The 144,179-nt window shown below is 39.4% G+C and overlaps 2 protein-coding genes across 6 annotated transcripts; one reads left to right on the forward strand and one right to left on the reverse strand.

The window, feature by feature from the left end:
* Positions 1-23,929: 23,929 nt before the first annotated feature.
* Positions 23,930-37,385, forward strand: ZNF518B (zinc finger protein 518B). Of its 5 annotated transcripts, XM_072862476.1 has the most exons (4): positions 23,930-24,075; positions 24,161-24,862; positions 26,511-26,606; positions 31,035-37,385. In XM_072862476.1, exon 4 carries the CDS (start codon positions 31,243-31,245, stop codon positions 34,483-34,485), a length of 3,243 nt encoding a protein of 1,080 aa, XP_072718577.1. In that variant the 5' UTR covers positions 23,930-24,075; positions 24,161-24,862; positions 26,511-26,606; positions 31,035-31,242; the 3' UTR covers positions 34,486-37,385. The 5 variants fall into 5 exon arrangements, 4 of the variants coding, with proteins under 4 accessions (XP_072718577.1, XP_072718578.1, XP_072718575.1 ...); XR_012042664.1 differs by lacking the exons at positions 24,161-24,862; positions 26,511-26,606 and having other exon boundaries at positions 31,035-34,643; positions 35,878-37,385; XM_072862477.1 differs by lacking the exon at positions 26,511-26,606 and having other exon boundaries at positions 24,155-24,862.
* Positions 37,386-38,252: 867 nt separating this feature from the next.
* CLNK (cytokine dependent hematopoietic cell linker) lies at positions 38,253-73,196 on the reverse strand. Its single transcript, XM_072862479.1, has 16 exons — positions 73,157-73,196; positions 69,334-69,371; positions 66,739-66,901; positions 63,763-63,842; positions 63,421-63,457; positions 60,499-60,527; positions 60,134-60,153; positions 58,527-58,655; positions 55,551-55,578; positions 51,960-51,978; positions 50,754-50,829; positions 49,549-49,589; positions 46,501-46,634; positions 46,046-46,123; positions 45,760-45,915; positions 38,253-38,399 (listed from the first exon to the last, which is right to left on the reverse strand). Exons 1-16 carry the CDS (start codon positions 73,179-73,181, stop codon positions 38,253-38,255), a joined length of 1,200 nt encoding a protein of 399 aa, XP_072718580.1. The 5' UTR covers positions 73,182-73,196.
* Between the last annotated feature and the right edge of the window lie 70,983 nt (positions 73,197-144,179).

Raw genomic sequence — 144,179 nt, forward strand, 5'->3', positions numbered from 1 at the left:
TATCTCATATTCTTAGTTTTGTACCAGAGTTTTCAAAGAACACTGATTTCTTTATAATTTTGTGTATTTTAAACAGTGACCAATTTGGCATGGTGGCTTATTTAAATACATGTATATGCATACATACATATATCTCTCCATATATTAATATATCTGCGTATCTATATCTATATATCTCTCTATATAATATCCATTGAAGGCTTTGATCTCTTTATGCAATTGATTCAGTGTTGTCCCCCATTTACTTCTTTATTTATGTTTCTTAGACTATAGAGAGTGTTTAAGTAAGTTTGTCTAAAATTTTACTCTTGCCTGTTTGAATAGGAACAGTAGGTGATTGCAAGACTGGTTTCATTGCCAGTCAAAACAACAAGTAGCTATAATTAGTTTCTAAGCATATATTTACTGTTTCTTTCCATGATTCACATCCTTGATCATGTAAAAATTGGTTCTTGAATTTCATGGGTAGCTTGGGAAGATCTTAATTCATGTCTGTACTTCCCTATGTATTGGGGTGTGATCAGAAATTACAACACTCCATGCATGTTTAATTTTTGAAAGATAGATACCCTAAAGAAATTTGGAAGAGTTCAGTCTTTTTATCCCCATTTGACATTTGGTGGTACCATATGTTTCTGTCATACAGAGAATAGAAATAGTACAAGAGAAGTTTTTCTACAGAGCATTTTCTTTGTTTTAATGGATTCTGTCCACTGTATTGTTTTTGTTTGTCAGATCTCCACCATATGCAGAATAATTATTACCTGTGCTTGTTATTTTTGAAACTTTCAACCTGAGATTCAGGGATATGTATCGATGCACAGGATTAGCTGGCTCTTTGAGGAGCTGAGGAACTCTAACCAGCTACATTTGTAATTTCTAGAAGGATACATGGTTTCTCCTTGAAGTGTCTTCTGCATTAAGATACCTGTAACCTTCTTACACACTGCTCCTTTTTCTGACAGTATCTGACTTAATATTTCAGGCATTCTTGGGGGTGACGTAGGACCAGCAATGAGGTGATTTGCTCAAGTTAACCAACAAGCCCATAAGACAGAGGAAAACAGTCCCCAGGATTCCTGTGCATAGAGTCCCAATGACAAGACTGCATAGCCTACATTAAATTTCTACACATTACTATCAGACAGTCTTTTAAATGCTGAATCAAACCAAATTCTTTTTTCAATAATAATTGGCACTGATTTTAGCATAGATTTTGAGGTAGCTTCTGTAGATCCAGTATCATGTGTTTATACTTGAGTTCCTGCGAGTTAAGAGATTGTTCTGTAAAATTAACAACTCAAACACTCAAGATGCCAAGGTAGTTTTCCCTGTGTAACTGAAGTGGTTGCCAGTGTAATGGTAAAGAACGACTCCTGAATGCTATAATTTTCAAAAACATGCTAAAATGCAGGGCTATAGCTGTCTACATTAAATGTTGCCTTATTTATTCTCTTGTCTTAGCCCTAAGTTTCCTAGCAGAGAAAGTGAATAATAACCCCATACATGAGCCCTATTTCAGGGCTTGTTACTACTGTACCAAGCAGCAGCAGCCACTGTGCCCAAACCCTCTTGGACTAGGCTGAATTAGAAGGGTTGTACTGTGGAGGGGGGAGCTCAGACCATTTTTCAGACACTGCTTGCAGAGCATTGCCACTGATGTGTGTGACATACCTGCACTGCTCTGAGCTGCTTATTGCCAGTGTTGCAGTATATCTGGGGGAAACAGTCCTCTCTGTTCTCCAGGCACATAATCAGAAGGGGAATTTTCCCAGCAGTGCTTCTTAAATGGTGAGTCCTGATGCTCTGAGGCTGACAGAGGGACTGACAGAGACTTGTGAAGTTTCAAAAGGCTGTAAAAAGACAGACACATAATTTTAAGAAATTGCAGTCAGTGTTCAGGGGTCTCACAAGGACAGAGGATCAACAAAAATTTTAATTATTCTCTCAAAAAGCTTGAGTAACTTGACAGTGCATTGTTCCTTCTTGTGCTTTTTCACTGCACGTTTTTGGGAAGCTTTGAATTCTGCTCTGAACCACATCCTTCATGCAGTGCTGACACTAATACAATTGCCATTTTGAACATAGGCACAAGATGCAGTGAGATGCCTTTTCAGCAGTCACTAAATGCCCTCAGAAGACAGCAACATCCCTTGATCAGTTTACCATCCAAGCCACAGCTATAAGTGATAAAGCCATGGGACGTGTATTGCAGCTCAGTCTTGATACAGAGGCAGTTGTAGCCAAGGAGTGTGAATGCCGAACGGGAGGGCAGGATTGCAGGCCTCGGAGGAGCAGCATTGCACCTGCATGTAATTGGTTTCATCTCAGGAGATGAGATGAGGAGATGAGACCAGGGTGGTCTGCACTCAAGTAGTCAAGTATTTCAGATGTTCTTGCAGTTTACCGCATCATCTGCATAGTCAAGGTCTGTGAAAGTCATCTTGCCAACTACTCTTCCTGAGCTTGGGTCACCTACCCAACGTGGGTCAGCTACCGGCCTCTGGCATGGCAAAATAATGAAGAAGGACGTAGGAGAAGGCTTCAGCTGCTCACGGTTCTCTTCCCTCCTCCTGCCTCTCTATTTTTGCCCTGTGGGACAAGATAATGGCATTTAGAGAGAAACCAGCTTTCTGTGCCTTGTAGCAGCATGTGTGAGTTCTCCACAAACATTATGCATGTGGTTTTTGAAACATGCTCTGCCTGTGTCATATTGAACCACAGTATAGGCTCATTCCCTTTCTGCTAAAGGGAACACAAATACGAGAACTGTGATGCTGAGAAATCAACCTGTGGCACACAAAGATAATTTAAGCAGACATATTGTCCCAAGACTGATTATTATTCAGGCCATTTACAAGAAACCTGCTACAAGTGCAGTGTGTCAGTTATTTTTATTTATAGGAATGGCAGGCTGAGCTTTTAGAAAATAGCTCTGAACTAGACTGCTTTGTCATTCTGTGGAAAAAGCAGCTGGTGGATCTCAAATTTGGTATTTTAGTTTCCCAAAACTTCAGCATTTATGATTCTTCCTGGTACTAGTACATGCAATTCTGTGTTTCGTTGCTGTGCTGGAGATAGAGAGAGAAGTGACATCCAGGAGACATTGGTTCATTGCCTTGAGACTTGCAAGGAAATTATTTTAAAAGGAGTCTAACAAGGGATCAAGCTTTCACGTTGCTCACATTATCTGAATGAAATTCCCTTTCACTGATGAAATATTTGAATAAAACATATTGTTGGCAAGGCTAATAGTAGTTTGAAAATCCTGGCTGTCAAACAAGGATCCACAAGAGGAGGAATACTAGGCTGAAAATTTTGGTGTGTTTTCAGAATAAAATTACACTATGACAATATCTATCATCGAGGTGTTTTCTAGCCAAATCCACCCACAATCCTATGACAGGAAAGGGACTAGATTTCAAACACTATGGAGAAACTCTGCCTAGTCTGGGCTTGAAAACAGGTTATAAGTCATGTAAAAGGAAAGACTCAAATCATAGTAATAACTTCTACTATTCTGAAATGATTTAGGGACTGACAGAGATTATCTTTCCCTATTAAGAAGCAAGTAAATCTCACCATTTGATGTATTGCTAATGTCAGATTCAAAGATATAATTGTGAACTAAAATACTGTCCTTGAATAAATTGAAATCCTAGACAGTTTTACAGCATTTCAACTCAGTGTTGCAGTGTAACAAACCCTCTAAGTGTTGTTGATTCCAGAAGAAGAATTAGGGCATTATAGAAAAAAAATTAAGCTAACAACCAAACCCAAGAAAATAATAAGGACAAATCCATCCTGCATCACTCTGAAAAATCAGTTCATGCAAATATCTAACCTTATGTGAAAGCGACACTTATTACTGTCTTGTAAATGGTGCTGTTTTAAGAAATGGCTAATCAATAGCTGTATTATACATTCCAGAACACGGAGCCAGAATGGGTTCCAGATGGGCTGGGGGTAGGAGGTCTGGGAAAATAAAAGGCATCTTGAATTCCAGTTTGGAGGAACTAGCCTTGTTTGTTAACTGCATTAAATGCTGCAAATGTTTATTTATTGGTAAAGAATGATGTAGAAAGATTTGTTCTGATGGCACTTCTCCAAACAAGCTTTTAAAGAAAGGAAAACCACATATTTTAACTCTCTTGTCAAAGCTCAGAAAAAAATGGCCCCTTTTAACTTTCTGTTTTCCACTAAGGTTAAAACGGTACCTCTGCTCAGTTATCTACTTCTTTCTATACAAAATCTCCATTTCACCAAAGTTCAAACCTGCCAACAATAGAAGGATTTCAGCATTTATCAAATTAAAAAATAAACTATAACGCAGACACATTCATGGGGGACTTCAACTGTAAAATGTGAAGGCCATGTTAGTCTAACTTCTACCTTGACTTTGACCTCTTCTGGTAGCAGAAATTTGTATTTGGGTATACACATGAGCCAAAAATGCCCATTCAAGTTTTTTTTCTTGCTGTGTTACTTGAAGCTGGTAAGGATTTGGCAATAGAGGAGATAGATGATGTTTCCAGCTGGCATTTTAATAGAGCATTACAAGAGTAACTGAAGGTCACCTATTCCATCTGAAAATCTTTGCTGTTATTTTAGCATGCTCCGGTACAGCTGGTAACACATTGCATCCTGCTACTGCTAGGGCAAGCCCATTTCCTGCCAGGAGTCCTGGAGTTTCACAATTAGCTCAGGCATGTGATAAATCATCTGACATCTAGTAGAATAATCTAACATCAGGCTCTATAATTTACATTTTCTAATTACTATAAATATAATTTGGTGTCTCTTAAAAGTTGTCTTGCTTTGTCAGGAACTCTATCAATAAGAAGCCTGTACCTGCAACTCTCTGGGTAAAGGAACAATCTCCCTTCAGTATTACATCCCTGGCCCCTGCAGATCAACTGACTGCTGCTACAGCTCCCATTTGAGTTAGTCATTGTGATGCTAATCTGTATCTTCTTGACCATCTTCCCCAAATAGTGCATTCTATGTTTCTGCTTCATTTTGCATTAGTTTTAGATTTGTTTTTCAGTTTTTCAGTCGTCGGTCATTAACTGCAAATTTTGCCTCATGCTTGAGCCATGACTGGTTGTTTGGGGTTATTGGGGAGTAGAAAAAAAACTTCTGATATACTGACTTCTCATTTCAGTCTCCTCTTTGGTGAAGTAACTGAATTCTCTGTTTTACTTCCCACACCTCAATCAGTGACTGAAATTGTGGCAATTTTCCATAGCTATGTCCTGGTTGCAAATGTATTTCGATCTTTATTTAATAGCAATCCTAATTTCTTTTTCAAATGCACTGCAGCTTCAGTTTAGTCATTTGGACAGAATAACGGTTAAGGTTTGGTTCTATTCCAAACAAAAATAGATTCCTCTAGCTTTATTCTTGCACTGGTCTGAGTCATTGAACGCAACTGGCTGTTATTTACAGCTGGCTGACAGTTGTAATACATTTGAAGCCTTCACTATTGCAGTCTGTCACCGGCGGGAAGCTTTTAGCAAATATCCTAGTTGGAGCCATAACAAAATAGTTTAGTGATTCTGTTAATAGCACACTGCATCTCACATCACAGGTCTGCTAGGTCCTGCACTGCTGAGGTAGCAGGGCTGAGCAGCATCTGTCAGAGCAGCAGCACAACAATAAAGCCAGAAAAAAGATGTGAAGACAGGGAACAAAAAGGATGGGTTCAGACTCCCACTGTCCTCCAAACAGCCGGCAGTGGAAGTAGGATACAGCAGCGCAGTGGCAGAGGTGCAGGCACGAAGCATCCTCATGGCCCACTACCACTCTGCACTATTTCTCCTGCCATTTTTCAACAGTGTGTGAGATGGGACACATTTGTAAAACTGTATTTACTTTATTCAAAATATATAGTGAAACCCAGAAGGATTTGGCTGTATATTGACTAGATATGACCTTTATCCTTTCAAATATTTTTTTCCTATTGATTAGCACACAGTTTATAATGTATTACTGTATTCTTCTTATGAACTACTGGAACTTCAGTTCTTTTTTTCTTCAATATGAAGCATATGAAAGGATTTTGTTCTATTTAACTGCCTCTTTTCCAAGAAGTCTTTTCTTTCACCTGAAGAAAACTGGTTAAACATGGTGAAAGTGATAAGCTGGTGAAGCTGAATAGTGATGTTTCTTAGACCCTATTTCTGTTCTGAATTAGTTTGTTCACCATTAGAATTATGAGGCAACTGTCATTTGAATTTAACACACTGGCTCTTTTCTTTTCTTTTGTCCACTCTCTTTCTTTTATATACCCCTGTTTGAGGCACATGCTCTATTCTTTTGTTTATATGCTAAATTCAGGTTGTAGTTCCACCTAAAATAAGAAGCAATGGGAAGTTTTAATTTGGTTTCATATTTTTGTATGGTTTTAGTCTAACTGGAGCTACAAGAACTATCTCTTAATTTAAATATAACAAGTTTTTTTCCTACATTCCCATTATCTATTCTGCTTTTTGTTGCATTTTAACATTGTGAGCTTAGAGAGTAGTATAATTTCATTAGATATCTGAATTCCATTTCCAATGTGGTTACTAAGTAGCTATATTATTTAATGCTTATATGTATTTCTTTTAAAGAGGTGACGTGATAAGTATTAAAATCATGACTGCTTACTGCAATTAACTCAGTAATGAGTATAATAATGATTACTACATAGAAGGCAGGAGAAGAATTCTTAATGCTTTCTCACAATTAACGAATAAAGTGTGCTAAGCTGTATGAAGAACCGACAATTGCTAAATATACCCTATGGACTGCTGGGTGTCAGGCACAGTCCTCAGTGTATTACACTAGCCCAGAGAGCTTCACCTAATCATCAGAAGAAATGTCTTTCTTGACCCATGTGATCCTAGATCTCAAACTGGCCCGAGCAGCTTTTGTGAAAAAACATCCTATTACCATTTGAATATCCCGAAACAGTCTGTTGGGACATAATGTCCATTGAAAATTCCAGTTTCCTACTTCTAAGGAATATAACCACTGCAGGGCTAAAGTTGTGTAATATTATCCAAAGGCTGACATCCCATTTCACTTGATTTAGGTTAAGATAAGTGGAGTGGAAAATATTTATTTACAACATCTCAAACAGCCGGGACAGCTACACAGTTACAAGTGTTTGTAAAAGGCATCAGTGAAAAAATGAAAGAAAACTGCACTTTAATCTTTTTATACAAAAAATTAAATCTAAAGTCTGCCTGCAATCAGCCAACCTGTTGTAGGCTCTTTGCTGGTCCACACAGTCAGGAACTTCTCTCTTCATCCAGGATTTATGTCAAGGGTTACATTTATCAGAACAAATATTCTTTATCAGTCCCTTTCTTGAAGTTCTCCTTATTCATTTTTAACATACTTGGAGATCGCTCTGGCACTCTTCCTCTAAACTAAGGATAGACATCTCTTTCAACAAACGAGGTCATTTTGGCAGATATATCCTGCACTTGATTGACCTATTCTGTTGGTTCTTAACAAATAAGTAAACATTCCCCATCTGGTACTCCAGTGAAAAGTGTGTGTACCTGATGAGCTATAAAGTTTGAGTGTTTGACAAGCATCCTTAATACAAACATGCAAATGAGATTCATCTATGCAGTTTATCAGTGGCTCTTAGCTGAGAACAGACAGTATGGGAGTCACCTACTTTAGGGTGATACCAGCATTGTGATGACTGAACTCCAGAAAGGTTTGAAAGGTGCTGTAATAATAGTATAACTTCAAATGAAGCAAGCTTCTAGGTGTACATCAGACACAGAGTCAGAAACAGCCTTAAGAAAATAACAAGGGAAATAATGATGGGTGCTGCAGAGGCAGGTGTGCAGGAAATTTCTAGGAGCTTAGCTACGAAAGCTCTTGAAGAGAGTCATGGTTCAAGGAAGTGTCTGATTATTTTGCTTTACTGTCAGAATAGTCATACAGGTGGAAATAAGGTTCACTTTACTTCATCAGGAAGGCTTTTCCATTATACATATGAAGCCTTTCAGGCAGGCAAGAAAACCCACTTCACTCAGCAATAGGGTATCTATCATGGCATATGATAGATGGCACATGATAAATGGCACACTATCTATGGCATATTCCATCTATGAAGGAATACAGCGACAGTTTCATAGCTCAGCACAGTCATTCACTGGTGACTATTGTACATTAGATTGGTAGAATCCAGTTACCTACTCTCAAAATGATTTTTTTTTGTCCAAGTGTCAATTTTTTAAACACTATGAAAAAACTAGTGAGATGTATTAAGTCATTGGTTCACCTTTGTCTCTCTCCTCTAATAAGTATTTTCACAGATAATTTTGCCATCTCATCATTTTAATTTCACTTTTTAGAGAAGTGCCTTGTTCATGGGATATTTTCTATAGAACTATTAAACATTTCCAATGCACGCACATCATTGTGACTGTTGCACCCTATTTTACACTGTTTCGGTAATAAATCACTGCAGTAATAAATCACACTGTCCTGTGGGAAAGTTGGAGCAGAAAACAGAGAGACACAAACTGCTTTTCAAAATACTTATTTACTTAACCTGATTATTTGATAAAAGAAAACTCTTTACATACAGCTGCTGGATCACAGGAGCAAAATGTGGGGGTGGCAAATCAGAAAGTGCTCCTTCTCTACTAAAGGTGAGGGAGGTGGCAGCTGTGGCAGAGCACTGACATTACTCAGACATTACTCCTCTGTAACTGGAAGAGAGGATGCTGGAGCAATTCCTTTATTTCTGCTCTTCCTTTGTTCCCTAGTAGGGACTGTGACTGTTATTTACACTTCCCTGTTATCTTCTTTGTGTTTTCAGTATATATGGGATGTTTTACATACATACATGTTCTCTTTGTGATGCCCTAAAACCAGCTCTGCCCGGCTCCCAAGGCTGCATTCCTGCGCTGATGACTCAGTGACCTTCTGTGGTTTGTGTTTACACCCCAGCATGGAGCCAGGCCTCTGCTGTTAGCCTCCGCCTGCACTCTCAGGGGCCTTTGCTACTGTGAAATCCAGCAGGCTATGGCACATAGTGCCAGATCTTCAAAGGGGAGTAGCATCCCAAAGCTCAATGTGGGACTCGGGGTCATGACGCGTCATCAGCCCCGCCTAAAGATGCTAATCACTGGCCTTTATCCAGGTGGACGGGCCACCTTTACTTAACCGGAAAAGAAACATATATATACTATATATGTTTGTTAAAGAGCATAATAAGCCCCATTACCCAAGCTCCCTGCACAGTCAGTGTAAAGAAAGAAGCTCTCCAGAGAGAAATTCAAAGTGGTGAAATTGGAGTTTCACTCCCTTCTGAAGCTCTTTCTGAAGGACCCCAGCTCTGACTGTCGATGCTAGAAGGAGCCCAAGATGCTCAGTCTCAGTAGGTTATATCAGCCTTTGAATATACTGCCCACCATCCACCATCCCCCACCTATTGCTTCCACAGCCTTGCTAAGGAAGCATAATTGTCCTGAGGAGCAATCAGTGTGGGATTGCTGTGTAGCACTAACAGGCGATACTAACAATAAATCCTCCCATAAACTAGCTCAGCCAAGGAACTGAGTTCAGTTATTGAAAATACAGAGAGGAACAATAACATTTGAAGGATACACTTTAATCCCAGTAAAATAAAAAAAGTGAGTTTTTCCATCTCGTATGTTATAGTATCACTACAGTATAAGTCTTCTTGGAGAACCTTTAAAGGACCAAGAGGTTTGTCTTAATTGGTCTCACTCATCAGTCATTCTACTGCTACATCTGAAAAGATTTTTTGGACACACCTTCTCACTAACCTCTTCTCCCTTCATACTTATCTGACTTTCCTAAAGAGTACTTACACCACTAGTGTTCATTCGTATGCCTAATTAATGAACTTCTTGTCTCTGACTCTAAGCTTCCAATTTTTTTAATATCCAAAGTCCACAATCAAAGTGTGGATCAGTTCTTGTGGATTACAAAATTATTTCATGGAGGAATAATATAAAAAAGATATGTCAGGTATTTGTATTATATAAAATTTATAAAGTAATGATGCTATTTGGTGAATATCTGAGCCAAATATCAATGGGTAAATTAAATTCCCACATGCTAAAGAACTCCAAATACCTTTGGACTTTTAAGTTACAACCTTGTTATATCACTTTTTAACTTATTCCTTCTGCTCATGTCGTTATAAACCTGTTCTTATGTAAGAAATGCTTATTGCTGATTTTGATGGTAAAATCACCCTCAATAGCTTATTATTTAATTATAGTTTATACTGATCCCTAGCAACAGCTCTCTGTTGCTCCTGTCCTTTCTTTTTGACATGGTGGAAGATCATTTGTGTTATGCATCAGCCTGATGCACAATACAAATTAAATGTGTTTAAGATACAAATACATAACTGCAGCAGCCCAAGAGTATAAAAATGGCACATTAGGCCAAAGGTCCTTCTAACCCAGCAACCTGTAGCAACCAACAGCAAATGCCTAGTGCAGAGTACAAAAACCAGTAATCATGTAGTGATATTTTCTGAGAGTGATATCCCTCTACTTAGCCCCCCATGGATATTTCTTCTTGCATCTGCCCAATCACTTACTGAATCCATATACACTTTTACAACGAATAACACTATCACTAGAATTGTTTCAGTTTATTTACTCATGTGGAAGATCACCTCCTGTTGTTTGTTCTGCGTCTGCTGCCTGCTTGTTTTATTTGAGAATAACACCCCTGTCTCTTGGATTGTAAAAAACAATTGTCCTCTATTTATTCTCTGTGTTGCTAATGGCTGCAGAAGCCTCTATTGTATTCCCTACTCAGCGGTTTCTTTCTCATGCTAGCACTTGTTCCTCACAGAGCTGGTCCAGAGCCTGATCTTGCCCTTCTCTGAACCCATTCTAGTCCCTGGGATGGGAGAATCATAACATCCCATAATACCCAAGATGCAGGCACACGGGTTTCATATAGAGAAAAAAATAATGTTCCCTGTTCTGTTCTCTATTCCTGTCTTTGTAATTTCTAGCATTTGATTTGTCTGACCCAAGCACTTGAGCACTTAGTTGACATTTTCATAAAATTCTCAATGCTAGTGAAAGATCTTTTCCCTCAATGGTAGTAGCAGTCAGAGAGGCCATTATTTTCTATATCAAGTTTTCCTGTGGGATTCATGTGATCTTTAATACTTTTCTCACTCCTGGTTTTGTTCCCAATACTCCTGGCCTTTGTTACCAATAATTCAGTGATGGTTTTGAAAATCTTGTTTTGCTTCAGATCATTTTCAGCTGCTGCCTGCTTTGCATATCGGAAGTACATATCCAATTATTTGATGTAAATCAAAGCTTCCAGGCTACTACTCAGTTTAAATTCTGCTTCAAAACCATGCCTAATTTGAATAGAAAAGGTTAATATCCCCCTTTTTATTCAGAGACATATTTTAATTCAACAAAGTTTTCATCACACAAGACAGTCCTAAGATCACCTTAGACCATATGCAGTTATTTTTAAAAAATAAAATGTCCTTATGCTTTTTCTCACAAAGAAATTTTCATCAGAATTTTTTTTTGCCATTAACTTAGTCCTGATCAGATCCATCATCCTTTATTCTGATCCCACTTTGCTTTTCTTATTCCTTGGAATTCCTTTGTAACTACCCACTTTTCCTTCAGTAGCATGTATATTCCATGTGGAATGTACTAGGTATGACAATTCTTGAATTTCTGGATTCTTGGTTTTTACCAAACTTATGTTGTCATCTGACAAACTGCACACGGTCATGCTGCATTATTTGTTGAGATTCAGGCAACTCAGAGTTCACAACATTCTATGCTGTCACTAATTCTCCTGCCATTACCTATCTTGTGCATTTCAATCCCTTAAGGATAGAGATGCTCTTCTGTTGTGTAATAGACTCTATTTTGTGAGTGCCACAGAGCTGGAAACTGCAGTAAACGTGTTTTCCCTGTTTGCCCTGTCTTCTTGCACCACAAACACATTGTGTTTGGATCAAAATTCATCATTAACTGCTTGCTGATCATACTAAACATTCATTAAAGAAACCTCTTTGGGAAAAAGGCTATCAGCAATTTTGAAGGCAAAACACATGATGTTAGGATAGGGAGAAGAGAGGAAAAAAAAGGAAATATTTCTTGTCCTGCTGGCAGTGGATAAATCAGTGCACTGAAACAACATTATACCTGATTCAGATTGTATGGGCAATTATATGCTAAAGAAAAAGAGGGAGCAAGAAGGTTTTTTAATTGATGTAAATTTATGAATGTATATAATTTCTCCACTTGCAGAAACATATTTAGTAATCGATACTGAAATAATTAGTATCTCCTTTTGTGCTGACAGATGTGACATTTGCAGCAGAAGATTTTTTCTGCATGTGCGCTGCGAGGAGGGACTGGAGTCCTTAATAATTTTTGTTTTTTCTCATGACAGATAGTGTAAATTGAAGATCATGGTGGGATTATGAATAGACCACCAAACATACTTACTAGTTGCAAATGTTGACAATAACTTTCCTAGAGCTGAACATCAGCCAGAACCACATGAGGCTTCTGTATTGACTCTCAGATTAATTTACCATCTTGAGTTTTTGGTTACCTTTCTGGACTAAGAGCTGATGTAAATGGCCACTGCTCTGGAGACAACAAAGCTGTGATGGTTTATCATAGGGGGGCTCTCATCTGAAGTCTCGTCTACGTTTATGAATGCAAGAGAATTACCGTTGCTTTTAGAAATGGTGTACAAATGTAATAATTTGACTTTTCATCCTTTGTTATTTTGTGTTTCAGAACTGGTGTGCACACCATGCAATGCCTACTTCATATTCAGCTTTGTTTCGCTCACACACTGGCTGTTCGCTGTGCTTATCCTGCAGTTTTATGTTTCCTCCTCTGCCTAGGGAGGCTTAGACTCACCCTGTGAACAGATTAATTAAAACTGATGTGGCCGCTGGCATAGCGAACATTGGTGATGTCTTTTAAAAGCCACTTCGTTTTACATAACCTATGTAATAATTCAACTGGCTATCCACTTTTAAGAAAGACGTGTGTATGTTGAGGTAGTAAGAAAAAACCCGAGACAGTTCAATTCCTGCTGACTTCAGACCCTGAGGCACGTGTGTGGGAGGAAAACGCAACACAAAGACATTGGAGGCAAGGATTTCCCTAGGCAGTCTGAGAGGACCACATAGTCTTACCAATGGGGTAAAACTCCCTTCAAGCTTACAGGTTTTTGCACTGCACTCTACAGCATTGTGCGCATGCATCCATTTTGCCAACGCCAAAAATAATTGAAAACAAAGACAGGGAACAGAATAGCGTTCTTAAGTTAATTCAGAAATGTTCAGTTTGTAGCAGGTTGTATCAAGAGAAATTAAGATCAGAGAACTAAGGCAATTAAATGACACTTGTACAGCAGGTTGTTTCAGGTCTGTCTCTTTAAAATCTGCCTTTACTAGTGTGCTGTTTCATCAGTGGTCTATCCAGCATAGTGAGATTAAATGAGAATTTTGACCTGCTTCATCATTTCTGTAAACAAGCAGATTCAATGAGTTTCAGCTTGGTCATTGACATAATTATCTAGGTCATCTGGCGTTTGACCAAAGCCCAGTGAAAATCAATGGAAAGACTTCTATCAGCTTTAGTGGATTTTGAATCCTGCCTTTGGAGCTTGGAATAAAGACGACAGATAGGAAGAAATCCACTTCTGAGCATAAAAAGAACAGCTCATACTTCATATTTTGTTTTATCAGTTAATGACTGACTTTTAAATACAGAATTGAATACAGACATCATGATGTTTCTAATTGTGTTATCAAGTGTGTTGATAGACATTTGTTATAAAGAAAATAAGAATATAAATGAAATTAATATTGGTAAAACTGAGTGACACAGAATGTAAAAGGGGGAGCCATTTGCACTTCTTAATTTTAGTTCTGAAGAAATATAGTTAAAGGTACTAGCAAACAATATAGCATTTTGTGTTATTAAATAAGTCAGTGATGTGTGCTGCATAAAGGCTTTAAAGTTCTGTTGATAATTAAAGAGGTAGATGGGGTCTTGGGGCCATTCAGATATGTAAGCACTGAAAGACCTTAAATAAACCATTTTTGGAGGTCTTAATAGCCAAAATTAGTAATAATTTAAGTAAGTCAGTCCATGGTTGTTGAATATTGCTCTACAGTTTTAGGGTTTTTTTAGGCAGAACTCCCAGAAACCCTCAGTAATAACATGAAACCAGACTAGTGCTTTGCTTCTAGAGTAAAACCGCTGTTTAAAGTTACGTGTCTAAAGTCAAGATCTTATGCAGAAGAACAGTTCACTTTAAGGACTTAATTAAATTAATCAATTTAAACTCAGAGCCATGTTTTAGCAATATCAGTGCAGAATAAAATGCACTATGATAAAGTAACAGCATAAAGAGTGTTTCAGTTGGAATCTTATTGTTGTTGGTTCCCTTTATGTTGAACCATTTCCAGGAATGGAGATGGAAGATTGTATTTTTCTTGAAAAAAATACCAATTTGCAGCTGCTAGGAAATGTATTCTAGTTTTGGAATTCTAATTTGACTAAAGATTTCCCTGTTGCAAACCTCATTATTTTATGAAATTATTTACTGCAACTAAAAATATCACTAAGGATGCCTGTTGAGACATCAAATTGACTTCAAAAAGCCAAATAAGCTCATTAGGTGTATTCAAAAGATTAGTTGCATCCATTATCTGTTCAAAGTCAATTAACTGACTTTTATTTAAAACCAGAAATCCTTTCTACAATTGTCCACATTTTTTTGAGTGATGATTACAAGACTAAACATATGTAAGAAAGTAATCATACTTTAGAATACATTTATACCTAGGTCTCTCCCCATCAAAAGCAGCTCAAATATATTTCCTTCTCATGTAGCTTGTAAAAGCTGCAAAAGAAATGAGGTATATCAGTCCTCAAACAGGAGTCTCCAGGTATCTAATATTCTGCCAGCATGGTTCTCTCCCAATTTGAGTTGCTCTCTGAACTGTCCAAACTGATGCCATCAAACTAGACTCAGGCAGCTAAATGTTGAAGCCTAAGAGACTCCCTCAATCACTCATCCAAGCTCTTGCACGGCACGAATTATGTTTTGCCTTTTGAGCTTGTCTATAGAAATAAAGAGGTTTAAAGCTCCAAAGGGGAGGAGAGAGTAAATTTAAGTATGTGGGGCTGAAAGTGGTTATACCAAAAAAGATTTTTTTTTTTATCCTTATCTAAAGTAATTTACTGTTTACCACCTTTCTCTTCTGGGCACATTTCAAATAAAAATATCTATAGTTGTAGTGTATAGGGAACAAGTGTGATAGTATTTATCAGATCTAATTTATGATAAAAAGTAGAAATGATAACCCAGAATTTAGAGTATTCAGTATGTTGTATTTGATGCTTAACAAATTGTTTTTCAGATTTGTGAATATACAAGATTTTTGAGGCTCTGTTTTGGAGCTGTTTGGTAATGTGATGCAATGTTCCCTCTCGCTACACTTGGGACTATGTCTGAAGATCAAGGAATTTGCTAAGATTATTTTGTGACTGTACAAATCTGAAACATTTTTTTTTTGTTCCTTAATATTAGATTGGAGGGAGTGAATGATTACTATAAAAGAGCAATGAGACTCTTGGAATGGAAATGGTAGGTCACCACAAAGAGAGTTTAATAGACACTTGTGACTCATCAAAGGGGTATTTAAAATGCATTTATTGCTAAAGTTGCCATAGCAGCAGGAAACTTTAAAACCCCATGGATCTCAAGTATGGAAAATCCGTGATTCTGCAGCATCTTCTAAAATTCAGGCTCTTTTGCATCAAATGATAAATGGGGAATAAGTTCTACAGTAGCAGGCTTGCTGGAAGAGTGTCCTAAAACCTAAACTCTTCTTCTCTCTTAAATTGTATGGGTGCAGCATTGGCACCCTTAACTATCAGGTGTCTGAGATACTTTCCAGCAATCTACAGGTTCAAGAAAAATTTAAGCCAGAAACTGTATAAACTTTTAATCCCTTTCGAAGATAAGAAATTAAAAGATGCCCCTTAAATGTGATTTTGAGAGGATATCAGGAATGAGGCAGTATGCAGTTCTCAAGCTTGACTGAAACAAGTATTTATTAACTCTAGAAGCTTGAGAATGACTAAAAATATTCCCTTCTATTAATTCATCACCTTTACCTTTTCAGGAATTAAAACTCATAGATACAAAAGGGAAACACAAACAATAACGATGATCTGAATTTCTGAGCTATGGGGAAAAACCAAAACCAAAACCAACCCCAAACTCTTCTTCTGTCTTTCTTCGTTTATTCTAAAGAAAAAGGCACACACTGAGCAGTTTTCTTCTGGATTTACATGTACTCTTGAATATCTTCTTTAATATGAAACTAGGATCCTTTTATAAAAAGTCATAAGGAAGAATTATTTTAAATAAAGGAATGTCATTTAAGGCCTCTATAGCTTCAACAGGTTTGAATATGTATAGATTTAACAGGTGTGATCTTCCACCTGTCTTTAATTTCCTCATAGGTGACATGACAATAATGAGAAAACAGAAGCTTCACAGAATGGCTAATTATCTGAAAAAAACTCTTGTAATAGTTACAATACTTAAAAGAGAGGTCTAAGGCACCTTTGAAATTTTGGTAAGTTGGGGGAATGAGGCCCCTACTGCAGTGGCGCAAAGCTGCTTTCACAAAAGTATGAAAACAGCTAATTTCTAAAGAAAAATATATGCAGTTTTGTTATCACACAGCAGCTAGCACTAATACAGGTAAGAAAACAGCTACACTAATTTTACCACCTTTTTTTTTTTTTTTACCTAATTTTACCACAGTGTGGTAAGCCTCTGCTGTTTCTCCCAGACAAGTATATTTTTCCTTGTATGAATACTCTCCTAGAGAATCTGAAACAGATAAATTAAGCCTGAGGAGCCAGTGTTGATGGCAGTGGTTCCTAGGAAAGCACTGGGTGTTCATGAGATATTGGAACAGGATTACTGCGAGGTTTGTTTTTAACAGATTATACCACCATACACTAGTAACGGATTGTGTTACTGCATGTGTATATATTTGGAAATGAAACAAATATCTAGCAGATTATTTATCCCACTTAAAATATACTGTAGTGTTGGTGCTTTACTGAACCTGCGGATGTATGTGAAAAGCCTGAAAAGAGTATTAAGACATGTTGTCGTGGTTTAAACCCAGTTGGCAACTAAGCACCACCCAGCTACTCGCTCACCCTCCCCCCTGGTGGGATGGGGGAGAGAATCTGAAGAGCAAAAGCAAGAAAACTCTTGGGTTGAGATAAGAACAGTTTAATAATTGGGGAAAAAAAAAAATTAATGAAAAGGAAAAGAACGAGAGAGGGAGAGAGAGGAACAAAACTCAGGAAAAACAAGTGATGCAACCGCTCGCTGACCGACACCCAGCCCATCCCTGAGCAGCAATTGCTGCCTGCCGGCCAACTCCCCCAGTTTCTATACTGAGCATGATGCCATATGGTATGGAATAGCCCTTTGGGCAGTTGGGGTCGGCTGTCCTGGCTGTGCCCCCTCCCAGCTTCTTGTGTGCCTGGCAGAGCATGGGAAGCTGAAAAGTCCTTGACCAGTGTAAGCACTGCTTAGCAAGAACTAAAACATCCCTGTGTTATCAACATTATTCTCATACTAAAATCCAAAACACAGCACTATACCAGCTACTAGGAAGAAAATTAACTCTATCCCAGCCAAAACCAGGTCATATGTTAATGATATCTGGCTAAGCACTATTTTTCTAATTTCTGTGTAAAATGTAAGACTCTATTTCAGATTTCCCTTACTGTATCAGTTTACAGGATACATCTTTACCATGAACACCTTTTGTTGCTTGACTAAGACTGTTGCAAGGAAGTTAATCTACCCTTAGGTAATTTCAAATGTTTTTAAGGAATAGCTACAAGCCACAAAAATAAGTGGTGAGAGAGAACTAGTCACTTGTAACTAACTGTGTTTTTAATCTAGTTGATCTACTTTTAATTTTTGCTTTCACTCACTTCATATTTCCTCCCCGTTCTCCTTTAGGAAGCTTTGGGGTGCACTAGGATCCCCACCACTGCCTGTTGGTTTCCTTCCTGGGGACTGCCGCTGGAGATGTGCTAGCTGACAGTGACCATCCCTGGGCCCTTACCCCAGGGGCTTTTCTCACTCAGCCACGAACAGGGAACACAGTGCTAGAAGGGGCTCTGGCTCAGCTTACCTGATTACTCTTGCAGGTAATCATTGCATGCTACCCTTCATAAAAGTGCCCAAGTCACCCCCAAATTAATGATTGCTCACAGTCTGTCTGCTGAAAAGCCATTGCAGAAGCTCCCATCTCCAGTAGCTCAGAACCTTGTTCCAGTTTCTGCCCTCACCATACTATCAGCTGGCTTCTCTCTCAATTTCCACCTTAATTTTCTTCTCTCAATTTTCGCCTCTCATTTTCCTGACTCAACTTTCGCCTTCTCTCTCAATTCTCGCCTTAATTTTCATCTATTAACCTGATTTCACAAGGGACCAACGCTTATGTGATCACACAGCCCACAGCCTTCACCCTCATGCTTAAATCTGTTTCCCAAATGAAACAATTTGCTCAATGAGTAGAGGTCTACATGAGAATGAGTTCCCTCTAAGGCTGTAAAACCTGGTAGTTTGCTGGAGGAGGGACAATTAAATTAATCCAACTAGTAGCTTTTCTGCCTTGCTTGCTACTAGCCCATCAAAACGTTTTGCTTGGTGAGAGGCGGAATGAGGCACTGCCACATAGCTCAGGAACAGAGGGGAGCGGGGCTTTGTCTGTGTACATTTTGGGGTGGAGAAAAGAGATACTATCTGTCAGTTGGTGAGGTCACTGACAAATAGGGATACGGGTGGAAATATTAGAAATGTTGGGGCAAGAGAAGATAGAAAAATGCAAGAGACTTGTATTTTCTTCCCCCCCCACCCCCAAGGCTCGACGTGTAAATTTCCTTAAAGTGGAGGTGAATGTCCGCAGACGAGTTTATAATGTTACAGTAAAACACTCTGATAACAAAACATGAAGGCAATCTTTATAGAGTACAGCAGCAGGGTTACACGTTGGCCACTAGAGAGCAATAGATAACCAGTAGTGGTATGCTTGGTACAGCAAAATCTGAGCACCCTATAGCCATGTAATGGTTTTAAAAATACAGATGCAGAAATTAACACTATAATGTAAAATAACCCTCTTGACACTTCTTAATAGTCCTAATGACCCCCAATCAAACAAAATAGCAGGAGGGAGCACTCTGGTAATTAGCAGCAACCTGTATCTAAAGAAACCTCTAGAATGCATCATATAATGTATGCACTTTGCTTAGCCACTTGAAGTGGGAATGTATTGTACAGCATTAAGATCAGCTGCAGAAATGCAAAGCAACAACTAAGCTGGCTCCTTCAGTCTCGAAGTCCAAGCCTGCATTATGAGGGGCTGGGAAACTTGCAGGATCGAAACTTCTTTTGCTGCTATTTTAAATCCTGAGTATTGTCAGTTTGTGCTTGCACATTTCAGAAAACAAAGATTGCATTTTTCTTCTCTAAGTGCTCTCAATGCTTACAAAATAGTATATTTTCACACTGGAAGTAAAAAAATTCCACTCAACATAATACAGATCTACAAAGTACATTTACAGAATACATACCCAAAAGAAGCTCTTTCCTCTCCATTCCCAGAGTTCAATAGACTGTGCTATTGCATTATTGCAGCCTGTAGAGTGAAAAACATATCCACCTGACTATAGTTATGATGGTGTCCTGAAGGGGGATAGGAGAAGCTGCTATGTGAGGGTACTGCAATTGCTCAGAGAGAAATTCTGTATGTCTCCAAAAAGTGCCCTTTTTAATTTTCAACTTGGATTATCACTGTTAGCTTCCAAAACATCACTTTCTTACCTTTTTGGGGAGGCTTGTAAATTTAGTAACAGGCAAAGCAAAACTGTTCCAAGAAAAGCTCCTAGAGCACCTGATTAATCTGGTAGCCCATTTATTCACCCTCTTTATTCTCTTTCCTCCCGAGCCTTCTCCACAGCTGTTTCACAGTTTTGCAGTCGAGCTGCAAAGCTGAACTCTACAGCAGCAACTGTCTACCTGTGGCTCTCATGGCTTTACCAGCCAGGATGCATTTCATGTCAGCTAATCTTAGAGGGTGGAAAGAAATGGAGGCTGACAGCAGGACAAGCAGCAGAGGAGTCGTGGTGAATTCCTGGTATGTGAGTGTCCCACAGTGCATGACAGGACCAGTCTCACAGGGGATAGCAATGGTGCAAGGATGCAGGAAGGGCATCGTCTCTTTGCTATAGAAACTAGGACCCACTACGAAATAAAATAGGCTACTTGCTTGCGTGCTGCTCCTATTTGCCAATTAGTGGCGTTACCACCAGCATCTCCTACCTAGGTTAACAACCCTTACCATTACTAAGTGATGACCCTCCCTTTAGAGTCCTCAGCACGGATGCTCACAAATGCCTAACACTGCGGGGTCGGCGAGTCACAGGACAAATTGAGAAGGAACAAAAGACCTCGCAAGAGCTGGGAATTCAGAGTTCACCAAAGAAGACTGCAAATGGCAAACAAACGGGGAGTGATAAGGTGGTAATTGCAGCAGAATTACTCCCTCTCTGGTAGTCTAAATAGGTTCAGGGCTGGAGACTAAGCGAGAAAGAGGAGCTATGACCTAATCTGATCTGATCGGGTCTGACTCATCTCTGCGAAGACAGCATTCACATGACAGGGAAAGGAAATGGAGTAACTTTGAACGCAAGGTTAGAAAATGCAAGGAACGGACTGAATTTATGTAGCTGGAAAACACTGAGGAAGATGCAAATTGACTCCCAAACTTTCCATAACAAAGGCTCTTCTGGGTGACATTGTTTAGTCTGGCTTTATTTAAATTCTGAATAATTTATTTGCATTTGTTACAGGCAATTGCCTTTCTAACGTCAGAGCAAGGTAGCTACACATACTTAAGGAAGAGTGCTAAAAGTGCTTAATCAGTATTGTGTATCAGATAAGTGACTCGATTTTACTGATATGAAGTATTATTTACTGCACTCTGGACTGTTTCAGATACAGATAGATGAGCTGAAAAAACCCATTTTCACTAGCAAACTAGTTCTTGAATTATTACTTGTGTAATAGAATATAATCTTTTATTTTAGGAATGTTTCTAATTCTTCTGGTTTTGAAGAAAATGATCTGCTAAGTGTAGCTCACTGTTAGGAAAATTTGCAACTGGCCCATGCTGACCAAGGAGAGAGGCGAGGACACAAAGTATAGAATTACAAGGGTAAATATTTATTCATGTGCATGAGGTGTGCCAGCCAAACTAGGTCACCCTGAGTGCGGTTTTACACAGGGTTCTTACACCCTTCAACTATTCAGGTGCAACATGATTTGACTAATTACTAAGACCCACACAACCAATTACTAATCATAGTAAAACTTTGTGAAGCAACTGTATTTCTGCAGCATTTCTGCTGCTTGTCTATTGATCCAGATGTCCCTGGAGTCAGTCTTGCTACAGTTACTTATCTATGATGCCAGATAACACTGGGAGGGTTTCAAAGACGTGTTAGATGGGCTGGGATGCTAGCTTTATCTTGGTTGTCCATGGGTATCCTTTATCCTTCGTGGACAGTTCTAAGCTTCCAAGAAGCAAAGTCCTTATTTCCAGGGCCGGGCTGTTTAGTTTGTTTTACTTGAGCATGAATAATACCAAAGTCTCCAGTAAAATTCCACTACCTCATTACATTGCAGTGTATACTGTGAACTAATATATATTAACAAAGTTAATACACTTTCATATTATAAAGACTGATCAGTATAATAGTTAAGGAAGTGAATTTTCATACCACCACATAATCACCTTTGCAGAGTAGCTGACACAAGTCAGTAAGTGCAAATTGTCTCTGGTGGCTTTCATGGGATCCACATACACAATTCCTACCTAACTGTTTACATTACAAAGATGATTTTTAGCCCTTTGTTATATCAATAGTCATCTTTTTTCAGACAGAAGCTTACTTAGTTGTTCCTTACATGAAAGTTGAGAGCAAAGTACCCTTGATCATCCTTTTTACCTTTCACTGAACCTTTTCCACTACTATTCTGTCTTTCTGCAGCTGAGGGAACTTGGAACCACACACAGCTTTCAAGATGTGGTCAAATCATGAATTTACACAGCAGCATAAGGATGCTTTGTTCTCTGTTCCTTTTCAAATTTCAGCATACAGCTTGTTTTTCTGAACTCTATTAAGCACTGAAGTGAGGCTTTCACAGAAACGCATTGTAATTCCAAGATTTTGCTCCTGCACAGTACTAGTCAGCTTGGAGCTCATAATTTTATATTTGAATTTAGGATGTTCTTCCCCATTGTGCATCACTTTTATCTATCCAGAGTGTAATCTGCCATTTTACTGCCTAGTTATGCAGGCTCATAAGGTCCTTCTGCAGATACTCATTTTGTCCTTAAGTCCCTGAATAGTTTGGTATCATCAAAAGACAGTCACTTGAGTGCCCAGCTCCTTTTCCAAGTTGCTTGGGAGTATGTTGAGCAGGTCCAAGCACAGATCGCTACGGCAGTGCACCTGTGACCTCTATAATACAAGTACCGCACACTCACTCCCACCCTCTGTGCTCCATCTTTAACCAGTTATTCATTCCAAGACATTCGGTCTTATGTCATTACTGCTTAGTTTCTTTGACAGCTTTTGTCAAAAGCCTTCTGGAAATCCCAACAGGCCCTATCAGACAGAAGACCTTCACAAGTTTTAAAAATGTTCAATAAACTACAATGTTCCAAACTCCACCATTAACTGTTTTCGTACACTGCTGACCAAAAGATGTAAGGGACTCTGAGGGCAACCTCTCATTTTGGAACTAAAAGATTCATAGTTGAGAGGATTCTTTTCCCCCAAAGCTCCCTGTCTGATAGCTTTAGTTTTCCCTTTCCTTTTTTGTGACCCAAAGAACCTGTCTCAAAATTCAAGATCCCTGAAGATCCATGTTCATGTCTAGACAATGGTAAGGATAGGTCAAGCCCTGTTTCCAGTCATTCCAGTACAGAACTGATCGGAAGATGTAACTTACTTGTGGTTCCTCTTATCACACAGAATCCATGCTAACAGAACAATCAGCAAAACAGAGTATAACTTTGAAGTCATGTGCCAAAAAGCTCAATTTTAAAGACACCATCTGGAAAGACTTTGGGCCCTATCTTAAATAAGGTTTCCTTTTTAAGCAGAGTGGTTAGATACTGCAGTGATGTTAAAGGTACTTTTAGAGGGCAAGATGCTGGTAGTTAAAATCATTTTTTCTCCCTTCAAATTGGACTAAGAACAGTTTATTTAAAGAGAAATTTGGATTTTATAGGAAGCATCCGAAAATATGCAACTATTACGTCATTGTGCTACTTAACTGAACAATCCCCGTGAAATGTATGCCTATGCCATATAATAATAAAACATGGTGGTATCAGCGGAAATGTAGAGAGATTACTGGGAACAACAGCTCTTCCTTTGGCCTGTTGTCCTGTCAGAATCCTTGAGGGACAGCCAGCTGGCAGCTACCCGATGGTGCACCTTCTTATATACCCTCGCCTGCCATCTTGCAGGTGTTTCAACACCAGCCCAGCCTCTTCCACCACGGCTCGTACTGCATTCCCCGCGCGGTACTAGGTCCCACACGGGTGACAGGTCCCCACACGGGTGCGGGCTGCGCTCCCCGGCGCTCCTCGAGGTGTCACCTCACCGCCGCGGCCTTCCCCGCGGGGCCCCACGCCGGGCCGGGGGGCGCAGCGCGCCTGCGCCGCCGCCGCCGCGGCCGGGGCACCTCAGTAGAGCTCTACACGGCGCCGCCGGCGGGAGCGGTGGTGCGGCGCTGGCCAATGGGGCGGCGCGGCGCCTCAGCGGCCGCTGAGGTCAGTTCCGTCGCCGCGGTGGGCCGTGCTGAGGCGGCGGCGGCAGCAGCGGTAGCGGCAGCGGCAGCAGGGGGTTCGCCCTCGCCCTCGCTGGGGTAAGTACCTCAGGGCGGAGCGGGAGGGCGGGAGCTGCGGGTCGGGGAGGATGATGATGATGATGATGATGATGAGGAGGAGGAGGAGGAGGAGGAAGAAGAAGAAGAAGAAGAAGAAGAAGAAGAAGAAGATGATGATGATGATTATTATCGGCGCTGCGTTTCTTGTGCGTCCGGAGACAAGGGGAGCGGTGGTGGCCGGCGGGGTCTGCCCCTGAGGGAGGCAGCCCTTTTTAATCCTCGGCCTCCTCCGAGCTAGGTAAGGGTCCCCCACCCTCGGCCTGTGCCAGCCGGCTCAGCGCTGCGCCTCGCTGCCGCCCTGCCTGCGTGCCTGCCCTGCCTGCGTGCCTGCCCGTGCGGGGGGGCCGGGGGTCCCAGCTGCGAGCGCGGGCTGCAGCCCGTTGGGCCGCGCGGTGCTGCCCCCTGCGGGCCGGCGGCGGCACTGCGCGGCGGCGCGGGCGGAGCCGCCTTCCCGGCGGCGGCGGCGGGTGGAGGTCTGCGCGGCCTGCGGAGGGTCCGCCACCCGCCCGGCCGCTTTCGCCGGGGCAGCGACGGGGCTCGGCCTCCGGAGACGGGCCGTCAGCGAGGGAGCCCTCTCTTCCCCGGGAAGGCGACAACACTTGTGTGTGGGTGAGCTGGATGCCCAGGAAAATGGGATTTTTGGTGTTGGCTGGCGGGTGCTGCTGTCTCGTGGACGCCATCAGGCAGCTTTAGACTCGACTGGACTGGAAAGCTGTTGTCCATGTTTGTCATCTTGGTCTTCTTCCTGAAGAAAAGAAGCTTTCGGGTTAGTAACTGTATTAGCAAAATAGAACATCCTGTATTTTGTATTTAAATTGTGTTCTTTAGAGAACTATTATTTAGAGAGTTCTATTTGGGCATAAGATTCGCTTAATTAAATCCTACATTAAATTTTGTTGCAAGAGAATCTATCATAGAAAAGCATTACCTTGGATATTTAGGATAGTTTGGACATATAAAATGACTTGGATTTCTTCTAAATAAATGAGCCAGTGTTATCATAGTTGTAGCCGAAGTGTCCTGAAATATACGTTTAATAAAAAAAGCCTGTTTTATTATTAAGATTACTGATGGTATTTCACATGATTTTGCTAGCATTCTGTTCTGCATTGTTACTACAGTAAATGGTTATAGTCAAGGCCCTTTTCTTGCACATACAGATAGTATGTGGCTAATTTTAGCAGGATTAAATCTGTAGAAATGAATTTTAGCATCTACATGAGTGTTTTGAGAACTGGGCACAGAGGGATATGTACTTCTAATGGGACTCTTCACCCCCTCCTCTCCCATTTTCTTCAGTGCCATACTTCCTTGCTTTATTGCTTACAGGCCTTAAAGCTTAGAGTATGGTAATGTTAAATACTAGTCAGTATGCTTTGGATATACAGAGAGATTTTGAAAATGGTTGTAAATTGTGTGAAATGATGAAATGTGCAGCATAAATTTAAAAGTTGATCATACATGTAATGATAAACAACTGTATAAACATCGCTGAGCTCTAAAATACTACTTTTGATGCAGTAGTTATTTGAGAATGCCTTGCTTAACTTATTGCAAGAAGACCACCAAGCAATTGAATGATATGTCAGAAATGTGTATCTTTCAGATACAAATAAAGCTAGGCCTCGCTCCTAGAGCCACAGAGAAGCAGACCTCCATTTCAGTAGAATACTGTATAGTACATATATGTACCTGACTTCTTACAGTGCTAATAAATGTCAATAAATTGGAAAATTTTTCACCTATGCATTCTAAAAATAGTGATTTACTTTTAATTGGTATTTTGCATAACTTTATATGATAAGTAGTAAAAATGTTGAATAATTGAATTTTTTCTGTAGAGTGAAATAACTGTATATTTTGTAATAAAAGTAAGCTCTGAAAACCTGGTGCATGGTCTTTGCTTTTCTTAATTCTTTGCATTGACATTCCTTATTCATGTTGATGGAAAAACTTCATGGGAATTTCAGATACAAAAAGCATTATGACTGTGTGATTAGCTGTTATTGTGAAAGAAAATATCTTTTTAAGAAGAAATAATTGTAGATAAAATCTCTTTGGTGTGTTTGAATAGTTTGTTTTTAATACAAAAATCAGTTCTTTTAATTATTACAATACGTTATACTTGAGTGAAGCACTTTGGATCTTTCCCAGTCATTAGGCCTAAAATTAATGACTGATAATTGCAGCTACATAGTTGGATCAGTAGAACAGTTAACTCTGCTTAACAGAGATAGTCAATTGATGTTAAATGGGTAGTATATGGCATATATATAATTGTAAAATACAGACAAGGTAATTTTAAGCTTACATAGATATTTAAGTTTTTCACAGAGACCTAAATTTTACACACTGTATCTTCCTGATACAGTGATGCACAGTGTTTTCCAATTCTGTTTAAACTTTTCTCTTAGGAGACGACTTATGTGGGCTCTTCAATACCAAAGCATGCCTTGATTATTGGATGCAGTCTGTGAACTTAGTGTGTGAGAGGTGTGCGCTTTGCTGAAGTAAGGTCTTATTTATTTGATCACATATGATGAATGCATGCTGCTCGTCACACCCATTTCATTGATAGCAGCATGCTGCTCGTCACACCCATTTCATTGATAGCAGCATGTAATTTGCGATAAAAAAGGGAACTAAAACAGTGGAAAATAAATATTTTTCTTTGAAATGATGAACAAAGTATTAATGTGTTTGAAGTAAATGGAAATTTCAGGAGTATGGAATAATGGGAAGACACTGGCAATTCCTGTCTGACAGTGGCCACATCAGTGGTTTGTGATCTACTGCAGTGCGAAAAACCTTGTACTGGATGAATCTGGCACAGTCAGGCTGCAGAGGATGTTTCTTCCTATTTTTCTTGGTTTTAGTTGGTCTTTGTTTTTTAACCTTTATGTAAATGCGATATCCACTGTTTGGAATGCCTTTTGACTCCTGCAGATCTGTTGATCTCTGTGTCTTGAGCAGCAAGGTTCAAGATACACTAGTGTTTGTGAAAGGTGGGAATATTTCCTTTCATTAAATGCCCCACTTTTTAATGTCACTGAATTGCAGGTGTTCGGTAGAAGGAGTGAATGAGAAAGTCTGGTTTATATTCCTTCTGTCGTCCTTTTTCCATGTCCCTGTAAGTTTTTTGCTTCCAATTTTTTTCAAAAATACTAGGGCCTCTAAATTTTTTGAATTTCTCCTAATTCAGGTACCTTATTGTATTTCAAAGTATTTTCACAAACTTGTTCTGAAAGACAGTGACTGGAATTGATTTTAACACTCCTAGTATCTCTTATTCCATTCTTCATCTGTCCTGTTCTTGTGTTTGCCATTCAGACACTATGTAGACTTTCAGGTCTTCCTTTAATGATATCTTTGGATTGGTCTGTGTGCTCTGCATTTGATTGTAACTTGAAAAATCGAGTATGTGTCTTTCAATTAAGTCTTCTGAAGCATGTCTCTGCTAACCCTTTAAATATGAAAACAAATCTTCAGGGGAATTCCCCCCACCCCAACTCTTATGGAGTGAACGGACCAGTGATTGCACCACTCCTCTGTGTACACTGATGGTCTCATTTTTCTGAAGTAACCAGAAAAAGCAAATCTTTTTTTTTTTTTTTTAATACAAGAATGAAATTACAATGTACTCTTGGGCTTGTTTTATCCAAAAAAATGATAAAGTGGAACTGTTTGCATCAAAAAATTTCTTGTTAACTATTCGGTACTCAGGAAAGATTGGTGAAAAAATAGCTAGGGTGACAACAGTGGTGTCACTTCAGCATCATCTGGTTATTCAGTTCTTTTTCACCTTGTACTGAGTCTGGCTGAAGAAAGTTAAATTTCTTCATAGCAGTCTGTGCAGTGCTGTGTTTTGGATCTGTGGCTAAAACAGTGTTGATAAGACACCAGTGTTTTGCCCATTGCTGAACAGTGTTTGTACAACGGCAAGGTTTTATTTTTCCTCCCTCTCTGCCTCCGCTGCAGTGAGTAGACATGGGCTGGGCAAGAGATTGGGAGGGCACGCTGCTGGGGCAGCTGACCAGAATTGGTCAAGGGGATAGCCCATACCATATAATGTCATGCTCAACAATGAAAACTGGCAGTAGAGGAAGTAGAAGGGGAGAGGGGGTTGGCTTCCAAGGTGGCTGTTGCTCAGAGACTGGCCAGGCATCTGTCTGCTTGTGGAAGGTGGTGAGTGATTTTCTTTGCATCACCTTCCAGTCTTTCCTTCACCTATTAAAGTGCCTTTGTCCTGACCCATAAGCTTTGCTCTTTTTCTCCAGTTCATTCCCCTTCCTACTCAGGGAGGGGTGGGGAGCCATTGAGCAGCTGTGCAGCTGCTTGGCTGCTGGCTAAGATCAACCCACTGCACATCTGAAATGCAGTTGCAGTAACTCCAACAACATTTGAAACCTGGATCTAGCAACATGGTATTTGTCACAGGTCTGAATGAAAGCTTGCTTTTGGGGTTGTATATCTATTTGTTTGCATATATAAAGCTATTTGAGTTAGGAAAGTTTAGAAGGATTACTAGCTTGTTCTTAGAATTACCTCTGTTAAATTTTTCTAGTGTCCTCTTGGACTGTGCAACCCAGATCTCTCTGGTAAATTGAAGCGTTCTTAAAGTGCTTGACAGTGTGTTTTGTATTTTCTTGCTCTTTAAAAGTGGTGGATCCTTTTTCATGTTGTCTCATAAGGTGAATTTTACAGTGTTAAAAAAATATAAGAAAACTCTCCATGTTCTTAATACTGTTTTTTGTGGTCAAGGATGTTGATGGCATAAAGTGTTCTATGCTTATCTTTTGGTCAGTTCATGTGGAGTGCAGTTTCAGTATAAATGGATAGCTGTTAACAGCAAAAAAAGGCAAATATTGATCTAACTTCACCCTTTCCTTTCAAGTACAATTCTAGTTCTAGTTCTTAAAGCTATATAGAAATCTTCAAAGCATCTTTGGTCTGTATCTTGAGCTTATCAAGTTCTCTTATTATCTTTCTCCTGAAATGAAAGAGTAGATCTCCTGAACATAGGCCTACCATCACACTCGTGTGTCAAGAAGATTCACCTTCAGTCCAAGAAGTGATATTAGCAGGGGAAGAATGGTCCATCTGAGACTACCAGAAACATTTGTTTTTCTTTCCTCTTTAGAATCTGGATAATAGAGGGCATAATGTTACCAACATTAGAATTGCTTAAAAAAAAAATCTTAAGATCATGCAACAGTAGTCATGTATCCTTTCCTCCTTCCTGGGAGGCTGCCATTGATGTGTTTTTCACCTCGGGATATAGAGGTTTTTCACATAGGGATGTACAGCTGTCTGCATTGCAATGAGATGAGATTACTACAGTCCTAAGAACTACCTGCTGAGGAGTTTTACAGGTATGCAGCCATCCATCTGCTAAAGAGCGAAAAGCCCGTTATGTTGTCCCTAACCAGTTTTCTAACTTATTTTTACTGTGGTTTGAGGTTATATCGGTACACTTGCTTTTTGCAGAGCCCCATCTTTAGGGCAGCATTCCTATAGCAGTTAGGCATATTGGCAGATGGAGCACAGGGAGATGCAAGAAAAACTTTCTGGATCAGATGCTTACTCCTGTCAAGCCATTGTGGAGATGTACCATAGTGTAAAGTTTTCCTCATTCATGTAGGGCTATTGTAATAGGATTCTACTTAAGTGGTCTCAGCACTGTGCTTTTGGAGCCCAAATCAGGCCCTGCTTTCTGTAGATAGACTTGGAGAGGAACTGGATTTCAGGAGCAGAAGCCTTCTGGAGGATGTACTGAAATCTAAGGGAATCTAGAAATAAGCTCATGAAATAGGGTCTATACGTGAATGCAGGTCTGTGCAACAGTATGTCTGTAAGTAAGAATGTTTGAGTAAGAAAGATGTTGAGTAGATTTTACTTGTTGCTGTTAGCTTTGGACTTTATCTTGTTTTATGTATGTCTCAAAAAGCTAATTTAGTTGTTTCTTTTCTGAATAACAGTGATCTCATAGTCTTGGCAAAAGGTTAAAGGCTGAGATCTTGTTCATATTAGAAAAGAGACAGTGCTGGAACCTGTAGGGCCAAATACGCTGCACAAGTTAATGTGGTGGTTTTACACTGATATTACTGTTCTCCTTCTGCCTTCCGTTGCATTGTTTGTTTCGCTTGATTGACACATTCTGTATTATCAGGATGGAGTGATTTATTTATGTGCTTGTCCACATATATAGAAGTGATTACACTGTGATATTAATAGAAGTGGAAGTAATTAATTTTGCAGCCACAGATTGTTTTGACTTCTTTACTTTGAGAACATGTGAAGTATAAATCACACCTTGTAATGAATTAGTGTTCAAGACTTTTTGGATCTGAAACGTTGGCACTGATTAGAAAAGAACTTCCTTCTGTACTTGAGGAATTTCCATGCTAACTTAAAAATCCTTGTATTTAAAAACAAACTCATAGCTGCATGTTTCTAGTAACCATTGTAGTCACTCTCCTTTTTCCTGCTGGGATTCACAAATGAGTGGCACCTGCAATGTTTCATAATATCTTTTCCCGAGTTAAGGGCTGTATATGAACTGAAATCATATTCTGCTGCTCAGTTCTGTTACCAAGTGTCTTTCTTGTTAGGCTTATAAATAGATTTCTTAAATGTGAAATTTTTAATGACATGGAAGAAATAGCATGAACTCTGTAGGTTTTGATGCATAGCAGATACTTTTATAAATTTATGAACATTTTGAATGAGATCAAATGTTAAAGGATTATTTGATTTGGTATGTTTTGCTTAGAGTTGTATGGTTGTATGTGCAGAATACAGTCAGTGGTATATTAACAATAGACTTGCCCTCTGTAATTCAGCTGTAGTCTACTAATAGTTCCATTATTAGTTCATTGTATTTCAATGATCAGTGAATTGTAACTAACTGACTTAATCTTCTGCTTTTTATTCTTTAGTGCTGCAAGTTGATTGAATAAAATTGAGAACATGGAATATAACATGGATGCAGTTCCTTGAGCGCTGTTTCTTCCAAAGTGTATATTCTGCAGATTGTTAGCCTGAATGATTGATTGATAAGCAGCATACACAAGACTAATATCAAGAAAACATTCTGTCTGTTGCTGCTGTGTTTGACAAAACTGGTGCAGAGTCACATCTTCTGAAATGCAGTTGAAAAAAATGAGGGAAATTTTACCAAGATTGTACCCTGGCCAAGTTAATGATAAAAATAATTCCTTAACTACATCCCCAAAGCAATCTTCTGAGGATAAAACAAATCCGTCAAAAGGGGATGATGACCAAAACTGCTGCTACCAAGGGACTGAGGCTGAGAATAATAAGTTGTCACTGATAAGCTGTATAAAATGCAGAAGTGTTCAGAAAATTTCAATGCAAGATATAGAAAAGCATAAGAAGCTTGGGTGGACTGAAGACAAAAATTTCATCTGCAAGGAGTGCAGTCATATTACACCACCAGCTTTCCATTTTGTTCCTGAGGGTGCCAGTGCTGTAGACTTCGAAAAACGTGAAAAAAAATCCCCAAGTAAAACCCAGAAAACATTTAAAGTTAAAAACTTTCTGCCAGGTAAATACTACTGTGATAAATGTAGATTTTCAACAAAGGATCCTTTGCAGTATAAAAAGCATGTAGGTCAACATGAAGAAATTAAATTTATTTGTTCCCACTGTAGTTATGTATCCTACACCAAAGGAGAATTCCAGAGGCATTTGGTGAAACACACTGGAACTTTTCCGTATCAGTGTGAATACTGTGAATACGGTGCTGTTAGACATGATTATATAGTGAAACATACGAGAAGAGTACATGAAACACCCACAAAACGGCTTTCAAATACTATCATAAACCACAAGCAAAAGAAGCCGAGTCAAAGCACTTTATTTGGAAAGCAGAAATATGGTAAAATTCCTTTTCAGAATGAACTTTCAAATTCGTCTTCAAATATGGTTTGTGAGATTCCAGATAAAGTAACTAAAACAGTCTTTTCGTCTCATGATGTAGAATGTAGCATAAACACAGCATCAGTCCAGGATAAAACAATATTGGAACCATCTGAAATAAGCGTATGTGAGAATCAAAGTGTTGAAGTTGAGGTTTATTCTCCAAAAATGGAGCCTTTACAACCTGGGATGCCTTTAACAGTAATTGCACCGTCTGAACTTGTAGTTCCTTCTAACTGTTTAGCTCAGATAGTAGAGATTAAAATAGTGAATGGAGCACAACAGCTGGTTCTTAAACTAATTCCTATGAAAGAAGCAACTTACAAACCTGTGAACAGTGCTGAAGAGGAACTTGAGAATCAAGGTATAGAAGGATCTGCGGAAGGAAAAAAACCATCTTCTGTATCTCAAAATGAATTACTAACCATGGAAGTGAATGTAGACAAATTATCCAGTGTTAGCAACCAGCTTAATCTGGATAGTCCATATGAGAAGAATTCTGAATGTTTTTCTGATTCTCAACTCTCAGATTGTAACTCTGTATCTATACAGAGGGAGGATGCATCAAAATTACGCTTTCATTTGGTGAAAGGTATTGATGTCCATTCAGGTGTTATAGAACTTTGTTCTCCATCTCTGGTGATGAATAGTACTGAAAAAAAAAGTGATCTTAAATCCTCAAGGTGGGAAGTAGATGGAAAAAATAACTTACATTATGACTTGTATTGTTATGAAGAAGGTATGGATATACCCCCTCCAAAATATGCTGCTATTTCTGAAGAGAAAAGTTCCAAGAACATTTCAGTAGAGGCTGCTCAGGAGGGCAAAAATTCCTCTCCTTCTGCAGTTCTTAAACAAAAGGATACATTGCCTCTAAAGAGGGATGACAAAGAATGTAGGAGTCTGCCAGTCAGCTCTACAGAAATACATTTAGCTGGTAAGGGTTTTGTTAAAAAATCTGTTACATCTTCTGAAGCAGGAAAAAACTTTCACGTCACTAAAACTCCACGTTGCGAGGACATGACTTTTGGCTTTAGCAAAGTAAAGAGAGCTGAAACCATAAGTGAAAAGAACAATCTCCTTCTGGAATCATTAGAACTACAGAAGATGGAAAATAAAGACAACCCTTTTGAGGGACCTGTTATTTCGTCTGTATTTTCTCTTAGCTCTGGGGCTGAAAATGTTCCAGAGGGTGTCAGATGGGATGACACAACATGCAATAAGAAGTCAGCAACACTGCTGTGTAGAAAGATTGCTCAGCTCATGTCTGCTGCTGAATCTAACATGAAATCCATGCCTTTGAGATGTCAAGCTTCTAGTAAAAAGGTGCTTTTCCCTCAAGAAAATTCAGCAAGCTGTGAGAGAGTTGTTCCTGCCACTGAAGTGGAACAGTCTGCATCTTTGCCTCAAGTGCATGGTGGAAGCAGTGTGATTAGTAGCGAAGAACACAGTAAAGATGAGTTGCTTACATTTGCAAGAACATCTAAAAGCAGGGTAACTAAAAATTCCCATGTTGCTACTCCAGTGTTTATCCCCAAAGGGACAATGCTGAGAGTGCTGAACGCTACTAGCAGTCAAAAATCAAATGGAATAGAAAACAGGAGTGAAACATCAGCTCCTTCTGTGTATTGCAATGAAATGTTTCTGCCTCGCCCGGTTCCTGTTAGTGTTTCTGAGACACTTAGTAGTAATTTTCCGTGTTTCCCTAATCAGAGTGAACCGAATGCTCAGTCCCAAAGTATATCACTCAGGCAAAGACCAAAGCGAGAGGCAAGTGTTAAAAATAATAGCAAACAAACTGGTGTACCATTTCAGAAAAGCAGTGATGTGAGTAAGCAAAGCAAACCTTACTCAAAGAGTCAACTACGTCCCAAAAATAAGGTGAAACAAGCAAGCTTCAGGGAACTTCCTAAGAGGAAGACAAGAACTCCGTCGGAAACCAGTTCCAGTTCTGACATGTCGTATCTGTTGACAGCAAGACGTCTTCGGCTTGTCCCTCTGAGAATGAATCAGTTGATAAAATGTCCTCGTCGTAACCAGCCAGTCGTGGTACTAAACCATCCTGATGTTGACTCGCCAGAGATAATGAATGTCATGAAGACTATCAACAAGTACAAAGGTCAAGTCCTGAAAGTAGTTCTATCAGAAAGGACAAGTAGTTGTCTTGGTGTCAAACGTTACCGAAAGCGTCTTACTCTTCAAAATGTTGAGACAGGAAACCAAGCAAAAAAGCAGAGTATGCTAAAAATGAAACTAAAAAAGACCCATAAAAACAACTACCAGGTGGTGGAAACTTCACCAGCTGAAACACTTCAGTGTATGTTTAAGTGTTGGTTTTGTGGAAGAGTATATATGGACCAAGAAGAATGGATAAGTCATGGACAGAGGCACTTGATAGAGGCAACCAAGGGTTGGGATGTTCTTTCTCTTCCAGCAAAAAAGCATTAATTGAGAGACTAGGGGGGTTACCCCTCTTATTTTTAATGAGTGCCACTAACTTGCTTGGAAAGTAAGATTGAAAGAACTGCTTTATTTTGCCAGAAGCTCTCTACTGTTAGCAAAGTGGGAGAGGAGAGCAGAGTTACAGAGATACAGAAAAGCTGATGGTGAGGATTAAGCACTACTTTGCACTCTCATGTTTGAAATTTGTATTGGAGGTCAACTTCATCTGTTCCATAGGAGAAATTTGAAAAAGATTTGCTATGCAAGCATTTTTCTAGTTACCATTCTCTGTGCTAGGATACTGTGCTGTAACTGGTTTGTGCTAGGTCTGTATGGATTAAAATCTTAGATGATGACATCTTTGTAAATTTAACAGGGTTTAGTTTGCTTTATTACAGCGTGGTGTTTCAGAGATCAAGCATATGTATACTGAAAACCACCTTTGATCCTCTGTGGACAGCAAGTGTATATCACAGGTTTTAGTGGCAAGTTAAGCACCATGCATAAAAAGTAAAACTTAAACACAAGTACTCTCTTTCAGTGAAACAAAAACACTTCTGCTGATTTCAGAGGAGATACAAGGGTGTAAATGAAGAATCTGTGGGATCAGAGTTACTCCCACTAGGTCAGGTAGCACTAAAAAGTTAATTTTGTTTAGTACTTAGTCTTTATCTAGCCTGTATTGTGTAGATGTGAGAAAGAGAGCAGAACACTGTCAGCTTTCTGTACCATCTTTGTTCTGAGCAGGCAGAGCTGGAGATACCATCAGGCTTGGACCGATAGGAGAGAGAAGCTTTTCTCTATATGGTCTCAAGGCTGTTCTGAAATCTAAGGAAGTAATAGCCAAACATAAACCCTCTTACCACCATGTGTCCATAGCTTGATAGAAACACATTTTCAGAATTGGGCATTTGGTTAGAACTCTAGTTGGTGTGTTAATGCTTATTAACAGGGGAGACTTGCTGAAGATGAAGACTTTTCAAAATGAAAAAACATGTTGCACAGCTTTTACATTGACAGTGTTGAACCAGATTTTCAGTGCAATCTTTCATCTTTCATCCTTCTTAGTCTTAAGAATTTAGATGTTGTTAGAATATATTTTTTGTAGGTCTCAATTCATACAAGCATGTGCCTAGTTACATATATATGTCTAATGTGTATCTACTGACTTCAGTACAGTGTAAACATTGTTCTGTTGCTTAAACACTTTAAATCAGGGCCAAATTTCAAGTTTTTAGTGAAGAAGAGGGATGGATGATACTGAAGTCTAATGTTTCTGTACGTGAACAATAGATGTTTTTCTTCATCTTGTCAATTTTAAATCATTTTAAAATCATATAGAATGAACTATATTGAAGCACATATTTACAATTAAAATAACTTCTTACATTTTTACAGGTAAGAAAATCAATACTGACTCTAATGCTGGATGTGTGTTCTATGTTTGAACTGGGACTACGCTTGAAAAATTGGTAGTTTCTAACTCTTTTCACTGTTGGTGCATTTTTGTAAACAGTTTAAGCTGGGAATATTTTTTTATATACTCCAGCAGATTAGACATTGTTTTGATAAAGTATGTATCGTATCTGTATTGAAATGTAAATATTTTAAAACTACGTCTGACTGAGGCTTATTTTCAAAACCAGTTAAAACATTGCTTTCCAGTCATTTTGCAATACAGTGTTAAAATCCTTCAGATAGTTGGTGCTTTAAGTCAGATCTTTTTCATTGTGTACACATGGAAAATTTTTGTATCATTTGTATCAGACTAACCTGTTCCACAGAACAAACTTCCTTTTGTCTGTTTTGTCAATAACAATGAAATGACAGTTCTCATTTTGTATTCAAATGGAATTATATTTTTTTAGATGGGTACACTAGAGGGTTTTTTCACTTCATATACTTTGATGCCAAACCTAACAGTACTATTTGCATTTTCGATTGTGAAAACAGCTTCCACTTTAAAATTCCGGCATATCACATATAATAAATATTGAAATTGTTAACTTAAGAAAAAAGATGGTTAAAATTCCTCCTTTGTTTTAACTCCTTCAGTCCAGGTTACTGTTTGAATTAGTTTTGTTTCTGTAGAAGCTGCTAAATAAATAGTTTTGAATTTGCTTCGTAAGAGTTGTCACTGGCAAAATTAGAACATTCCTCATGAAAGCTGTACTGGGCGGGTGGGGAAGTGTTGCTGCTCAGCATCATAAACTCTAGGTGGTTTAAGTATACTACTAATGCTTGTCTTTCGTAAGCAAGTTTACTGTTGTAGTAAACATCTGCAAAGCTTTGTATGTTACTGCCGTAATCTGCCATTTAAATTGTTAAGCTGTGTGTTTTTCATGGGTTTAATTTAGAAAATTTTCTTTTGTTTTAACATGAAAACTTCTTGTATGTTAAATTGTATGGTGGCTATGAAACTCTTAAAGCAGATTACGTCATGCCTCTTTTCCTTTTTATGAGTTCTGCCAAACTCTACTTAGCAGCTTCTGCTTTGTTAATTTTCATTATTATTAGATGATGTCATGTCAGAATAACTTCCTTCAAGTTTAGTAGTCTCAGTGGTTTGAGAGAAATAATTATAATGAATGTTCTCTGGCATTTTGGTGCAGCATTGAGAAATAAAAAGGTTGCAAGGAAATAACAACCAACTGCTAAATTTTTTTAGAGCTAGTTTGTGCCACTACATACTACATCATAAATTGGGTTGGAACGTCATGTTTTGGGCTTGAATGTTGTTATTATTCTTGTTCCTATTCTGTAAGGATAAAGTAACTGAGGTTGCTTTCTTAGTATATTCCAATTACCTAGTCAAACTTCTGAGTGTGCTTAGAAAGGAAGATTATGGATGCTTTGCAGAAAAATACTAAAGTTTGCCTTTCATATTTATAAACAATTGAGTTAAGCCTTCCAAAACTGAAATTATATGAATAAATATTACTGTATTTTTTTGCTGGAAAAATATCACCTTCTTGTCATCTTTGATACACACTGGAACATGTTTTCTTGCTGAGTTTGAAGCACATCTGCTGTTCCTACTGATTATTTTTATATTTGCACATGGTACAAATTCAAAGGGACTGTTTGCATAATGGTCCTACTATGTAAGTGGTTGAAGGCTCAGATATGGAATACAAGTATCTGCTACTTAAGCTAAAAGAATAAGTGTTAGTTAAGTAATAGAATTTACATAATTAAAGCTAGCTTTATAATCTGCTCCAATACCTATGAGCACCAGCTGATGCCCTCTGACTTCAGTGGCTGCTGAGCACAGCTTGTTATTGTGCAAACACATGCAGACCAAATGAAATTGTTACAGTGAATACCCAGATAAATAGCATTTCATGTGTATTTTTAAAAGCAAGATTTTTTTTTATATGACTGTAGTATGCTTTATTAGGTTTTACTACTATGTGAGCTTCAGTGACATTTGGGTAAGCAAGATTGAGTTTGGTTTTCATCTTGTGTTAGAAGATACAGTGCCAGATAAGCAAATTGCTCAGTCATTATCAATATATCAGGAGTCAGTCTCTCTTAACATTTTTCTGTGAATTAATACAATGGCATATACTTCACCTGTATCCTCAAAGTTAAAAACAAATTACAAGAATCAGAAAATGGAGTAGATTTGTATTCTCAGTTGGAGAGAAGTTTTTTAGTGGAGCATTTAGAACGCTTCATAATATGGGGAGCTCCTCACTCAAAGGCTAATCTGATTTTTGAGACATTTAAATTATTGTTCTATTTACATCTATACAAATGAATCGGTGACGTTAAGGCAGAAAACATCTTTTGCGCAACTTGAATGGATATGTAAGGTAGCATTGTTCTCTCTGGGTTCCTGATTTATCCTTTCCGTCAATGAGTGTGATGGGAACATATTTGTAGAAGTCAATGATTTCTTTCACAGAATTAAATTTCTGGGGGGAAAAGGAAAAATTGTAGTCAGTGATTGAAAATGGAATTGACAGATGTTTTTGTCTATAACATTAAAAGACTTGCAAATTACAGCATTAGAAATAGGCCATATTTTGCACAGAATTATGATTAGATTAGATGGAAGCTATCATAAAAGGAAAAGTGCCAGAATTTAATCATCTTAATTCCTTTGTGTCTCTCTGTTTTGTGTAGGAGAAAGCACCTGACTGCTTAGGGCAAAAGGGGAGCATGTCTAAGCCCTGAGAATGCAGTATCACCTGTAAAAGTTTGTGATGGTAGGTGCGATGATAGATTTTGAAAAGGTGAAGCAACTATAAATCATTACTAACTTTCCCATCAAAAGTTACACTTAATTAGTGGTACATGATCATAGAATCATAGAATGCTTTGGATTGGAAGGGACCTTTACAGGTCATCTAGTCCAACCCCCCTGCAAGAGCAGGGACACCTTCAACTAGATCAGGTTGTTCAGAGCCCCATCCAACCTGACCTTGAATGTGTCCAGGGATGGGGCCTCCACTACCTCTCTGGGCAACCTGTTCCAGTGCTTCACCACCATCATTGTAGAAAATGTCTTTCTTAAATCCAGTCTAAATCTGCCCTCCCTTAGTTTAAAACCATTGCTCCTTGTCCTGTCACAACAGGCCTTGCTAAAAAGTTTGTCCCTGTCTTTCCTGTAGGCCCCCTTTAAGTACTGGAAGGCTGCTGTAAGGTCTCCCCATAGCCTTCTCTTCTCCAGGCTGAAGAACCCCAACTCTCTCAGCCTGTCCTCGCAGGAGAGGTGCTCCAGCCCTTGGATCATTTTCGTGGCCCTCCTCTGGACTCGCTCCAACAGCTCCATGTCCTTCTTGTGCTGAGGGCTGCAGAGCTGGATGCAGTACTCCAGGTGAGGTCTCACCAGAGTGGAGTAGAGGGGCAGAATCACCTCCCTCAACCTGCTGGCCATGCTTCTTTTTCTTGCAGCCCAGAATATGGTTGGCCTTCTGGGCTGTGAGCACACATTGTTGGCTCATGTCCAGCTTTTCATCCATCAGTACCCCCAAGTCCTTTTCTGCAGGGCTGCTCTCAATCACATCATCCCCCAGCCTGTATTGAAACCGAGGATTGCCCCGACCCAGGTGCAGGACCCTGCACTTGGCCTTGTTGACCCTTATGAGGTTTACACAGGCCCACTTCTCGAGCTTGTCCAGGTCCCTCTGGATGACATCCCGTCCTTCTGGCATGTCAACTGCACCACTCAGCTTGGTGTCATCTGCAAACTTGCTGAGGGTGCACTTGATCTCGCAGTCAATGTCATTGATGAAAATACTGAACAGCACTGGTCCCAGTACAAACCCCTGAGGGACACCACTTGTCACTGATCTCCATCTGGACATTGAGCCGTTGGCTGCTACCCTCTGGATGTGACCATCCAACCAATTCCTTACCCACTGAGCAGTCCACCCATCAAATCTGTATCTCTCCAATTTAGGGAGAAGGATGTTGTGAGGGACCATGTCAAAGGCTTTACAGAAGTCCAGATGGATGACATCCATTGCTTTTCCCTTGTCCACTGATGTGGTAACTCTATCGTAGAAAGCCACGAGGTTGGTCAGGCAGGACTTGCCCTTGGTGAAGCCATGCTGGCTGTCTCGAATCACCTCCCTGTCCTCCATGTGCTTTAGCATAGCTTCTAGGAGGTTCTGTTCCATGATCTTCCCAGGCACAGAGGTGAGGCTGACAGGTTGGTAGTTCCCAGGGTCCTCCTTTCTACCCTTTTTAAAAATGGCTGCAATGTTTCCTTTTTTCCAGTCACCAGGGACTTCACCTGACTGCCATGACTTTTCAAATACCATGGAGAGTGGCTTGGCAGCTACATTAGCCAATTCCCTCAGGACTCTGGGATGCATCTCATCAGGTTCCCATAGACTTATATATGTTCAGGTTCCTCAGGTGGTCATGAACCTGATCTTCCCTTACAGTGGGAGGGACTTTACCCCCCTGGTCCCCAACATGTTGATACTTTACACTGCAAGTTTCTTTGTGACTTTTTAAATATACCTTTTATTTTCCCATTCAGTTTACTGAGAAAATTGCTATAAATTCCCTTTAAAGTATGGAACAAGAAGGTGCTCAGCAGGCTTTTTTAGTCTTGTTCTCTGGTATTCAAAACAATGACATCCTCCAAGCCCTTTCCTAAAATAATAAAGGTGTGGTTCGAGATTCCTGAACTGATCAAGCAGCAACAGAAAGCTATCCAAGGTATTTATCCTCATCTGTCCTGGTGGGAGTCTTTTAATCCTACCATTCTGATGGTTAGCAGTCCTTCAGTTTAAATAGTTCTCTTCCCTGTATGTAACTTGTAAGCTCTCATCATACCACTAAGCTGTCTTCACACCAGTGTTTCTCCTCTTGAGCTGTTCTTTGGCCTCATTGGTATTAAATCACTAGAACTGTACACAGTAATGCAAGCTTACTGTGACATTAATACTTATCCTGTATTTATATTATATCACATTTACTGTAAGCATGGGCATTCATTGTATATATGATGGTATCTCATGATAGTCCCTGTCATCTCCATCTGATCCACACCTTGTTTATAACAAGAGAATCCAATCTGTGATTTGGTGTAACTGTTCCTGTATTATTTTAAGATGAAAATTATTTGATCTCAAAACCAGTGTGCTATTTTTTTAAAGTTTTGGTTTTATAATTTTTACTTGTATACATTTGTTTCACTTTGCTGTTTTGTCTTGCCTTACGTTCAAGATCACTATTGCTACTAGAAATCTAGGCAAAACTGTGGTTTGTATTTCATGTCATACCAAAGTAATCCTAACTTTTTTTTATTTTTAACTTGCTCTTTATCAGTACCAGTTCTTTTTCTGTTTTCTCATGGGTTTTGTTGGTTGGAAAGTTAAAAAGTCTTACTGTAATTGTTGATCTGCTTTGGAAATTTGACTTGGCTTCACTTGGCTAATGTCACGTTATTCATCACTGTACCTTTAAGCTGTAGTTCTTTGGTAATGTGGGAAAAATGTCTCAGCTGTTACTTAGATCTTTTTTTTCCTATTTTATTTCATCCTGTACTCTTGTTTGAGTTAGTGAGATTTAAAATATTAACCTCTGAATCTCTTCTTGGCTGCTAGAACATGAAATTGACTTAGGCATCATACTAAGTGAGAACTGATGATCCAGAACTTTGTCCTTGGCCCTTTTAATGGAAATGCACACTTTGTTAGGTGTAAAGACACGTAAAGACGTAAAGCTGAAGAAAATTCAGTACTTCAGAATTGTTCATTTCTCTTCACTGTCTGAAGAGACTCAAACAGATCTCTGCTGCCTTAGGAATGTCCTATCTGCTGGTCTCCAGACTATTCTGGGGAGACAGGAATAGGGTCTCACAGATTGCTTGTGAAAGGTGTAATTTTGAATTCCATTGAGGTGGTGGTAGGACTCTGGACTACATGTTGCACATCCTGAATGAGAACAGTTCGTCCTTGAACTGTCATTTAAGCTGTGGACAAGATGTTTACCTTGTAAACATCTTACATCTCTCTCAGTTGAAAGTATTAGCATCCCCTGACAGGTGTTCACTGTGCCCATTTTCCTGGCAGTAACTTTTGACATAACACTGTCAGTGGAATACATTGTGGAAGTGCTCCCTCATCTCCCTCTAAAGAGTCAGGCCAGTTTAATGGCTGATGAAGGTAGTTGGAGCTAATCCATTTGACTCACTTTGAGGTACATTGAGTTGAATTGATGTGACTTGTACGACTAATGGTTTGAAAATGAAAGATAGCTGCAAATAGTGATAGGGAGTGGTGAGGGTGGAGAAAACATCTGTGGCCAGAACAGTGAGATCCAGCGATACACGTTGGGCCTTGCTCTAAGATTCTTTGTAAAACAGGCACTGACTTGAAGAGGAGCCTACTTCTGCCTTTGATATTTAGTTATTGCATTGTGAATTGAGCCTGATGCTGCAGACATGCTAAAAATATGTATTTTGTGTGTGGCAGATGTAGTTTTGCAAAGACGATAAGAAAAATATTTAATTTTTGTGTCATGATCAACTTTAAATGTGACCAAGGTTTTGATTTATTTATCTTCAAAAGAACTGTGTACATGAAAAGAAGCAGGTATCTCTGGATCTTTAATATCGAAAACTGACTGGAGTTGGGGAAGGCAACAGCCAAGTAAAGAGTGCCCAGAGCAGCAGTTTTGAATGTAAATGCCAAAATTCCACATATGTCCCATTTGGGGATCTGTCTTTAAAGGCCAAATCACATAAAGCTATAGTGAGCTCAGTATAATATATGAAATATGTATGTAGATCTGTGGCTACACAGATCTGTGGCAACATCTGTGGCTAAATTGCTAGCAAAAGACACAGCTCTACTAACAGTGTTTGTGCCCTTTTTTTTTTTTTCCTCTGCTCCTATTCATTATGTTCTAGCTTGATACTAATTTAGCTGCATGGGACTTCAGTTACTTGCCATTGATCACCATCACATAGGCATAGAAGTAACAATTTTTAAAAATAAACAGAAATATGATGATCAGTGCTCCCCCCCCCCCAGGCCTTAGAAGGCTATTTGAGAGCTAATGATGCACTCATGAAAGTTGAATTAGATACATTAAAAAAAATTGTTAATCAGAAGTCTTTTTTGATCATACAAAGTGTTAACACCTCATGAACTGTATATGAAAAATCAAGAGTTGCAATCAGATAGGGAAAACTTTGAATAATTAAATGTAAGGAAAAACAAGTTTTTAATGGATGGAAATAGACTAATTCAAAAGTGAAAACATGCTGCAGAAAATCAGTAAGATTGAACCTTTGAATAAAATGAACAACTGGGGAGAAGTGTAATAGGTCTGCACCTGTTTGTTGTTGTTTAGGTTGCTTTCTCTTTAGCAGGTGAAGAAAGAATTTTCAGCTAATCTAGATAAAGCAGCTAGTCTCTCTGCATTGCATACTGCAAAATGTGGTGTAACAAAGGGCTTCCCTGTGGAGGCGCAATGCAGAGCACTCTGGAAAGCATTTTAACAGGCATTGGAAAATTACAGGCAGCAATCTTGCTGTAATTCACAGCCTTACAAATTGTTTTCACCCTCCTGAGATAAGAACCTTAAGCAAGCTGCAGAAGTTGAGATGACAGTTTTCAAGAAAGAGCATTTTTGGGGAATCCTTTCGGACTGCCTGAGGTAGAAGAAGCTCTGCTGAGCAAGGTTGGTGCTGTTGATTGTTCATTATTGCACATGTGCTTCGTGCCCAGTCCAGTGTTAATTTTATTTTCATGTCTGCTGCTGAGAATAATGCATAGAAGTGGGAGGCCGTCATTTCTGTGGCTCCCTGCTACTACACATAGCTGACTAGCAAAACAATTCTGAATTTTTTTCTGTTGTAGTTGATCTATGGGAGGATTTCTGAATTCAAGAGAAACAATAGTCAATATTAAAAAAGAAGGCTTATGGTAACATGTCATGATTACAGATTTGGCCTGATAGACCCAAGTCTTAGATATACTCTTGGTTATTAACTAGATGCTTGAAATCCTTATTCTGGAATTGCAACTTTCCAATTTGACTGTTGTCAGTCCAGACCCACTGTTTAAGAAAAGGTACTTTCTGTGCACAAGTTGGAACATACAACAAAATCATATATTTTGGTATTTCCCGAGATGGGAGGGATTGTGTTCTTCCTTCCTTCTAGTTCAGTAAAAATTGTTCACATATTGTTCAGGTAATTTTCTAGTTGCCTTAATTGCTAAATCTGTTAAAATGATGAAAATTTAGTTTTATGTCTTTATTCTGTAGTGTACTGTACATGTACTACATTATCCTGTAGTGTACCATATTTCAGGTCCATTCAATTTTTTTAGTAAGTCATCGTTTCTAATCTGCGCCTTTTTTTATCAGGGCCATTACAGGAAGACTAAACAATGTAAGAACCATGGAAAACTAAACTTTCTTTCTCCTAAATCACACTAAAACTCCAGGAAGTGATCTGAAGAGGTTCAGTTCAGAAATGCAGACAATGTTTCACGGAAGACTGATGGTTTACTACAGCAATGCCAGGGTGATGGTACCTGCAGTTCAGTTCTCGATTTGTTCTATCCTTCTGCTTCCCAAACTGTTTCAGTGTGCTTGAACAATGAAGGATTTTTTTTCCCCTCATTATTAAACCAGTGATCGTGAAGAACAACTTGCCCATAAACCTTGCCCTTCATCTCTGAAAGCTCATGAATCCTATCCCACATTTTCTATTAAGAATCCAAATGTAAATCTTGGACCTGCCAAATTTATCAAGTTAGCTAGGGTCAGTTTTGATTTCTGTTTTTTTTTTTTAAGTCTATCTATAGAAAAGGTAAGTTTTGAAAGTATTGACATGCGTGAAAAGGACATAATTGATGATTCAGCTACAGAGGCTTTGCTGCTTCACCTTAGTTGGATTTCTGTCTGTCGTTTACATAGCTAATAACCCTTATAGTTTGTTGCTTTGCTTTTTTGCTGTGCAGGCGGTCCTCCCTTATGCTGAATTTCATGCTCAGCTGAGCATTCTTTAAGTTTCTTTTAATTTTTTTTGTGAGTATCACATCTTTGTAGAGATGACTGTTTCAGTTTTTCACACAAGGAAAAAAAAAGGTTAAGACATGCAGATACAGTATTTGTTATTTAGTTGTATAGGTAGAATAAGAATTAGACTCTTATCATGAATATAATTGAATTTAATTATGTAAAAAAACATTGCTAATCTTAAGGGGTTTTCTAATTGAAATTTACCATATCTGGAAGACTGATTGGTGGGAACCCACATGATTTAATTACTTCTAAATATCCATGACAACTTTTATCCTATTTCCTCACTTATTAAAAAAGATACTGATTCCCCTTTTGCCATATGAGACAGATAATAAGAGACATTATGCAGCAGTAACAGCAACAGGCCATGGTGTCACATATGTGGAGTTCTATATATTTTAAAATATCTGCTTATATTGTAACAAGTTAAAAAATATGCTAAAATAATATGTATACCTGGAAAGGGAAGACTTTTCTTTCCCTTTTACTTTGCAGGTGTTACTTAGAGTAGGTAAAAGTATTATAAGTGCTTAGGAAATTTTCACATCGATTTAAATCTGAATTTGAGCATGGCATGTAAAATTCAGTTTTAAATTGTTATCTTGAAGTTGCTTGAAACTTTGAGACATACTTGAAATAAGAGTATTGTAAAAACCTTTAATGAAACAGCAAGCTTGTTATGTGGGAGAGTTTATAACTAATCTTTAGTATTAAGAACTTGTGAAGTACGACATAAAAGCAATAGACTGTAAGATTAGATGGGATTTTACTTACATCATCTCCTCTGAGCCCTGTTCCCAGTGCGTATTGTTGGCTCTCTTCCAGAAAACGTACTTTAATGTTGTATACTCTTCTTCCGTAATAGACAACCAAAACATATGGTTCAGTGTTTGATTTCTTTGAACAATCTCTAACCAAGAATGTCTCATCCTGTATGACACAGATTTAAATTATGGATTGTAGGGTTAGTTCGCAAAAAAACTTGTAAGCCATTGTGGACAGTTTACAGACATTTTCTCCAAGAGTTTACACCCCAGGTTTCAAGGTAAATTGTACTTACAGTGTTTTCCTGTAACAGTGCCTTCTCTGCTTCATGGCGATCATATTCTCCAATGTACCATTCATAGTTGTTTAAATCCTTAATTTTAAGATAGTATAATCAGTGTATAGATATTAACCACAGCTGGCAGAAGCAAAAACCAGTGAATATAGATTATACCTGATCTGCATTTAAAGCAAGTTTAGCACAGTTTATAAAAATAATTGCAATGCATCTATGTTGAGAAGTCCTGTTAGGAAATCTGAATCAAATTAGCCGTGTAAATTCTTATCTGTGGTTTCAAGAGCTCACATTAGACTGTTTTCAGAGGTGCTGAATACCCACAGCTTTCAGACCATTGAACTTCTTGGGGAAATATTTTCAGTAAACAGCAGTTCTTATGGTGTGTGTGTGCCCTATAATGATAATCCTGTTTTCTAAAAACCTGTCTCCTTATGAAGTGAAGCGTTCTTTACCTTTTCAGTGGGTTGGGTAAGAGGTTGCATTTCCCATTTTACAAGTGAATGGTTTGATTTATTTTTGCATGCTGTGTACGGCGTAGGAGATGGTGACCTCTTCACTGACAAATTCTCTACATTTAACATGGACCCTGTAAAAGTAAATTCAGAAGGAAAAAAGTTGTATTTTTTAAACTTAAGTTATAGTTTCATTTTACCCTATTGGTTTTACTTAGTAAGCCTGAGAATAGCATTTACAGTTAGAAATACAGTACTGTGGTACTAACCTTTAAAATTTAGAGCTGTCAGTTATGAGTGGTCTTGTGCTAATGCAGCACCAGTGATTTCAGATTCATGCCCCAAGGGATTTAACATATTAGTTTCCTGATGTTTTTTAATTGACATCACTCTGCCAGGTTCTTGTGCACATAAACATAGCAAAATATTAAAGGTAAACTATTAATAAAATATCAAATGCTAAATAAAATAATACATATGGGACAAGTGTAACAGTTCATTCTGTTCTACTTTTGCCTTTTGAGCCCCTTGTATTTGTGTTGGATCAGAGCTGCTGTTACGTTGGATCATATTAAAGTGCCTTGTTATCCTATTGCCAGCTAGCATTGTTTCCACCAAGCTGTTGAAACCTTGAAGGATTCAGAGGTTCTGCCATGCTGGTGAATTTCAGTCTGCTCTGCGACTTTGAGTCACTGAGGTGAGCAGCTCCAGTGCCGGCAGGATCTGCCGCAGAGCGCTCCAGCGTGGTGCACAGGTGGGTTTCCTGAACTGGGGGAACCTCAGGGGGAGTGAAGAGACTGGCCAGGAGCCCGCAGCTCGTGCAACAGCAGCTGATGAGACCTGGGCAGGGGCCAGGAGCAACGGCGGGAGATTTAAACGCCATGTAACTGAAGCTAGCACTCAGTCACCAAGGTAAGCAGCTCCAGTGCTGATATGATCCAAACATGCACTTGAAAGGAAATTGTAGGATAGTGGGGGGAAAGGCCACTTGTTTGTTCTGTCCCTGTTGTTTCATGAGGGCAAGGAGTTTACAGAGGGAAAAAGAGATTGTGCCATCTCAGAGAGCCTGAATGACCAAGAGCAGTAGTAGGGACGGTAGGAAGTGTCTGAAGTGGAGATGGGTGTGGGGCATCCAGGAAAAAGATGGAGAGATTGCTGAGAACAGCAGGAAACAGACCTAGATGAGCTTTGTGGATTCTATGAAGACAGATTTTTAGTAGGTATCGAGAGGAGAGTATGTGGAATTGCACCCCCAGCACAAGAAGGATGTTAATAACCAGAAGTGGCTCAGTAGAAGGCCACCACCACAGTCAGGGAGCTGGAGCCTGTGAAACAAAGCTAGGGGAGGTGGGCTTGTTTAGCCTGGCAATGACCAAAGTTAAGGTGAATCCTACTTTATCTGAATAAAGAATATAGTCCATATGTTCTTCCTGGTGTTGTTTGCTTTTACCATAAATTCACATTATGCAACTCCTAGGTTGTTGGCACAGCTCAGGGGTTTTGATACAAAAGAGCATTTGCAGAGGCAGTTAAGGGAAAATATAAAAGTATAGTAAATGTAGTCAAGGACAGTAGGAAGTTACCAGCATGGTTGATTCCTATAACTCCTTGGTCCCCAAAGCTCCTGAGTCTCCCAAGCTACGAACTCTCTTTTTAAGGAATGGAGATGCAGTGTGAGCTAACTTGGCTGGTGCGTTTTAATGACATTCAAAAAACCAAAAAGACCAAGGTCATGTTATTTATATGTACTCCATCTAAGGTGTAGATACACCTCTTTATCAGTGAATCTTTTTGAAAGACAAATATATCAGAGAGTTTCCTTTATAGCATCTTTTATCTTTAGTATGCATTTCTGCAAAAAGAAAAACATGTTTACACAACAAAATGATAAGTGTTTTCTTTTGCTTACACAATTCTTATTATGAAGTTTGGCTAATAAAGGGATTTTGCTTTTCAAAAGTCTGTAAGTAGATGCTGGGGTGTTTTTCTGTCTCTTTTGGGTTTATGGAAATACTTTTTAAAGCAGGTGTAACTATAGTGAGAGGTAGGGATGAGCCACATAGAAATTTTGGGTTAAATAATAATGAGGCCGTATTTTTCTGAAAGAAGTTGGTGGACAACAGATACAATATGATATCACAGCAAAAAACTAACACAACTTTTAATGGTGTTTGTATAAGTATTATCTTCAAGTTTAGGGAGACAGAGTGCATATGAATGAAGTGATACTGCTCCTGTGTGTTGCATTCAGTTCTGGGAATCTTAAAGAAATCCAGGGAACATGAGCAGAGGGACATTGCCACGGTTTCCGGGCAAGCCGTACCACAGGCCGTTTCTTGTCAGTGCACCCCACAAATTTTAATGTTGGCTTCCAGTATGTTTCCTTAGGTAAAACCACATAGTCCAGGGGATGTGTGTCCAGGGATTACCAACCGTAATAATTTGACAGACCTGCCTGGTAGTGGCACTTACAAGTCCTTCCCTCTAGGAATCTGGGATAAATGTAAAGCAATTTCTTCAAAGATCAGTGTCTTTGTTTACACAAAGACATTAAACCCCTAGTAGCTGCTCTATAATGTCCTGAACATCTGTAGCTTCCATTTAGCCCAACTGATTGCATCTCTGCCTAGAAAAGCAGAGACTGTTGTGCTCACAGCATGCTCCTTCTCTGTGGGTGTCTCTTTGTATGCCCAATTTGTCTTCTCTTCCTTTCCCCATTGTCCTTCAGTGGCTCATCCAAATCCCCTTCCTTTTCTGGGTGTGGGGGTCTGCAATGGTTTAACACTTGCCTTCTAGGTTGGGCATTTCTTAGCTTGAACCAGGCATGGGGTATAGCCAAGCAAGTAACTCTCCGCTTGTTTATTCACTGCTATTGACTGTGCCATTGTTTTACTTGTTTTCTGCTTGCTTTCTTTAACAATCCCTTTGCGCTAACTCCGTGCATTGAAAATCCCTGGTGCAGACATACCCACCTAGAAACACGAATCTGTTCCTTATTCTTACTTATCCCTGCCAGGTTTAGTTTTCAAAGCAATCTCTGGTTCTTACCTGAGCTGCAAACGCTTTTAGAGCTCCTTGTACATTGAAGGCTAGGAGAAAGCGATGAATGAAAGTAACGTCAGAAAAATATTTCTGTTAGTGGCAAGTATTTAAGTAAGAGTCAAATTAGAGAGCAATGCTTAGCTGTGCTTCCCCAGAATACCCCTTCCTCCCTCTGCAGATTGCAGCTTTGGGCCTTCCTGGGCTTCAGGTGGTAATTTTGTATTTAGCATCTTTTGACAGATTTATCTTCCATTAATTTCACCAGCCACTTTTTGAAGTTACATAAATTTTTACTCTCCACAAGAGTCTTTGGCAAGAGTTTCACATTTTAACTGCATGTGTAGTGAAGCACAATTTGCTTTTGTTCATTTTGAGCCCATTCCCTGCTAATTTCACCTGATGTTCCCAGTCCTTCTGTATGAAGACCCAGGGAGCAGTTGTTCCCTGTCCTTTCTGATTTTCTAGACTGCTGCTGAGTACCCAGCTGGTATTTTGTTGTGCTATTAATTAGAACGGTTACACTGGGAAGAGCACCGACCAAATAACTTCACATAACAGCCACTGGTACCACACAAGAAGAAACAAAATGCTAGGGGTCAAAAATACTGCACATTTACTCCAGGCAATACTTTTATCTTGGGGAAATGCCATCATCGTAAACAAGGCTAGATGAGAGATGCAGTATTTGTCTAGGAAAGATGTGAAATCATTCATATACTTCCTCTACTTTATCCTACACTTTTAGTTTTTGTTGAGTACTTTAGGAGGATATAGATTTTAAAACACATTTAGAAAAGAAAGATAGGAGCAACTGTGGCAGATTTCTATGGAAGAATAATTGGCCTTTGGAAGGCCAAGTATGTATTCTTTGTAAATAAAAACAAAATAAGGGGGAGAGGAAATGCTGAGACTGGAGATGGCAGAGCTTCTTTATACAGTATATTTAACACCCTATCACGGAAAGTGAGGCAACAATGTAATACAGTAGGATGCTATTAAAGATAAAAACTGAATGTGCAATTAGAATAGCTTGAAAGCAATTACCAAAGATGGTTATTGTCATGCGTCACGGCAAAACATAATATATCACTACATGGCATTAGAAAGCGATACCATCTTGCTTTATTGCATAGAGAAGTATAATTTTCTAGGGCAGAATGTTTAGTCCTTGAAGCATCCAGTACAAACTCATGAAATTCTTATATTCCTACCTGGCTTCAGGATGATGCTTTGGTTTATACTGTTGTGCTCGAAAAGATATTTCAGGTTTCTTCCCCAAATCTGTAGCTACTAATAAAAAGAATAGGAAATTATTATTTCCTCTTATGTGTAACTTTGACAGTATCTAGCAACTACCATGAAATAAATTAACTTAATTAAATTCATATATGAGGGGAGGCAGTTCAATAGAAAAAGGTAATAGACTACAACCAGTCTGGCTTAAATGAGTCAGCTAACGATTTCAGTGGGAAACATTTATGCTAGTACTGAATGTTACATGGTGAACGTTACAGGTTTTGCTGATGCCAAATATGGCTTCACATAATGGTAAATAATGCAGAATGCTGTACTAGAAGTATAGAGAGGGTTTATAAATCCTTTTTATAGGACAGGATAGATAGGCATTGAATGTATTAATGCAGTCAATACTGCATTAATACTAGCTGAAAATCAGGAAACTGTGCCTTAATCCGCAAAAGGAACTGCCAGAGGAAATTATGAACTTATTAACACAGAGGTGTAAACAGCATAAAAATCATGCAGCCTTCACAGTATTTCAGAGTAACATTTTTCATGGACCTTCATGCACACATACACAGCGGATGGCTTAAGCTGTTTTTTTCCAAGCTGTATGTACATCTAAAGAATTGACATGTTTTTAAAACATGTTTTTTTTAAAAAAACCCTGCTTTTTGTAGCTCTAAAAACCTAAAGCTCTTAAAAATCTTTCAAAATTCTCACCCTAAATTACAGGAGAGGAGCAAGATGGAGAGAAGGGAGATATTCTCTGTGCAGATCCAGTCTTTTATCTTCAGGATATCCTTCCCTCAGTTTTTTAGGTTCCAATACTCTTATTTTCCCCAAGACCTGAAGACTTTGATTTGCTTAGAACAAATGTGATACCCTGGTTCCACAAATAGCTGTAGTTTATGCTAAGTTAAATTCCTTTTTTTGCGTCATCTTCCACAACTGTTGAGGTCACTCTAAATCTCTCTATTTTTATTCTTAGCAGATGTATACCTGGGGGATGTCTCTTACTCATTTAAATATAGAGCCAGACGGCCTGTTGCTACGTAGCAGGGTAGATGTCAGGTTCCTATACTGATTACTTCAGCTGGAGTTTTAATGATAGAATATTATGTTCTTGGAATATGAAGGAAAGATAACAAGTTAATATCATAATATTAAGTACTAACCTTGTTCTCTTCCAGGTGCCTATATAAAATGATAACATAGACAGTAAATATTTTTCTTTTACCAACTTGAACTTACCCCAACAGACCCAACTATCTTTTAATTTTAAAACAATTTATAGACATTCAATCATTAATACCTGATCACTTTGTCAAAAACTCAGCTGAATGTTGATTGACAGTCCACTGACAACGAGAACCAAATTTTTAGGGGTAGAAGTGAACATACGGTTTGTTGCAATGATCACCATTTCATAATGACTATTGTGCATCAGTTTAACTTACAATATGGTTGTCCATCATTGATCTTGTATTAAATCAAGAGATTGATTTTGATTAACTGGAGATACACTATCCAAAGATTAAAATCAGTCATTTATTTTCAGGCTCCTCCACTGACAGTACAACTATTTTTACTGTCATGGCAGCTACTTCATTCAAAATCACTGTATGGGGAGTCTTAATTCAGCATATTAGGTTACAGAGAAGTGAATGATAGACAGGTGTCTAGAGACCAGATTTTGACTCATAAACTTTCACTGTATTTCTGTATTGTTTGATTCACACAGGAATAGTAATTATTTTGATTAATTTGATACACACAAGACTATAATACATAAATATTAAAGATAAGAATTTTTTACTCTTTTCAGATGTTGCACCTTGAGTCTTCCTTAAAAGTTACTTCCCCAGCAATGTTTTCCTATTACTTAGAAATTCATAGTCTCATTCAGGTTGGAAGGGACCTAGGCAGGTCTCTAGTCCAAGCTCCTGCTTAAAGCATGGTGAACTGCAAGATGAGACTTGGGCTCAGAGCATTGTCCCACTGGGTCTCGTAAATCTCCAGAACCTAGATTTCAGTTTCTCTGGGCAACCGGTTCCAACACCCTCATAATTATTTTTTCTTCCTTATTTCTGGTTGAAAACTCCCTCATTTCAAGATCGTTGCCTCTTGTACTTCCAGTGTGCACTCTGTAAAGTGCCATGCTCTGCCTTCTGGATAATCATCTCTTAGGCACTGGCAGGCTGCTACTAGGTTCCCCCAGAGCTGCCCCCCTCCAGGCTAAGGGATCCCAGCTCCATCAGCCTCATTTCACAGGGCAGGTGTTGCACACCCTGACTGCACTGGTGACCCTCTGCTGACCCACTCCTCTCTGCCAACAGCAGCCTTGCGTGGTACTCCAGGTGTTGTCTAATGAGTGATGAGTAAAAGGGAATAGTCCCTTCCCTTGATCTCTTGGCTGTGCTTCTCTTGATGCAGCTTGATACGCTGTTAGCCTTTACGGCTACCAGTGGCTCGTGTTCAGCCTACAGTCCCCAGGTCCTTTTGAGCAGAGCTGCTGCCAAGGGGGTTAATCCATCCCAGGGCAGGATTTTGCATTTGTCCTTTCCAATTTCAGGAGGCTTCTCTTGACCCTTTCCTACAGCCCATCTGGGTCCCAGGGAAGGGCAGTCCTGCTCTCAAACCTATTGACCTGCCATTTGGGGTCTGAAACCCTGACAAGGGCATGCTCTTGCCTCCTCTTCTGTAGGTCACACTGAAACTAATTATGTCTTCAGAGCTATATGAATGGGAAGTGATCCAAAATAAATTTTATCTTTTCCCTGTTATGAGAGATACAATATTTCTGCTTAAGATGTAGTCAAACTAAGAGCCTGTTAGGAGCTGTGCAGCTGTACAATGCCCAGCCAGAAATATTAATTACAGATGTAAGCTATTTATTGTTCTTGGGGGTGTTTTCATATTTGGTTTGTAATGAGTCAGTATCTAGCATAAGACAAAGCTTTTTGTGTTAAAATACTATCTTTCTTGCCAATATCCCATTTTTTAGCATTAAATGTTGATTATAATATTGCAATCAAACCATGTTTTGTAATGATCTTTCAAACTAAAAGAGTTTCTAACCATGGGAGGACTGGGGTTCTGGGACAGCCTCCCAGTCAGAACTGTGGAGAAGAAAAACTCAAAGGGTTTGAAAGTTAGAGCTAGACCAGTCTACAGATTTGTGCTACAGCCCACTGTGATAGGAAATGGCTGAATTTAACTAGTATAGATATGCCTTTCTTTCCTCTGTTCCCTTACAATGAGAGAAAAAACAATATAACAGAAACATATTAGTGCAGTAAATAGAATATGCAGCGAGAAATACAAAATGCCATAAATTATACCCTATCTCTGAATTTTACAAACGTCCTTTAACACTCTGCAGTATTGTAGGGACTGTATCTCTTAATACATCTTATAGGAAACCACTTGTCATAACTAAACCCCTTTATTGCTAAACCCATTTCCTCTGCTTTACTTAATTGGCCTGAGCAGAAAGTGAAGGAACTTGTTAAAAACTTTTTACAGAAACTGGGATCTGAAAAAAAAACCAAAACCAAACCCAACCACTTTACCAGTCTCTGTGTAAAAGTTACTGCTTTCTGCTTTATATATGCCTATAGGTGAACTCACAGCATTGCCTCTCAGCTTCTGCCTTCTGGCCACAGCCAGCAGGTGCAGGGGTCGTCGGTGGCGGGGCTGCAGGTGGCCGTGCTGGGAGGAGAAGTGGTCAGCTTGGAGGTGCAGGGAGGGAGGGAAGAGCCCTTTTAGCCTCTGTCAGACAGGGGAACTCAGAGCTGCTGCTTCAGCATCGCTGGCGTTGAGAGCACACGCGTCTCAGCAGTGCCTCGAGCCCAGATCTGCCCTTGGTGGAGCTTTGCAGACTGGCTGTGAGGAAGGTGGGTTGTGAGCTGGAGGATGGGGCTAGTGGGAGATGAACTGGGGGATGTACTGGGGCTTACTGGGCTGCCCATGGCTCGGGAGGTTTGAGGACATAGCAGAGTGTGAGCTTTGGCACACTGTGGCTGTGGTCCTCACCTCACTGGGGAGGGCGGCGAGGGGTTCGGCTGGGGGAAGCCGTAGGACCACGCAGGTGCCTGAGCAGCAGCGTGGTGGCCCCCTCGGTTGCCGCCGAGCTGTTTTGCAGGCAAAGCTGCCCTTTGTCTGAGGTGACGGATTTTGCAGGACTTGTGAGAGGCCCTAGGGAAGGAGGGGGCGGGGGAGGAGAGAGAAGGAAGCTGGGGGATAATAGGTGAGGTTCATTCTGGATAGAAAATTTGACAGTGTTTTGTTTCTCTTCTTGAAAAGGGTCACATCATTTTTGAGGTAGCCTTGTGTTTACATCACAGTAATCCTATTACACTACTCTGTTAACCTTTACCATTTCTGTTTTCTGCTTTTAAAAATCTATGTGTAATCTCTGTTTCTCTGAAAGAGAGTGTCTCTCCTGCTGCTTACTGTTCATAGGCATCCGCAGCATCTGGTAGTTATGAGAGATGCTTTTATGTGGTTACTTGGGAAGGTAGCTTTACACTGTATGTATGTTTTCATTTCTGCAGGCAACTTCAGGAACTTACCTTACCATTCATACAGTAGTGGTATTGAAAATGTTACACACATAAAAGACAGATACATTTATGACCCAAAGCTAATATGATTCTTAGAGTATTTTTACCTAATAGGCTACAATACTGTTACAAGGGAGGCTGTGCAGCCATGGAATGTGTATGCTTTTTATCATCATAATATATACAAAGATGATTACTTACTTCATTTAGTTCCTTAACAGATAGATGTCTGGAAAAGAATTATATGCAAAACCTTTTGTTATCATAAAATAAAAATCACTTTGAGTACTTAAATACTTTGATTACATCATCACTGAAAATTAACAGCCCTTGGCAAGGGAAGAATTTTATTAGTGCTATAGAAATTCAGAGGCTGATTTTTTTTTACATAAATTATTTGCAGGAAAAGGTTATGGACTTCCATAAAAAAGAATAGCATCCACTGAATTCATTATGGTAAATGAGAAAAGTCTTTGTTAAGGATTTATTCTGGGAGGAGGGGAGAAGAGATATGAATGATTATCAGCTTTCTTCACTACTTTTCATCTCATGCCAAAATGTCTTATTACTAACTTTAAAGTGAGCTATAAATGGAGGTAAATTCCTTGGAGAGTTTCAAAAATGAAACATTCGCAGAGGCAGAATGGAAAATGTAGAGGAAAGGAGGTGCAAACCAGGAAAAGAGAAATAGAGAATGCTCCTCATGGTCCTGATTCAAGTAGGTGTTTAAGTATTTTTCTGCCTTCTCCTGATATACTTGATCACCAGGCGTATCTTCCTTTCCTGAAAAGGATCATCAGAAAATATTCTCCCCCAAAAGGGACAAGGTATTGAGTCAGACATCTTTTGTTACATGTCCTGGGTTTGATGAACACTCATGCTTTTTAGCAGCTTGTATCTCATAATAAAAGACTTAGAGGACCTGATTTTAGAAGTTATTCAGCAACATAAGGTGTGGATAGGCATCTAATAGTTTTTTGAAGGCTCTAGGATTTAGTCCCTGCTTAGCTTACCTCCTGGACTGAGAAAATACGACGGTGAGTTATTTTGCTAAATCAGTCAGAGAGAATGCAAAAAAACCCCTAGGAGCTACTTTTCAACACTTGTTCAGCAAGAAGGGGTCTCTTCCTTGTGCCTGTGCTGAAAACATCAGCATGGAGAGTTAGAGAGGTAAGAAATTTGGGAATGATCTGTTACAGGAAAGTTTCAGGAAGGCTAAGAGAAAGGAGAGGAACTTTTGGGTTTGGCTAGTTGCTTTTGTGTTAGCTTCTGCAATTTGTTAGCTTGGTCTTCAAGGTCATTATTTGACGTGTGAAAGCCTGTATGCAAGACATCGGGTGCACGGTAAAGTTAAGGAGCACATGCCTATATTTTTTATGATCCTGCACATGCCTATATTTTTTATGAGGCTATTTATAGAGTTTATAAATAATAATGTGTTTAATTTTATAAGTCTTCCAAATCTTGTTGGAAAACAGGACTTGCACTGCTAAATCACATCTGCGGTTTGATAGCTTTGCTTACAGTCTAGCAGATAACGGCTGTACTCCTCCACACTGCAGCTCATACATATGTTTTCTCCTTTCAAAGCTGTGGCTGGACTGAAGATGAATGAGAAATATTTTGAGTGAAGTGTTTGTGTGGGAAATTTGTGAAGTGCGTTCCCCAGATCATGTGTGGTCTTAGTCTCTTACACATGTGATTAAAAAAACCTAGCACAACTTAAAAACCCCAAACCTATTAGAAATATGTTGGTATCTATAACTGCAGTGTGGAGTTTGGTGGTTATGACTTTTGCTACTGCCTTTTAATTCTAGCATAAGAAATGACATGTATTTATATTACAGATTTTGGCTTTATTAATAGGACCTTTCAAATGCAAGTGCTTTGCATACTGATGTCTGCTGGCAAACATGGCTTATAACAGTTCTCACAGAGCTTTCAATGTATGTGCTGCCCTACTGAGGGAGGGGATCAGTCATGGGATTTGGAACTTTGCAGCTATAGGTCAGGTCTCGCATCTGAATATGAAGCTACTTCATATTAATAAAATGTCTTAACAACCAACAGCTTTTGGAACCTAATCCATGAAAGAATTTAAGCACCATTCAGGACCCCCCCCCATCCGTAGGGCTCGGTCCATAAGTATATACTTAACTTTAAGCAGAAGATTACTTCATTGGTTTGTTAGCTTTTTTTTTTCCCCCATGGGATTTGTAGTGATCTTTGTAAAATGAAGCAAAATTCCATCCTGATGAACTGAAATTGAAACTTTATGGAAGGATGGACAGGGTTGACACAGCTCAGTTGTGCCCTAACTTCTGGCTGCAATAGGTTTTTGTTGAGAGGCATTTGAGCATTATACCCTGTGGCCCCTGGCTGTGTGTCATTCCTGTTCCCAGCCTGTGTCCACCACCATCCCCATTTATGAATGTGCATTTTGGTCACACAGCAAGAGCACATACGCATCTGATTACATGGCAGTGAGCAGCATATGTACATGCTCATCTGAGTAGATACGTGTGTTAGGTGAAAAAAGCAACCAGACTCATAACCTGGCATATGCATATGCTTGGTCATACAGCTGGACACAAGCAGTCTGTGCTTCAGGACTCAGTGCTCATCCACACTGCCATGTCGGGATGCTGAATGAACATGGGTGTTGTATGACAGAGGAGGGCAAGACGGAAAGGGCAAGAAGCGACTCATAGTCTGGATTCATTGGCCTCGTGGGCTGGAGCAAGACTTCTGGCTACAGATTAGTCATTTCCTTTGCTGAATGTAATGTCCTTGGGATGTGGAGTGTATTTCTGGTGCGGTCAGTGTGTTTCCCCATCACTTGGGTCACCAACTGTGCTAAGCAAGTGCAATTGTTTCTACTTAGAAGTGGTTGCAAAACCTCTAAATGTTAGCAAGAAAAAGTAGGATAAACCTTAAACTGTTCATGAGAGTTCCACCTACTTTTCCACTCCTTTACCATTATTTTGGCAGTTTTTTCTTTAAAAAAATGCTAGTGTCACATTACGCTAAATACTTCTCTCAATTATTCACAGCTGTCTAAACAATAACTTTTTTTTCTTAAGTAAAAGCAGAGGTGCGATGGAGGTAAAATCTCATGGTTTGACTGGGGAGAGTGTTTTGATTCTCAGGGGATGAGGATAAGGAATGCACCCGTACCTTGTGACTTTTGCTGATATTGGAAAGGTATGAGCTTGGCTGAGCGTTTTCCTCGTATGAAAGAACTGGCTGCTTATCTTCGGCTCTGGAGGAAGTGGCTGATACTGCTTTGGCAGTGTCTTCAGAGGCCTAGAGAAGTCAAAGGAGAATTTGAAGAACTATTAGGGAATAAAGGAGGCGGAGGGACTGTAAGTGCAAGCTCCAGAAGTAAAACACTGGAATTTTCCAAGAGTATTTCAACGTCTGTGCTAAGCTTAGCTCAAGTCGAGGAGCTTCTTGGGGCCCTTCAATAGCAATAGTAATTTTGGATAATACTCTACAATTGCAAGACATTACTGTACTGTGTTATGTGCCACTTAACACCGCTTTCATGCGCTTCACCAGTATGTGCCAAGTACAGCTCTCCAGTGTTGGTATTTCTGGGTGGATATGGCTGTGTATAAGGCCCAGCCAGGGAACACACTGCAGTTCACACACACAGGAAAAAATGCTTTTCATCCCAGAAAACTCACAGCTAACACGGTGCCCAGTGTTTTCCGGCAGATGTGGGCATGCTCTGCCCATGCTCTGAGACCAGCCAGTCACAGCCCAGCTCCAACTGGGAGCTGTAGCGCAGGGAGCTTGGGTGAGTAAAAGTGGAGGTGCATCCATCCTGCACTGCAGACCTGCCCTTCAGTGGTGGGCTCCTGGGGAAGGACCCTTGTGTGTTTGCATGGTACAGACCAAAATTAAGTCAGGTGAGAGAATTAAGAACCATTCTGGTCACCATAATGCAAATAGAAACAAATAGTGAAATATTGTGGAATAATGAAATGAGAATGTTCTTATTTCTGTGCTTTTACAGTTTTGAATTTGTGAAGCTACACTGTCCTTTTATGGTCTTATTTCATATTTTAACTTAAAGAATAATCTGAATATGTCTGTAATGCGAATCATATTTTAAACTTGTTTACAGCTTTTATGGCAGTCAGTACATGCATTGAGGAATAAGCTTGTCAGTCCTGGATGACCTTTTGGAAGGATGTCTTAATGTAGCAGTTAGTTGTTATTGTTTGGGGCTGAAAAGATCAAGAAGTGATTAATTATTTGTTTGTGGGCATATAATAGAAAAATATATTCGTGGAACAGAACTTGGTCCATCTTCTATGGGAGTAAGTGTCAATATTTCTGTTGATTTCTATGGACACGATTTAGACTTGTAGCAAAAAATTGGCAGAAAGATTTAAGAGGCAATGAAGTCAGTATTATCATGGTGAACAGAGCCTAAGGCACCAATACAAATCGACAGAACATTTTTTTCCCCAACAATTTATATCTGGGTTGAACCAGATTCAGGATTTCTAGGCTTTTGACTTGGTTGTAGGCTCAGCCAAGTTGGTTTTAAAGATGCAGGCCTGAGCTCCAGCTATCAACACTTACAGCTTATGTTTTGTTCTCCCTAATTTAATTTCAGAAGCTAAAAAAGTCCAAACAGAGCCAAGTAGTAAAAGGATGCCGGCTCACTTCTACTCATCTCGTTACCATGAGTGGTACAGATGGATGTGAGCGTTCATTAGCACTGAGTTCCCTGAGGAACCACAGGTAAGTGCTCTCTTAAGTGATCTTACCGTGGGGGAGGCACAGGGTTCTGGAAAAGAGAGGAAACAAAAAATCTGTGTAAGTTTTTTTTCCTTGTTTTACTAAGAGAAATGTAAAGAGTTTAGATTAAGCAGACATGCCTGTGTCAACAGCCAAAGGGTTTATGTACTGTACAGCACATAACATCATACTTTAATATGCCATTTTAAAATCACGGAGGGGTAAAAGACATCTACATAAACCACGAATGCAAATAAGTGAGATAATGCAGGACTGCAGATATGAGTTCTCTTATCATTTAGTTAGTGTTAGCAAAATTGCAGCCTGCTTTTCAAAATATAGTCAATGGCAAAATGACCTGTAAAAATTTTAATTAATGAAAGATTGTGCTTACCTGGGGTCCACGTATTTTCACTCTTTCTCCTAAAGAGAATTATTAATAATTGTTAATAGAGTGCTGTCCATATAATTCACAAATAAAGGTATAGCTTTATTCTGGTATTGTTGTTATTATTATTGGCAGTCCAGCCCCATCCTTCCCCCTCCCTGGCTCTACCTCCAGAACTCAGCTCCAAGGTCATGTTGCTGTCCCCACAGCATTCATCCTACCTATCACATCTGTATCTCCATAACTTTTCCTGCTATCAAATGAGAAGCATTAATTTCTGTGAAGCTAGGACTGGAAGCTTCAGAGGTTCAGTAGGAGGTTGTTCTGTGTGGGAATGAAGGCAAGTCACAGCCTAGACCTAAGATGGAGGTCACTGAAGACAGGATTGAGTGTGTGTTTTCTCCGTTAGCTGTTCTGCACATGAGGCCAGTGGGCTCTGAATGAGGCTTATTGCACATGGTGTGGATTTTGTTTGATCTGTACTTTATTTAGCCTTTTTTTAAGGATGGATTCGTGGATGGATTCAGATGCAATTTGTAACTCATTCTCAACTGTTTGTGCTTCTTTCTATAAAACACAAGACAGTATACTTTGGTAATTATGGTGATCATAGAAGGGTGGGAATCTTCTTGCGCTGTAGCCAAGTAAATCTTTTTAATATCACTCACAAACATTTCTTTCATAAGATAAATAACTAGGAATTAGTTAAAGTTAAAGCAGGAAAAAACAAGCATTTTTGGTTTTTTTCAGCTTAAAATATAAAATAAAGGAAATTAAAAAATTGTCATGATACTTGATAAAACAGTGAACTTTGGTTTTACATCTGGCTTTCACAATGAAACATCTGAAGGTGATATTTATTCAGGTGTTGTAAATTTAAATATTGTTTGGGGACTTTATGTATATGCTTATCAAGTTGTTTGGGATGCATTTTTTGTCTGTTTTGATCTTTGTGTAGAAATTTATAAAAAATTTGAAAAGCAATGAAAGTAAATTATTTTTTTTGCTTTCAAATTTACCAAAATATGACTGATTATTTAAATCAACATAGAAGATCTTACTAATAAAAAACCCTATTTTACTCTATTTGCATTAGATTCTGATTTTGAAAATATTTTCATAAGTTCTACATACTGAAATCCTAACTAATGCATAAAGACATGCAATATATCTTAAGTTCTTCTTCAAGTAAACCATAACAAATTGCTCTGTATAAAATAATGGTACCTTAAATATTTAACAATTCTAGAAAACAACTGTTGACAAAAATTCTTCTGTGCTGTTCATGCCATCTTGTGGCAAAGCCACTTAATAGCACTGGGCATGAGAATAAATGTTAAGATACATTTAATAACAGTGTAGTTATTATCTAAAAATAATGGAGTCCTCTATAAGCAGTATTAGCTCAGGATGTAGTAAAAATATGTATAAGTTGCATTCTCAAACTGCAGAGTTTACCTGCATGCACTGTCTTTCGTTCATCTTTCTTAATGTCAGCACACATCTCATGGAGGCAGACAAACATATAAATCCAACCTACTAAATCCTGGTGGAATTTGAAGCTTTATCTAAACTGTCAAACTGTCAGTGGGACCTTTCCTACCGATTTCTGCAGATTTTGAAGCTGGCTTACTGGAATTTCTCTCAATTCAGCTTTTTTACAAGCTACATCAGGATTTGCTCACAAAAGTCAGTCTAACAATTCATTTTGTGAACTTTATAGTCCTTACTTTCTCATAATCTGTAGGAATTATTTGGCTCTATGTTTTGTATTATCGTATGAACTAAAAGGAAAAAAATAAATTGTTTTGCATGGAATTCTTTGCATTATTTTTCTGGTTGATCAAATGTAATACTTACTCTCTGAAAATCAGCTGTTACAGCAAACATAGAAAGGATCATATTTTCCTGGCTTGGCAATTGCATTCTTTTTGACCATATTTAGCATACAGTTCAAAGAGTTGAAAATGGTAAGAGAAAAAATATAATTCCCTTTCAAGGTTAATCAGATATTTAATCCTTCAGTAGTTGACTTAATGAGATATTGCTTCATTTAAAGTATATCAAATATAAAAAAAGTATATAGAAAAGTATACAGAAACCTACTTTTAAAATAATCTTATGATTGAGTAAAACCAATTTTATGATTGAAGGATTTATTAGTGGGACACCTGATTAGGTTCTTGAAGAATAAGATAGCAGTCTGTCTCTGATTTCACCACAAGAAACAAAACAGAACAAACAAAAATTAAAGGTACATTGGTGACTCAAAATTACAGGATTTTGAAGTGAATTTACAGTTAATGGTAAAGCAGTAGAGAAGAAATACATGCTAGGTGATATACCATATAATTAGCATATTCTTAGTAGGAGAACATTGTCAGATAGCTTTTGTAAATAGTTACCCTAGGATGTAAATCCTTAGTAGGAGTTGCTATAGTTGATACTACTATTTAAAAATAGATATTACATTATGCTTTACAAGGTATTCTTACAAAATGCTGAGAAGGATAGGGAGCCAAAAAGCAAGAGAGCATGAGAAGGAGAAGTGAAGCATAGCAGGCTGAATCTTGCAGCCTTTTAGTGGAACAGTTCAGGAGACACAGGCTTCCCCCTGTGCTTATGTCCTTATAATTGTAGGGAAAAGGAAAACCTGATTTTTAAATTGAATGGCCTTTTTTTCCTCACCTTGAGGAACAGAGAACTCATGAGATAAAATGTATCTCCTTTTGCAAAATACTTACTTTGGTGTTAGATAGTTGAAACAGTATTGCAATTTTTGTAGTATTACTTTTTTGGAAAGTGGCTGCTGTTCTGAAAACCATGTCTTTTCTACCATCTGCAGTCTCTACTTACGTACAAAAGCTAAATATAGAAGCAACAATTTCTATTTTTGATTGCAGAAATGGGTAGATTTTTTAATTATACCTCTAACACTCCTCCCCTCCAGAACAGGCGTGTCTTTCTGTCAATAAAACAAAATAAAGATGTGATGTTAGTCATCATCCTTGAAACTATGGCTAGTAGAAACGGCACTGCTCCTGACTGGGATGCCTCTAATGCTTGGTAGATCCCCGGCAGTCAACAAGTAAAAGCAAGTGGCGAGAACATTGGTGCAAAGTGAAACAGGAACAGCTCACAGGAACTTGTGCGACCTTGTACAAGCGAATGTTATGTGGCTAAGACTTTAAATAGACTGCATTTAACTTTAAATGGTATTACAGAAAAGGGGAAATCTGTTTGTGAGTAGGGTTTAAGATCTTTACTTACAGCTGAGTATTGAGGGGGCTGAGATGTGTGCTGGCTGTTCACTGGAGAAGTGGTACCTGAAGGTCTTAAACAACGTTTATCTGTAAAAGAGGAAGAAAAAGCAAGCCTGAGTAATTCAGTAATACTGTGTTTTAAGAAGAAGAGGTTTTAATGTTCAAAATACATTTTTCAGGTCAGATCTTGCCATTTTTATAGCATTTTAATTTTTTCCTTTTCAGAACTTAACCATTATTTTAGTAGCTGTATTGAGGACATAAGCATGACCCTGGTAATAGCTTTATGGTTAACCTCCTCACTGGTTAAAAAAAAAAAAAAGCCTTCACAAGCTGATACACAGTTAAGGCAGACATTTGACTGACTAAACTGTGAATAGATTAGTGAATTTGTTTTTCATTTGAACCTTTGTTCTTGGCAATGCCGTTGTGTTGTTCTGGTTTTGCAAGGGGTGTGTGGGGGTTTACTCTCTAGAGAACTTTTTAATTTTTACTTAGCTTTTAATAAATACTGCACCCATGGCCATCTAAAAGAAACACACAGGTTGTACACTAGCATGTGTTTTCGAGTCATTAATTTTATATCTTGAGGGCATTGTTACCTGTCTAGGAAAGATGGCAAAATGGGATGTATCATCGAGTTTTGCCTTTCTGAAAGACATTTTCAGACCTTTCCACACTCTTGTATCCTGCCACATTATAGTTACTGGGCAGAACATACTGTGGTGGGTTGACCCTGGCTGGACACCAGGTGCCCACCAAAGCCGCTCTGTCACTGCCCTCCTCAGCTGGACAGGGGAGAGAAAATATAACGAAAGGCTCGTGGGTTGAGGTAAGGACAGGGGAGATCACTCACCCATACCGTCATGGGCAAAACAGACTTGACTTGGGGAAATTAATTTAATTTATTACAATCAAATCAGAGTAGGATAATGAGAAATAAAACCAAATCTTAAAAACACCTTCCCCCACCCCTCCCTTCTTCCCAGGCTTAACTTCACTCCTGATTTTCTCTACCTCCTCCCCCTGACCAGCGCAGGAGACGGGGAATGGGGGTTGTGGTCAGCTCATCACACGTTGTCTCTGCTGCTCCTTCCTCCTCAGGGGAGGACTCCTCACACTCTTCCCCTGCTCCAGTGTGGGGTCCCTCCCATAGGAGACAGTCCTCCACGAACTTCTCCAACCCATGAGTAAGTCCTTCCCACGGGCTGCAGTTCTTCATGAGCTGCTCCAGCGTGGGTTCCTTCCACGGGGTGCAGTCCTTCAGGAACAGACTGCTCCAGTGTGGGTCCCCCACGGGGTCACAAGTCCTGCCAGAAAACCTGCTCCAGTGTGGGCTCCTCTCTCCACAGGTCCACAGGTCCTGCCAGGAGCCTGCTCCAGCACAGGCTTCCCATGGGGTCACAGCCTCCTTTGGGCATCCACCTGCTCTGGCGTGGGGTCCTCCATGGGCTGCAGTGGATATCTGCTCCACTGTGGACCTCCATGGGCTGCAGGGGCACAGCCTGCCTCACCATGGTCTTCACCACGGGCTGCAGGGGAATCTCTGCTCTGGCGCCTGGAGCACCTCCTGCCCCTCCTTCTTCACTGCCCTTTGTGTCTGCAGGATTGTTCCTCTCACATATTCTCACTCCTGTCTCTGGCTGCAGTTGCGCAGCAGGGTTTTTTCCCCTTCTTAAGTATGTTATCCCAGAGGTGCTACCACTGTCGCTGATGGGCTCAGCCTTGGCCAGCAGCGGGTCCATCTAGGAGCCGGCTGGCATTGACTCTATCAGACATAGGGGAAGCTTCCAGCAGCTTCTCACAGAAGCCACCCCTGTAGCTCCCCTGCTACCAAAATCTTGTCATGCAAACCCAATACACACAGAGGCAAAAAGCAGATTTTTTAAAATGTGTTTTCTCTGAAATCACAAAACAAAAATGGTGTCTTTTTGGTATTTCAGGACAGTCTTACATAAACAACAGAAGATGCTGACTGCTGACTGAAAGTTTTTACCACTAACCAAGATAAAAACAGTATTTGGAAATTACTTCAGATTTCCAAATAAAAAGCCCAAGTGAGTCGTTGGAACATAATGTAGAATATCTTGATGTTCAGACTGATTGTGATCTGCTCACACACTGATAAATTTACTCACATTGAAAGCCGCCTATTTGTTTAGACATCAAACTAACTTCCACAAAAATCAGTAGAAAAATTTTTGCTGACTTTGATGTGAACTGGAGCAAGCTTTCATACATATATTGATCCTGTATTTTCAGATATTTTTGGTTTCTGGTTTCCATTCTTCCTTGTCTAGGATTTCCCCCCAGTTTTTAATTATTTAAAACCTCCACAGAGTGTTTATAATGGCTTCGAGCAATGGATAGCTAGGATGATATTTCACTTCTGTAAATGGGATATTAATTGGCTATGTATGTTTGGGCGTTAAATGTGACTTAGAATGGCTTTAGTAAACCAAAACTTGATTAATGCAGATATTTTGCAAGGTTAAGAATGCCTGAGAAATACACTCAAAGTAATTGCTTATTACTGCTATTGAAAGCAGCAGAGAATGCCTGTAAAAAGAATACTACATTTCATCATCTGGAGGAAAGTTTCGTACGTTCTTTACTATGTTTTCCATCTTAAAGGTTTTTAGGCTTAAATAGCAGCAGGCTTTTCTGAAACAGTTGTGGGTTTGACCAGCCAGTTTTTTGCACATTCCAGGTGGAATGGGATCATAGAATTTCTCCCATGAAGGTAATATTAAAATTACAAAAGCAGCATGTAATTATTAATGTAACATAATCTAATGGAAATAAGGGTAACTATTGAATATGAAGATGCAGACAAAGCTCCTCTCTTGTTCCTGCCCAGCAGTGTTTTATTTTTCAGTTGAACCATTTCATTTTAAAAAATACCTGCACTGAAAACCCCAAGTCTGTACTGTTCCTATTTACCTCTAGGTTTGGCTCACTTTCCACAGACAGCAAAACTTACCTGCATATTCGGATTCTTGTAGAGGTTTGGCAGGAAGGATTCTCAAAGCATGGATGGCCTCCAGCGTGGAAGAACTTACAGTCTCATAATCACCTTCTTCCTCCTCAGATACTTTGGAGGAAGATTGTAAGTCACTCTTGCCCTTCATTGTCAAATCTTTGTTCTGGATAGAAGAAGAGATACACAGATAATACAAATAAATTTAAGTTCAAGATTAATTTCAGATTTGGAAATATTTGATTACCAGAACCAGATGTTTTGGTGCACAGGAAATTTTCTGATGGAAATTGAAGGGTGGGAAAGTAGTTGAGCAAGGGTTTTGAGGATCTAAATTTTTTATTTAGATTCATAAAATAGCCATTTGGGAGTCAGTGTAGGTCTCTCTCTGAATTTGGCCTGTCACCACTCTTGCAAATATAATGGGAGTGTTTAATTTTATGATAATTGCAGACATTTGAAACTGTGCCTTTCATTATAATATTATCCATGTGGTATTTGTATTGTACTGACTGTTTACATATGTTACTTGCAAGAATATATTAACTAGCTCATCACAAATGTCACACTTTAAAATAAAAACATTCACTGTTTTTGAGAATTTGTGCTAGCAAATGTGCAGTCTAAGTGAATGCGATAGCAAGTATGTATTGAACAGTGGAGTCCACAGAAATGTGGTGCTGAGAGTGACTCAGGATGTCTCTGGATGTGTCTCTACACTTGTACTAGGTTTGTTCAAGACTATGTTCTGGTGTCCTGCTCCACCCTTCATACTCACTGTTTACACGCTGGAACATAACTGCTGGCTTCCTTCAGGAGGAGACATGCACAAACAGCGCAGAGCTGAGACTACTGCTGAGTGAACTCAACTGAGGGCAGCCAGTGTCTTTGTAACTCATGTTTTGCTACCAGAGACAGTATAGGTGCATCCACATACTTGGATCTTCCCTGATGTTTGTTTTAGTCTCTTCTTGAACTCACTAGTAATGGGGAATCAATAGCTTCCTGAGGTCTCTTCTTCCACTAGTTAACTATCCTTTCAGTTCATGCTTTTTCTCGAGGGCTACAAATTAAACCAATTTGTTTTACCTTCCAAGGACACTAAAAAAATTGATTACTATCCACTTTATTTCAACCTTTATTATGCTAAATGCCTATAATTATATTTCTTTTTAGTCTTCTCACTAAGCAAGTACAATTCTTTAAAGCTTTCCTGAGTTGTCAATCAATTTAAAAGATTTTGAACCTCATATCCCCAGTGTTACTTTCCTGTGAACTCTCTCCAGGTTGCACACATCTTTATTATAACATCAAGCAGACCTCCAAGAAGTGTTCTTGACAGTACATTTCAGGGGGAGGTTTGCCTTTTTATAACAGTACATTAAAAAATACCACCACACCCTAGACAGACCCCTGCAGCATACCTGGGTTTGCAGGCTCTTCTGCTGCGTAACTCTTTCCAGTTCAGTAGCAGACTACTGTCAACTAGGCTGAGGGTGGATATTTTTTCAGTCAATTGTGCAAACACTTCACACATTTTCATCTAGACCAGGTCTCCAGGTTTCTACTTGTGAGACTGTCTTCTGGGAAATGTCAAAGACCTAACAAAAATCAAGACATATCACATCTACTGTTTTCTTTCTCCCCATTATGGTCCTATTTCTGCCGAGAAGGAAGTTACTTTGGTTTGAGGAGCTGATGAGATGTTCTTCGTGTTCTCATTTGCAATTTTTTACATAATCAGATGTATTATTTCCAAAAGATGCTTTCAGACTGACTTTGTTTAATAGTGTCTCCAGATATCCAATGAACCCTCAGGATTTGCTTGCTTTCTTGTAAGAAATTGAGGTTACTACTGTTCTTTTCCATTGGAGAGTTCTCAAAGGTAATCAATTAATGTCTCAGAAATTACTTCAAATATTTCCTTAAGTGCTTTAGCATAAGTAAATATTCTCCTGGCTGTTCTGCTCTGTGCTATTACTGTCTTTCTAGTTGGTATTAATCCCATATAGTGTCTGATTGTAATTAACCTTTCTATGAAACCTGAAGCAGCCAAAGTATTGATTGCATGAACCTTTTTTAGTCATCCTTTACTTGTTCAGCTTGCTTATTAAGCAATAGACTTGTGCTTTCTTTTCCTCTTTCTCTGACTTGTAAGGTATTTGCAGTCTTTTCTTATATGCCTGAGCTGAAACTCAAAACCAGCTTTCAGATACAAATGGGAAGACATTGAAATGTGTACTGTTAGCTTTTCAGCTTTCATTTGCATTGGTTACATATTAAACCTTGAGGTTTATGACTTACATACTTGTTCAGCTTGACTCCTGTTATTTTCATATGATCTTATGATAAAGATGTATTTTAGATTCAGACCATAAATGGAGAATTGACTAGTGAGTGAGTCACTTCTCTAATCTAGCTCCCACTAAAACAAAGTAAAAGTTCTCATATATACTTCAAAATTCTCATGCTTTATTTTGCATTAACAAACAGTGAGGATTAAATTTTCTGTTACTAGCGTTATAGCCAAGACGATATTAACATACCTCAGGAAGTGAAAGAAACATAAAATTTTAGGAAGAACAGCGTGATACTTACAAAATAATAGGTATTAGCAGGAACAGTTCTTCTGTTTTCTGTATGAAATGGAGAAAAAATGTCAGCAGGCATCATTCTGTAGAAAATGATACAGTAACTAATAACTTACATAAAGGAATAAAAATCTGCCAACTGCACAGTATTTTACAGATACTAAAACAATGGAGATGAAGCAAATCCACTCATGAGTTGTTGACCTGTGCACTGCATGAGGAAGTAGCTGTGTGGAAATGGGATTCACAACCACCAGCACGTCTAAGCCCACCCACAGAAAATACCCAGAGAAGGATGTGCTTGAACTCCTCTCTCTCTGTCTCTTCTGAGTTTTGCTGCTTGGTGCAGAACTGTAAGGGCTCACCCCGGTGAGCTTGGGGATCCTGGTCTGGAAATCTCTCTTCTGAGTAGAAACATATTTTGTTCCTTTAGTGGCAGAAGAAAATCTGACCTCCTGCTTTCAACACTGAACTGGAAAATGAGTTGTGCCGATATATTTTCTGTAGTAGCACAGCACTTGCCCAGGAAATTGGAGTCCTGGTTTTAGCTTGAGAAGCTCCAAATTCATGTTTCCCAAAACTCCAGCTACCAGGCTGTAAACTATTCTAGGTAGTGGCTGTCTGCCTGTGGAAGTTGTCTCATGGTATAGCCAGGAGAGCATGAGTTACAGAGCCAAAGAGCTGGTGAACAGGAGAGTGAGTTCTGCCTTTAACCTGATTTACACATTTAATCCAGTGACTTTTTAATGCAAAACAGCCATGGTAGGTCCTTGCCCAGTACGTGTTCTTGTTCTGGACTGTTGAAGCAATCCTTGCTTAGGCTGCCTGTAGCCTCACAAATCTTGCATCTGTGGCTACATAATAGCCTGATTTCAAAGGCAGAGCATGAAAGTCCTTCTATTACATATATTACAGCATGCTCTAATGCTTAGGAGGAAGGGAGAATTGTGGACTGAAACCCTTTTATGCCAAGGAGAGAGTTAAAACCAGGACGCCTTCTTGCCCAGGTGTTGTACCCTGTGCAAGTGTGTGAAGGATGGGCAGCATCCCACAACCCTCCCTTCCAGCCGTGTTTTGAAGGAAGCCAGTCTTTACCTAAACAGCCTCTTTACATTTGTCACTATTGTTCTTAAAAGAAGGTCTGAATACTGCATGAGCCTGGTATTGCAGACTTTTGTATACCCCAGCAGATGGCATTGAATCTTCATTTATTCAATATATGTAGTACTTTTATCTCTGCTCAGATGGTCATTCGTGGTTGGGGGGGGGCAGGGAGGGGGATGAGGAGTTATTAATGCAAACTAGTTGTCTGATTTTCTGTTTAGTTACGCTGGTGCAAATCAGGAGTAAGCCCAGTTAAATTAATGACATTGCTGAGGAAAACTGATGCAGACGAGGATAATTAGGTGGTACCAATATAATAATGAAAAAAGGCAGTCAGTGTCTTAAATTGTAGCCTTTTTACTTCTGTTAATAAAAAATGGTTATTCTATCCTCAACAATAAGAAATTAATAACAGTGGTAAATATCAAAGCTATTAGCCATGCATTTCCTGGCTTAATGCTAAAAGGGGACTGTTTGACACAAGCCTTTAGGGTGATTTATTGCTATCCAACATCAGTTTACAATTTGATGTCCAGGTTAGTTTATAATGTATTCTGTTATGCAGGGATCACAAGAGTTTGGAGGAACTCCAGCCCTCCCTCTCCTTTTCTTCTAACCACCACCTCTGCACAGTGTGAGTGAAGGGAGAGGCAGCGTTGCTGCTTTTCTGCTGGCATTTCCTTTACATAAGGTGAATGCCCAAATATTTGCTTTGTGCTAGCTGAGGAGTGCAAACCAGCTAGAAACTGCTTCTCCTGTTATTTAGGGATGACATTTTGGTAGAGAAGCTGAATATTTCATTCTGTCAGCTATACTGAATGTATTGGGCCTTCAGAATGAGAAGTGCTGCATGCCATCTGGGTGGTGGAAGACTGCTGAAGAGGCTCACTGCTTGGGGGGAGACTATTTCTGCTATTTACTATACATATCACCCTGGACCATCCAATTTCCTGGCTTCTGGTGCACTGGCTGTTGTACAGGGATGAAAGAGGACAGAATCTTTGTGCCATGTAGTTGCAATCAGCTGGACATTCTAACATCAATATTTTTTCAGTGCAAGCTAAAGACCTACAGCTGGCAGGAGTCAGAGTCTTCTCAAGCTATAGGGACTGATCATATTTTAGTCAGTCTGAAAAAATTTTGTTGCTTTGCTACATCTTCTGTGAAATTAATAAATGAAGTCTATCAGTTATAACAATAGTAACGTGTTCTATTTCTATGGCATATGCGTGGGTGTGTTTCTGCCAGTTGACAGAGAATGCCTGATGTCAAAGGACAAAAGGGAAGAAATTAATTTCTCTTTAATTTGCAAGGGAATAAAATTGTGTGCATTTTGTGGCAACCTTGCCTGCTTTTCATGGTGACCTAAAAAATTATGTTCAAAAGAGTGACAGGTTAGCAATTTGTACATGAAAACCCAACGTCAGAAACGTAGCCTTTCTTTAAACAAGAAAGCAGAAGGTAAATCTGTTCCCTTTTACTTCCCTGAGTTTATGAATGCACAGTGTTTTTTCAGTCACTGTTTGTGGTGTTTCAGCCAGTGACAAAAAGTGATAAAGTATTGTGGGTTATATTTTAATAAACCTTGTGATCCTGACAGGGTATACCTCCTAACCACTTCAACAGAAAAAAATGAGGCTGGAAATGCTGCAAGGAAGAACCTGCATAGGAGTTTTCAGAATCACTTTTTTTTCTGTCTGGTCCAAAAGTACAGTGTAAAAACTTGTCATGTTAAGTATATTGGCATCTCCCTCTAGCCTCTAGAGGGGTTAGGCAAGACAAGTAGAAGCTTCTTGAATTGGATAGGTTTAATTCCAAGACCAAGCAAAAGCCTAGGCAGGCTTTGCTTCAGAGACTGTGAAAAAGGCATGTGAATAAATGCCACTTATGGTGAGCTTTTGTGATATGGCCAGCTATCCATAAAGAATAAAAGACTTGCAATAAGATGATAGACTGCTGCATTGTATTTCTCCAGAACTGCTTTTTCCAGCCCTAAATCTAAATCTTCTGTATCATACTGATATTGAATGCATTTAAGCAAACTTCACATAACACAATAAACATACAGTATACCAAATAAATTTATCTGGCTAGTTGTGCCCCTATTTAGTTAGATAATTTTATATGCTTTGCATTAAATATCTCTTAGCTCAACTACAGTTGTGAAATATGGTATCATTTTCCACTGACTTAAGTAGGAACAGTGTTTTACTTATGACATCAATGTGATTTAAACACATGCTTACTCTACTGACCATAATCTGTCACGGAATTGGATTTAGAGATCTTGTGTCATTGTCCCGTTGTTTTGGAACAGCAAACAGCAAAAAGAGAGGAATACTTCATGAGTGGCGGCAGAGGAAAAAGGAAAGTTCCCTTAGTTGCTTTCTAGAAGTCATCAGCCCACGTAATGTTTTCAGTCTCCCAACAAGAGGATGATTTATTGATGGCTGTTTGCAGTCTATAACATCACGAAGCCAACTTTTTTTTGGGTCACTCTGGAAGTAAATACCTTTTTGCTTTCTTCGTTAGTGGGTATCCCATTTCCAATTAGTGGTTATCCATTTCTTTTCCTTTTTTCTTACAATTAATTTTAATTTTTATGATCTTACAATGTTCTGATCCTTTACTCCTTGCATGTTACAAACTATCACTGACTCTGAGTAGTAAGTATGGTAAAAAGACAGGCTATAGTACTTCCTTTTTCAGTATTAAAAGAATTTTACCTTTTGGATGTACATCCAGATTCATTGCTGCACATATGTTTGGGCAAGATCTAAAGACATAAAAAAAGAAAAAAACAATCCACTATAATATTAGAAATTGCCTTTGTTCTATGAAACTTCTCAAAGACTCTAGCTTAACAGAATGAGTGAAAGCTACAAGGATAATAATTAAAATTGAAAAATTATTTGGCAGATTTGGAAATTCAACAATCTTGGGTCAAAGCTTACATTTTTGTTCACTTACAGCTCCAAGTTTGGTACAGTTACAGACAGCTCTAGTCATTTTGCAAACATTCGTTTTAGACATAAATATTGTAACAGTCTTATTGGTGCTTTAGCATATTCAGTATATCGTTCGAGGGATGAACTTGCTTAGGGAGCTAGGAGCTAAACCTCTCTTTTAGCATGCAGCTGTGGCACTGCAAATGGCTCCCTTCCCATTCTGCCAGCCAGCAGAATAGGTATAACAGTTTCCCCTAGTCCTGGTGTGGTATTCTTCCATCCTGCTATTACTCTGCCATAGGGAATATATGAGGTATATTGAGCGTGGAAGAACACATAAACAGATCTTGACTTTACGCTAGTGTCCTGGATGATGGTTCTCTCGCCATCACCCTCTTTACCCACTGGACCTTAGCTCTGTCCAGCTACATTTATGGGTCGTTGCAGTAGTAGTACTTAGTATTCAGAAACAACAACAAGAAATATTTTGCAATGAAGATGTGGCCAGGGATGACATTAGGACTGCATTAATGCACACTTATTTCATCTAGTACCTAAGCGTCCACCCTTGGAATTGCCCAAAGTTTGTGAAATACCAACACAAATCTTTGAGTTTCAACTGCCCCACTCTTAAAATTACAAGATAATTGAGCTTAGCAGCAGCTTTTGAACAAAGAGTGAAGCTGAGTGGTTTCCTGTTCAGTGAGTAGGCTGTAAACCACACTAGAGTCATCTGGTCTTTTGCTGTCTGCTGCTTAGAGCATGGACACATCAATAACAAAACTTTTATTGATGTTACTTATCAGTGCTTTAAAAAGTAATTTATTTACTTACTTATTTTTTGGCAAAGTTCTCTTCCTGCTCTTTGAATCTGCTGGGCGATGTACTATCGTTTTCCTGTTGGCTCTGACAGAATTGAACAAAGTTTACTGTTAGCAAGCGGCAGTAAGTGGGGAAGAAATGTGAGTGCGAGCAGAGTTGAAAAACAAATTTTCAAATCTGGGAAGCACATCTCTGTAAATGATTCCCTTCTTCTCTACCTCAAACATTTCAATTCACTGAATATTTTGCTGATTTTCTTGTTGTTTTCAACTATTAGGAAAAAAAGAACAACGATTTCCTGCTGAGAGAATGAAAAGCTGGAAACTGAATTCCGGCATCCAGTGGTTTGGTTTCTTTAGAGTAGGGTACTTATTAAACTCTTGTACAACTGAATAGGAATTAAAACCCAGGGGCACCTATCCAAGATCTCTATTGCTAGTAAAATACTTGCTAAACACCAGCAATGTAGCTATCAAAGCAACAGAGATCAGTTCTCTTGGCCTCTCTACTTCTGGTTGCTCTTGAGCCCCACTTAGAAACAGAGCTCCTTATTTTACTCATGTAAAATAATACTGATATGTAAATCCTTGAAACAAATGCTGAGATGATTTTAACTTCTACTCTTTGACTACCAGAGACTTTAGTGTTTGCAGCAAAAGAGTTAGGATTATCGCACCAAATAATTCCTACAGATTGTAAAGATGGTCATGTTCTCTTGAACTATGTCACTTGGACCTAGTCCTGCCCAAATTCCTTTAAATTCATAGATCCTATAATCAGTGTTGCTAAATCAAGTTTCAACTTTTCTTTAGAAACATGCCCCCAAAACCTATTAAAAAAAAAAAAAGAACCCAAAAAACTCCCTTTAATCAATATTTGAACGTGCACATTGCTAATTAATTTTTCTAACTGTCAGTGTGGAAATACTAAAAGGCACAAATGCAAAGATGCAAATTTCAGAAGAATGAGAAAATATGATTTTATTTTCAGCTGTGGAGTTAGCACGAGAGGTGTGCTTGAACAGTTGCTATAACTATAGAGAATTTTGGTTAAATGGTTAAATCTATACTGCTGAATTATCTCTCTGGAACATCAGGAATACAAACAGGTATTTCTGTTATAACAGATATTTCTGTCATCTCTATGCTCTTTATCATTCATGTATAATTTCTTTGTCCTTTAAAAGAACAATTTCATTCTTCGCAAAACTCTTGCCCCAACTCCCCCTAAGGTAGTGTGTATTACAAACACAAAAGTCTATTGCATATGAATATTATACATATAGTGAACATAATTTTTGAGTGTTTGAATTTACTGCATTCCTTTGTGACCCTTCTGGTGGTGAATTTCCCAACATGCACCTGAAGAGTGACCTTCTGCAAGTTCTCCCTTGCCTACAGCAGGGAACTAGTTCAGTCTGTTTAGTCTGGTTTTTGTCTGCTTGTGAGATGCAGCACTGAGGCTGCATACCTCTTTTGCTGGCTACCTCCATGAGTCCTTCAGAACTACATACATGTTACTGGCAACTAGTAGCATAAATGGCTCAGAAGTACAGGATTTGTCAGAAACTTATCATGTGTTCAGACTGTGAGGACATTTGGCACCTTTTGGGTGATCTATGTTAATAAAATCCTCACCTTGCCTAAAAAGATTACAAAAAGTCTTTTTCACCAGTTTTGCTTTAAAATACAGCTATGCCATTTTTAAAATCCCCATGTCTAATTCTAGGGCCAAAGCATTTTTCCTTCACAAGATTTTCTTCATTCTCTGGTCAACGCTACAGCAACATTGCTCCCTCCTTCTGCAAGAAGGTGGGATTTTATCTATGCAATTTGAGACACTTTCACCTCTTTTAACTTAAGGGGAATGTGGAATTTCATTTAACTGGCTATGTTCTATAACTTTTTCCATTTATGATGCTCATTCCAGACTGACCAGATACAAAACTTTAAATTGTGTGTCTGTGACAGTGCAGTTTAGTGGCACAGACAGAGCAGCAATACCCATTCAGCTCAAGATTCAAGTTACATTACGTATGGCCAGAAGGCATACTGGGGAGAAGACGCGAGGGTAGGCTTCATTTTAAGTGATGATTGACTAATATTTAACTGCAGACAAATTGTAATGGATCACCTACAGAAATACGGATGACATTTACATTAATGTCAAGTGAATTCATCTTGATGGGTTCTGTTGCAATAAATTATGATTAATTTATGATGAATTGGTTGTATAAAAGTTTCTGTTTCAAAAATCTTAAAATTTCCAAGAGTCATGAAATTATTAGGTAAATTGTAAGACACTCCATTTGAAAGTTTATTTACTTCACAGCATTTAAGGGGATTATTACTAGGGCAAATTTTACTTGCCAGGAATAAAAGGTGGCTAAGTCAATACCTGAAGTACAGATGGTTAAAAAAGATAAAAAGTCCATTTCCTCTTGTCTTTATTCTCTCTCTTTTCTTCCATTTCAACAGTGAAACAACAACAACAAAAGTAGCTATCCTATTAAATAGGCCTCCTCTGACTGCAATACTTTACATGAAACAGTTCAATATTGTCTGACGCTTTGTTCAATCAATTACTCCTTTCCAAAGGCCCTGCCATACCCGTGTGTCAAATCCTTCTTCATGAGAGACTGTAAATGGCATAATTTGGCCCAAAATATTCAGAAGCAATTCCCTATTGGTTAAACATTATTGCAGTTATCTGTTTTTGTAGTTACTTATTTTTGCAGTTATTTGCATATTTATTTGGTTTTGCGGAAATGTTTGAGAGCTCCTATCACAGAAGAGATCCTTACTGTGCCAGATGATTTGCAATCATGCAGTCCGTCCCAGTCCAAAGGATGAATAAAACAAGAGAAGACAGGTGGGTGCAACTGACAAATGGGGGTTAAAACAACAAGGTGAAGGTAAAAAAAGTTTTGCTAGAAGGAAAGGAATAAAACGTGGAGCAAGCAACTCTGTGCTGACTGTAGACATCTGAAGGGGGTCAGTCCCTAGTTTGAAAATCCGGGCACCTGTCAGGCCCGTGGAGAGAGCAAACCACCTTTGTATCATTACGACTATTGAAAGAGGTCAGTATTGTATTTTATGGGCTAGTTAATACAACAAAAGGATCCTACTATTTATCACTCTGATTATCCGAATCTATGGCTTAAAGCTATTTTCTGAATAAATGTTTACCAGGTTGATTATTAAGGGATGCTATCGTTCAGAAACCAGCTTGCTTCCTGAAATGGTGGCTGAAGGTGGTATGTGCACTGCACGTGGCAGTGTGATTGGATCTGGGGGGACTTTGCAATTACAAGGTCATTCTGTTACATGGTGGTTTGAAAGTCCATTGCATTGTTCATTTTGTTTTCTGGTAACGTGTCTCTACAGATGCTGTTACTTAATAGGAGGGTTTGGGTTGGGAGGAGGCTTAGCCACCTCTGCTGTCGCCCTGATTAAGCAAAACTGCAGTCAGTAGGGCAGAAGTAATGTTTAAATCTAACAACAGATAACATTGTCAAAAAACCCTAAGGGAGTGCATAGCAGAGAGTTCACTTTTGGAAGTGATATAGGCAAGTAAGAGAGATCACGAACCTGGCTTGATTGGGCTATCTCACTATTGAAGATAAGCTCAGATTTTGAAGTTGCCTGAACACAGATGTGCCTTGCCATTTTGGGTGCCTGGGTGTATCCTGGCCTCCAGATGCTGCTCAGGAGGGAACCAGGTCTTTCGCAGATCTTGGACCGAACTTCTTTGGCTGGTGCCTGTAGAGTTGGGTATATCAAAGCAGGGTCCAAAATCTCAAGCTTGCTGAACAGAGCTGCTGTGAGCTAGTGAAGAGCAGCTGCCTGAAATCACAGCCTCAGTGGTTGCTCAGACTGCAGAGGAGGTGCATCCCTGTACTTGCAGTATACAGCTGGGAGCATAAGGCACTTTCTTCCAAGGGAAAGTGAAGGATAGCTATCCACCATCTTTTGTATTAAATAATCTAGTGATAAGAGGAGGTATGTTGCTTAGTACCTCAATCATTACTGTGTTCTGCTTATATTTGCTCTCCACTGAAAAGAAAACACAGGTACAGAAACCTGGCGTGGGCTCCCGTGCCCCAGCTGACCACAGGAACCGCTTGGCTCTTCACTCGCAGCCTGCTCTGCTGCATATGACGAAGGAGGAGTGGTTTTTCTGCATGGTGGTTGGGCGGGCGATGAGTGCTTCTCACCAAAATACCCTGCAGTCCTTGTTCTGTGCGTACTTTCCAGAAAGGGGGCTTGGGTTCCTCAAGGATGTGAGCCCAAATCTTCCTTTTCCCGAACACTGTAACTGTGTGCAGAAGGGCAGTGGGAGAGTCTCACTACTCCCACCATCCCTCCTATGGGTCAGCAATCAGAGGTGACTTTGGGACTGATCCTGCCGGTGGATGAGAGGTGCAGATGGGGAGTGCACGTCCAAGCAAGGCTGTTCAGGGCCTTTAACAGGCTGAGACGGAGCCTCTGTACCCTGACTTGCCTGTGGTACGTGCTCAGCTTTTAAGCTCTTTTGAGGTAGCTTTGGACAGGCACAGAGTCGCCTTTCTATGTACATGAGATAATTTGCAGTGCACTGTACTGGCTCTGGCTGGGATGGAGTTAACTTTCTTCAGAGCAGCCCGTATGATGCTGTGCTTTGGATTTGTGACCAGAGCAGTGTTGATAACACTCCTGTGTTCTGGCTGTTGCTGAGCAGTGCTTGCACAGCATCAAGGCTTTCTGTTTTTCCTGTTCTGCCCTCCCAGTCAGCAGGCTGGGGGTGGGCAAGAGGCTGGGAGGGGACACAGCTGGGACAGCTGACCCCAACTGACCATACTGTATGACACCATGCTCAGCAAGAAACACCAAGGGAGGGGTTTTTTTTGGAGGTAGCCACTGCTCAGTGATTGCCTTCACACCACTTGTTTTGGTTTTGGTTTTTTTCTTTCTCTTTCCTTCACTTACTAAATTGTCTTTATCTCAACCCACAAGTTTTCTCACTTTTGCTCTTCCATATCCCCCCCGTCCTGGGGGTGGAGGGAGCGAGCAGCTCCGTGGGGCTTCGCTGCTGGCCAGGGTCAGCCTGCCGCATGCCCAAAGGCAGGCAGAGCAGAAGGGAAGGGAGGGAGGAGTCACTTGACCTTCCAGCCCGCACAGGGGTTTCAGGATCACAGTTTTGACGCAGGCATATAAGCATCATCTGGGTCTGAGGCAAAGGCCTAACCACTTTTCTGAAATATGTCCCAGATACTGCCCTAAAATTGAGCTTTTTTTTTTTTTGCTTTTAATTTATAAAGGTCAACTTTATGAATCAGTAATAAGATCATCCATGGAAGCATTGTACTCAGTGTTGTAACATCAGAAAAAAACTCCATAAAACAGATGCTCATATGATTAACATATTTAAACTACTACAGCTGTGGTCCTCCAAGTGTGTCATGTAGGAGACTTGTTCTGTTTTTTTTACCTAAGGTAAATGTTAGAAACATAATAATAAATATTAAAGGCTATATGCTCTTACCATAATTATGTAACTGATCACTTGCAAAACTATTTAAAAATTTTGACTGGCACAATTCATTTGAATTATTTTCTTCCAGAAAGAGTGCTCTAGGTTTCCCTGGCAACCTTTAAAATTAGATGTATAAACACACCGACCAATCAGCATAATAGCAGTTCAAATAACCCCACAGAAACACAAATACAATGAACATTAATTAATTATTGTCTGGTTAAAAGCAGATTTTAGAAATGTCAAATAGAAACATTTGCTTAGTGCCAAACTTCATTAACAAGCTGCAAAATGCTAGCTCTTTGCAAGTCCACCTACAAAATACTAAAAGATATTAAAACTAGCTTTATCAGGGAAAGAAGTCCCCTGGTGAACGTGTTAGGAATCCCACTTCTCTAGTACTGGTTAATACAGGTATTCAGGCTGACAATTAGGATACACAGAATGCACTTTTATTTGTATTACAGCCTCATCTGGTTTGGAATTGCTGTAATGAATCCTAGCCAGGTGACTTTGCACTGGATGGAAGAGATTAAAAAGAGAAAAAATGATAACCCATTGGTGGCTGAAGAAAAGGATGGCCCTATACTAAGGCATGTTGCAAGCCAAATGTTTGTGATCTTGTAGGAGAAGAAAATATTTTACTCAACCTTAATTGCAAATACTCACAGAGTTTGGCCCTTTTAAACCGTTACTGTTGCAAAACTAAGATTTGTTTTTTGTCGTTGTGCATGACACCATGCTGTGCAGAGAAATGCCTGGAAAAGATTTGGTGTTTGGCACGGTTTTCTTCCCACAACTCTGGTATCGGATCAGACAAAACATATTCACACAGCAACAGAGTGTTTTGGGACACTTCAAGCCAAATGCTGCAATGTAATCTGAACCACATTGCAAAGCTTCCTTGGGGAGGTGTGGCATGAAAATTTTGCCCCTGAATAAAATAGTATGAACCATGAGCCTGCCTCCTCCTTGCTTTACCCTTCCTGTATGTCTCCTTAATGGTATACATTGCACGAGGCAGTACCATGCAGCTTCATTAATAATATGAACTTGTTTAAGCATAGCATCTGCCACCTCAGTCCACACACTTGAGACAAGCATGCATTTAGTCAGGTTCATGTAGTTTGAACCACTAATAAATTGTCAGGCAGTGACTTACTGGCTGAAGGGATGCTGTCAGGAGAGACAGGGCCTGTGGGTACCTAAAAGGTAACCATAGACATCTGACACTTGGAAAATGCTTTGGTACCTGTGGTTACTGTTCATATTACTGTGCATGTTTATGCCAAGCATTTTCTCATCTACAATAGCAGCTCTGCCATGGCACAGTATAGAGCAGGGAGATTAGGCAAACAGTGGATTGAAATAGAAATGCTTATTAAGTGCAAATAAAAATAGTCTCTCAATGACTTTTGCTAAACTCACCTGAAATCATGTATTCTATGAGAAGATGAGGAGAAGCATAAATGAACCAAGTCTATCATGTGGATAGGGTTTTCACATTTTTCAGTCCAAGCAGTTAAATACTAAAGTGAGTGGACATGGCTGAAGGAAGTCTTTAATGCATGTAAAATGGTTTATAGTAACATAATAATAATGAAAAGATGCTCTTGAAGCACTGGTTTGTGACCATAGAAATGGGAGTAATTCAATTATAATGCCTCATCTGAATTTGGTCCTGGGATGATATTAACACTTTGTAGAGGTTTAGGGTTGCATCACTGCGACTATTTTAATTTCTAAATTTTTTAGCCTCTGTGCAACCCCTTGGGATTTTTCACATCTAAATGGTAGAGAGTTTCTTCTGGAATAAAGAGCAAAGATGTGAATGGGAAATGAATGTGTTTTACTTTTTCATGAAGTTCCTGGTAACACTGACACTCTCAGAGGACATGCAAAATTTGAAAACATGCCATCTAAAGATAATTCTGCCTGCAATACATGTCTGTGCTGGTTTTGGCTGGGATGGAGTTGATTTTCTTTATAGTAACTAGTATGGGGCTATGTTTTGGATTTGTGCTGGAAACAGTGTTGGTAACACAGGGATGTTTTAGTTGTTGCTAAGTAATGTCTGCACTGGTCAAGGACTTTTCAGCTTCCCATGCTCTGCCAGGTGCAGAAGAAGCTGGGAGGGGGCACAGCTGGGACAGGTGACCCCCACTGCCCAAAGGGCTATTCCATACCATATGGTGTCATGCTCAGTATATAAAGTTGCGGAAGAAGAAGGAAGGGGGGGACATTCGGAGTGATGGCGTTTGTCTTCCCAAGTAACGGTTACACATGACGGAGCCCTGCTTTCCTGGAGATGGCTGAACACCTGCCTGCCCATGGGAAGGAGTGAATGAATTCCTTGTTTTGCTTTGCTTGCGTGTGCGGCTTTTGCTTTACTTATTAAACTGCCTTTATCTCAACCCATGAGTTTTCTCACTTTTACTCTTCTGATTCTCTCCCCCATCCCACTGGGGGGGAGTGAGCGAGCAGCTGTGTGGTGCTTAGTTGCCGGCTGGGGTTAAACCATGACAATGTCTTTGAGAATGTTAATATATCTATTTTTAAAATTATTTTCTCTTTTGCCTCTCTCTTATAAGCAGTAGTTTTCGGACTTGGTCTGTGGTGTTACCTACCAGGTTATTTTTACTGGCTTTTTAAGTCCATACACGAGGATACATTGCTTATCTCTGCCCTTGCATCTTGTAATGAAGACTGCAAATCCCTATTCACCCGGGGAAGTCAGAAGGAAAATATTTTACTTCTTAATTCTCTCACTAGTGCTTAATATCTTGGGGTTACCATCTACCAGACCTTTTGGTCTGCTTTTGGGGACTGCTTGATGTGAAAAGGGAAGCTAAAGCCTTCTAGCTTTCCACTTGCCTAAAGAATACCTAGGTATCTCAGTCTCAGTGGTCAGAGGAGCTGAAGGTTTATTATCTTCTTCCTTCTCCTCTGCAGATGAGCAACATCCTGGGAGCAGACAAGAAGCCAGGCAGATGATATCTTATCTCAGAGGATGCAGTGCTGGCTCGAGCTACTTGCCAGAGAATCTGGGGAGGCCTTGTGCGACCCAGCACTGCCCAGGGTGTTGTCATTACGTGTATAGCTCTTTCTAGCATGTACCAGCGTCTGGCAATCTTCCCCATCGCCCTAGGCAAACCTGCTGTTTCAGCAGACATCTGACTCAGTTAAGTGCCTGAATCAAAATTCCCTCCTTATTCCTGTTATGCTGATGGTTTGCTGCTTCTCTACAACAGCAAATCATAAAACAACCTGAGCAGACCTATTGCACATGACAGGCAAGTAACGAGACAGAACTCAAAGAAAATGCTCAAAGAAAATGCTATCTGCTGTCAGGAAGGAGCTAATAGGTAAGCAGCTTTTACTTTAATTTCACTGAGTCAAAGTGGAGTAATCTGCATGTGAATATAATAATGCAAGTGCTTGATCCCTTCCTCACAGACATAGAGTCTAAAATACGGCTCTTAGTATCCAGGGAGAATAAAATTACCCTGTCCAAGGTAGGAGAGAAATATGTATCTAGAGAAAAGAACAGCTTATACTGAAGCACTCCAGTTTACAGCTACTGCACTGTAAACCTATATCCACATCCTTAGTATCTGTGAACCAGACAGGATTACCCTGTAGTTACAGGTTGCCAATGAAATCCAGTTTATAGGTGGATGAAAATGATTGCTCCAAGTATGCTCACAGGAGTAGTTTCCATGCTGTATTAGAGGTAAGTATAGTAGTCATTCTTTGAAGTAAAAATGAAAGCAAGCAAGTACGTTCATAGCTGGTTCTTTCATTTATATGCATATTGTTGGAGTTTTGGAATCATCAGCAAATAACAAACAAAAATAATTAATCTGATGATTTTTTTAAAAAAAAATTTAAAATTGCCTCTTTGGGTTTTGTTAGAAAAACAGCCATCAACATTTCCTAAACACAAAGTTCTTCATGCAGGACAGCAAATAGTAAAACAGTAGTTTCTGTAGGGGTCTAACTGGAAAAACAGTATCTATTAATTACCTGTAAATTTCACAAGATATTTTGGTGTCTTGATTTAGCAATCTGTAGAACTCACACTGAAAAATCAAATGTAAGAAATGCTACAAGTTGAGAGAAAGAGAAGGGACTTTGCTGAATAGGTTATATTTGCTTATTTAAACATTCATATCACTCAGACTGGGGCCCTGAAATATAAATTACATGTTTAAATTAACCTACCGTTGACTCAGTGTAGGCATTCACATTTGAAAAGACTGGCTTTTCTCCAGTTAAGTGCCCCTGAAAATGAAAAAACCCCTCCACTTAAGAGATTTTTTTTCTCTCTTTCTCTCTTTCAATTATCCAACTTGATGTAAAAACCCACATTCTTGACCAGTCCTAGATTGCCATCTGTGTCTGTTCCTGGCTAATCCCAGATTAACCCTCTTCTTGTTTTTGACCACTCTTCTACAGTTGTACCCCTCTCTGGAGGGTAGAAACTCTACAGAAGTCATGGCTGGATATCTGCCTAGCGCTGCCAGCTACCCAATCTTGTGGCTTCCTGGGATTTCACTTCATGCTGCCTGACAGCTACAGACATGTACGTAGGTGAAATGTTGGATGCCTACATGAAAAGCTTACTAAAGGAGAGGGACTGGGGGTGGAATAGACCATGCTCTTTCTGAAGCCTTTGTGAATAAGTGCCTGATTCCGGTAGCTGGCAAAGATGAAAACAGGACACATTCCACAAGCAGCACAATGTTCCTTTTAGAAAAGATTTCTTAAATAATCACTTTCAACTGCAACCTAATATTTAATCCTTGTCCCAATTCTTCTCTCCTTTAAGGCCATTCAACAGAAGCAGAAACATTCAGGAACCACACACAAACAAACTGTTCTGTGAATAACTGGGTACTCTGGGTTTTCATAATGGATCAGAAAAAATTTAGCTCAAGTTTGCCTAGGAGGCATGGGGATCTGAGGGTGATAAATAGTCCTCAAGTTGTCCATCCTTTCTGCAGTGAAGTGGTCTTGGAATCAGACCAGGTATGGGGCTTGGCTCCACACTGGGCTAGTTAATTTCTTCCAGTTATGCTCAATGCTTTATTTTTTATTTCTGTGTTTATTTCTTGCATGTAGCAACTTTAGTTGCTGTCAGACATTGCTCAGAGGAGCAGGGACCAAACATAGTGTTTTTGCATCTGGGCAGAGCACAATGTTTAGGCTACTTGGTAAAAATCAATAGTGCTAACTTAATGGCATAACCTTCTCAAAACACCTCCTTCACCTCTGCTACTTCTGCAGTTAATGGCAGAATCATTAATATTACATCATTTCATCAGCAAGCTAATTCATAATCTAATGAATGACCTAGAGCCAAATAAGTTTATGGGAAAATTCCCATTGATTTAAAAAGGTTTTTGATCAGATTCCTATAATGCCTTTCTTTGCAACAGATGTCTGTAGACATTGTAAATATACTGCTTTCTCACCTTGTCATTTTTGATAGTGGTACCATTACTGCATGCCCTTATTCTAGCATACCACAGAATACTTTCATATGCACATGCTATTGCATAGATATACACTTTGGCTAAATTAAGGAATATAGCAAAATGAACTGGAGATTCACCATACAGCCATAAAGTGACACTTAAAAAAATGCTATCCCAAGTGTCTGATGTTCAGATACCATGCCTAGTGAAACCAAACTCTGACCTCCATGCCTAAATTAAACAACGCAAAGTTAAATGTCAAGGAAGCATGTCCAAAATATCTGTGAATAAAAACTTATGCGGGGAAAGGCAGTCAAATGAGAACTGGTAGGCTCCACTGCAGGGAAAAAGAAAATTCAGCAGTATCCTTGGTGAAAGCTGAAAAGAGTTCTGCTAGGTTTTAAAGTAAAGCTTAATCCATTTACAGCAATTGAAAGTTTAATTCAATAACATCTAGAAATCCAAAATGACCATTTTTGGTATTCTTTCCACCATTAGAATATGGAACAGAACCTAGAGAAAGAGGTCCAGAAGACTCAAAAGGAAAGCAACATTTATCTTCATCTGTGTTGACCATCACTACAAAACTATTCCACAAACTCCATACTTTGCTCAGTATGTGTATAGACTTTTTCAAATGAATTACTTTCTGTTAATAAAAACATCTATTCTCAGGTTGTTTGATTTTGCATTTGTATTCATGTGCATCAATAATTTTTTTTTCCTTCTTGCTGTCAAGGTGTCAATGATAACCACAGAGATATTCTCTTTTGACAGCAATAGAAATTTCATGCTGGAGACAGAGGGCTGCAAAAGTCTTTTACTTTTCTCTAAGGATGTCACCAGTAGCATCATCGGGATGCTACTGAAAGAAGAAGGAACACTTTGGCAGCTTAAAGGCTGCCAAATGTGAGCATGTGCTGGAAGAAGGAGAGATTATTTTATTTTACCAACATGAATTAACATACAAAAAACTGGTTTATAATAATACATTTGTGCATTATTAATCCTGTAACATACTCCTATAATACAGTTGTCTTTAATGTTTCTATAATGTCTATCACAGCAAAAAATGAACAAACTGAAGTTTCATGATGCCTCCACAGGAAGGCTAAGTTAGTCTGAGGAGCTACTCCTTCCTTCCCTACTGGAGAGAACATTACTTCATTTGTTTAAAGATGTGGGCTTTTGTAATGGAAGGCTTTGCATAATTTGATCAATTTTTACTGTTGTGACAGCAGACTCAAAGGTTCTTCACTGGCTATGTAGGACCCTCATTCTTTCAATTAACCCACTGCCACAGCATTAGTGCAGGCTTTGCCACTTGCTGACGTTCAAAATGCCAGCAGCAGAATTACTTTCAAGGATAAGGTCAGTAGTGGTGTACCTAGGCAGCTTTACTATGATGGTGTGTCCAAAATGGTGACCTAAGAAAAATCGTGTGAAAGACTGGCCAATTTTCCATCTAGGTCAACAGATCACTGGAACTGCTAAAGCCCGGACGTTTTGGTTTCAGCTTCAAACATAATATTAGTAAGATCTAACACTCAATAATGTCAATTACAACCAAAACCTCTTTGGAAGGGGGATCCACATTCAGTATGTGTCCATGCTAAGTTGACCACTGACACACACACACAAATTATTTTTCTGAAGGAATAAGTTTAGCCAAGCCCCTCATCCTTGCTTTCAGCTGATCTGCAACTTGTTCCTGTTCACACTCAGAAAAAAAAAACCACCAGTAAGCAATTTTCTTTTTTTTTTTTTTTTGCCATTTTGGCTTCTTAGTAAGCTCAACCAATACTTGGATTTTCAGTCCCAGTTGGCAAAAAATGTGTCTTAGCCCTCTAGAGAGACACTGCAAGATGGTCTATTCTTATCCTAAAACTAAACATAACTCATTTAGTCAGCTAGCCACAGCTTTTATCCTAGCCTTGACTGATCCAGCAATAAACCATGCCTTTTACTATACCACTTACTTATTCCCTGAGTGTAACTTAGCCTTAACTATACTTGAGTGATACCTGCCATAGACCTAACCATGCCGCTGCTGTCAGCCCACATCCTAATTCTGTGGGGTTTATCTGACACAGTTTAAAGCTATTTCCTCAATCTAGGTCTTCAGCCTCAATCCCAATTCTGAATCTTAAAAGTAGCTCAGGGACTCTTGTAACTACTCATCACCATCTACTGTCAGGGCCCTGAGGGCACTAAAAGGCTTTAATGGCCCTGACCAGCCTCACCTGGGGCCTCTCTCCACCCCTGCCCATGGCCTAGGAGCCCCATTTCAGCTCAACTGGGGGCCGTCAGACCCTACCCAATGAACCATGTCATAGAAGTTTCACTCTCCAGCTCAGCCACAGCCATGTCCATGTCTGGCCATGGACCCTGTTGATTCAGTCCCCAACCCACAAAAGGACTTCCCAACCTGACTTTGAACCTGCCTAGCAACCACTGGGCTGTGTCTGACCCTGATTACCTTCATCAGACATGACCAGCAAACTGACTTCCCAGCTTGGTCTTGGCCCTGCCTCATTGCCATGAACTTGTCTGATCTGGACCCTTGGCTGAACCTGGCTACCATCCTTGGGTGTGCCCTGCTTGTCCCACTGGGGTGGTATGATGGGCTCTGGCTGGCAAGGCCCCTGCCCCACTGGTCCTATCATCCCCTTTGGATCCTGGCTCTGCACCCCTTGGGGTGGTTCTCATCCTAACTCTACCAGTCTGATCAAATCCACTGGCATATTAAGTTCAGTTCATGCTCATCTGATTCCCTTGTCTTTGCCCCAGATGTTACCGTGTCTCAGCAAACCATATCCATCTGTAAAGTCACCTTCAATAATATGCATTTGCCGGCCCTGTGGGTCTCACTGGCATTCAGCAACACAAACACCTTTTCAGTTCTTACTCTCTGAGAACTTTACACTAACTCCACTCCTAGTACTAGTTTTAATATAGCCTCAAACAAACATAAGCTCTTTGTCCATAGCAGCAGCAGCCTTCATCTAACCCCTAATGCCTTGCAGAGTCCTGTAATAAACAAGCTCTGGTTACTTTACTCTCAAACGCCAGTCCTAGATCTGATTGTGTCCCAAATTTAAAAAATGCACCACAATCCCATCTCCACAGCCCACCCACCAGCAACTGGATTCACACTTCTACTGACCGTTTTCACCTCAGCCCCCAGTTCTTTCCATTTAACTACAGTGGCTTGACAGAGACTAGTGGATACTTGGCTGTACTTGAGACATTTGGCCATACTACTATTATAAAAGAAAATGGTGAGGTCCACCTAGCCCAGTTTATTACTTTGATTTCTTTGAGTGATTAGCTCCCTGTTGTGACCAATTTCATGTTTTAGTAATTTGTCCTGAAATTTCTTCAATTTCTAAAACCAGAACTAGAGTGATGTTGCATGTAATAAGGGAAGCAGCAAAAAAAGAAAAATCAGGAAATTCCAATTCAGTGCTAAAAGCTTAAGGATTGATGCCTGCTAAAGCTTTGCTTTCCCAGCCAGGATTCCTGTCTTGCTTTCCCAAGGGTCAGAGATGGCATATGCACCTTAAAAACTTTTGTTTAAGTGCTTCCATGTGAATTGAAAGGTGAAATTTTAAGCATACCATTTTTGAAATAGAAATGCTTAGTATTTGAGGGAAAGCAGATGAGAAGGAAATCATTGGTGTGTTCAGATCAAAACCACAGGAGTATCAGATGGTCTACCAGTTGCTGGAACATTGACCTTAATAAAGCTATGACAACTCACACAAGCTGAGCTCTGTACCACAGAGCAGGGAGAGCCATAATGGCTTTGAACTGAACTCTATGCAGCCTATAGTTATGTTGGATCTACATAAACTGCTCAGAATGAAGAATTAGAATGAAAAAGAATATTACATTGGGAAAAAAATGGGTAATCAGCAATACAAGCATGTCTTTGCTGTGACACAGTGAAAGAAAACTAACGTTTAGTACCAATGTATTATAATTTTTGCCTGCTCCCTCAATCACGTACCATCTAGAAAAACATTTTCCAACATCTCATAGCAATGCCTTACTTTAAAACTTTCAGCATTAACTGGAAAATCCAACATACTTTAATAATAACAGATGGCTATGAAGTGAATACAGAGCTGTATTTCACTCCTGGGGCTTTGTGGCTATGCAGAAGCCACTTGAGTTACACGCTCATGGTTAATAACATCAGCAGAGCCACTCCAGTTAATTACAGCATTATATTTACTCCATAGCTTTCTATTATACTTTAAGTCACAGTAAGAAAGGGGCAAGCATATAATCCCTCCAAAGACATTGTACTGCCCTTGTTAAAAAGACTGAAAAAAAAACTTCATAGCTGTAGACAAAATGTAAACCCCAGTATGGAGCAATAGATACTCTTTAATGTCTCTTGCACAGAGCAGCTTAATTGACAGTAATTCCAGACTGGCCAGATAGCAAACATTGTATTGCTTCTCATCGCGGGCTAGTAAAATGGAGTATTGCCTCTTGCCCAGAGGAGGAAGGGAGGAAATGGGAAGTGTAATGACTATGTAGAAAGGACTCTTAGGAAGCATGGAGTTGTCTCCAGTTTAATTTAGTTTTTCCTCCTGATTTAATCCCATTCTCTTCTTTCTAGTCCTCTTTTCATTTTATTTCTGAAGGAGAGGAAACATATAAATAAAGCCAAATAAACTAGAATGTTTTGTTCATCAGATAATTAAGACAAAGTAAAATAAAGCTACTTCACCAAGGAAATCTTAAGAAGTTTTTTAAGAGACCTTTTTGTCAGCAAGGCTGTAAATTATTGACTTAGCTTTTTCATTAAAAAGAAAAGGGCAAACTCTTAAAAGTAGAGCTCCATTTCAGAGGAAATAAAACCCATGACTAAAAAATGGAATTGACAGCTCCCAAAAAGCCTGTTCTGAAGATACTTTTCCACTCCTTCTGTTGGCTCAGTACCCCCTGTAGACAATGGATCAGCAAGGAGTTTTCCTTTTGTGTCTCTTGCCCACATCTTCTTTAGACTCCAGACTCAGAAGGAGAAGGAGAATGGCAGAACTACATATGTGTGGATCAGGGATAAGATGGGGGGGGTCTGCGGATTAATCAAGGAAACACTATTTAAAAATGTATCATAGGGATTTTTTTTCAACAACATTATAAAATCCATGCTTTCCCCCAGCGTGAACTGAGCTTCCCCTGAATGCAATGTCTCTGTGGTGAGAAGCTCGTTCTCACCCACCTTGCCACACTTGCAGAGTGGCAAAAGCTGCAGTCTTGCTCTTAGCTCTCCCTTCACATGCCAAGCTGTGTGCTTGAAGTGTTTTGGTTCTTTCTGAACAAAGTCTGGGGAATAATGCTATCTCTCTGTATAGTAGCATGGGCCTTTTTGCAGTGAACACTGTACTTGGCTAGGCTGTGAAGTCATCCCTCAGTATATTGTATAAATATTTCAGAGGCCTTGATTGATCATAGGAACAGTTCTACCTGACATGCTAATAAAGGCAAATCTTACTTTCAGCACCTTACAAAACTACAGGAGGTATATTTGTGATCTTTTGGAAAGGAAGGCCTCTGACAAATGTAAATAATTCACAAATGCTAAAACATCTACTTCATCTAAATAATTTTTTAGAGCGTAGCTAAATTTAAAGTTGCAAATTAGTGTTATAGATGGCTTCTAATTTATTAAAATGTGTACATTCATAAAACTGATGCTGGAAACGTTTGGATCATAAAACCTAGTGTGTGTTGAAGCTGGCATCTTAATTCTAGCTCTAGTTCCAGCTGTGGCATCTATGCCTTTGAAGTACTCACAGCTGGGGCTGAAGCTCCTCTCTGCAGACAAAGAAACCTGCTGTCTTAAAACATTGGCTTTAAATTTGCTGTAGCTTAGTTGGAACTTGACTTAAAGACTTGCTTCTCATTGCAGAGAGACATTTCTGTATCTACTTCAAAGGCAGGTGATACCACAACATCTTTAGTCTCAGGTGTAGTTCAAAATTCACTCCCATAGCAAAGGTAAGCCACCAGCCTTAAAACACCAGTTAAAATTCAGTTTATAGCTAGGTTACAGGTAGGTGCAAAGACCTTAGCTTAAATTTGAGCCTCTTTCCCATGCAAAATGTCATTTAATCAATTGCAATATTTCTAATGTACCTATCACCCTCCTATTTGAATATCTCTGCCTGCTCAGCAGGAGTTTTTCTGAACAAGCAGAAAGTAAGCTCTCCCGGTTCAGGCTCCTTGGTTTAAAACAGCAGGGCTTTTTCTGCTGAGCTGCCCCTACTTGCGAGCACTTCAAAAGAGCAGTCGCAGCAGGGGCCGTAGCTGAAACCGAAAGTGGTGGTTTTATCTAGCATGGGAGGTTCCACAAGTCTTCAGCCTCGAGGGCAACTTGTTCATTTAAAAAATATTTTTTAAAGTGATATACTGCACGGCTGTTATAAGACCTTGAAGAGGATAATAGTAGCCACATGTTCTTTCCCTCTGGTCAGCTTTGTGAGAAAATGAAACAAAAAAGAGAAAAGAGGATGAGTGCACTATTCCAGAAACTCTGTGTTAACCCCATTTCTATACTGCACCCACAAAGCAACAATATGTGGAAGGGTGAACCACCAAAGGTTGTTTGTTCTCTTTGATGTTATTTTATGATGTACAAAGACAGTACCATTTTAGACATTATTTTCTTTCACGGTCTTAGTTAAAAATATCAGGAATACTGGGTTATGCCTTTGATTTTTGTGCTAGAGGACTGACTGTGGCAAGGTTTTGAGAAATTTTGGGAGTGTCTTTGCTTGAGGATGAAAGAGAATGTTGACTTTAACATAGTTTAAGCTCATGGATTTAAAGGTATTTAGGTATTTATTTCCCATTGATTTCCAAGTTCGAGGGAATAAATGGCTTTGTTTTTCTTATGATAGAAGAGAAAAGCATGTGCATCTCTTATATGTTTTGTATTATTTTACTGACTATAACTCTGATATGACAAATGCTAAGTGACTTTATACACATGGGGTTTTTCCACAAAAATCATACTGGTCAGGTCCACAGGCATGTGTTTTACTGCCCGCAGATCTAGGGACTACAGTAGTTCCTTCAGTGACTACTGAATTTCTGTATTTACAGAATGCTGTGTGTCGTGGTCCAAATTAATACATTATCATAGTTTTAGATATTTTTTTTAAAACATCTTCAAAATTATAGACTCACATTGGGTGAGTCCTGCCACTGATGAGTCAGTCTCAAAAAGGTAAGCCAGGACAGAGAGCTGACTAGCTACATTTTTGACATCTATAAAAGCTATAGCAAAGTATATATCTGATAAACCTGGCAAAACCTCAGGAATTGTTCTTCATTTTCTAAAACAGATTTGCCCCTTCTTGTTCCGAAGTCCAGTGCCCTGTGAAAGTCTAACTTCCTAAAACACGCATGGTATTTTCTGTGATAGCTCAGAAAATGGGTATTTATGAAGTTTTCTCATTTAGCTATGCCCAGGCACCAAGAATTGAAAAAGTCTCCCTTTCCCCAGCTGACCAAGAAAAAAATCTGCAAGTGCAGCATAGGTATAATTTTTCAGACAGAGTGACCTGATATTGGCTATTATACATGCAACTTTTACTGCAAAGAGTTGACCAGAGTTACCTGCCAGAACATGAATTTGTGCTAGGCTATTATGTTAGTGCTCCTACAGACCCACAAATTCAACCCTCCACCCCATGCATAAAACCTAACTGCATATCTTTAATATGGTTACTAGAGGGACTTCAGCCCAGGTGAATCCCCTAAAGCTAGTTTTAAATTGAGAGCTGCAACCCTTGCCTGCTCATGGGGGTAAATACTCTGGTGGATAGTTTTATTGAGTAGTGAGCTGCTGTGGGTATGTTACTATCAGTAGTGAGCTAACTAGTTTAAGCTAAGTTAGCTATTACTTTACAAGATCTGATAGCTACAAGGTGTTTCTGCAGTAACACTTTCTTGGTGTCTGGAGTGCCTAAAAATAACCACAACAGAAAACTAATTACAGAACGAGCTTTTCTACAGAAAAACACTTTTTCACAGATCCGTATAATTTCTACGGGGGTGGTAAGCAGAAGCTGCAGGTCCCCTGCTCTTTGTGGAAATGTCGTGTGGTGATCCTGGCTGATGGACCTGAGCCTGAACAAAGGAGTGCCATAGCTTAAAAAATACCCACCACCCCTTCTGTCCTGTCGTGGTTTAGCCCCAGCCGGCAGCTAAGCACCACGCAGCCGCTCGCTCACTCCCCCCTGGTGGGATGGGGGAGAGAATCGGAAGAGCAAAAGTAAGAAAACTCGAGGGGTGAGATGAAGACAGTTTAATAGGTAAAACAAAAGCTGCGCATGCAAGCAAAGCAAAGCAAGGAATTCATTCACTCCTTCCCATGGGCAGGCAGGTGTTCAGCCATCTCCAGGAAAGCAGGGCTCCATCACTCCTAACGGTGATTTGGGAAGACAAACGCCATCACTCCGAATGTCCCCCCTTCCTTCTTCTTCCCCAGCTTTATATACTGAGCATGACGTCATGTGGTATGGAATAGCCCTTTGGTCAGTTTGGGTCAACTATCCTGGCTGTGTCCCCTCCCAGCTTCTTGTGCACCTGGCAGAGCACGGGAAGTTGAAAAGTCCTTGACTAGTGCAGCAACAACTAAAACATCTCTGTATTATCAATGCTGTTTTCAGCACAAATCCAAAACATAGCCCCACACCAGCTACTATAAAGAAAATTAACTCTATCTCAGCTGAAACCAGGACATGTCCCCAAACCACAACCTCTTGCTGCTGCTGAAAATAACATCTTCTGCAATAGGCTTCAGTCATAGCCTCTGCGACATGCAAAACCTGAGGGTTTTGCAAGCCTGTAACTAAGAAATTACATGGCCTCCCTTATGTTCCCTGTGAATTTCAGTTCTACCCTGAAGCCAACAGATGAAAAAAAGTGAAATGTGGATGTGTCCCTTGGAGAACACTACCAATTAGCAAAATTCAAAACTTGAAGCAAAATTAGATGCTCAACTATTACTGCCCTCTGAACTGCACAGCTCCTACACCAGTCACAGGGTGGATTCCTCCATCCAAACACACACACCCGCCCACACTCTGGGAATGGCAGGGGCATTAAAATGTGTAGGGGAACACGATAACGTCCCTTCTAACATGCTGTTAGAAGAATGGGAAAAGAATAGGAAAAAAGAGCTGCAACATAATAGGATTTGCATATATGTATAGTATATGATTCATCCTCATAGACAAGCTGAATGTGGGTTACGTAAGAGGGCAGTGAAGAGGACTGAAAGCTGGCTGAATAGGCAGGCCTAGAGGGTTGTGATCAGTGGCACAAAGTCCAGCGGGAGGCCGCTCTGCAGGCCAGGCCACACTAGTGGTGTACCGCAGGGGCTGATACTGGGGCCAATACTGTCTAATATCTTCATTAATGAGCTGCACAATGTGTCAGAGCGCAGCCTCAGCAAGTTTTCAGAAGATACAAAACACTAAGGAGTGGTTGATACAGCAGTTGGGTGTGCTGCCATTCAAAGGGACCTTGACAGGTTGGAGAAATGGGCAGAGAGGAACCTCATGAAGCTCAAGAAAGGGAAGTGCAGAGTCCTGCGCCTGGGCAGGAACAACTCCATGCACCAGTCCATGCTGGGGCTGGAAAGCAGCTTGGCAGAGAAGGACCTGGGGGTCCTGGTGGACACCAAGTTGAACATGATCCAGCAATGTGCCCTTGCAACAAAGAAGGGCAGCGGCATCCTGAGCTGCATTAGGAGGAGTGCTGCCAGCAAGGTTGAGGAAGGTGACTCCTCAGCACTGATGAGGCCACACCTGGCCTCTGCTTAGCACTGGTAAGGCCACACCTTGAGTACAGAACTTCAGGCTAACCAGTAAAAGAAAGGCATGGACTTGCTGGAGTGAGTTCAGTGAAGGGCCATGAAGATGATTAAGGGACTGGAGCATCTTTCATACAAGGAGAGCTTGAGAGAGCTGGGACTGTTCAGTCTGGAAAAGAGAAGGCTTGGGGGGATCTTATCAAAGTTTATAAATACCTGATGGGAGAGAGTAAAGAGGAATCCAGGCTCTTCTCAGTGGCGTTCAGTGACAGGACAAGAGGCAATGGGCACACACAGAAATACAGGAAATTCCATTTAAATACAAGAAAAAACTTCCTTACTCTGAGGGTGGTCAGACACTGGCACAGTTTGCCCAGAGGTGTTGTGGAGTCTCCGTCCTTGGAGATATTCAGAACTCAACTGGACACAGCCCTGAGCAACCTGTTCTAACTGATCCTGCTTGAGCAGGGGGGCTGGACTAGTTGACCTCCAGAGGTCCCTTCCAACCTCAACCATTCTGTGATTTGTCCACTTATTTATTACAGCAAATTAAAGCTTTCCAACTGTTGAAAATATATGTTCATGTTAGTAGTCAGGAGACCTGTTAAAGGAATGGAAGTGTCTTTAAAGGAAGGCCCTACATGGTGGGTCCCATCATTTGGGAGCGCTGGAGGAAACATGGAAAAAGCAATGGAGAAGAGGCAATGTGGGAATAGAGGCAAAGGGTAGAGCAGGAGAAATACAAAGGAGAAAGAAGGTAAAGCTATGAAAAGTCTGAGACACAAAGATCTAAAACCAAAGATTAATTTGGGGAGTTGTTTCCCATTGTCAATTTTAGCAATTACTCTCAATTACCTAAGGCATGTTTTGAAATAAAAAATACATTCCTGGCAGCATTTGAGTTGCTCTGTTCCTTACAACTGAATCGGTCTGCAACAAAGGGAATAAATTTCAGTGCTGAATATTTCCTTTCTGTGTGTGCTGTTGAATCATGATGCAGGACATAGCACTTCCAGGCAATCAATATGCTGTTAGATGTTCACTACAGAAGAGAAGAGGGTGGGATTGCTATGAGCAGTAAATGGACAGTGATTTTGTGATGCTATGCAGAAGCAAAGCCACCCTAAAATGAAGATAGAGAGATTGCAGTGGTACAACGTTGCAATGTAAGTGGTGTATCCGAGGTAGCCTGAGTGGAAGTTCAGATACTCACTACGGGTAAGAGGCGAGATGTCTCATAGTAGAAGAAAGATGGGTCACCTTATTAGAGAATTAGATTTCCTTTGGGGAAAATATCTCAACAGCAAACACAGAAGTCCCTTTCAGTCTTTGCCTCGCAGTTCTGTCTTAATATTTTTTGCCAGAGGCAGTTATAAATTTGGAGAAGTATGCAAGGAAAAAAAACACATAAAGAAAGTGAAAAGTTATTGACTTCATCTCCCAGATGAGTTTTTCACTTTGGATGCTTACACTAGAGAAATATTTTTAGGGGTAACTTGTGACACAATAATAATTTTAAAGTCCATTTATTACCCATGGAAAAATCCATTGGCTCCAGGTTATTTAAAACATATTCTTAGAGCTATCCACTAATATATGACTCTGGAACTGCTTTGAAAAACCTTATCTTCAAATGTCCCTGTTGAAAAGAAACACAGGAGGCAGTGTTTCTCAGTGAACAACATCAGAGTGGGATTTGGAAAGCTTGCGTTCCTGCGAGGACATGCTACTGAATCCCTATATGACCTTGGGTAAATGACTCTGGCCATGCATTCAGTGTATTTTAGCTGGCTTCAAAATCAAGCCTAGACTTTGTTGCCCATCCATGCTGTTACTACTACAGGTTCCTACAAGCTAATTCTACAGTGCTGCAGCTTTTTTTCCCAGCTATTGGAAGATCTTTAGGTTTCCTTTTCTCTTGAGGTCTGCTCAAGGTTGCATATGTGTAACTTGTTCCCAGCTTCACTGCCTCCCTGCACCCCATCAGCACTGGCAGTAGCATTGTATGACTAGCATCAGGCTGATGGCTCTTTAGCCATCTTTAAAATCCCTGAAATGCTCTGCTAGAAAAATGGATGAGGTTTATATTCTGAATACTAAAGGTAAGTGTAGTGCAATTAAGGACGCCCTTCAGAAATCATCCTGGAGGAGTGATTTGAGAACTAGGAGATAAAGCAGGAGAGGGCAGTTTCAGAAAGGACAAAAGTAGAAGGCAGTAACAGATTACAGAAGATGTGGAAAGACTGTAAGACTGCCATGTAACCTTTATCATGAGTGAAGCATAAAATTAACATCAATAATCAAATGCAATAACAGCTAAGTATAGAGTGCCAAAGAGAGGTTGGCAAACATTCAGGTGCAGTACTTACTCCTTGTTCATGATTCCTGACTCATGGAAATGCAAATCTTCAAAAGAGTCTGTGATTAAAAAGTAAATATATTGTTTATTTAGAGCCTTAAAAATCTAGATGTATGCATTTGTAGTCCTTTTTTTTTTTTCTGAATACTTTTTGCTAAACTAGAAAATAACTTAATTTCAGGTATCATCTATTCTGAAGAGAAAATGCTTCAGTTTTGACAGGAGTTAGGCTGTCTGAAGATGTGATGATGACTATGACCAGCATCAGAAAGTGTATAGCGTGGTCACGTTTTTAAAGGTGGCCTTAATGATATCTCCTTTTTTACAGGAACAAGTTTTCATTTATGCATATATTGTTCTACCATTACCATCTCTGCAGTCAATAATGGAATTTGTACATACAGATCTGTATTTATGTGAGAATTTGTGAAGCCAGATTTAAGTTTTACAAACCAAGCATAAATTTTGAAAAGAATCTCTGAAAACCAAATCTAAACATTATGAGTCTGTGAAACCCCTTGGTCACAAATGAGAGAATTAAAATATATATATGTATATATACACACACACTTTTTAAACATTTGGTTTTGCAGTTCTGTTGGAGAAATCTAAAATTCTAAAAGCTGTTTCAGAGTTGTCAGCTATTGTATGGCCAAGTCTTTTAAGCAGATGACTCAATTTTCCAATTGTCTGCTTGTCTTTGCCTGATATTTCCTAATAGAAGCCTTAGTAGTCGCATAATTTGGACATAAAAATGGAATTTATAACTTTTCCATTTACTCTGTCACTGTCCACTGCCATTACTGTCTCTCAGCTTAATAACTGTAGTGAGAGTAAAAAATAGTCTTATTGTCTTCTCTCCTAGTGCGCAGCTACTTGTCAAATGGCAGGGCCTTGCAACCTTATGTATACCAAATGTTTCTGAGCTTTCTACTATCCTCACCCTATTTCACATTTTCATTTTAAATTGGCCTTAAATTCACAGAAAAAAATTCTTAAGCTTTCTCTTTACAGGGGACTGTGCACGTTCAGTTTAGTTTAAAATGCCTTAACCCAATTTTAGCTATTGCTGAATGGTATCGGTAGTGAACCAAAATGTTTTATTTTTCTACAGTTAATTTTCTCCTGCTGTTTTTCTGTACTTATTATATTTCTTCAGTGTTTGTGGAATTCTTGGTAGATTTCTATGGCATGTTGCTCTTTATCTGAAATCACAATAATGTGTTTGTGATAGCAGAAATAGCCAATGGTGGCTTGTGATTTCCAGTAAGCAGTCACAGCAGAAGCGGATGGACATCTGACTGAGAAAACGTGTTCCTGAATTACTTTTAAAATTAAGACAGGATTAAAATTGTGGGAGATGTGCAAGAAACAGTGCTTTTGTCTAAATGACTGCTTTTTAAAAAGTTCACCACAGAGTGCTGACTTCTCTTATCGCGTAACAAGAGAAGAAAAGCTATTTTTCCTGCCTTAAATATGGACATTATACTTGAGATATCTGAAAAGAGCTTAATATTCTGAAGAAAGCTACCTGAAAATTTGCTATTGAATGTGAGATATGGGATCAAAAGATCATTTATGAAAAAGTTTAGCCCACATTTTCTCTGTTAGGGTCTTTGTGCTTGTTAAACTTGTTTTGAAATATTCAAAGATAGCATGAGCCAAATCATAAACTTATAATAATTCCAACAATTACCAGTAATTCACAGTATTGCAAATGAGGGGATTATTAGGAATTTAATGATTACATAGTTATGTAATAATATCTTTTTTGGAATATTTCTAAGCATCTTGGTGTAGAATGGAGCTTAAAAGTGCAAGGTCTAAATTAGAGGGAGGACAAAAAGAGAAAACTCACATGAAAAAAATCAAACCTTATCATTTTTCTAAGGCTTGCTTTGAGAGTATTGAAAGATTGATGTTGTCAGTAGCGGGGATGTAAGATGAAGTAGGGAGAAAACTTCAAAAACATTAGTGGATTCAACTGAGAAAGATGCATGGGAGCTCTAAGTAGAACTTAGCTGATGGATCATCCAAATCCTATTCAGCTAATTCACAGAAATACCTCCTTATTTCTTGTAACTAAACATAGCTGGAAATCACTCACAGCACAGAAGTAACACTGTACAAAGTTCCCCTATACAACTGTTGTGATAAGCCACTTTTTTGGCAGTCTACACCTACTGAATTTGGGTGGCTGCCTTTACTGTGGGCATGGGGGCCTTTGGAAATAAAATTCTTGGAATAAGTACAGTTAGTCAAATTACGAGACACGTCTGTTATTGATTAAGAAAAAGTTTTGCAATCATTTAGACTAGTAAACTTGGCCCAAATTGTAAATGTAGATGTTCCATGGATTAAAAGAGGAGTAAGCGACAATCAACAAACCGTAGCTGCGTGTCTGCTTTTCAGCAGGACCACAAAAATCTTTTGCAGGCAACCAAAATGCTGGGGCCTCATGATGTGCTTTACGCTGCCTTTCTCCCTCTGTCTGTCAAACGCGGGGACGCAGAGACATGCAGCGCTTTGTGCAGGAGTCAAGGAGAGTGTCTCTTTCTTTTGGCTAAAACCCTGCAGTGCAGAGCACCCTTGCCAAGCAAACTGATGCAGGGGCACATGCCAGTCATGCCCCTGTCCTAAGAGCACCATCTTAGCCAGAATAACCAACCAATCTACTCTCCCATAAGCTAGGGTCAGACGGAGTGCTTCCATTCAACTTACTTACTTAAAAAGAAGCAAGGAAAATAAAAGACCCCAAGCCACCAACAGTTTGTAAAAAGCATAACTAAGTGTAATGAGAAAATAAGAATTAGCTTTTATGTGCTGTCTCAAAAAATAACTGCGGTCAACATATGAAGCACAGTTAAAAAGCCAGCCAAGTACTATTTGCCGAGACCAACGAAAACTGATCAAAAACTTTCAAATATTGGTACATGAATGAAATTTCAAAATGAAAGCCAGGGAAAAAATGTGAAAACGTATAGCTTTGCTTTTGTTTTAGCTCTGTTGCACAAAATGCAGCAGATTTCCTGGGGCTTTTACTTTCAGAAGAAGGATGCGCAATGCAAACAGATTCCAGGCCTCTGCAGGAAATTTCATGAGTTGTTTGTCCAAACATCAGAATGGAGTAAATCACAGGAACCTGCAGTATCCTTGGGGTGACCCAGTATCTTAAAATGCTGAGCAGAGATGTTTCATTTTAGAACTGAGAAGGTCATTGTCTGTTCATGTGGATAGTTAGCTCCTGTTTGTTCTATGAATAACTTGCTAAACAGTATGTCCTAGTTAGTACTTTAAGTTTTTATGCCATTGTTATTTGAGTAAGAAGAAAATCTACAGGATCTGCAGGACATTTAAATTTTTCTTAAAAAAACCCCCAAACCCAACAGAAAATAACCAAAACAAAACCTACATGGTGTTGGTGCAGAAAAAAATTACTTTTTTCCCCAATCAAAGGTGAGCTAGCAAGCACATAATTTGCTTCTGAAAATGGGACAGAAGCTTCTAAATCATTTAGACACCTTTGAAAAGCAGATTTGAAAATCCAGCTGACAGAATAGCCAGATTCCTTTTCAGGCACCACTAGAGGAAGAACTGAAGAATTTGGTTTTCAGTTCTGTAAATAATTAACTCAATCTGTCTCATATCAGTTCCTATAAATAGCTAAAAATCTCTGCCAGGAGCCAGATCTTCATGCAGAGACTGGAACACTACAGAGGCATTGTGTAAACTTTACGCTGGTTATCCTTGCTCATTTGGCCGTCTATTCTCACAATAAAGTTTAATGGAAATGGGTGAAAGTTGCTGTAGACACTACTATATGCCTGGTTCAGAAAATCAGTTGTAAGATTACAGTTAAGGTGCAGGAAATGTTGGGAAGCTTAATTTTTGTGCTGCCAGTGTCCTGCTCTCTCTCCTTTTGAAGTGCTTTGTAGTACTGGGTCAATCGTATTTAGTACACGAGGGAACAGTGGTAGAAACTGAAACAGTCATTTTACCAGCAAGTGTAAAGCACTTGTCAAATGGCGTTGTCAAGATTATTTTCAGTCTGTCTTCACAACAACAGCAAACAGTCACATGTAGGAGGAAGTACTTATTTATCTGATTTAAATGAATAAAATCTGGTTTCACTAATTTGTTTCTGGCAATAATTAGCATGTTGCTCAATTTATTTTAATAGCGCATTAATTTGATTCCTTCTCTTGCCAGAAATGCAACCAGAAGCTTCACAGTAACAAAATGTATCTCTAATAGGAGCTGCCAAAGTTCTCTGTAACAACAGTTATTTAGGAAACTGTTTGCATTGGTTTATTAAGTGTAACTTTATAACAGTTCTAAGACATTACCTCTACCCAGAAACATAAATTAGCAATGCAGAAAATGTATACAGTGGAATTAGGCAAAAAAGGCCCAGTGGCTTGGTAGAGACTCTATTGATTTGCTTAAGGGTTCTCCCTTAAGGGAAGAAAACGGCTTAAAAAGGCAGGCATGAGCTTTTGCTGTATGCCATGAGGCTGCCCAAGGTGCAGGCTATTTCTAGGACCTGCGTCCCATGCAATCCACATGTTTCAAGTCATAGGAGGCATCTGCTGGAACAAAAGCAGACTGTGGAACACAAGCTAATCCCTTGGTTAAAACTCTTTTCTTCAGCAGAAATCTTTTAAAAGCAGAAGAGCATAGGAAGAAACAAGGGCAACTCACAGATGCTTTCCTTCCGGGCGCGTGAGTTCGGAGCTAGCACAAAGCCAAGATGGTTTCCCTTGTAAAGCAATTTTAGTGCACCCTTGCTAAATGCTTCACAAAGCTATCTGAAGGTCAGTGATACTGATAGGTTGAAACAGTGCAAGTGGAAGAATATTCTGCAGGTTTTGGTGAGTTTCCTGTGGACAGCCACCACGCGCCCAGGCACCAATCAGCACTATGAGAGCTGAGTGGTGGATACCCATTGTTTCCTCTCTACCAATCTGCCTCAAAGTGAAATAAATAAGACAGAGAACATACATACTCTCTCACTCTTGTCTACCTTAACCCATATTCAACAACTCTGTCTTTGTGGCAATAGCCATTTCAAATGTTAGCATGGAGAAAAATTACTTTTGATAGGCTGCTGCTTAATTTTAACAGGGGAAAATAATTATTCCTCCTGATTTTAAATTTTTTCATCTACTCAAGCTTTTCAAAGAGCTTATAAATTATTTTAAGATATGTTTAACTATTTTCATTATCTATTTCTCAGAAGAAATTAATATTTTGGGAAAAATGTGCTTATTCTTACACTATGGTTTCAAGGGATTTCGGTAGATTTTTGTACATATGTATAGGACTACTGTGTAGAACATGAAGAATGTTTTTCCTTGTATTTTAAAACATAAGACCTATACGTAAATAGAAAAGATGTATGTGATTTCTAAAAAGATATACTTTAGTAAATACATTTTTTCTATTTAAAAATAACACTTTGTAAAAAAAAATGTTGCTGTGGGAGAAAGCTGTACATCCTGAAAACACCTGTCCATAGTATACAATGCGGAATGGTGTCCGGCATAAAAGCATGGCAGCATTTGAGAGAGCCCAGAAATTAGCACGCATGGGGCACGCACAGTATAGCCCCAATAAATCTTTATAATGGAATTTCCAAAATAAATACTTCTGTTGTAAGCTGACTCCCCCTACAACAGCTTTGCTGCAGGCTTGTTTTATTTCTCAGGAAAAAAGAGTATTTTATCTGAAAATCTGCTCTTCATGCAAGAAATCAGTTAAAAATGGAATAGGTAATTCCAATTCTCATTTAGTTCAGCATATGGCCCACAAACCAATACATATTTTGACTGTATTTGGAAAGCATGTTACTTTTTTATTTGGGATTTTTAATGCCAACATTTGAAGCCAGAGCATTTATGATACTGTGTGTATAAATAAAATATTATAATTAAAATGTTGCATGGAGCCATCGTTATGGCAGATGGACAAATTTATAATTATATGCTGCACAACTACAGAGTCCTGATTTAGCATAAACTGGAGTCAACAGGAGTCCTACTGTTCTCTTTAATTGTTCTTTTAGAGAATGAAGATGAACCCTATGACTACCTTTGTAAAACAACCTGCAAGTTCAGTTTTCTTCTTTCTTTTCTTACTGTACTACGGGCAGTCCTAGCTATCCTGCTGAGGGGGAGCAACTACAGGAATTCTTAGGAAGAGATTTAACAGAGGAATAACAACGGCATGATGGCACTAATACTGTGCATTGCAGGATGGACCTTTCTGGTTGCATATTGCAGGAGTGCCTCCACTCTCTTCTTGCTTTCTGTTCAGATCAGGGTTTCATCTGACTGAAGCAATGCTAATGTGACTTTTGTTTTTGTTCCAGAAGTCTGTCCTTGCTCATGTTTTACAGAACAGAAAGCCCTGGAGCTGTGAGGCAGATTCTGGTGGGATTGTGTCTTTTGTGCTGTACTTATGACTCTATGACTAGGGTATTTTTTTTGCCTAGATTTATTTGCTTTAGTTGCTGATAAAAATAATTTCAGTTGACCCATGTCTACTTGTAGACTCAGTTACCACTGGGTCCCACTAACAGTTCAGCTGAAGAAAATGTGAAAAAAAAAATCGGCCATTTTGAAACAGTTTATTTTGATATTTCTGAAATTAAACATTTGTTTTTTCAGACTATGTTCAGAAAGTTGACATAGGTACCATTTATAAAAGCACTATTTGACTCCAAGGGAACAAACCTTCCTTAATGACTTTGTGAGTCATACAAAAGTATTTGTGACAAATGTATATCTTTTTCAAGGCTGAACAGCAAGGTACATGCCACTGCTATGGAGTGACCAGTCTCAAAATGTCTTTGTGTAACCGTCATCCCAGAGCAACAGACATTGACACAAGCTTAAGCACTTAAATCTGTAAGCACTGAGGTCCTAGTTCAATCAGGGGAAGTTGAAAAATCTCACTTCCTCAGAAAATTTCTCATCATCTTGAAGTGGTTAGCTGCTAAATTCCCTCAAAGTCTCTTTTCTTCAGAAAAAGTTCTTTTAACGTTATAATTTACATCAATATTACTTTGCCTTTAGTAAATGGTACATTACTGCTTTAATATCCAAGCTGTTCACTGTAAGAAAATGTCTCATTTACAGCAGAGGGACTCAATGGCCGTGTCTTTATGCCTCTGAAAGAGCAGCATCCCAGGACAGATGTAAACACAGCATGATTCGCCTCCTGCAAGCTTTCCATCTGCATGGCTGCCTTGGTACACAGCCTGTAGACTGCCTGAGGGACAGGCTTAATGCACACGAACATGCTGGGTATCCTTGGACCTGCAAGATCTTGTGTATTGTGGAGGATGCTTTCCTGTCCCATGTAAAGCTGCTCTTGCAGGCCTACCATATTGAAGAGTTGAGGCTTAACAGGGCCAGTAGAAATACCCTTTAATGAACTATATAGACATAGAGCATTTTTCTCTATGAGGTAGAGAGAAGAATGGATTGTACATTGCCTTTTCTGTTTTGGAGGACATTGCTTTTTTTGTTTTGCAGAGTATTGCCTTTTCTGTTTATTCCCTTTAGATCTTGGATGAAGAACTAAAAGCCCTACATTCAGATGTCCATTTTACTTTCCTTTCATTTCTGCACCCTTTATTATTATTTTTAGTCAATTATTTTGTTAGTCATGACAACATGGGGACATCCCTCACATTTTGAAATACTACAGGTACCCATCAACACAAGATGAAATGCCAGAATCGCCAAACTCGGTTTCTAACAGCATCATTATTTTTATGTGTGAGTGCTGAGGAATTATGATGGGAAAGTAAACACAAAGAGACAGCTTTTACAACACAATTTAGAAGGATCTAGAGAAAATGGAATGAAGAATAAACTCAACTTTGAGATATACAGAATAAAAACTTGTTGCCTTTCCCATGTCAGTGAAAGAGCTAAAAAAAGGGTTAAGAGTATGGATGCTTAGGAGGAATCTTCTGTCTTACCTGGGTACATCCAATCTCTGCACTGAGGAAAGCTGGAATGAGTAAATAGTGCAGCAAGACCTATTATTTATACATTGTTTATGTTTGTGTCCTACAGGTGACATCCTGTAGAACAGACATTGACTTTGTGTTTTGGTCAATGAAAAAAGCCCCACAACATTTGCCCATCCCTTTTATTTTCCAGTTTATGTTTTGATGATGGATAGTTTTATGGATAAATCCTATTCATAATAATGGAATTTCTAGCATGCATGGAACGTGTATATTGTGCATCGCTTCCCTGAAGCAATAATAAGCTGCCTGTAGCATTGCAGAATTATACTTAAACCCTTCTAGGAAGGTTATTTTTCAATCACTTATAGATGTTTTTCACCATTCTGTTGCTTGTAATACCACTTTCAAAAGCAAAGTATTGCATATATAAATCTATTTACAATGCATTTTGCTGACTTTCTTAAACATTCTTTTATTTCTTAAATATCTTTCTTAAATATTCCTCAGTGTCACTTGCAAGGCCAAACTACAGACCAGTAAATCCTCCTGCATGTTATGCTAATATAAATAAGGCTGGCATATCTGGTTGGGAAGCTCTGTGTACAGTGTGCCGCTGCTATTTTTTGAATGGAGACCATCTCCATATTAAAATGTCTGTGTGTTATCAAGGTCACAAAGTCTGCAGTAATAGATCAACTCTGCCAATATAAATGAGGTCAGAACATATCTTTTTAATCTAAATGTATTCTACTTCCAAGCTAAATTAAAAGATTGTAATGCCAGGGAAGCCTTATGGGAGCCTTTGCTTAATTACTGGTTAGGTGAGGATGCAGTACACTACTGCTACTGTAGTTTCATATAGTTTGTTAGTGAAATTATGTCAATAGAGATGGAAAAACAACAGGTTTTGCTTCAGTGGATTGAACGATAGATGAAAATAAACAGGAAAAACTTGCATCAATCAGGTCAAAATGAAAGAAAAGTAACTTCTGGAGAAGTGAAAAAGCTGCAATTTTGGTGCACAATGACATGTTTAGCTTTGTTTCAGTTGATAACTCTGTTTAACCTTTTTCATTTGTACAGTCTAAGCTTTACGTGTGTCCTGGTTTTAGCTGGGATAGAGTGAGTTTTCTTCCCAGTAGCTGGTATAGTGCTGTGTTTTGGATTTAGGATGAGAATAATGTTGATAACACACTGATGTTTATGTTGTTGCTAAGTAGTGCTTATACTAGTCAAGGACTTTTCAGCTTCTCATGCCCTGCTAGTGAGAAGCTGGGAGGGGGCACAGCCAGGACAGCTGACCCCAACTGCCCAAAGGGCTATTCCATACCATATGATGTCACGCTCAGTATAGAAACTGGGGGGGAGTTGGCTGGGGGGCAGCGATTGCTGCCCAGGAACTGGCTGGGCATCGGTCAGTGGGTGGCGAGCAATTGCATTGTGCATCACTTGTTTTGTATATTCTTTTATCATTATTATTTTCTCTTCCTTTGCTGTCCTATTAAACTCTCTTTATCTCAACCCATGTGTTTGGGGTTTTTTTTCTGTTTCTTTCTCCATCTCACGGGAGGCGGGGAGGGGGAAGTGAGCGAGCGGCTGTGTGGTGCTTAGTTGCCGACTGGGGTTAAACCACAAAAGTCCTCTTTGGCGCCCAACATGGGGCATGAAGGGTTGAGATAACAACAGATTTGACCAGAGTGTGTTAAAACAAATTTGTTATAAGCATTCATTATGTTATTTTAGTAGTCGCTGGTCACAATGTTGATTTAATTGCCCTTAATTGCCCTGAGTTGTGCTTGTTCTGAGAATTGTGTTATGTAACACCTTACTTGCCATATACACTGTTTATTAGTATTTTTGTGCTGTTTATCACCTCTGGGAGGTGGATTAAGGTTACCATTTTACTGTGCTGTGTAACACTGGCTTATGGTATGATAAAATTGTTGGTCATGAGATCAATCTGGTATTTGTACTCAGCACTGTCGTCACCTCTGTACTTCAGGAGGCATCTATCAGAAATTAGTAATAATTACATGTTTTACTTTTTCTCCTCGGAGAGCCAACCTATGGGGGATACACCTTCCTCTATCTTCCCCTTCTCCTCCAGGCTAATTATAATAGCTCTTGAGAATTTTGAATATCCTTGGGATGTTCAAACCAGCATGGTCCTATTGCTATGTCTCCTGAATGTGTGTCAGGTCTTGCTTAGGGTTAAACAACTATTTAAGAATACTGTGGCTACTCCAAACCCAGTGACAGGCACTGCAGCTGAACCAGAGAACCAACCTGTCCTGGTATCAGTCACCCCCATACACAAGAAGAAATCTTGGAAGCAAAAGTCAGCTCATTTAGTAAGGGATGAAGAAGCTTCTCCTAAGAGGAAGCAGGAGGAAGAAGCATACTGCCCCACCAGCGAGGAGGCAGACTACTCTAAAGCAGGGCCATCATGAGAAGAGGAAGAGGAAGAGGAAGAGGAAGAGGAAGAGGAAGAGGAAGAGGAAGAGGAAGAGGAAGAGGAAGAATTCCCCGCTTCCCCCCAAGGAAGAACTCATCAGGAGGGTTCCTCCTCTTCTTTGGAGGGAGAGGAAGAACTCATAAACAAGATGGGAACCACCTTATCCCTATCCCTGAGTGAGCTGTGAGATATGTGAAAGGATTTCAGCTGTTGTCCAGGCGAGCACATTGTCACCTGGCTGCTCCAATGCTGGGATAACTGGGCCAGTAGCCTGGAATTAGAGGGTAGGGAAGCCAAGCAGCTGGGATCCCTTTCTAGGGAAGGGTGCATTGACAAAGTGACTGGAAATGGGGCACAAGCCCTTGGCCTCTGGAGGCGACTCCTGTCAGGTGTGAAGGAAAGGTATCCCTTCAAGGAAGATGTTATATGACACCCAGGCAAGTGGGCCACCATGGAGAGAGGTATCCAGTACCTGAGGGAATTAGCCATGCTGGAGGTGTTTTATGATGACCTGGACAACAAGCAGTTATCCAAAGATCCAGATGAAGTCAAGTGCATGTGACCCCCGTGGCGGAATTTTGTATGGAGCGCACCATCGTCGTATGCCAACTCATTGGCAGTAATGACCTGGAAAGACAGAGAGAAACAAATGGTGAATGAATTGGCTGGCCAACTCCGGCAATAGGAAGAAAGTCTCTTCCTCCCTATGGGCCTGAATCTCAGCTGTGGAGAAACTGCTGGACATGATAGCTGAGAAACTGTCCCGGGAGTTCCAAAGATTGAAAGAGGGTATGTCTTGCTCCCCACCTGTACAAACCAGTATCTCAGCTATTAGAAGTAAGTGCTCCTCTGCTCAAGAGAGGGAATACAGTGGGTACACACCATGGGCCACCCTGTGGTTTTACCTGCGTGACCACGGAGAGGACATGAGGAAGTGGGATGGAAAATCCACCTTGACCCTAGAGGCACGGGTATGTGAGTTGCAAGGAAAAACAATAACACAAGGGGGTTCTTCCAGGAAAATTGCTGCTCCAGTTTCCAGTGAGCAGTTCCCCAGACAGAGCAGAAGGGCTGATCTTACTCCTGATTTTAATGATGGGACTCCTGACTCATATCTTGTTACTCACAAGTAGTGAGTAACAAATACTATGACCAGGACTAGAGGGGCCCTGCCTCCAGCCAGGTGGAGGAAAGGGACAACTGGGTTTACTGGACTGTGTGGATTTGATGGCCTGACACATGAGACCCACAGGAGCATAAGGCTTTAGTGGACACTGGTGCACAGTGTCCTCTAATGCCACCAAGCTATATAGTAGCAGAACCCATCTGTATTTCTGGAGTGACAGGGGGATCCCAACAGCTGACTGTATTGGAAGCTGAAGTGAGCCTAACTGGGAATAAGTGGCAAAAGCACCCCCTTGTGACTGGCCCAGAGGCTCCGTGCATCCTTGGCATAGACCACCTCAGGAGAGGGTGGAGGCAAGGACTAGCAAGGACCCAAAAGGGTACTGGTGGGCTTTTGGTATAGCTGCCTTGGAGATGGAGGAAATTAAACAGCTGTCCACCTTGCCCGGCCTCGTGGAGGACCCTTCTGTTGTGGAGCTGCTGAGGGTCAAAGAACAACAGGTGCTGATTGCCAATCAACGGTGAACAACGGTGCACCAGCAGCAATACCGCACCAACCAAGACTCCCTGATTCCCATCCATAAGCTGATTCGTCGACTGGAGAGCCAAGGAGTGATCGGCAAGACTCACTCACCCTTTAACAGTCCCATATGGCCAGTGCAAAAGTCTAATGGAGAGTGGGGACTGACAGAAGACTATCATGGCCTGAATGAAGTCATGCTGCCGCTGAGTGCTGCTGTGCCGGACATGCTGGAACTTCAATATGAGTCAAAAGCAGCCCAGTGGTATGCCACAACTGATATTGGTAATGAGTTTTTCTCAATCCCTTTGGTGGCAGAGTGCAGGCCACAGTTTGCTTTCACTTGGAGGTGTGTTCAGGACACTTGGAATTGATTGGCCCAGGGGTGGAAACACAGCCCTACCATTTGCCATGGACTGATCCAGATGGCACTGGAACAGGGTTAAGCTCCAGAACATCTGCAATACATTGATGACATCATCGTGTGGGGCAGCACAGAAGAAGAAGTTTTTGAGAAAGGGAAGAAAATAGGCCAGATCCTTCTGAAAGCCAGTTTTGCCGTAAAACAAAGTAAAGTCAGGGGATCTGCACAGAAGATCCAGTTTTTAGGAATAAAATGGCAAGATGGACATCGTCAGATCCCAATGGATGTGATCAACAAAATAACAGCCACATCTCCACCAACCAGAAAAAAGGAAACACAAGCTTCCTTAGACGTTGTGGGATTTTGGAGAATGCATATTCCAAATTACAGTCTGATCGTAAGCCCTCTCTATCAAGTGACCTGGAAGAAGAACAATTTCAAATGGGGCCCTGAGCAATGACAAGCCTTTGAACAAATTAAATGGGAGATAGTTCATGCAGTAGCCCTTGGGCCAGCCCAGAGAGTACAAGATGTAAAAAACGTGCTCTACACTGCAGCTGGGGAGAATGGCTCTACCTGGAGCCTCTGGCAGAAAGCACCAGGGGAGACTCAAGGTCGACCCCCAGGGTTTTGGAGTCGGGGATACAGAGGATGCGAGGCCCGCTATACTCCAACTGAAAAGGAGATATTGGCAGCATATGAAGGGGTTCGAGCTGCTTCGGAAGCGGATGGCACTGAAGCACAGCTCCTCCTGGCACCCTGACTGCCGGTGCTGGGCTGGATGTTCAAAGGGAGGGTCCCCTCTACACATCATGCAACTGATGCTACATGGAGTAAGTGGGTTGTACTGATCACACAACGGGCTCGAATATGAAACCCCAATCACCCAGGAATCTTGGAAGTGATCATGGACTGGCCAGAAGGGAAAGATTTTGGCATATCACCAGAGGAGGAGGTGATGTGTGCTGAGGAGGCCCCACTGTACAATAAACTACCAGAAAATGAGAAGCAATATGCCCTGTTCACTGATGGGTCCTGTCGTATTGTGGGAAAGCATCAGAGGTGGAAGGCTGCTGTATGGAGTCCTATATGACAAGTCACAAAAACTGCTGAAGGAGACAGTGAATTGAGTCAGTTTGCAGAGGTGAAGGCCATCGAGCTGGCTTTGGGTATTGCTGAACAAGAAAAGTGGCCAGTACTCTATACTGACTCATGGATGGTGGCAAATGCCTTGTGGGGGTGGTTGCAGCAATGGAAGCAGAGCAACCGGCAGTGCAGAGGCAAACCCATCTGGGCTGCAGCAGTGTGGCAAAACATTGCTACCCAGATAGAGAACCTGGTTGTAAAAGTATGTCACGTAGATGCTCACGTACCCAAGAGTCAGGCCACTGAAGAACATCAAAACAACCAGCAGGTGGATCAGGCTGCTAAGATTGAAGTGGCTCAGGTGGATCTGGACTGGCAAGATAAGGGTGAATTATTTATAGCTCGGTGGACCCATGACACCTCAGACCATCCAGGAAGAGATGCAACATATATAGCTGGGATTGCTTTTGCTCAAGGACCCGGATGCACTTGGTGGGTGATGCGAAAGGATGGGGAAGTCCGATGTGTACCTCAAGGGGATTTGATTTGGGGTGAAAATAGCCAATGAACTGAATTCTATGATGTTAATTGCTATATAATACTGTATGTCCTCACTTCTATGGTGGCTATGTGTCATATCAACAGTATTTCAGTAAGAATCACCCAGATTAATGAAGAATGAACTTTGATGAAATCGAGCAAAATGCAGCAGTGATGGAACCGGAACTGGCTTCAGCATGCAACAATCCAACACCACACACCACCTCCCCTGCCCTGAAGGACTGTCATGACAGATGGAGCCCAAAGTCATGGACTAAATGAACTCAACGGACATTTTAGAGGGATGGCCCATAGTCTAAGGGAATGATATCTGTGTATATATATCAAAAGACAGGGAAAGTGGTGGTGATTAATTGGAATGTATTGGACAGTGTGGGACCTGGACATGATGTAGATGGTGTAGAATAAGGGGTGGATACTGTCCTGGTTTTGGCTGGGATAGAGTGAATTTTCTTCCCAGTAGCTGGTATAGTGCTGTGTTTTGGATTTAGGATGAGAATAATGTTGTTAACACACTGATGTTTATGTTGTTGCTAAGTAGTGCTTATACTAGTCAAGGACTTTTCAGCTTCTCATGCTCTGCTAGTGAGAAGGTGGGGGAGGCACAGCCAGGACAGCTGACCCCAACTGCCCAAAGGGCTATTCCATACCATATGGCATCATGCTCAGTATAGAAACTGGGGGAGTTGGCTGGGGGGCAGCGATTGCTGCTCAGGAACTGGCTGGGCATCGGTCAGCAGGTGGCGAGCAATTGCATTGTGCATCACTTGTTTTGTATATTCTTTTATTATTGTTGTTGTTATTATTATTATTATTATTACCATCATCTTTTCCTCTACTCTCCTATTAAACTGTCTTTATCTCAACCCCTGGGTGTTATTTCTTTTTCCAATTCTCTTTCCCATGCCACCAGGGTGGGGAGGGGGTGATGAGCGAGCGGCTGTGTGGTGATTAGCTGCCGACTGGGGTTAAACCATGACAAGGTGGCAAGCTTAGCGACTGAAGTAGGAGACTGCTCACTCTATGGTCAATGGAGGGAGACTGAGTTTTTCTTAATGATTCAGAGCAGCATCTTTTTATGCCCTCTGAAGTGCTCTGACTGTTTCCGTTCTCTGTACAGGGAACCTGGAGAGAATGTAAATTTCCAGTATAGGTCAATATGAATCCCTTCTACTCATCCCCTTAAGTGTTGAAAAGTTTCACTTTGTTAAATTGTAAAAAAAAATTGTTTTCTTGGCAAAATAAATTTTGCCATTTCTGGACCAGGACATCACACTTTGATCAAATTTATGAATATTTTTAGTCTCCTTCTTTTCATTACAGTCATCCACTTTCCTCCAAGTTGACTAGAAATGTGGTATTTGCATATAGCAAAAATGTCTGTATGTGAGGTACAAAAATTTACAGAAACAAATGATACAGGTTTTGACTGGTAACAAATTGTTTTCATTGATATTAAGCAGGTTAACTCATTTGTGTGGATTTTGTTTTGTTTTTTGTTTTTCCAGAGACACAGTATTTGAAATCTGCACACTGCGCTGCCAGGAAGCCTGACTTAAACCAGATGAAAATTTTAACCCTGCTTAAGAAATAAAAACCTATCAATCAGGCCTGCTGAACAATGAAAATAGTCTCTATTCATATTTTATTCCAGTTCAGCTACCTCTAGAATATACTAATTAAAAAACTTAGCACAAATTATTAGCAGCTTATCTCCTTTCAACTTAGGTAGTTGTTTGTACTGAACTTGTGGTTTTAAATACCACAGCTGTCAAATATGGGCTTGTCTAAAAGTTGCTGAAATCAATTCCTTTGTGGCAAGAAGGGTGTTTGTGTTAGTCCATGTAAATTGCAATGAATATCTCTTTGATCAAGCTTGAGTTTGGGGAAAAGGAGTTCAGTGGTAAGTTTCAAGTGAACCCAGAGATACCTTTGTGAAATATTTTGAAATTGCCCATCAATGTAAGCATGCTTTTGGGAGCAGGGTGCACCCTGTCCCATGGCTGCCTGGTGTTAATGTGGGATGACCAAAAGGATCAGCAAAGCGTTACAGATTGCTCTGCCTTTAAAAAGATGAAAAAACATACTTTATTTCTGTCTCTTCCAATTCAGCTGATATGACAAGATAACTTATTCAGCGTCTCACATCTAACTGGGGCATGAAAGAGCAACTGAGCAATTGGGGTAGTTGCTTTTCTGTATCTTTTCACTCATCTATGTTTCAGTGTCACTATCACGCTCCCCAGGCATTAAAGTAACATGTCATATTCTGTCTTTTCATTTTTTTCCAAAACAAAGTCAACCTGGACTCCAAATTACAGAGATGAGAAGCATAGTTTCTTTTTTTTTTCTTCTTTCTTATTTTTAAATTTTTGCTTCCTATGCAAGCTCTGAAATGGTTTCGCATGGAGGGTTTTCAGGCAGTTAAAATTAGCCCACCAGTACATTGTGTACCTCAGTATCAAGTATTGAAGACATAAATACAATGTTTCATCAATATAGTGCTGATTTAACATTGTCCAGCATAGATGCACAGCTCTCATTACGCATTATACCTGTGCAGTTCAGAGGATCACGGTGACGGTAGCTGCCTAATGACTTTTTGCTGCCCTGAGGAGCACGGGCTTCTGGCCATGCATGCAGCTGAAACAAAGAAAAAAAATATTCATAGCACTTGCTTCCTGTCCAAAAGGCAGCGTCCACCCTCAGCATTACAGACTTTCAGCTGATGCTAAGCTCAAAGCTCAGCAGGAAGCACAAGTCAGGAACCAAGACAAGACAATATACTGTTGACCAGGTGATTGCTTATCTTTTCCTTTGTGAAATGTCATGCCTGATGAGCTGAGCTGGCCTGTCTGTATGAGAATGCAGTACCTCTTGTTGGGTTCCTGCACACATTCCCAATTCAGGTGTTTTCCACCAGAAGTGGCACTTAGTTGATGCTCTGCTCAGAAAAAGTCAATGGCTGACACAGTGAATGCTGAGCACTGCTTTCATGATGTATGATTGCACCATAATTTTAGAGTTTTTTCTTAACAAAATTAACACATCCTGTGCTTGATTCTGACCCAAGACTGAGTACTTCAAAATTTTACTGGTGATACACTTAACCAATTCAAATGGGACTTGACCAATTTTAGAAAGAGAGAAGTCAGTAAAAACTCACACTGTAGTTAAAAAACTTGAAACCTCTGCATATGCTCATACTTTTTGTAGGCATTTTTCTTTCAGTTTAAACTTTTTGTTTAACAGGTTACTAGAACTAAGCTTTTGGCTAATAAAACTACTTGCTGCACGAACGTTCACTGTAGAGCTTAGCAGCTAGATTCTCCTTTAGGCAAACATAGAGATTAAAACACATCACTGGTTGTGTGATACATTAAATACATTAAATATATATGGTAAAACTCATCTAACAATGTGCTTTAATCTCTGAGAGATTATACAAAGATTCAGCATTAGAAGAGCTTTGTGGAGGTTGCACAGTCGATACTCAGAATTTAAGAAATGCCGTAATTTCTGTGTGGGCAAACTTATTTGGATTCCCTTTTTCCCCAGTTTAATTTCTTATTTAGATGAAAAAAAAGCATTAGGATGCCTTGCTAAATACATTCAGTGAGTGGGATTTGCTCAGAAACAGTTTATTCTTTCTTCACTGTTCAGTTCGTGCCTCATCATTTTACTGCATGTTGTTGGAAACCTGCTTTGAAGACAGAGTAATTACTTTCTTGACAGTCTTGACAGACTTTCCTATGGCATCATCACTGTGGTATCTGAGTGCTTCATAAACATTAACTAATAAATCTTCACAGCACCCTTGGGAGGAGATGGCATGATATTATCCAGATTTGACTGATGAAGAACTGAGGGATTCAGGTAAAAAGCTTCCATTAATTTTGGGATTCCACTCTAAGGTGACAAAAATCTAATTTTTCAGAGTGCTTATCCTTCTATAGCACTCTATTTATCCAAAGCACAGCTCTCTGACTTCAGTTAACAAAGGTAGTCACGTTTTAATTTTTTTTTCTTTTTTAGAATAAAAAAACCCTGTTACCCTAAATGTTTCATTTGAAACCTCTCATCTTTGAGAAAATATCAGTGAACACAACAGCAGGCAGACAAAACCTCTCCTCCAATTACGATGGATGACATGGTGGTTCTACAGCTGTGGGAGAGACCCAGACTGGATGCTCTGATACAAGATAGCCAGCAGCTCTGAATCTCAAATCCTTGGGTACCTTATGTCCCAAGGGCAACACTGCATTCTGGAAACACTGGTCCATTCTGCCTGAGATATTCCCAGAGGCAGGCAGCCTGGGAGCTCTGGTGACCCAGCTCTCAGGCAACCTGCCTGATGGGACTCGAGTGGCCACAACCTTAGGCAGCACCATTTAAACAGAGCCTCTCTGACTGAGGAACCCAGGCTCTAGCCACACAGCTGCGCCCTCACCTTCACAAAAGGGAGCCTGGGACCACTGAGAAACTCAGTGTAAGGCACATCTCCCCGTTTCAAGATTCTTTGCTGTGAAGTTGGGACTTAGGACATTGGAGGACTCTAGAGTAGTCTGCAAGGAGGGGATTTCTCAGAGTCACAGCCGACAAGATTCCCCTAGAAGTCACTCAGAAAACTTGCATCTCAGTTTATCTAAGCAACTATAGATTTGTGGGACTATTTAGCTTGCATAAAATTTTGAAATACAGGTATTTTTTCACAGTAGAAAAAAATATCTGCAACATAAATGTCATTTCATTTTGATATAAATGTCAAAAGTGCCCCGGACTTTCTTTAAAGTCTGGGTGCTGGAATACTAGATTTGTACATAAAATGGTTAAAATTATTTTCACACAGTTAAAATATATTTAAAGGTGTTTTCACATGGGCAAAATATTATAATCATCCTTAGTATCCATCTTAGAAATAACTGAGTCATTTGGGCCAAGGCAGGAAATGACAAAAATGTTTTTCTTGGTTTGCATTCTGAGTTTCTAAGTGCAATAGGAACATAAAAATTATAAAAAATGGATTAGTAATAGCACATACAGAAATCTGATAATATTTTAGTAGCACAAGAAAAAGGAAGGCTATGTTAGTAAAATTGCTCTATTTAGGCACATTAATCATATTTGCATACATTAATCATGTTTGCATACATATATATGTATGTAGATATAAATATATAAATCTCACATTTTGCGTACGCTGGCCAGATGGTAAATACATTTTTTTTTTTTAATTTTAAAATACTTTAATTTAATTTAAATTAATTAATTAGGTCAAAGACCTGTTCATGAGAACATCTTGTTTGATCTTGTTTATATTACAGATCATCAGGCAAGACCAAGTATTTCAGTACTCAGAAAATAAATGTTTACCACATGTAACAATGAATTGAGTTTTCTGCAGTGACAAGGAGATGGAGAGAGCAGAAGTACTCTTTTTAAGTCAGAAATTGTGAGAAATGAACGTTTCCTCCAGGGAGGAAATTTAATTCCCTACACCAAATCAAATTATTTTTATTTATTTATTTATGAAGTATATTTGTTGGGAGGCTCGGAGGTTCATACTTCTCCATGTCTGACCCTTCTCCACAGCTAAACTCTGTTGCTTCTGATGGAGGTAAGAACCCTTGCCCCCTTGGCACCAAATAAGGTGTGGAGGAAAAACTGTTATTTTCAATTCTTTACAGGCATTTTGACAAATCCCAAAGCATGAAATTTGTAATCCTTATCTTAATGCAGAACTACAGAGCATGTGGGGGATGTGCATAAAAGTCTTGGTCTCCTTGGGGCTCAGAAATAAAAGACATGACTGATATTAATCCATTCCAAAGAGTTCAAACCCAGAAAGATTCTCCAGCCTTACTCTTCCTTTCATACCATGATAACAAGCCAAGGAATTTCTTCCAAAAGAGAAAGTAATTCTGGTTTGCAGAAATATATCTAATCTCACTTTACAGGCTCAAGGTGTTAGTAAAGCTAAGTTGTTGAAGTATTTAATCGCTGTCATTACTCTGAAATTTCATCTTTTGTGAAATTTCTGCTACTTTGAAGTCAAGTTGTCTAATTTCCATTTCTAGTCATTGGATCTTGTTATGTCATTGTCAGCAAGGTTCAAAGGCCTCCCACTATCGAGAAGCTATTTCATGTAGTAATGATCAAGCACTTATTTTATAAGTTGAGCTCTTTAAGTCTCATATCATGCAGCTTATTTTTCCTATCCCCTAGTTCATTATTTTGGCCCTCCTTTGAACTGCCTTTGCATTTTCACATCCTTCATCTGTGGACAACAGAGAAGGTACAGCATTGCTAGCAGTGGTCTTACAAACACTGGGTGTTGGTCCATAATTGTTTGTTGACAGAGCCTCTAATTGGTCTGTCACTGTTGGCAGAGCCTCTTATGTACTGTTAGTGTTGTTACATACAATCATTTCCAAGTTAACTTTTCTATAATAGTCCTCTCTTAAAATATGGAGGAAATACCACTCTAGGGGTCTAGCTGTATACAATGTATTCACTATTTTGCAAGCAAACCTACAGGTTAGCTTTATATATTTATTGTTGCTTTGTATTTGCTTTACTTTTATTTGCTTTATATATTTAATATATTAAAATGAGTCTGTAAATTATTTTAATCTCCAGTATATAATTCCCTCCTGTATACTACAGGAAAGGTCATTTCTCTAACATGGTAGTACAAAAGCTAAAAATGCATACCATCGTAGTAAATGAGATCAAAAGCATTTAGCAAACCAAAGGAGAATGAGTTCTTCAGTATAAACCAGAATAATGAGTGTGTCAGTGTCTTATGCTGATGTCACATTTGTGGTTTCAGCTTTTTATTTTGTTCTTCAGATTTTTTTTATAAGTTTAGTCCTTCAAGACACTGAAGGACTACTTATCACTGCTGATCAAGACTCTGCTTCTGTGCAGTTACTGCAGCACTTTTCATCTTGGCCCATGCTTCTCAGTGTATACATGGTCCATCCTGCTGAATGGGTGTAATTCACCAGTATCCTCCACCAAAAGCCAGCCCTTCCCAAATAACAAGCAAATTCTGAACCTCACAAGGCTGCTGAGGAGACATATTTACTGAAAATGTTTTCTAGGACTTTGATGTCTGATGCTTTGAATTGAATGATTATGTCAACTAATTGGGCAGTGTGTGTATGTATATGTCTGTCAGGAATACACACCAATGAGCAGTTGTGTACTTTACCACTGCATATATAGTGTAAATGCAAATGGCTACTTCAAAGAACCCATGGAATGATTCCTAAAAGTGCATGGAATGAAACAGTGATAGAAAAGAGCAGGTGTTTTAAGAGAGCTGACTCTATGAAGATTTCTCTGAAATAGTAGTCTGCAGAACGAGAACGGACTTAAAGCAATGAGCAGTGTTACTGGAGGAAGACTGATCACAGGCTAACTTCCAGTAAATGCTTCATTCCACTACTGTTCTATGTATGTAAGAGACTGATTTGGACAATAACAATTTTTTTCAGTATATTTTTCCCAGACAATGATTATTGCTTCTGGGCACTCAAATAATCACTTTCGTAAGTAGGTGGAATTTCTAAAACAACAGATACAGCTGTTTCAGATAACATAATATATTTTGTTGGGATTCTCAAGTAGAACCTAGCTCAAAGCACACTGAAATCACTGAAAAGTAAACTCCTTAGCTGCGTGCCACAATAATGCATCATGGTGTTAGGTACTGTAAGAAAAACATCATCATCTTATGGACAAATAGAGTGTGACTCTCAATTTCTTAGAAGTTACGGCTTACAATTATTATTTTATGGTGTGACTGTTTTATATTATGAAAAGAAGCATAGCAAAGCTTCACATTTCTTATTCATTCTTACATGTTAATGCTGCTGTCTTTAAAAATCCATTTCTGCAGCTTACTAAATAATCACTAGAGATACATGACATGAGGAAAATAAAATAAGAAATAATGTTTATCTTGTCTCCAATAGAATTACTTTTATTGAGATTCAGAGGAGCTTTTGCTCTTAAAAAGTATTATTCATATTTGTCTACAACTTTCTTCCTCATCCTGGTTTACAGGGACTATGCCAATTTAGATTTGGCTTGTACACTGCATATAAACAGACTTTTATACAATTGAGACTGATAGAAATATTTGTCACATTTTATTCTGATTTTATATATTTCATTCCAAACATTGTTATGGTGATTGAAAGACCAGCATTGGACTCACTGCTGCCAATTCTCATGGGTGAGTCTTGCAATATATGTTGTTTTTCTCTAACAGGCCATAGCCCCAAAGTCATGTGGTTATGCAAGATTCAGCTTTCCTTTAAAAGGGAATTATGTTTCTAACCCTCAGAGGAAAGCTTGAATATATAAAGCCTATATTATTTAAAAACCCAAACACCCCCCTAAATAAATAATGAGAATTTTTTAAATAAAAAAAATATGGATTTTTTTTTTTCGTTTTAAAGGCAGTGGAATACAATTTTAGTGACAGATATATTTACAATCATGAGGCTAGCAATAGAGAGAACCTAAAAGTAAAAAAAAAAAAAAAATAATTCATTTGCCCAATTACAGAGAAATCTAGAAAATAAACTCACAGCAGAAATACTATTCTTTCAACTTCATCTTTAAGGTTTTCTTAGTCTAGATAGGTGAAGAAATCAGGGGTATGGAGCTTGATTTTCTACTACTTCATATCTCTTAAATGATTTCCAGCTAGTAAAGTGCTGTATGCAGATGGGTTGAGCAGAGAATCAGGCTAGTGGTTGTTAAAGGGATGGTGTACTAACTTGGAGAGACAGGAATTAAAAATCTGATTAAAAACCCTCAGCAAACTATTTCCTCTAAGTGAATTACAAAGTACTCCAGCAGCCTTGAATGTTCAGTGACTTTTTCCCCACCCAAAATCCTTCCAAATGCTTCAGTTCTTGAATGGCCTCATTTAGCAACGTTGCTTTGAATGTTGTCGTGGTTTAACTCCATCCGGCAACTACGCACCACACAGCCGCTCGCTCACTCTCCCCCCGCAGTGGGATGGGGGAGAGAATCGGAAAAAAAAAAGTAAAACCCGTGGGCTGAGATAAAGAGAGTTTAATAGGACAGCAAAGGAAGAGAAAATAATAATGATAAAAGAATATACAAAACAAGTGATGCACAATGCAGTTGCTCACCACCTGCTCACAAACGCCCAGCCTGTCCCCGAGCAGCGATCGCTGCCCCCCGGCCAACTCCCCCCAGTTTCTATACTGAGCATGACGCCATATGGTATGGAATAGCCCTTTGGGCAGTTGGGGTCAGCTGTCCTGGCTGTGCCCCCCCCACCTTCTTGTGCACCTGGCAGAGCAGGGGAAGCTGAAAAGTCCTTGACCAGTGCAAGCACTGCTTAGCAACAGCCAAAACATCAGCGTGTTATAAACATTATTCTCATCCTAAATCCAAAACACAGCCCCATACCAGCTACTGGGAAGAAAACTCACTCTATCCCAGACAAAACCAGGACAAATGTCCAGATATGAAGATCAGTGAGGCTACCTACAGATGTACAGACACGTACTGCATACTCCCGTACTGGCCTTCACAGTTGTCAAGAAAGTGAGGAGTGGCATACGGGCTTGAGTTTAGTGCTGAAGCTGAGGAGCTGAGGTTAGTGTGGCTTTTCTGTTGGTGTTTTTTAAATAAAAGGGCAGGGATAAGCAGGAGTAAAGGTCTGGAGAGGGGAAAAAGAGGATAAATAATGGATCTAGGCTGAGCTGGAAACTGAAAAACTGGCATTGAAAAGTTAGAAGTTTAAAACTTTTCAGTTTTACCTCTAGTAAAATTAGCCAGCCTTGACATTTTGTCACTTTTGCCTTGAATCAGGCTGAGGAAAGATGTAATCCTGATGTACTGTTATGGAGAAAAGGCATATTCTGGAAATGCAGACATGGGCTTTGAGGTAGAAGGATGGGCTTTGAGGTAGAAGGATGTGCTTTGTATTTCTTTTTTCCCCTCTAATTTTTTTTCTCCTGTTTTCCTCTTACTTGAGACCATGACTGATACAACATTCATAAAGAATTGTCTTCTCATATTTTGGAGTAAAGTTCACAATGATTTCAAAATGCAGATAAATTTATGCAATGCTCCAGGAGTCAATGGAGTCTGGTTGGAGATGGTTGAAATTGGGTAACTTGCATTTAGAGCCACTGCTACATATTTAAATGCAACCTATTTCACAGTGTTTTCAAAACAAGTGTACCTACAGAGTTGTCAAAAATAATGAGGTTCTGTTGGGCCAGCCACAAGAAGTAGTCTTGTACTCCTGCGGCTGAGGCTTCTATACTAAATTCTCCCTGGAATCATATCTTGTTGGGAAGCTGATTTTAGGGGAACAGCTAGTAGAAGAAAGGATAGAAAGCAAATTCATAGAGCTGAAGACTGAAACAGCTAATGTTTTAAATGTCATGATATACCTTCACCCAAAAAGCTGCCATATTACTCAAGTTTATATGAAGTGAACAGGGAAAGAAATAACCTATAACCTGCAATCAGGAGAGACAAAAGCATTTGGGAGGAATGTATGGAAACAAATGTTCAACTTTAACATTCTTATTAGTTGTACTTGAGTGGGGCTCAGGCTGAGCAAGATTTTTTTTCACATTTAACCTATGTGCAAAACAGGGAACACCACAGGGAAAATTAACTTCCTCTGAATGTCATTCTGTAGTAGATTCAGAGTCCTGCAGTTTGTAGTCCTAGTCTCAGATCACTCTTAACACAGACATATCTTTGTGCTTGAATGAAATTTCATTGGCTTTGAGTTGCAATGCTGTACCATGATTGGAAAGTTTTAGGCATAGTATTTTATCCCCCAAACTGTGGGCTATATTATAATAATTTATTTTTCCTGATAGCCACTCATTCTGCAGAACAGTTAAGTACCTGTTTAATTGCTCATGTGAAGCAGATAACTTGTTGATTGTGAAATAGGGAGACAGACGTGAAACTGGGCAAAAGAAGGTTTGGTAGGAGGTGTCTATTTGTCTTCATCATTTGGAAGAAAAATCTGGAAAGTTCCTTTACAACAGATTACATGGTTATGGCTAGAAGTTTTTTTAAAAAATTCTTGCCTTCCTATGGAAAACAGAGGATAATTACCTTATCATTCTAGAGAACTCTCAGTTTCACTGTGAATATTTTATCAGAATGTTCACAGGGTTTAACTTTTCATAACTTTTCCCCATCATTGATAGTTCTTTGCTAAAATTTGGCACGAGGTGGATGTGGGTGTGTTTGTGTTGCCATTGTTATCTGCTTGCCCTTTGAGTGATCGCAAGTCTGTTTCTCCTTGGAAAATAAAAAGAGAATGACAATGCTCAACTTCTACTTTCTCATGAGATGGTTTCCCAACACATATCCTTAAGTGAATATCGTTGTAGGTTGGTGGGGAGCAAGACTGATTCCTGTTACCTTATCTGGAAGTCTATGCACATGTGGTTCATGAAAGAAATTAAAAAGGAGCATGTAAGGAGAAGGGGAATAAGACACATATTTGATGAAAATAAACATGAACTTTTGCTTGTATACTTTGCTTGTATAACAAAGTCTGGGAGGGGATTCTCTGTACTAGGAGGGAAGATAGTGAGGGAAGAGTTATTTAAACAAAATTGTCACAGGAACAAGTGTGTATGAGTATATACATCTGACTAAACTTAGAAGGTTATATAAATCAATGAAAAGAATTTGTGCAACACTTTCAAAAGAGAGAGCAGCTGGAGGGAGAAGCTCTCTGCTTTTAAGATGGGAAAAAAATCGTGTTTCACAAGAATCAGTTAGCTGCTTAAGAGGGTAAAAAAACCCAGACTAGTGCTATGAAGTACTTACGAGCTGGGGACACACAGAGGTTGGAGACCCAAATACATCCCTGTCCTGGTTTCAGCTGAGGTAGAGTTAATTTTCTTTATAGTGGCTGGTATGGGGCTATGTTTTGGATTTGTGCTGAAAACAGCGTTGATAATACAGAGATGTTTTAGTTGTTGCTGCACTGGTCAAGGACTTTTCAGCTTCCCGTGCTCTGCCAGGTGCACAAGAAGCTGGGAGGGGACACAGCCAGGATAGTTGACCCAAACTGACCAAAGGGCCATTCCATACCACATGACGTCACGCTCAGTATATAAAGCTGGGGAAGAAGAAGGAAGGGGGGGACATTTGGAGTGATGGCGTTTGTCTTCCCAAGTAACCGTTACGCGTGATGGAGCCCTGCTTTCCTGGAGATGGCTGAACACCTGCCTGCCCATGGGAAGGAGTGAATGAATTCCTTGCTTTGCTTTGCTTGCGTGCGCGGCTTTTGCTTTACCTATTAAACCGTTTTTATCTCACCCCTCGAGTTTTCTTACTTTTGCTCTTCCGATTCTGTCCCCCATCCCACCAGGGGGGAGTGAGCGAGCGGCTGCGTGGTGCTTAGTTCCCGGCTGGGGCTAAACCACGACAATCCCCTAACTCAGAAGAAGCAAAGACACATACTGCACTTCCTAGAAGCAAGGCCGCCAGCCTTTACCATTTTTTTACTCTCTAAACTTCTCTAAGGACCACTTGGCAGAAGAGGAATGAAAGAATTTATCTTTGTCACAGAGGAAGATGAGGGGGTTGTCAGCACTGCAATAAATATATCTCAATATCAACAAATACCTCTGATAAATACCTTTTTTAAAATACGAAGTAATTTTGGAATATGAAATTTACCAAGACAGTAAAGATGCTGAGGTAAAAAAGATGTTTAAAAATCCAGTATCTTAATGGGAAACTAAAAGTGAATAGAAGAATAGTCTGTTTTAAAGAACAGGAAAAAAATTAGTTACTTATTAGTACAGAGCTAATAAAGCTCCTAACTGAGTGTGGATATAGCCCTGACCTGAACTTATGACTGCAGAAACTTATGAGATAAAATTTTCCAAATAGAAAAAAGGCATATGTATAATCACTTAAGGTTGGAGCTATCTAGGTGGAATCGTTTTTATTTGGTCTATTTGCGTCAGGGAGGTATTTGGAGAGGGGCAGAAGCAAGCCAGAGCACAGAGGGAAAAAATGAAGATGCCAAAACTTGCTATGACTACAAAAACACAAGCCTTGAGAGAGTTTGTGGCACAGTACTGACTAAAAGTGCCTTGTAGCTGTGAGACACAAAACCATTTCTATTTATCCCTCAAAGGCTTAGTAAAAAACCAGGATTGTACCAAAGATCCCTAATTCAGTTATTGTTGTCAGAATCCAAACTACTTATTCAAGTAAAAAAGGATAATACTGGATTAAGTGATCCAAAATTTGTTTACTTATCCAAATTTATTTTTTAAAAAATGTTAGCATATGCCCAGCTTGGTTAGATATTGATGAATTGTTTAGGGTTCCTTCGAGAAAGCACTCTGTGATCTGATACCACCAGAGTGCCGAGTATCACCTTCTTTCCACTGGCTTCCCCTCAGCTGCCCTCGAAGAAGGAGCAACCTTCTCCATTTTCCAGGTTTCCTCAACTCAGAGTGTACATGCTGGGCCAAAGAAAATGAAGCAGCTTTTCTGCCTGCTGCCCAGATATAACTTTGTAAAGGATCAAAAACATGTAAACTTGTAGTAATTGTGAATAAACAAATTAAACAATGACAGAGTCTGTACAGAAAGGGTGTGGGGTTGGAAAACCTCCCATCCTCCTGAGCCTTGTAACTGGGTAAATGGAGACATAAAATAGCTGAGTGATTTGCTCAGGGTCTAGTCTGTGAGTATGAAGTATCAGTGCTTTGGGAGAAGTCAGTTTTGCAGGGAGATCTGTGTGACATTTAAAAGTAATAATTTCTTTTAAAAATGTATGAAGATGTTTCTAATAAACATGTTTTGTCCCTTTCTTCCCTTTGAAACTTGTTCTTCCTTTTTTCTCCTTTTGTGTCAAATCAGAATTTAGGCTGGCATTATAATCTTGAAACATCTGGAAACTGTAAATCCAGAAGGAAAAACCTTCCCTTGTTCTGAGTAATTAGAAGATCATAAAATTCCTAAAGGTTGTTTTTTTACTTTGGCTTTCATATCTGGGAAGAAAAGGATTTTTATGCTTTTTAACACCCTAGTGACACAATGTTCTTGTGAGGACATTCCTTCCCACCACCAACTTTCTTCAGAAAACATACCTTATATTAATGGCAGCTGATTCCAGTTTATTCGAAATTATATTTGCTACTTAATCACTGACTTTAGTGTTAGAAGACTGGGTTCTTAGAGTGCACATCCCTGACTCCACCTGTGCAGGACACTTTGATCCTGCCACATCATTTTCAGTGATATTTGCCAAAACTGATGGACTGGATTTGAAGGAAGTAAGGCACACTTAGATGTCAATTTTCCATTATTTATGAGGAAATATTGCACTGGTACTGGCTATTTTCTATTTTAAAATCTATCTTAAGAAAATTGACGACTGGCGGTTCTTTTACATGCTTAACAACAGACTGGCAAAAAGCTTAAAGCTTAAATTATTTCCATTAGAAAGTAGGTGTTAGTGGAAAACAAACACTGGCACGGTAAACAAAACTATAAAAATTACTGGAAATACCAGTTTTAATGTTTGATGAAAAGGAACTGGGCTGGATCCAGGTGTAGGTACAGGCTAGACCTATGTTAGAGGGATAACAGGGGCTGCACAGTCCCAAGATCAGGTTATTATATAGCATTGTATAGTGGCTGGTTTTGGGCAGAGATTTAACTCTCTCCCTGAAAAATCCACGCCTCAAATTCACTGCTGGTAAACGTTTCAAATTCCTGAAGGGTTCATATGTAAAATACCAGTTCATTAGTTAGTATCCCCTTCTAAAATGCCTCACCCTTGGAGACTGATCAGGAAGGAATTCTTCCAAGAATCCCCTAACAAAATTCTTGACAGTATTTTTGGACAAGGTTTGTAGCAATCCAATGATCAATGCCATGTTTGGCCATATAGTTCCTGAATTATTCTATCCTAGTTATTAATGCTTGATGGGAGACTGGTTCATATTGGAATTTAACAATCAAGCAATGCATGCTTATTTTTCAAAACAAAAATAAAGACCCTCTTCAAATAAGTGACAGCATGTTCTCAACACAGCTTGTGGTAAAACTGCAAAATGGTAAGTAGGAAACATATTTAGTAAGAGCTGTGTATTAATAATAGACCTGAATTAACAGTGAATCAACATCAGCCTGTTTGTCAAGGCAATCTGAAGTGGGAGGTGAGGGAAAGAGGGAGCACTTCTTCCTGCCTGCAGTATGCTTGTGGGAGTCTCTGAAATTATGGACATGTATGAACAGAAACACATATATAACTGTGCTTATAGTATGCTAAAGGCTAAAGCAATGTACCTTGGAGTTATACAGCAAATCTTTAACTACATTATAGTCACATAGATACGCTATATCTACATTACAACTGTTTTAGAATGTCTAAATGAAGTCTTAGAAAATAAAATTTTGTTCTGAAGAGGTTGCAATAGAGCAAACTGCAAAATTGAAAGCTATATTTTAATAAGAAAAACTGAATTAAAAAATCTGATGCTATCACATGAAAAGTTCAGTTGTAAGGATGGTTTTCTGACAAGAAAAGGGCAATAAAACATTTGAGCTCTGTCACCTGATACTTTTGATATTGTGGGTTTAGTTACTGTCTAGCATCACTAAATCTCTCATTTCATCCTCTTCTTTCTCCATTACTCACCCCTATTGCATTGCTGATTCATCATGGTGCTACAAATAATTGTAACATCACATTTATTATTTACAAAAGCGGGCCTCACTTCAGTTCTTGGCACTAGTTAATTCTGTCCAAGAAGCTTCTGGAACAGCTATATGGATAGATCCTGGGACAAGTATGTCTGCGGAGGGAACATCATCTCTTTCTAAAATGTGTATTAATTTCTTCCTATTTTTAATCATATGATGATTTTAATTAGTAGTAGGATTTCATTGTGTTGAGTCATTCTTCAGAGAAGAGAATCTGAAATTCAGCTATTCATGCAGGGTTAAAGGTATTTCTATTTATTCTGAGATTTCAGAACAATCAGGATAGATGAGTATTTGTACAGGGAATGAGGAATAGCATTGGCAACGCCTTCGGTAATTAATTAAAACATTTTATAGGTAATTTAGTTGAATCAAGTAATGAACTGTGAAGACCCATGTTTTTACTGCATGTCAGGAACACTTGGGTATTTAAATGTTGTCCCAACTGACTATTCATTCATTCATATCTTCCGTTTTTAAAATGCCTTTTAGCCATGCAAGAGCACTCTACTCTTCATTTCCACTGGTAGACGATTTGAGCATATTTGAAAGACTTAACTCTGAGTCAATTGCTATTGCAGATCCATCAGAATGGAACTACCTTTTTAATGGAACTACTGTAAGCTTATTGTTTTGTGTTTTGTATCTGCAATACGTCAAAATGAAAGGGAGACTATTGATTTAATCTGATTTAATCCATTTCTAGTGACACAAAGCTGAGTTAATACAGCAATGGGAATGATGCAAAATTTCCAGACTTAATTATATAATTATGAAAGTACAGGCACATCTAAATTTCATCTGATTTACTTCTATGTTATCATAGGCTTTCTTTAGAATTCTAGGCAAGGATGGAATGGGAAATGTAAATAAAAAACTATTCTTGGAAGTGATACTTCCATTTTAATCTCAAAGGGAAACAGATGCCATTTAGAATAGACATTTGCTGGCATCAAATAATTGTTGAACTTTCGAGGTCACATAGTTTCAAATTTTCCATTCTGACAACTTCGCAAAATTTAAAGGGGTGACAAAATTGTCACGTACTACAAAGCAAATGAATTCTAATTATGCTAACGGAAATCTGTGAAATTTGTGCCAACTGTTGACAAGCAGGACTGAAGGAACAATTAAAACTCTTCCATTCTGAAGTCAGGGCTAAACAAAGACACATTCATTAGGTTATGTAGTTATCATTGCCAAGTTTCCTTTGTGATAAAAACATTCTCTTTTAGGAGTTATCCATAGAAGATTTAGAATTACAGAATTACCCTTTTTCTTCTGTTGAGAACTTACCAAACTAGAAGGTGAAGCCAGCTCTTCAGCAGCTCTAATGCACAAAATTCTTAAAGTAATAATACAATAGAACAGTGTTTGCAGGTCAGAATGCTAAGGCCTTTTCAGTCCTAAAATCCATTATGAGGAAGGCAGGCATTCTGCTGGTTAAATAAAACCAGAGTACAGACTGAAGTAAGATATTTTTCGCATCTGCAACACTCTTTAAAGAGGACTGAAAATTATCATTGCTTTGACAAACCTTGCTGATTTTCCCCCCACTGGAACTGGAATTAACATTGCTGATTTTGTTGCAGAATCACAACTTTAGCTGAAATGACACTTTATCGTGCCAAAGCATATTTGCTCGTGTAGTGCACCTCCTTCATCACTGATGTCAGCTGAGCCCTGGAAAGGGTGATTTCTAGATAAACACTACAGTAGAACCAGCCATAATACTATAAAACTTATGGGCAATTGCTGTGTTTCTCTCAAGAAAAAAAGGGAAAGAAAACACTGGGCATGAGCGAGTGAGACTGTTAGTGCAGCATTTACTAGCATTATGGGGGAGATGTTAACCACCCAAAACATCAGTATTAACTTGTTTTAACTGCTGAAGTGGCCCACAGGAAGATAAAAATCTTCTCTGCACTCTCACACACCTCACGTGTATCTGACAGCTCCCTGTGAAAGCATCTGGGGCCTGACCTAGTTTGCAGGGTTTGGTTAGAAAAATTAAGTGTGGTGTGAAAGGCCTTGCAGCTCTCTGTTCATACACATGCTAGGTAAGTCCCCAAACATGCAAGCTAGATAGCAGGAACATGATGACCCTTCTGAGAGGTTCTAGTAGAACCCTGCACACAGCAGAAGGCAGGAGCCTTACTCCAAAGACCACTTCTTTCTACTATCTCTGGCAAATTCTCAACAATAAAAAGAAAAAATACAGCCATTTAAAATAAATTAATGTCTTTCAGCTCTTAACTAGTGAAGTAACAACCCATATTTACAGAAGTTCCACTGATAATCAAATTATTAATAGATTTATGATTGAATATATTAAAAAACTAATTATAAAGCATTGAATTTTGCTTTAAAGTATCAAATACTTTCTTCTTTTATCTGTCCTTTGCCTTTTCCATTCACACTGCTTCTCGTTTACTTTTCCTTGTCTAGTTCCTTGCCCATGTAGAAGTGTCACTGAGTACTGACAAGCAGTGAACATAAAGCCAAGGTAGTGATTCCAGCCTACGCTGCTATCTGCAGCATACTCAGTACCTGTACCTGTACCACATTCAGGTATAAGCTTAAGGACACTCTTCTAAGCATCTTAATATGTGAAGCAGGCTCGCTTAGACTTGCATCTTATTTTTAACATTTATCAAGTGTGTATTATTACACTCCGTCCCACCACATCATGTCCTGCCACAAGCTTTGCCTGCACTAGCGTCCAAATATCACGCTAACCCTGTAGCTCCGCTTTTTCTGCTTTATTGCTGAGCAGCACCACAGACTGTTTAACAGCACTCAATAATGTACAGACAATAATGTACAGAATCATAATTCGGGTGGAAGGGGACCCCCAGAGGCCATCTTAATCCACCCCCCCTGCTCAGACAGCCCTAGACTGACTGGGTTGCTCTGAGCCACGTCCAGTCCAGTCCTGAGCTGCTGCGCACACCGCGAGCACTGACCACAGGCAGCAGCCTGGCACCCTGCCCCCACAACGGCCGCCCCCGTTCAAAAACTGCCCTCCCAACGGCCGCCCCCGTTCAAAAACCGCCCCCCCAACGGCCGCCCCCGTCCAAAAACTGCCCCCAACGGCCGCCCCCGCTCAGACTGCCCTCCCCCCGCAAGGGCCGCCCCCGGTCGCAGGCCCTCAGCCGCGGCCCCAAGCCCGCCCTCTCCGGAGCGGTTCCCCCGCTCCCTGCCGCCCGGCGGGACGAGGAGCCCGCCGCGGCCCTCCCGGCGGAGGGTCAGCCAGCGCCCGCGCGGAGAACCGGCTTCGAAAGTAGTCCTGACCAAATCTAGTGCTGACTAAATGAGCATGAGGTAGAAAGGCAGCAGAGCGTCATTACACAAACCAGTTCAGGCCCAGCCTTCCTCTGTGGTCTGCAGGTGCTACTAAGTATGCCCCTGAGAACCGCAAACTATGGCTCGCCAACCAAGAAATAACCGCCTTTTTCTTTGTTCTCAAAGAGGAGTTTAAACGGGTTATTCTCAAGGCATGTGGCATACTGTTCTTTAACTTGCCTGGTTTTGTACTATTTGTTACCACTGTGTTACCACCTAGGTGGCACTGTGTGTCCTCTGAGCAGAAGGATATTACTGATAATTCTGGATTTGATGAATGGGCCATGTTTGACAGTTAATCCCCCCCCCTCCCCCCGGAAATGAACAAGGTGTACAAAAATTCATTAAGAATTTGGGATGTCCAAATACTGCCATAAATAAGGAAGTCTGCAGAATATTCTTGAGTTTTGGTCATCAGAAAGATACCCATAGTCCAATTAGTAGTGTTATTTACAATAATATTTGGTGTCATTCAGTCAAAAACATTAGAAGTAGCAAAACTTGGTGCTTTTATTTATTTATTGTTTGAACATGCATTGCTAACAACTAATAACTGAGGGGTGGATTGCTTCTCTTTAGTTACTGACCAGACCAAGATTAAAGTTTCCTCACCATTATCAGTTCTGCGTGGTCTTCTACGCAAGCGTTCTCCTGAAATGCTGTTCATCCAAATCCTGTCCAGCTCTGTGGACTGTTAATGTGCTGCTGGCTGGCGTCAGTTCAGTTGTGCAGAGTGGTTGGCTAAAGGCACAACCAAGGTCCAACTCATTCTTCACCTCTTCTTTGCATTTGCTCCGGAGAGGAAAAGAAAGATGATTAAGCAGAAAGAAGATGGAGTGATTCCTATCCATGTGCCTTGGGATCCAAAGTTACCCTGTGCAAGTTAGAGGGCAGGTTTTCACATCTTTGTATACCAAAGCAAGAAGCACAGGCCCAGGCAGGATATGTACTAAACTAAAACTGAAAGTTATTCCAGCAAAGAAAAGCATGCTGCTAAAGTCTTTCTGTTGAACTAAAATAACATTTTTTACTAATTACTTAATGCTAGCTCTCCAATATGATAGTGCCTATAGATTTGTCTTTTAAATAGCCATTAAAAGTAAAAAGATAAAATGGAAAAGTGACAGAGAATTAATGAACAGAGATTTTACGTCTCACAGACCACTGTTCAGACTTTTTAAATAAACTGAAACACTGCATAATTTATGATGCAGGGTTAAGATAATCTATTCCAAAAATTAAACAGAGTTGAAGGGTTAGCAGAAATTTATTAGACTTGAACAGTATATGGCATCTTTGAAGGAATTTGTATTAGGCTAAGTAAGGAATGTTATTGAATTAAAAGTAATGAGCAGAGAAAATGTACTCATCTGTACTGTTCCCAGTGATTGCAGGTAACCTGAGAGGAAAGAAAAATAAATGGGTTTCTAGAAGTTCTAGTTATTTTTGCCTAGATTAATCTTATTTTATTTCAGCCATCAAAAAAGATACAGCTCTAATCTAAGGTAGTCATCCAAGCTCACTCTCTACTCAGTGGAGAGAAATAGCTATCTCCAGAGAGCTATTCATTCCATCTTAAGATGGATGAGATGAATTACCTTTTTCAGCGTCCATCTCTCTTCATTGACTACAGAGGAGTGTAGATGGCTATTTTAGACTAAGAATGGGATTTATTTCCCCAGTCTTTTGTTCTCCAAAATCTAGATGTCTAGTGTAAGGATTGCACTACAACAAGTCAAGGCTTTTTACTGTTTGTGAGTCTAGAAGGCAACCCAGTGAGGATTTCATGGTTAGAATGTCTACAGGCATCAATCCGGCATCCATCAGCAGGGCTTATCTCATGATTAGGTAGCTTCCTTTGTGGCTGCTATTCCAGCCAGTGCACTGAAAACACAGTCAAATCCCTTCCATTATAGAGGCTGAGTGGGTTCTTTTTATTTTGAACCCATATACTCCTCTGGCCTCTCGTGTAGCCTGTACCTGCCATGCCTTCTGATTTGGGCTACGGAACTGGTGACAGAAAGCACTTATTTGAAAGCAAAGAAGGTGAAGAGGCCATGTGGCTACTCCACCTGCTACCTCCTGTTTCCTCTCTCCCCTGCAGTACAGGTGCAGGTATTTTCATATAGCCTCTCTGTGCAAACCTCCTTCTGTATTTTTTGTGTGTACCAAGAAAATGAAGATTATAAATGTTAATCACCAGCATTTATTTACATTTACCATTAATTTTCTTTTCCTTCCTATAGCAGGTTTCACTTCTGGTGATAAATCAACACTTCAACTGTTAGTGCTAATTAGCTTGTGTCATGTTCTCCACGGTAATATCACTTAGGAAGCACGTTCTTTAGGGAGTCAAGTAAAATGCCAAATGTCAAAAGTTCAGATGAAGACCAGTAATCCAAAAATTGACATTCAGCCAGTCTTTGATACCTTAATGTTTCTGCTTAAGCATCTGATCTCTAAAGATGGATAAAAAAATCCAAACCTTCACCTTTAACTAAATTGGAATTTCTAAATATCAGTGCTTTAATAACATTTAAAGAAAAATTACAGTGAAGCGTGAATGGACTTTCTTAAATCTGGCATACTGCGCTGATAGGATAAACAGGACAACGCAAGAGCAAAACAAGACTGAAATAAATCAAGAGATTCTTTGTGTAGAATGATTAAATTCTCCCCCTTCCCCACCCTTTTCCCTTGCATGTGTAAGACTCAAATTCAGTATCACACATCAAAATACTAGCAATTTTTTTAAAGAAAAGGACATAATGGTAGGCAGGAATACCCATCAGTGTAAGAAAGTATTATAGCCCTTATGTTGAAAAGATGTCCAACATTATACTTCAGGGCTTAAGCTATTCTGTTAGTATTAGCAATCGGGGGGACAGACAGAGACAGCACATGTTGTGGATGAACATTTTATCTGACCCAGCATGGAAATTCTTACTTTGTCTTCTTGGATTGTTGTATTGTGCAAGTTGAAAACTGAAGTAGAGAGAATTGAGGGAGTAGGAAGGAAGAGGGGAGAGAAGGAAAAGAAATAACATACAATTTGAGTATAGAGTATGACACTTCCGTAACAAAAGAAAAAGGGAACATAATAAGGTTGTCAGGAAGCCGTTGAGTGATTCTTCACCTAGCCACGTAGGTCTACGAGAGGCAAACTATCCTTTCCATTATCATTTCCCCTCTCTTGTCCCAGGAATCCCACTTATAGTTTGGTTTCAACAAGTATGACAACTCTACAAGATTGATATGCCCGTGAGGAAAATTGCTTCAGTAAGTGATGTCAGGCCCAGTCCTCATACTTCTCACATCTCATTTAGATTTAGTGATTTCAAAATTATATAGCAGCTGAATAGGAAAGTGCTCTGCAGAGATCACTCATTTGTGCTGTTGTCCTCTGGGGTTTCAACAAAGATTCTCTTTGCATTGCACTCTTCCAGAAAATAATTTCCATATCATCCTCTGTTATTAGTTCCTATGCTGAACCATATAGTCCATATGACACTCGAGCAGAGAACTAACATATCTGAGACTCTTAAACAAAATTTCTGTTGCCAAGTCTAAATTCCAGACTTCAAGATGGAAGTTATTCTTGCCTAAGTGAGTTTAACTGCTAACTAGTGCTGAGTTCATGCTAAGTTCTGGTGGTTCCCAAAGTGTCTTTGGAAGATATCTGAGGAGAAATCTTGTACCAATGAAGCTGTCTTTCTCTTTATTAATCTAGAGAGGGGTAGAAAGTTCCTTCATTTTGGAGCTTCTATTAGTATCTGAGTTAAATAACCCATGTAGACAAAGCAGCTTTGATGCTGCTCTTTACCCTGCCTGTCAATGTAAAGAGCTCTTCATTTTCCACAGCAGCATTTTTAAACACATTCACAGATTACCCTATTTCCAGACTCTTGACCTTATTTCTGAGGTCTGTCATCAAGCCTTAATTCATTTGATAGTCCAAAATAATCTTAAAAAAGCTTCGATAAATATAGGCAAAAGCTTAGCAAAGCATAAGTAGAAGTCACAGATAATACAGCCCCAGTCTGGCTTTAGTTATGTGGATAGGAAATAAGATGACTAGAAACTTGTCAGGAAGAAGAATCAGAAATAACAAATGATTCAGGGCTTTCCATGAGCAAAGATTGAAAGGCAACTTGATCCAAAATAGACCAATAGTTTTGTTTTTAAACATGAAATAATTTAAAATTAGTAATAAATGTACTTATTTGTCTTATGTAGATAATAATCATATAGTAATAATCACTTACCTCATGCAGAAAGAAAATAATTCCATATTAGAGACAGGATTATAAGGAAGTGCTGTGCTTTAAAATGGTATTTGCCTTGCACTAAACTTACGTTCAGGAACAGGCTCCAGTTTCCATTGGATTCAGTCTCCTGGGTCTTTGAAACGTCTCTAAACTGAAGTTAACTGCCTTTCCAGTGAAACAGCCATTCATTTGTGATATTCAAGTTAGTTAATATTTGAAGTTTTGAGTACAAACATTTCTTTTTCATTTATTATCCAGACACTCAGATTTTATAAGGCTTTTGTATGTAAATTCTCTGTGTTTTATCTGCAATGCACTATTCTTTATTGATCATTGTATTGTGAGTTTATGATTTTAAGTGAAGTTCTTTGTTAGTCTGAGATCCAGGTTTCTCTGGCAGCTGTTGTTTCCCAGCTTATATCAGGTATCAGCACTTCTGGTTGCAAAAGCCACTTCTGCAATAGAATTTCCATCAAGTTCATTACTTTGCTAATAACTTGTATGACCCCAAGAGGATTTCTATCTCTGCTTTGGGAGCTCCTGGACTAGCGCCTCAGAGTTTTAAGAGCTAATTTTAAAGCTGGTTTTATTCCTTCTTTTTTTTTTCATTCTATAAATATGTTTTGTTTTATATTCATTTATGTGATTTTATTCACTCCATTTACCCATTTTATTTGTTGTTTATTTTTTCTCTTCCATCAAAGCTCTTGACGTGCAATACATGTGCTAAAAATAAAAAAAAAAGAATCAAAATGTGATTTTTTTAGATAGTACTCTGAAAACAAATCTGCTTTATGCTGGTTTCAGACTAATTCTACCTCTACTTTGGAGATAATATTTAAGGAAGGGTATAATTGCTTCACATATCCTTTGAGGGAGCAATGCACCCTTAACACAAACCACTGAAACAGAGCCAGAAAAATCTTCCATGTGTGCAATACCTATTTACTAACATTCACATTTCATGATGTCCAAGTAAAATTAAGATGGAGAATACACTCAGTAACTGCAAGTATGTTGCAGTGCCATTTGACTAGGGTGTCCCTTTCTTGGTTCGTATGTCCCTTTCTTGGTTTGCCTATATCTTGTCTAATCTATACGTCCAATCCATACTTTATATGTAAACTATATGTATTTAAATTACAAATTAAGAAGTGTGTCAGGAAAACTACTATTGGAAAAAAACCTCCCACGTAAGCAAAAGCTATATTTAAAAGACTATTTTCTCTTGCATAGAGAGGAAAAAGGCATAACTGACATCTTGGAGTTATGCGATAGAAAGAGTAGAAATAGGAGAAATACGCATAATCAGTACATATCTCCCTAAGAGGAAGCAGTGAATGTCAGTGACCATTTCAAAATGAGGAGAGAAGGGCCTAGATTGTGAACATGGGTAAGACTTGTATGTGAAATAGGTCCTGAGCTATTCAGCCTTGTTCGGACTAAGAACTCATGACACACAAGTTTCTGGGATACTTTAACTTAAAAAGATAAAATGGAGGAATTTATGGATTTCAAGATTTTTAAAGTCCTTCTGTTATCTCTCTGGGACAGTCACTCATGAGGGAAAAGAATGTAGCATATAGCCCAGATAATTTTCAGAATGTTTATATGCTGACATATAGCTAATGTAGTTGTACTGAGTGTGTCACAGCTCACAGCTATATTACCCACATTAGTAACTCTAATAAGGTCAGTACAACTACTATGCCAGTAAAGTTGTGGGATTTGTCTCATAATCCTGTATATGGTGCAGGTACTGAACCACTAGAAGGTGGTATTATCCTGTATATACTGAAACATAACTGATATAGTCCACTAATTAGAATAAATGCTGTCATGAAAGGTGTGTTTAGGAGGTGGAGAGAAATGGATGTAGAAGCAAAAAGAGGAACAACGTAAATGTCAAAGTAAATGTTATTTTTTAAGCAGGGATAAAGCTAGTGGTAAAATGTTGCATGCTTTGCCACATACTTGTTAAATCCTAGTCAAAGTTTGTCTTCTAGACTGCCAAGTCACATGGATAGCATAAAAACATAAATTCCACCAACTTGTTCTCAGTACAAAATATTTCTTTAACACAAATGATTTCTTGTATAGTAATATGTTACGATGGCTCAAGATTTAAGGCTCTGATTTAGGTTTTGAAATTGCAGGCTTAGGTTTTCATTTCCACAGCAGGTTTCTTGGTCGATTTTGGTCAAGTCCAGTGACTGAGTCCTTTTGCAGTATGAATAACTGTACTTTGGAGCCCTGGAGTTATTGAAGGCTCTGAAATACTCAGGGTGCCAGAGTGAAGAAACATGTTAGATAAAACACGAGGCTGATGAGTAAATCTCAAGAGTGTCATAACTTCTAGTTATGAAAACAGGCCCTACTTTGTAAACAAATTAAGTATATCTTCTTTCTTTGCCTTTCCCCTTCTCATGTAGGATTATGACAAGATAAATGCAGACAGGTGAGGAGGAAGAGCAGTGTGAGACATTATGTCTGTAACAGTGAGTACCTTTCTGCATGCAGTAAGTGTGGTTAGCCAATGAAAGAAGTTACAGCAGCAATCTCTAATCTTTTATGTCAGAAAACACACTATGTGCTCTCTGAATTTTTTTAGCTATCAGAAATGGTGTGAAAAAGGTTTGTATCTCTCAGTGCTTCTGCTATGTCAGAAAACAAAGCAGACTTGTTACTAAATCATTCTAGCTAGCAGTATTCAGCCCTGTGATAAGAGCTGACTTTATGTCCTTCATTTGTCTGATTGGATAGAAAATCTTACCTCTAGCTGAAGTGTCACAGATATATGTTTTAGAGGTTAAAACAATCCCCTGAATTTTCATGGTACTCCCACTGGAAATGGACAATGAAGAAGTCTACTTTATGTAAAAGGCTTTGTCTTTTTCTATATTGACACATTGGTTTAGAACAAGATATTTGAATTTTTTTTACTGCACATAAAATTCAAAGTTGCATCCAAGTACATGTAACTATACTTTAATGGCACTATTGAAAGTAATCTGAGTAAAAGATCCAAAAAGCAAAGTAAGTTTAAAATCCACCACAGAGCAGAAAAATATCTATATTGTACAAAAGGGTCTTATATTCTCTCTAATGCCTGACCTAAAATTTATACTTCTTTTTTTTATTATGAAAATAAAAATAAAAACAGGTGCTGTCACCAATTTATTAGCTGCAAGGAGTAAACAGCTACTGGAAACAAACAGAAAAATAATTTCATCATTTTTTTGACAATAAAGAAAATTATATACCACATAGCTCTGTTTTCCTTAAGCTGAGTTAGGAAAATATAACAAATCATTTAAATGACTGCATTTGGTTGTAATGGTCAAGCTTAAGGGCTATCTAAATCATCTGAGGTCTTGCCTATACATGGAAGTTGTAACATATTAAGTGCAGTCATAACACTGAAAAACCTCCTTGGGGATATGGTTAATCTAATATAACACTGCCCTGAGTTAATACAGTTTATACCTCTATCCATATGGAGATTAAAATGTTTGGAATGGCATAATTGCATATGTTTGGTGTTATATAAGTAAAAATATATGGTAAAATCTCTCCTACTAAATGACCTAATGAAACTAGAGAATAGTCCCAACTAAACTTTCTAGGATTTTCCTACATTAGCAAAGGCTGGATGTATTCAAATTACAGCAATTAGATGTCAATAGAATGAAGAAAAATTAAGAAAATCATAATTATACTGACTTTAACGAGGTTTCTTCTTCATATTGTGCCTGGTGTTCCTTCTACTTTAGCTCTTAGATAGAACAGGAAGCCTTAAAGATGTTGAGAGGCATGAATCTGGCAGCAGTGAATGGAGTTCCTATTAATGGCTGGAAAGTAGAGTGGAGATCAGGTGGGAGGAAGGCAGAGAGGTAATACCTAAAGAACAGAAAGGATGTGGATGTAAGCCACAGGTGAGAAATATGAGCAAAATACCAAAAAAAGAACACCCCAAAAAGGTGAGAATTGGGGCAGGATAAAGGTGAGGATAAGATGAACACCTGATGGAGCAGAAAGTATGGTGTTCTGGGAGTAGTCAAGAAGAAAAAATAACAAGGCAAAGGAAAGGAGAAAGAGAAGCAGAAACAACAAAGGCAAGGTTGAAAAACAAAGCTAAGTAAACCCTCAAAACCCCCAAAATATGTAAAGCAGAAGCTTCTGCAGTATAGAAAAAAATTTTCCGGAGACAGACAGATGCATATTGTAAAGAAGAAAATAAACAACTAAACTAAAAGGGAGTACAAAGATCAGAACTGAAGAGGGAAGACAGGTGACTCAGAAAGGAGAGATGCTGTATCAAAGTGGGGCTTTTAAAAAAAATTAGTATGCTTGGATATTCCTGTGCAGACCTAATTTATTCTGTTATGTGAGATCTGTGACCAGCCACATGCAAATCATCAGTGCAATACTTATTCAAAACAAACACTAATTTTCAGAGGTGAATTTCCTTTCTTTGTTTGCCATGCTTTTCCCTCTAAATTGCTATTGGTTTTGTGCTACTCAAAAGTCTTAGGCTACTAGGAGCTGAATGGCTCTTCAGTTCCAGTACTGGACATCCGTATTTGGATTAGAGGAATCTAATTCCTGTCAGTAATGTTATCTATTCTTGACAGCCTGGGATCTTCAACCAAGCTGTCTTGTAGCACATGAAAGGTAAAGGCCAGGAAGAGACCTGCTGTTTACTGAAATCAGAAACCGTGCTGTTAGGTTAAGGTGATGGCATATCCAGCTCCTTCGTGTAAAACTTAGAGTTTTAGGGAAGTGGTAGTGCCATAGATTCTCAAATTCAGTGTCAGTTTTAAAAGGTCACTATTTCTATTACTGAGCACTGAACATTCCATAGAATTTACATCTTCCTAATTTCAGTTGTCACTTTACATGGAAGTATTTCAGATTTAAATGGTGGTCTATAGCTGCTTAAACCTTGCATGTTACAGGACTGCACTCAGACCATGTTCTTATTCTCTTCTCAAAAAAGACTCATAAACCTGTTTAAAACAACTTATTAAAATGTTGGACTGAGTACATTTACATCTTTTTAATTGCCATATTAGTCTATAAGAATTTAATGTACTTCTATGCAATGATGTGAATGTTTAATTTGGAAGTAGAATTGTGTGGTCTGCAAATTGCTTTCCTGAAATTTCTGGAGCTGTCAGGGTTTGTGGCCCCTTTGGGCTGTGTCCATACTAGTAAGTAAAGGAGGGCCAAGAATTGTCCACTAGTCCTCAGTATAAATGCCAATGACTGGCTCATGTCTGAATATCTTGGGACTCATCCCCTCTATAGAGCTGTCTTGGAAAGAGCTAGTTGGAGTGAACCAAAGCAAAGCCAATGCTCTCTAACAGTGATATGGTGCAAATGATTGGGGATCCACTCCCTCTTCCATTTGTGTGTCTTTTTTTACATTGCTTGCTCAACTTTCTAACGAAATCAAAGTTGTTCTTATGAATAATTTATTACTGAGCTTTTACTATTACATCTGTTACAAATAGAACAAAAATATGGTCAAATCAAAGCTGTAATTAAGGTTCACTTACTAGATCAATGATTCCCATTAGTCACATCAGCAAATGGGTATAGTGGATAACCAAGTTTGTTTTGATTATATGGTTGAAGCTGAAAGATATTCCATCATTTGAATCCCCTCTTGATGAAATTTAAGGAAGGAATTCCAGATGCAGTGTTTTAAATCATGAGGGTGCTGACCTGGTGAAAGTATCTGTAGATCATAAATTTCCACTAGATTATATTTTATTCTTAGAACTTGAACTAAGGGATTAAAGCTTGCTGAATCCTCCAGAAGGGAAAGGTTGTAAAGGAAATGTGGATCCTCCTAGGTCTCTCAAAGAAATTGGCTGGTTGACTGCTTCTGATGGCCAGCTCAAATATGTTTCCCCTAAAGACAATATGAAAAGATTGTGGCTTGCTTCATTCCTGAGAAGAGGGGCCACTTGTTAAAAGGTGTATGAGACTGAATACCTGTCTCCTTAGAAGACTAACCATTGGAAAGACAGACCATTTTGAAGGACAGAATGTGGGGATTTGAGGAGACTGAGTTGTGGAAGGAAAATGAGAACCATTAGAATTAAGATGTGAGGGACTGGGAGCCATTTAAAAAGTTGTCTTTAGGTGCATTCTTGATAAAAATCTATAGTCATAGAGAGCTATGCAAATGGCATCATTTTAGTTCTGTCACTGGTTTTCCTTTATTTCTGGTAAAAATCCAATAGTTTCAGAAGATCTCTCTGTAGTAGAGATGTATTATTTTATCCATGGATTTTCTGAACTAGGTATCAAACACTTTCACTCCCAGAACATACTAGGTGAGAGAGCAAGCTATGGAACTTGGGCAGGTGTCTCTGTTAAATTTTTGGAGGCTGGCTTTTAGCATCCAAGTTGATGGTGCACAAAGAATCTATATCCATCTACTGCATAGTTTCAATCTGTTTTGCTGAAAACAGAATCCTGTCATACTGAAAGGTCACAGATTGGGAGTGAAGGGGGAATATAGTGAGAGAATGCACAGTAGTTATCATTCATGACAGGTGATAAGAAGCCAATGCAATAAAATAACCAAGCCTTTCCTTTCTTCAATAAGTTCATACATATTTACAAAAAAAGGATAATCTCGAGGCTATTTCCAGTTTCATATATTGTTTTGATTATTGTCAGTTATAATCCTTACAGTTTTATGAAGGTACCTCATGCTGTGTCCCTTATCCCAAACCATCAATGCCATGATTGCTACGAGTTAGTAAGATTAAGATTACATTATCTAATTGGTATCACAAGCTAATTCCTTTGCTTTGTAATTTCATTTAATACATTTTCGTTTGTGGCAGATTTTTTAGAAAGAACTGGACCAGTAAACTGTTTCTGTAGTTATAACAAGTGTGGATATGTGATATGTTGATTTGAGTTTTTATAAATGTTGGCAGATACAGGGAATATTAGGAAAGAACAGCAGCACTAACTGGAGCAGTTTTAGTATAAAAATTGCAAGAAAGTCAAATAATTACAGGAATGGCTTTGGTCAGTTAAAAGTAGTAAAATGGAAACTTGTTTACAAATATTTGTCAGTTTAGGAAGGGATGTGAGAGAGAATATCCAATCCAATTTAAGGATAACAAGGAGCATGAGGGAAGTAGAATAAAATAACCTGTCCAGAATCAGGCTAGGATACCAGTGATAAAATAATGAAGAAAAATCACACGATAACTTCAGTGACTGCTAATGATCAGTAGCTCAGTTTTATTTCTAAACTGAAGGTGGAACAGTGGAAGGTGGCTGTGACACACGGGATGCACTTGTTTCAGCCTGGCCTGCATTTTGTGGTAAGTGCTCAGTGTGTGTCTGAGCTTGCCCAGGCAAATCTGCTATGATGTATTCCACAGAAGGTTTGTGACAAATTCTGGAGGGCTTGTGATTGGGAAAGCATGATACAGCAGTTAAGGACCGTCGTCTTTCACTGCTTCAGAATTGCTGGTCCAGCTCCTTATAACAGTGGATTGTCTCCTCAGCAGCAGCTTGAGCTGCTGTAAATATTCAGCTTGCCTGCATGGCAGAAAGAAAGGGCTGCTTTTCTCAACAGAGGAACAGATTATCACCCCAATTCTGCAATGCTTTTAAAAGGCAAGGACACAGCATATTCCTTGGTTAAGCCTGGCTTAGCAGGGCTAAGTTTGTGCTCTCTTGTTTTCTACTCTATTCATCTAAAAGAAGGCTTAATGAGGAATCCAGAGAAGCCAAGGAATAACTAGTAAGAGACTACCTGATACTTTGATGAAGAGTATGCAAATGTAAGTGAGTGTGGTCTCAGGCTGTCTAGGCACTGATTACAGGATCTTAAAAAAGTGCACTACAGAGTTTTATGAGCTGAACAAGGACCCCAATCCATGGTCAGAGTTTGAGACCGTGCTTTTGGCCAGTCAGACTAGGAGTGCTGACTGAATTGTGCCTATCCTCAATCGACTGCGAAAGCACTTGGTACTCTGAGTGTAGGTTTTTCCATGCCTAATGCTATAAAGACCAGGGATAGGTCAAGACATCAAACATAGAATGTTGTTTTTTTGTTTTGTTTCTTTTTTTCTGTTAAAGGAAATCATTGGGTTTAATGACATATAATATGCAGAATTTTTTGATCTTGAAACAGAAGTTTTTAATGTGCTTTATTTCATACCCTTTCAACTGAATTGTACAGGGATGTGGAGCATTGTTTGGATCTGAAATCAACTGAGAAAGTTAGCAATGTCAAGGAGATTCACCTGTCTTAATTTACAAGCACACCAGAGACAAAAGTGAAATCCTGTCTTTCATATTGGGAAGGGAACTTTTTTCAGTTATACCCCTTGCTTCACAGTAAAGTGAAGTTGCAATTGGCACCCCATCCTCAAAGTATTTTTTACTCCATTAAACTAGATGTAACAGAAGTTTCCAGGCACAGACGTACAGTTTGTTCTGTGGGCCTCAGTGCGTTAATGCATTTGATTCAAACACAGTAGGAAAAGGTTCCAGTTCAAAGATGAAAAGGATTTACCTAAACTCATTTAGCTTTTCAGAGACATGAATGTGCTGTCTTGGCACAAAACAATGGCCAAGTGCATCCTGAGAATGTTACCATCAATTTACAGTAGAATTGCACCACAGATTTAATTTGGCCTACTGCTTTTTTTCTGTAAATTAGTTATTTGTAGTAGAATTGCAAAAATATGCTAACATTGTACAGAAAACGTTAATTAAAAAAATATTACACGGGTAACTGTTTTGCTCACAATTTTTAAACATGGTATTAGAGATTTTATTTTCCCCAAATTAATGTGGACTTGAAGAACAAAGAAAGGAAAAATGATACTAATCCACTAACCATTCTAACAATAATTGCTCCCATGGTGTGTGCGTCCTTCCTAAATGTTCAAATGCTAAGTGTGTGGGTGATTTTCAGCATAATCTTAAGAATCATGCTAAAAGTAGTTTAGTGTTCCAGAAATTCCTCTCTGCAGAACGTAGGCGACCTGCCCATCAGAACCCACTGATGAATTCAGCTATCACTTCCTTTGAGTTGTAATCACCAGTAATGAGCACTGCCATCCACTTGGGAAATCTAAAGGCCATTGCACTGTCTCTGCCCTGTGCATGCTAAACTTCCCTATCACTAAAATGGTTTTGCGGGCCAGTGAACTGTGTTCAGGCTTCCTGGAGCCACTGCTTAATTTTATAGGTTGTGATACTGGAATTTTTGGCATTGAATTTTGTAAATAATGATGTATTTATTTATGT

The sequence above is a fragment of the Ciconia boyciana genome, chromosome 5, assembly GCF_034638445.1.
Source record: "Ciconia boyciana chromosome 5, ASM3463844v1, whole genome shotgun sequence".
NCBI lineage: Eukaryota > Metazoa > Chordata > Aves > Ciconiiformes > Ciconiidae > Ciconia > Ciconia boyciana.

What these genes read in the sequence shown, in the direction of transcription:
- CLNK (XM_072862479.1), bottom strand. Translation starts at nt 73,181, where the DNA reads ATGAATCTGGATGTACATCCAAAAG. An exon ending in AGCCCCCTCAATACTCAGCT is followed by an intron (nt 63,458 to 63,762) that starts GTAAGTAAAGAT and finishes TTTTATTGACAG; the next exon opens with AAAGACACGCCTGTTCTGGA. An exon ending in TAAAAGCGTTTGCAGCTCAG is followed by an intron (nt 46,635 to 49,548) that starts GTAAGAACCAGA and finishes TTACTTTTACAG; the next exon opens with GGTCCATGTTAAATGTAGAG.
- ZNF518B (XM_072862477.1), top strand. Translation starts at nt 31,243, where the DNA reads ATGCAGTTGAAAAAAATGAGGGAAATTTTACCAAGATTGTACCCTGGC.